Source organism: Oreochromis aureus, linkage group 5 (genome assembly GCF_013358895.1).
Source record: "Oreochromis aureus strain Israel breed Guangdong linkage group 5, ZZ_aureus, whole genome shotgun sequence".
Lineage (NCBI taxonomy): Eukaryota > Metazoa > Chordata > Actinopteri > Cichliformes > Cichlidae > Oreochromis > Oreochromis aureus.
Window position 1 is genome coordinate 20,905,676 of NC_052946.1, and position 118,701 is coordinate 21,024,376.

Sequence of the window (118,701 nt, forward strand, 5' to 3'; positions counted from 1 at the left end):
AGTCTTTCCATATTTCTAACCTTTTTGTAATACTGCATGATCCAATATACAAACAGGGGTTCAAAGTGAAACTCAGTTAATGAGTAATGAAGTCTGATTGGCAGTTTAATACAAAATCCTGTCGAGTGATTTCAGCTTTTATGAGCTGCTGTCCGGTGGTTCTTTCAGCTGATGCCACAGAGACCGTTAAATGACCACATGATCCCGCCTGTGTGCGTCATTTTCCCCTCTCACCCCTGTGATGCGTTCACGATTCAGACGTGACGTTAGCTAGCGCTGCAGAGATGGGGGAGCGTAATCTGAGTAACTTTAGAAATTACTGTATTGGCAGTTACACTGTTTCTCTTTCGAAGTTACTCAGATGCCCTGCGAGCCATCATTTCAAAATCTGAGCTGTTTTTACCAGATCAGCATATGACAAACTGTTTCTGTGTAGTATGGCCCGCACTTCCTGTGCTAGCTTAGGGTACAGTGATTGCATTTCCAAGGAAATTTTAAGGTAAAGGCTGCTCAGTAAGTGTCATTTGATCAAAACAGAAACAGAAAAACAGAACCCTATTTTGCATATGTTTATTATATCTGTATGTGTAATGTGTTGCTGAAGTTTTCTGCTTGATACATATTCTAAAACATTTTTTGAAAGCAAATTTAACGATAATGATAAATGATAATACTGGGATCGAGAGACAACATTTATGAGAGAACTTTAGGTAGAAAAATGGTGAAAGTGTAGCCACCAGGAGAGATGCTTTTGAATCTTATTTCTGTGGAAAGCGAGCAAACATTTAGACCGTCTGTATCAGGGTTGGCTGAATATTCTGTACATTTTATGTCCGTTTGACGTTTGAAATGAAAGTTAATTTAGAAAACGCTTCAAATTAATTATAATTAATTATAAGTGCTGACATATGTTTTGATATGGCTGCTAAGTAAAATGATTTTCTTCTAGAAGGAGTCATCCTATTGAATTTAAGCTTATCGTGTTCTTTAGTAATATCTAATAATAATAGTTAGCCTATACTAAGTTCCATTCTTAATAGCAAATGTAACATGGGCTTATATGTTGTAAAATGTAGTTGGTCCCCTGCCCCCCTACACCTGAATTTCAGGTTCCCCCACCAAAATGTCGCAGACAAAAGAGTGCAGCGAGTATTGATTTGTCTCCAAGACGCTATCGGTTCATACATCCGATACAACACGTACCCGTGTAGAAACAGACCAGTGTGATATCAAAGATGTTCCTCTAGATGGCAGGCCAGCTCTCCCCATAATTACAGTTCTGTCAGACGCTGTTGGACACCAATATATGACCAAAGATTTTAAAATATTTTCTGTCTTAGGAAATGGTTTTAATGTGAAATGCCATTGCTGAAAATTTTAATGTTAAATTTGGATCCTTTTTACAATTTTCATTCCAATTTTCAGTTAGATTTTCCCATTTCATTTAATATATTGCAATTCACATGAAATGAAAAATTTCACCAACCTGTCACTTTATTAGGTACACTTGTGAAACGTGTTAAACTGCTCAGGATAAATATCTAATCAGCCAATCAGAACAACTCAATGCGTTTAGGCACATAGACGTGGGCAAATTGATCTGCTGAAGTTCAAACCAAGCGTCAGAATGGGGAAAAGCTAATGATGACTGGAAAAGTACAGTTGTGGGAAACTTACAAGTAAGTGTTACATCCTGTGGACAGGAGAACAAGGGCTTGGTGGTGGAATGAGGAAGTACAGGAAAGTGTTCAAAGAAACAGCCATAAGACCTGTTGAACAAGTCTAAGAAAGAGGACAGTGAACTTTTTGACCAGGTTTAACACAGTTTGGGGGAGTGAGAGGATTCCTGAGGAATGGAGAACAAGTATAGTGATTTTCAAGAACAAGGGTGATGGGCAGAATTGTAGTAACTACAGGAGGATAGAGCTGATTCGGCATACCATAAAGTTGTGGGAAAGAGCTGTTGAAGCTAAGTTAAGAAGAGAGGTGACAATCAGCGAGCAGCAGTGTGGCTTTAAGAGCATTACATATGTGATGTTTGCTTAGAGTGTTGATGGAGAAGTACAGAGAAGGTCTTTGTGGATCTAGAGAAAGCATTTGATAGAAGACCAAGAGAGGAGCTGTGGTACTACCATCCTATCCCTAGCCTCCTCTTCTGTCACACCAACTCTATAACCCTTCTTCATCACATCCATGAATCTTCTCTTTGGTCTTCCTCTTTTCCCAAAGCTAGCTTTTTGAACAACACAATAAGAGAGGTTGTTATAATAATACAAATGATTCATGGTTGGTTTAATGCTTCAAGAGTTTTGATCTTGTTTTTTATCACCACATGCAGCCTTTCCACAGTGCACAAAGTATCAAAACCTCCAGCAAATCCTCCAGCAGGATCTTCCTCTTCGAGAAGAAAAAGGGCTTTTTAGTATTCACATTGGGTCACCACACCATGTAGCTCCACAAGAGTTTTTACACTGGATTCCCTTCTCACAACTCCAAATGAATTTGTGCGTCCTCCCAGGGACAAACTGTAAGAGAAATGTGTAAACCACTACACTGTGGAGCTACAGGGATCTTCCTCTTCTACCATAGTAAAAAAAATGATGAAGGTAGCTGAGAGTTTGGCAGAGGTGGAGAGGAATAACGGTAAGGTTAAATCACTGCTTTTCGGTGGATAGAGTTTGAGAATGAAGCTGGAGGGCTGGAGGGAGGTGTCAGAATTTGCAGATGAAAATTTGGCTGGCTCCCCGCAGATCCTCCAGAGGTCTATCAGAGTCTTCCTGCAGATGATACAGTTAATCCCCATCATTCTTTTCAGCATGTCTGGATGGCTAGCTGGAAAGTGAACAGGTGTGAGCTTCTGTCTTGATGTGGCCACCTTCAAAGATTTTTACTTATTAATACTTTAGCAGGTGCTGAAGATGTATGGTAGCAGATTCTGTAGGAAAAAAATGTTTTGTCACCATTACTGTCTCATTTCAGTTGTGACAGCTTTAGAAGAGTGAAGTGATATTTTCACCAACTTCATCCACCTTCCCCACTCAAGCATCCACCAGCATGATTAACATGGTCTTGAACACTTTCCAGTCTGATTAAACACTCCAGAGCAAAGTACTCTGAGGCAGTCTCCTCGACAGACTCACATCTTTGGCTTGGATGGCAGCCATCGGCCTGGGGAAGAGTTTTTGAATATAAAATAGGAAACATTTTTAGCACTATCAATGTAATGTATACTTAATTAATCCGCGTAGGGAAATTACTTCTCTGGATTGAACCCATTCACTCAGTGAAGCAGTGGGCAGCCACCAATCCAGTGCCCGGGGAGCAGTGTGTAGGAACTGTACCTTGCTCAGGGGTACCTCAGGGTAGCCGTTCAGTGGATTCTTCTGATCATGGGGCGACCACTCTACCTACTGAGCTATCCCTGCCATCTTTTTTCCAAAAAGCTCTAAGTTGCTAGGGAAGGTGCACAATCTTGGATGTTAACAGACACAGGTACATCCTCCTTTTCTTTATCCACAAATCGCTTAACCACTCCAAATGAGGTAAGTTTTAACACTCCCCAATCACTGGGAGTAAATGTTGCTACAAAAGACCTCTTCCCAGAGACAGAAAGGACATGTTTCCCCATCTTCCACTCATTTGACAAGACTCTGAGCACCATTCATCTAGAAGAGACTCAGTTGGTAGCAACTACATATGGCAGAGAAATATCACAGCCTTCCTGAGGTAAAGTTTCTCAGTACATCATCAGTCGTGTCACAAGCCAAGGACGAGGAAGGCATCATTTTGATTTTTAGGCGCTCCTCTTCCTTGTTAATGTATTTATTCGCACTCTAAGACAAGAGTGTTTTGTTTTGTTTTTCTTAAACTCACACTCATAGACTGCATGCACTCACCCATAACTAAATAGGCAGGACGTGGTTAAACATGTGATTTGTAGGAGGGATAGAATTGAACTGATGATGTTACACAGACACATTTTTTTTTAAATTACCCTTTGTGACCTTTCTCCACCTTTTGTGACCTTAGCTGTCAAAACATAGTCTGGTAAAAGGTATATAGTTTAGGTGTGTGCCGTTATATTTTAGCAGTAACGCCCAGTGCACGTCACCAGGTTCCTCCTCCTTTGTGTCTCTCAGCGTGTGTGTGTGTGTGTATGTGTGTGTGTCCCTGTGCATCCATGTGTGTACATGCCTGGTAGGTTAAATCCAGTTTCTCCTCGTTTCTATCTCTCTTTCTGCCTGCCTCTATAACTCACACACTGACACTAGCTTTGCTCTTTGGCAACACACACAAACACACACACACACGCACACACACATATTAAAACCACACAAATTCAACAGAGGATTGTAGTTGGTCCATTTTTCTGGTGCTTTAAAACTCAATATATCGCCTTCATGGAGGATTACCACAAACCTGACCAGCAGACAGTGCAAGCACTGAGGAACATCGCCAACCGCCTCCGAATCAACTCGATCAAGGCAACAACTGGAGCGGGCAGCGGGTAAGTTGCATTCACTGATTCTTGCACACGAGCTTTTCTGTAAGATTGTAAATGCACTGCACATATAAACATAAGAAATGTGTGCATAACATAATGCAAAACCTAGTTTTCCTTTGCATCGTGCACTGATCAACAGAAATAGTCACACCCAATGAACTATGCATGAACAGATCAGGATGTAAGGAACAATGTGTCCTGCTTTTGTTCTTCTCCTTTGACAAATTTGGCAAATTTAGATTTTGCTGAAATGATTTTAGCATTTTATTTCAGGAAATGTAAATATCTACATTGTGTTATTTCCGTGCAATTATACTTTATTTATAGCATATTAGATATACACAATAATGTGAGAAAATGTTCAAAATCTTTTAAATTGATGTGCAAGCAGAAATGAATGTAAAACATGAACAGATCAGGGTGACATGAACAGAATTTAGGTTATTTGATTTTTTTTACATTTACTTTGGTTACAAGATAATAATTGTCCATAATCGTCTATTTTACTAGACATACCCCTATGAACAATTCGACACAGCAGACTACCCTGTATAGTATAATGGTGGGTGAACTGTACGTAGCAATAGACTCGAGTACTGTGTGGCCGCTGCAATCATGCGATCCTCTTCAATGGAAATTTCAATGAAAAGCTGCCTGTAATCTTTAATATAATTTCTCCTTAGAGCACTTATTGATTATGAATGTCTACTTTTGAATAGCAAGCAATTTATTTTATCGAAGCCTAACTCCACATTGCACAATTCTGCAGTGTTAAGCCTACAGTGATATGAAAAGAAAAACACTGAGCACCGAGAAATATTACTTGACTTAAAATATTCCAAGACTTATTAGTATTAATGACTTATTGATCTTGAACACTTGGAAACATGGAAAGGATAGCAACGAGCTGAACGCGCCAAAATACTTGCCTTCACACTCCATGGAGCTGGAATTTGTGATTTCTTTGCGACAGAAGTTGGCTGTTTAATAAAATGCATTAATGCCAGTTATTTATAGATGCAACATATTTTAATGCTACAATTAATTAGGGGCAACATATACTCAAAGTTTATGGGTCTCTGTGTGATTGTCTTTGCAAAAGCAATTTGAAGTTGTGTTTTTTTACTTTTTTGCCAGCATATGTTGCACTGTTTTGATAAATGAATTGAATATTCATTTGGCACATCAAGCTGAAATTTTAGCTCATTAAGTCTGCTTTGTGATAGCTTTACCTACAGTGATACTGTAGCATTTTGGGACAGTACCATAAATGTATAGCTATTGTGGATTTTATCCAAAAACAGTAGGCTACTAATAATAAACATACTAAAGTTTAACCTGTATTTTTCTGTGTTTTTGAGTTTACTGTTTATTTGGATTCATTTTAACAGCACCCTCTCATACACTGTACAGATATCCTACGTCATGCTGCAGTGTGGCAGAAATCATGTCTGTGCTTTTCTTCCACACTATGAAGTACCGCCCTGAAGACCCAAGAAACTTCAACAACGACCGTTTTATCCTGTCTAAGGTGAGAGTCAGAAAGCTCCGCTGGTCTAGATTTGAGAGCTTCTGTTCCTTTTGTAATTGTAATGCCTTGCTTCTTTTCACGTCTCTCTCAGGGTCATGCTGCTCCTGCGTTGTACTCCATATGGGTTGAAACAGGTTTTCTCAAGGAGAGCGAATTGCTCAGTTTATGCCAGGTTGACTCTACCCTGGAGGGGCACCCAACCCCTGTAAGCCACCACATACTGTACCTATAACACACCTCAGGACTCAAAGAGCACAAACTCTATTCAGAGTTTATTTATTTATTTGATTTGTGTGCATTTCAGAAACAACAATTTGTGGATGTCGCCACTGGATCGCTGGGGCAGGGTCTTGGTGTGGCCTGTGGAATGGCTTACACTGGGAAATATTTTGACAAATCCAGGTAATTCCCTGTCCACATGCAATACACAAAACACCTATGGGAAAAAAAGTTGTTTTTGCAGCTTTACATGAAAATATCAACTCAGTTGTTTAAATTATGGACACGCGTTGCATCGTATTTTTTTTGTAGTGCTTTGAATTAGGATTTTCCACATTCTGTGGGTGTGTACTGCAGCTACATGATCTGCTCTAACAATTCTTCTGCTCTAATAATCACAGGCGCAGCAGTCACGCCTGAGATATTTTTACCACCCAAGCAGATTTCATTTTGGAATAAAATCCAGATATTATGTCTTAGACTGTTTATTTGTTTTAAGTTACCACAAAGTGGAACACTGTCATATTTTAATGTCATATTTTAATATTCCTTTGTATAAGCAGCTACTTTGATGACATTTGATTCATCTGCTAATATTTCAGACCGTGTGTGATTAATAGGTGAATAACAGTACAAAAATGGTCTTAGTTAAACACTATTTGGCTCTTATGGCAAAGTAAGTTACAAAGGTAGGTGTGAAATTAAGCAGTCACATCTCATCCCTCAGGAAGCTTTAACATGTCACAGCTGATTACCCATCCAATTGTCAGATAATGGTGATAAAACAAGCCTGACTGGAAAGGCGTTTTCCTCAGATATGAGTTTTTTTCTCACATCCACAACACATCACCCTCATCTACACAAACATTAAACACAAATACAGTATGCACAGCATATTCATGTAATCTTGGCTTGTTCTCCACCGCAGTTACCGTGTCTTCTGTCTGCTCGGGGATGGTGAGATGTCAGAGGGTGCTGTCTGGGAGGCCATGTCATTTGCCTCCTACTACCAGCTTGACAACCTGGTGGCCATTATGGACATCAACCGTCTTGGCCAGAGTGACCCTGCACCCTTGCAGCATCACGTAGAAAAATATCAGAAGCGTTGTGAAGCCTTTGGGTAAAATTGCATATGAGAAATCCATACTGATTTAGAGGCTGGTTAGCATCAGTTTATGGTATAACCTCTGAAGGAAGACTGTATTTTCCTGTATTTTCTGTATTTCACATATTTACATATTTCTTATTTCCTATCTTTCACATAAATATGTGTGAAACATACCGAAAGCCCTTTAATGTGTGTGTGTCCATAGCTGGCATGCTATCATTGTTGACGGACACAGCGTAGAGGAGCTTTGCAAGGCTCTGAGCCAGCCATGCCACCAACCCACTGCCATCATAGCCAAAACCATTAAGGGCAAAGGCATTCCAGGTAAATATTGTCTTTCATCTGCGCACCCTTTGCCCTCATTTTAAAATAAATGATATTCAAAAGTACAACTGCAGTTCTGCAGTCTGAATGGCACCTACTGAGTAATGTATGTATGCATAGGAATTAAATGGACAAAAGAGCATTTTTATGTTTTTTCAGCTGCAGAGGATAAGCTGGGTTGGCACGCCAAAACTCTGCCCAAAGACATGGCTGAGATGGTCATGAAGGACCTGCAGAGCCGTATCATGAGTAGCAGCAAGCACCTGTACCCACCTGCTCCTATTGAGGACTCCCCACCCGTCAGCCTAAGAAACATCAGGATGCCAAGCGCACCCAGCTACAAGGCTGGAGAAAAGGTCTGTAAAGTTTACATGAATACAAATACTTTATTCTCCAGGTAACAAAATGAATCCCGAACAACCGTGTCTACAAAAAAGTTGGAATGCTGTATGAAATGGATATAAGATTAGATCAGGCATTTGTAAAACATTCAAACTCTGTGTTTAACTGAAAATATTACCAAGAAAACAAATCATGCACAAAAACTGTGAAGTTTGAGCCAAGTATGGGGTGGCTGTAGCTCAGGAAGTAGAGCAGGCCATCTACTAATCAGAAGATTGGTGGTTTGATCCCTGCCTGCTCCAGTCTGCATGCCAAATATCCTTGGGCAAGATACTAACCGATGCATCCATCAGAGTAGGAATGTTAGACAGAAAGCACTTAAGCATTGAAAAAGGTGCTTTTATGATAGGTGTGACTAAAGCATGTTTTATAAAGTGCTTTGAGGGCTCTGGGAGAGTAGTAAAGCACTATATAAGAATCAGTCCATTTAACATTTAATTATGGAAACTAATTCAGTGCAGGCACAACAAAAGGGGAGGTTAGACATGATCACCACTATGTGGGAATCTACATAAGCAAAAGAATATGTTAAAGCATAAATTCAAGTATAAATAAAAGAATAAATATGTGTAAGATGTGTATGTGTGATCAAGACAAGAATTCAAAAGCAATCATACTTGAACTTGTGCATCTATGAAGTAACAATTAAAACCGATTGGTATATAAATATATCATGTTTGATTGTAGCAAATGTTTTGAATTTGCATTTACTGTAAGCAAACACAATAGATTTTTCACAAAAGTGAAAGCCTGATTCATTAAAAATGAAAACATAGACAATGTCAACCAAACCAATTTTCGTTCGTGTAAGAACAGTAAAATGTGGTTTATGTTGATCATTGAGAGTCCTGGTTTTAAACCGTGTTGCCTAAAGTCCAAATTATTCACACCCCCCTTCAAAAGCTTCTGGTTTCAACTGCTGCCCAATACACAAAGCACTGGTTTCCTGCAACCCCTTCTGCAGGTGGTTGGCCCACAAGAGGGTGGACCCATGTGGCTGATCCAGGCCCCATGGGCTAAGGCCTGGGAACCAGGTGCTCAGCAAGCCTGGGTTTTGGGGAAGGGGGCTCATCTGTGTCTAGATTTTTCTGCACAGAGGTGCTTTTGATCTGGTCCATCACCCAGAACTAAACTGCCCCGGAAGACCCAACCAGGGCAAAATGCCTCGAAAACATAGCTCCTGGGATCACTTCGGCATGCAAACCACTCCATAGAAGTAAAGTGCCAGTTTGTGGAAGGATATATATTAAAATAAAGAAAAAAAACCCCGAACAAAACAGATTGTCACAAATAAACTTTCACAATTTGCACAGTTAATACGTTAACATGAATTCAGTTATTAAAAATTGTTGATCGTAATATTTTTAATTGAATTCAGTACATGGACAACAAAAGGGGAGGTTAGGCCTGATCACCACAGGCGTTTAAAGGATTTGTAAATCATTGTGTTCTGTTTTTCCTTTTGCAGCATCCAACCTTTTCAGGTTGTAAAACGATTGATGATTGATGAATTTGGCCTCTGTTTCTCTGCAGATTGCTACGCGGAAGGCATACGGAATGGCACTGGCCAAGCTGGGACGCTACAATGAACGTGTTGTGGCCCTTGACGGAGATACCAATAACCTCACCTACTCAGAGATCTTTAAGAATGAGCATCCCAACCGTTTTGTTGAGTGCTACATTGCTCAGCAAAACATGGTAAAATTTAGGCCTTTTTCTTGAGAAAACTATTTCTTCAAAAACAGATGTGAATCCTATTATTCTGTCATTTTTAGTTTAATGCTATCATTTCATTTTAAATGTAACAGAGTTGCTATTTAATAGCGATTCTTCTCAGTAAACTGCTCTTCATTTGCTGTATGCACAACCTAGCATGCCACAGCTGCGAAATTGAGCTTATGTTATTAAATTACACATGGCTTGTCTGTACCTGCCCTGTAATGTGAGGATAGTCACATAAAAAACTCAAGTTCTTCCTTTTACATCAGTGTGGCAGCTGCTGATACCAGTGGTTAGAAAACCCCTTTCTTTTGCTTCGGTCATCATTTTATCAGAACCTAATTTGAAGAGAGACAATCGAATGCTAATTTCTTGTCTTTTCATATCCCCAGCAGCACCCTGCTTCAATGTAGGTCAGGCATTTCCATGATGATAAGCAGTCATGACAAGTGTATTCAGAAGTAAAATATTAATCACTACAGAGGGTGGGACCATCTGGCTGAATGCATGAGAAAAGTCAAAAGTTCAAGGGTGCAATAAACTGTCGCTTATTGAGATGAAATTAAAAAATTGTGCAAGACTCACCTACACTGAAAAAAAGGAAATTGGTTGGTTATTGCATTTACAAAAGTCTAACCTGTAATTTGAGCAAAATAATTTTTTCATGTTTCTATGGTGAACGTAATTAAAACATGTAGGATCTGTTTGAAATTCAACAACTTAATTTGTTCTTGTTGAGATGACATGTCAAGGACAAACATGTCCAGAAAATTCTGTTTCAAGACTTGTAATCATAGCTTTCCTACTTTTGTTAAGTCTGGAAGGACAGCTTTGTGGTGTGGTGGTTAGCACTGTTGCCTCACAGCAAGAAGGTCCTGGGTTCAACTCCACAATCTGGCTAGTTTGCAGTTGGTTTTCTCTTGGTACTCTGGTTTCCTTCCACAGTTAAAAGTCATGCAGGTATTATAGTTAGGTTAACTGGTGATTCTAAATTACCTGTGAATGTGAGTGCAAATGATTGTTCATCTCTATGTGAAAGACTGGCGACCTGTCCAGGGTGTACCCCTGCAACCTGAAGAAAGATAGAGTGGAAGTTGTTGTAAATCCATTAAATTCTTATCTTTACCAGACTCTAGACTTTGTTGAACATTATGTAATATGAAGACAACATGTAGTATTTAAGTGACCAAGTAGTATTGGGGTAAAAGTTATTGAATAGTTTTGGAATAAATTGACAAAATTGTGAAGGATTAAAATACTGAATAAGTTGTGTTGATTTAACTCAGTTGTTTAATTTTCTGCCAAAGCAAAACAATTGTGTTCAACCAATGTCCACATTTGAATTAAGTAAATCCAACATGTTCTTTTTTTCAGTGTATAACACTAAAAAAACTTAATTAGTTATAAACAAAAATAAATGGAGTTTTGTTGAATTCATTTATGTAACGTCAGATGTTACTTTTGACAAAGAAGAGAAGATGTGGGACTGTGGAGAGGTTTGGAGACAGGACAAAGGAAATTATTTGTAAGAGGAGGTATGACACTGATCCTATCCATATGGTAAAATAAGCTTCAGAGATTTGTGCAAAACTTTCTGCTTACTGTGGTCTTTAGTTCAAAGAGGCCTTCAAATATGGTTTGCACTACAGATATTTTACCCTCTGGGTGATCTTTGTGTGATGACGTTCTTGCAACCTGTGTCTCTTTAGTTTGGCACATGAAGGTTTCCTCGCTTGCAAAGGTACTAAGAAATAATGATTTCATTTCCCAGGTCAGCGTTGCGATGGGATGTGCAGCCCGAGAGAGGAACATGGTATTTGCCAGCACTCTTGCATCCTTTTTCACTCGCGCCTATGACCAGCTTCGTATGGCAGCGATCTCAGAAAGCAACATCAATCTGTGCGGCTCTCACTGCGGTCTGTCCACCGGTCAGTAGACTGCTGCCAATGAACAATTCACATGAAAACCCTTCTCATACATGTCACCAAACTCACACCTTCACAAATTCACCCTCATTCCCTCTTACACCGAATCCAACCACTTCAGAGCACCCAGTTCCTCAGAATATATCCACAGCCTCCTTAATAAATGCATAAGTGTATACAAGAAGTCTGTGTCAGTTTGTGAGTTGTTTCAATCCTTTCTATTTTTTCCCTCTAATGCTGTGTTTTCCTTGCCATTTACCCTCCTTGACCTTACAGCTATTACTCAAACTTCCCCCTTTTCTCCTTTCGTGTCTGCCCTGGAAGCTGTCAACAGGGAACCAAGTGTCCCTCAGTTAGTGCAGGTACACTGCATGCAGCCGAACTTTATGCTTGTGCACCTGCATGCTTCAGCTCACCTAACAAGTGGATAACTTTTGAAGATTTCCTCAGTGTTGAATGCATAAAATCAACTATAAATGTGTATGTTGCAGGAGAGGAGGGCCCTGCCCTGATGGGTCTGGAGGACGTAGCTATGTTCAGGGCCCTTCCCACAGCAACCATTTTCTATCCCTGTGATGGCGTGTCTACAGAGAAGGCTGTGGAACTGGCTGCAACCACGAAGGTACTTAAACAAAAATGGCAGTGTTACAGCTCCCCTACATGATCATCTATTGCGGTAATGATCTTTTCATTTTCCTTTTCATTTAGGGTGTTTGTTACATCCGAACCAGCCGCCAAGACTGTGCTATCGTCTACAACAGCAATGAGGACTTCCATGTTGGACAGGCAAAGGTGAGACGCTATTTGTGCTTCTCTTAAGACAGTGAGAGATAAACACATGAGGCAGAAATGGCAGATTATTGTTTCAAAATAATCACTCGAAATACTACAGCTTACAGAGGGTACATTTCCTTCTCTTTGACAGGTGGTGTACCAAAGCAAGGACGACCAGGTCACTGTGGTGGCAGCTGGAGTGACTTTGCATGAGGCCCTTGCTGCAGCTGAACATCTAAAGAAAGGTCCGCAAGATATGTGCTGACACATCCAGAACAATTACAAGAAAAGACATTGTAATCCGCTGCTAGCTGGTCAGATTTGACCATTTATATCTCTCTTTTTTTTTTAGAATGTGTCTGTTAGACCATCACTGTTCCTTAGAATAGGTTTTGAATGGTTCTGTGTTCAGTTTGTCATGTAAATGTTAGCCTGATCTTAGTTTTTGTGTTTCTTGCACAAACTATGCTTTCTTTATCAGGTTGGTAGAACTGCTATATTCTCCTATATTCAATCGCTGAGGTTCAGTTAACCGTATGATGTATCTTTATGCATTGTATTTTTCTACTAAAATTCATCTTTCAGAGAGGATCTCTGTCCGAGTGATTGACCCCTTCACAATCAAACCTTTGGATGTCAAAACGATCATCGACCACACACGTGCTACCAGGGGAAGGATCCTCACTGTCGAGGACCACTACTACGAAGGTATGTTTATATAAAAGTTGCTCAGATTTTGCATATTGCATGCCTCTCGCCAACCAAGCAGCAACAAGCTCAGTAGCATAATGCGGCTGCGCCTCGTCATTGGTGCACATCCTTGGGAGTGTTGTGGTGGCATGTTTCCATTGGTTCACTGATGTAGATGGGTTGTGCTGGCAATTGCTTATTGGCTGAGGGCTGAGACCGCCTGTCGTGTGCCTTCATTGCAGGCAAGGTATTGGTACTGTGGTGCATTTTGTAAGTGCGACAGCCATGGAGGCAGAGTGCTGTCAGATTTCCTTAACTAAGCGGGTGCCCATGGGGCTGACTGTGACCTAGATAGCACAGACAGCTATGGCCTGTGCCTGCTAAGAGAAAGGGGATGGGTGATGGCATGGACGAGGCTGGACAAAGGAAATTTAACAACTGTAATTTGTCTGATGTTGTGCATCTCATTCATTGTACATCTGGAACAGCTGTTGTGCAGCGTTCAAGGGGATCATTTTTACACTGAGCTGTAATGATTTTTTTGTTATCCCTTTATGTAAAGTGTGCACAGAGACTCAGTGTTTTTGGATACTGTAATGGGAACCAAATATGCCTGAACTTCCCGCTCCATCTTTTTATTCTCGGACACAATTGGGCAGTACTTCAAAATTACAAATATAGTACTTGCTACATTATTACATCTACAAGAAATAATGTAAAACAATATCATTCAAGGGCATAATTTTTCTATATAGCTACCTTTATTTCATTTCATTTATTTACTTCTGAATTCAGGACTTCACACACACAGCCCGAGATGACCATGTTAGAAATGTCCCATCTTTATGACATCACATTGACCAGACAGTTAGAAATGCCTTTAAGTGAATTTGTCTTTCACATTTGTCTTTTATATATTCCTTTGTTGTTTTTTCACAGGTGGTCTTGGCGAAGCAGTGTCTTCAGCAATGGTCAATGAGTCTGGCTTCAGTCTGCACCGTCTCGCTGTGTCCCACATTCCTCGCAGTGGAAAACCCCACGAGCTGCTGAAGATCTACGGTATCGACCGTGATGCCATTTCCCAGGCCATTCGTAAGATGGTCAGCAGCTCTACCAATGCCAAGTAACCACCTACCTATCCAATTACACCCCTGAAGATAAGGCTAAGTAGTCAAATATGTTTTCGATTCACATGGCACCCAACTCTTTGATTTCGTTCACAGTGAATACCCCTAAGTGTGTAGGCTACTAAAGTAATGTGATTTTGTGCTGTACACATTAGAGTTCCATGTTTGCCTTCCTTTTTGTGTATTTATCACCAAAACTGAGACACACAAATTCATGCAACATGCATATCCTCACTGATAATACCAGCGTTGTTATAGACCCATTTCAATGATAGAAATGTGGACATAACTGACATTTTCATTGGTGGATGCTCACTATTAAAAAAAAAAAAGTCCGGTATTACATGTCTGCTGTGTGATCCTCTAATGTGTTCCTAATGCTCTTGGATTCATTCAACTGGCAGTGGTTTTATATTGTTTTGCTATAGCTTGTAATACTGAGTGGGGCATAGTTTTCAAGTCGGTGTTTATCATAGAGTGTGTGTGTCAGACAGAAACTAAATGAGTTGTTGTTGTGAAAGACTTTAGGAAACAAAGTGAAAGAAATGTGTACACGTCATAAAGAGCAGTCATGCAGAGCCAGAATTTAAACATTCAGATGATTTCACTTTCATTTTTGTAGTTTTTAAATTTGTTTCTATTCAGCAATGTCTTTTGTTATTGAAATTTCAGTTACCGTAAACCAACACACCTCAGTGTTCATTTGTGCTCTAGCACTGCTTTTGGACCTCAACAGCAGTGTAATCTTTACACAACGTGGAGCAAAGAAGAGCCACCAGTGCTGATAGAGGATACAGTGGGCTGTGATGTTGAATAGCTAGTTACGTCCAGCGTGTCAGCCTAAGAACAAACACTTTCTTTGTTACTTGAAATTTTGTATGTACCATACTTTCATGTAATAAAGCCCTCTGCATTTGACTTTTACCATTTACAATAGTTTCTGTTCGCCTTTGTGTTGACGTGTGTTATTTAAGCACTGCTCATAAACAGCAATCTGCAACTATAATGGGAAAGTATCTATGAAATTTATGAACAGCCATCAGTGTTAGCATGCATTGGTATGAGACAGTCCCATCTTATGAAAGTCAGATGAACTTCAGTGTACTGGTATAATATACATTCACAAGTTTGCAGAGACATTTATAGTGGAAAAAAAGAGGAAACTACAGTGTTTGTTTCTACAGTGACATAAAACGTCACCATCTCATCATCTTAAATACCACTTAAATAGCTTCCTGTAAATCCCCCCACTGTAATTTTAAAATCACCACCACCAGGTTCTCGTTCTCTCTCTCTGCTCCCTGTTCAAAACAAACAAATGCATTTTTTTGGGTCATACAAATCCCAACTTTCAAAAACATTTAAAAACATTGAATGAATTCTGCAGAAGTGCTCCTAAAACTTGTACTAGCATGCCCCCTTCAGGAGCGAATAAAAAAAATAATGACATCCACCACCACACAATTCATATGAGTCATAATCGATTAAAAAAATGAGTTTAATATTTAGTTAAATGAAGATCAGAGCCATAATATAAGAAAACCCGTGTTTGTTTGTAGATCAAGCATTCTGACTGAACATCTTTCCTCTCCATATTTCCCACTGGCCTTCTACACTCTAAACTTTGATAAGCACTGCTCTTTAAACAGTCTGTATTCTACAGGAAGAATGTGCAAAAATAGTTTTTGAAGAGGACAAACCTCAGAGAGCTGTATTTCCGTTTTGCTCCTCTAAGAGCAAACGTTATGATTCCACATCCATACGATAGTGTGTAAACTGAAAAACACAATATTTAACCACAGTTAAAACAGTATATCCCCTGAGTATCTGAATATTCCATGTATTATATAAAGTCTTATATTTAAAGTATTGTGGTCTTACCATGATATGAGTGGAGGTGCAAGAAAGCAACAAATAGTGCAACAGCAAATCCCCAGTAGGTATCTAAGGAGAGTTTGATGGTAATGTTTAGCTTTTATACAAAACCAATCTAAATATGGACTCTGATGTAAGATTAGGATTCTGTCTTTGATATAGCAGCGGGAAGTACCTCTGTTGTCGTAGGGAGCACCTTTACATCTTTTAGTATGGGCAGGCAGGTCTGAGCAGGGTAGAAAAGTCAAGACAGACATTGTGACAAGCAGAACCTGCAGTGCATTATGTAAAATTACATTTTTCTTTTTGGAAAAACATTTCGCTTTAAATTTTGGTGTGAATTTTATAAAAAATTCTACTTACCAGTAAAAATGCCCAGAATCTCAAACGCTATGGTGCAAAATATACCAAGACATACTGGAACTGCGAGTGCTGAAAGTGAAAGCAAAAATAATAAATGGGTCGTTATTCAGTCTTGGCTCAGCCAGAGGTTAATTACTTTGAACAGCGGCTTAAAAAGTGTAACTTACTTCGAAATGGCCTATAGAAAGCCATTCCACATCCCAGTCCAAAGCAGATTGAATAGAAATGGTAATATTTATCTGAAATGTTCAGAATAATAGGTTTCAAATGAATATTCTACAGAAAGGAACATCTCTGCCAAATCTGTTGATAATAAATAAACATAATAAATATACATACAGTGTTGATAAAAGTCAAAAATTAACTTCCTTTTGTACTCCTGAAAAAGAAATGATCAATAGGTTGATGGATAAACATACAACATGCTGCTGATAATAGGAAATAAGAAAAAACAGCATGTGAGAGAAAGTGAAAGCAGCAATGTACACACTGTTTAGACACACTGTTATAAATATAACAATGTGCCTACACAGAGCAAGAGCTACAATCGTAGATAGAAAACCTCAGCGAAAGGCAGAAACACAGGTGTACACACCATTTCAGCTCAGCTGCTCCTGAAGTCCCCAGGCAGGTGTAGCAATACAAAACAATCAGCATTCAGTAGACAACTTCCTCAAACTACTGCCAAGGACTGTCACTACCATGGACGGAAGTCCCGCTGACACAGTTTTTCTTTCACATTCACGTGTGTCAAAGGTTAAAAACAATAAGACAGTGCTCTGTCACCTTGTGAACTACTAGATTTGAATCATGTCCTCAGTTGTTTGGCATTCAAATAAATTTTTTTTTAAAGCATTTTTTTTTTTTTTTACTGTAATTTACACATAAATACACAAAAAAGCTGACAGTCTTTGCACTCTTTGATCACATAACCACAACCTGGTGTCAGTCCACGTAGTTCATGAGCAGATTTAAGTCAGGGATAGAGACCTTCTGACCATTTAACAAGACTTCTAAAAGTACTTAATTGCCCGCTACTTTTATAATAAACTTTTTCCATTTTCTAATAAAGAAGGAAAATAAACAAAATATTAAATATTTTTTTGTGATTTTTTTAAAATATATATATATATATATATATTCATTAGCCCCCTTTTTTGTCAGCTGTACATCCATGACCCAAATCTCCCATTGTATCACATCCCAAGGGTGCTCTATTGGATTGATATCTGATGACTGTGGAGGTCATTTGAGTAGAGTGAACATGTACAAGAAACCAGTTTGAGATCATTTGAAGATGGTTATCCTGCTGGACACAGTCAATAGAAGATAGCCACAGTGTAAACAGATGGACATGGCAAACAGCAGAATTCAGATAGACTGTGGCATTTAAATGATGCTCAGTTAGTACTAAGTACCCCAAAGTGTTCCAAAGAAAAAATCTCACACACCATTGCGCCATCAGCATTAGCATGAGCAGCTGATATAAGGCAAGATGGATCCATGCTTTCATCTTATACCAAATTCTGTCCCTACTATCAGAATGTTTCAGCAGAAATTAAGACTTATCAGATCATGCAATGTTTTTTCCAGTCGTCTATTGTCCAGTTTCCTGTTCTTAGCTGCCACTTGTGTGGAACCCGGTGTGGTCTTTTGCTCATCTTCTTCAACGTTGCACGAGTTGTGCATTTAGAGATGCTGTTCTGCACACCTTAGTTGTGGTGAATTGCCATTTGAGTTACTGTTGCCTTCCTATGAGCTTGAAGCAGACATCAACCATGCTCACTGGATATTTTCTCTGTAAATCCTAAAGATGGTTGTGTGCGATAATCTCAGTGGAGCAGCAGTAAAGTACTCAAACCAGCCCGCCTGACACCATCAATCATAAAACTTAAATGAAATTCACCTAACTCACCTTTCTTCCACATTCTGATGCTCAGTTTGAACTTCAGCAGATAATATTGGCCATGTCTACATGCCTGGATGCATTAAGTTGCTGCCATGTGATTGGCTGATTTGATATTTGCGTTTATGAGCAGTTGAACAGGTGTACCTAATAAATAAAGTGACTGAAGATCATATTTCTATAATTAACTAATCTATTGTTCATTCGACAAGTGAGTATAACGAAAATACCCATAGACTCTAATAAAGATCCTAATTCCCAATGTAATTATAGTTGCAATTTCACTATTGATTCTCTAGATGGCGTTTCAGTAAACTGTGGGGTCCTGTCTCGACAGACGCAATGCATTCTGGTACTTGTAGTCAACGCGGCTTCAGAAGCAAGGAGTACTTGAGGTGGCGCGCTTCACTTAAAACTACATTTCCCTTCGTAGTCACGCTGATTTGAATGCCGTGTAGGGGGGAGCTTTTTTTTCTAATCGATGATCTCAACTGAAGTTTCCTCTGTCAGCTTCAAGAAGGGACAGAAAAATATCGAGAATGAGCAAACTGTTGTCCAGTTTAAGCTCCGTCGAGGTCCGCAGTGAGAGAAAGCCCGGGAAACTAAACACAGTTTAAGCCCAACAATGCGCCCCAAACAAAGAAGGCAGTGATTTGCGGTCTTGGTGGTTTGCTCCGCTGCTCCCGCTAGTCAGGGCTGGGTCCCGTTACAGTTGGGAGTCGGCGGCTCGCCAAGATGTCTATGGAGGAGCAGGAATATCCTGAGGCGGTACTGGTGACAGAAGCCGGGCCGCAGTGGCTCCAAGCCGAAGTGGAGCGTCTGACCCGGGAGCTTCGCGAAACGACCCAGGAGAAGATCCAGGCGGCTGAGTATGGGCTGGCGGTGCTGGAGGAGAAACAGCAGCTAAAGCAGCGATTTGATGAGTTGGAGACGGACTACGAGACGGTCCGACAGGAATTGGATCAGCTGAAGGAGGTAACCCGAGGTCACCGCCACGCAGCCAGATATAAGTCCTGGCATCAGTCAGTATGTGAAGGCGAGGAGAGCAACTTAGTGCATGTTATAATAGTAGGACGGTGGGAATTTAGAGTGACATCGGGGATCAAACTAGAAGCAGTCGGTAGTGGGGTTTGCTTCCTCTGAGCCCCAGCCCCATGTCTATTTATATCCCTCCTGCCTCCTCAAATATTATATGAAGTTTGAAATATGCATAACCACCTCCAAGCAGAAATATTGCAGTGTTACCTAATGTTGCCTCGCCTTAAAGGATGAAAACTGTCATTAGTTTGGATTACTTGCCTTTACTTGCTCCAAAGGCTGAGGCCTTGAAATCAGACTGTAGCTGCAGTGGCTTATGTCACATTTAAGCCTGTTTGGCCAATTTGCTGTTAACCTGTTTAAAAATAACATAGAAGTTTTTCCAATGGTGAAATCACTAAAAAAAGAAGTTAATAACCCTGAATATCTGTGTTTCTTTTCATCTCCTAATAGCTTGTCTGTTGAGACATTTTTAACCCACAATGTCAGCCAACCCCTAGGCCCTTCAGTTTCACTGTAGAGGAATAACCTCTACAGCTAAATATGACAGGTGGGCGAATCTATGAATCTAGTAAACATTAAGCTAAAGAAAGATAACTTGGCAACACTTTTTCTCAGCAACTCATAAGACGCACCACCAGCCACTAAGATCCTAACATGTGGGAAAATCTGTCTGTATTTCATTAGAGAATAAAGAAGTGTGTGTGTTGGGGGTGGATGGGAACTTCCCTTCAGTTCAGTCTTAAGACTGTTGTCACATCCAGTCTGTCAGTCAGTAGAGGAAATGCATCCTAAAGCACTTCCACATTGCTGTCTGTCAGCTGTATGTCTAAATGTCCAATTTCTATTATTAGTGTCCTTCAGTGTTTGTGTTCACGTGAAATGGTGATAGGTCATTGTGTGTAGGCTGGGCTTAAATGGGTCGCAGTCTTATTAATACCTTTATACAGGAAATCTAGTCTAATATCATGAAATGTAAATTAAAAAGGAGGATGTGAGATTTTTGCCACTACCGGGAATTTTCTGGTTTATAGATTATAGTTGCATCACGAAGTGACTAATTGTTGTGGTCATTTACTTAGTATCTCATGACTGTGACAGTTTCCCCTTACTACAGTACATCGCTGAGTAGTGAGGTAGGTAAAGGAATCGTCCATCCTCATCCTCTATCAGCCTCCTATCGATTCACATCATCATGACTGACCATGACTATGATCCTAGTTACACAGATCTGTTTGTCTGACTGAGAATTGGCCGGAAAAAGACATCTAACTCTACAGTGGGTTCCATTTGCTGTTACGTAACTGTTGACTTAATGTGTGTTTGGCTGTTTAGTAGGTAATTGTGCAGATATGGCATCAAATTATTCATCAGTTTACTGCTATTCTGAAAATTAGTTCACATTGCACCTGCTTAGTAAAACTATTCAAGTGACATTTTGCAAAAGATTCCAAAGACTGTTCCTAGTAGCTAGTTAAACATTGAAAGTAAAACACATGCTGCAGCTTTGGGAATATTGCTTGCCATTTATCCAATCTGTTTTAAAGTAGATAAATATTTATTTTATAATATCAAAGCAATATCTGTACAGATTTGTCTTTGATGATTATTTGAACAGTGTTTTTTAATTGCAGAAAAACACAGACCTGTCAAAATGTCAATAAAATTAAAATTTCTGCCAGATTTTGAAATTTACATTTGAGTACTTTGTAATCCTCAAATGACTGAACTGTTTTACCAAGTGGTGGTCATGTATGAAGCTAGAGTATTTGATTTTATACTGGATACTTTTTTTAAAAAGATTCTATATTTTAACATAATATTCTATCATTTATTTATGGCAGATATGCTGCAGTGCTCTATTTTTATTAGTTATGGTTTTATGTATTACTAGGCTTCAAGCATTTACAAATACACTTGAAAGCAGTTAGTTTTGTTGTTTATGGCCTATGTAATTTAATTATCAAAAACAATGAAAGTCGTCACATCCACTTTTTTTAGTCTATCTTTGTGATTATGCAGATTGTACTGTTCTGTATCCTCTAGTAGAGCATGACTGCTGTAAGAGTGTCACTTCACTATTGTAGTTTCTCACAAACCATCTCGTATTCTGTTACAGTATAATTGTTGTCTCTGCTAGTTTCAGTATTTATCGGTATTTCATGTTTGATGTTTTTTGTGCTAATGAATGTCTACATTTCATTTGGGATCCATAAAGGCTCTGTCATCATCATCGTTAAATAGAGAAACAAATTCATGTTAGGAAACATTTTATCATTAGAAAAATCAGTTTGGCCAAAATTGTTGTTTGAATAAGTTTCAGATGTAATCTGTGTTTGCAGCAAAACTCTTCTGTAACAAAAAAACCCAAAGAAATAAACACAGTGAATGTAACATGTAACCATGCATCCCCAATTTAACTACAATTTTATTTAGAGTGATGAGTAAGAACCGATACTTATCGTGTATATTTCCTTATCTGTGGTTTCATTTCCTCTCTTGAGATGGAGAATTTTACTTAGGTCATTGTTACTAGAAAGAACTGTCCAGTACCCCATACACACACATTTGTGATATTTTCTGAAATAGTTATCAAATTGTGAAGATCTTTATTTACTGAAGTCTCTAACTAGTTATTTTGGCCATGCTCGTGGTTGTGTGCATGTGTCTTAAAGCAGGTTTGTAATGAATCGTTAATCAAACATGTTTGTTCTATTGCTTTTTGTGTCTGTCTTTAGGCCTTTGGACATGCTTACTCAACCCACAGAAAGGTGGCAGCAGATGGGGAGAGCAGGGAAGAGTCATTGATACTGGAGTCTGCCAGTAAGGAGGCTCTCTACCAGCAGAAGGTCCTGGAGTTACAGAATGAGCTCCGGCAGGCCAAAGCTTCCCTCGCCAGTGCACAAGCTGAAAATGACCGCCTGTCATCCATTGCCCTGGAAATGAGAGAGGTAGGTATTGAGAGTGCTGCAATATGAATTTCTTATCACGATTTATACTCAAATGCTCACTTTAACTCCTGTTGAGCATTTTCTTATCATAGTATATAGTAAGCCAAGGGTTGAATCTGCGTCTTTTATGTGTCATAATCGGAGATCTGCTATTTGCAGCACATTTGGGAAATCAATGAAAGCTTGTAATGCTAACTGAAGTTGACTTGTAGACTACGAAAAGTTGCCAGTGTTGGTTGTGAGAGAGCTGCTTCTTATCATGGGGGAGGGCCAGTTTGCACGGTTGCACTGAGCCCAGCAGGAAAGATGATGTAATGGTCCACAGTGAGTGACACAAAGGATGTCCTCCACCGGGGCTCTCTGTAGAATGAATTGGTAAGTGGACCATGTCCTCCTTCCGTCATTGCACATGGCTGCCAAAGACTTGTGGCATGTGAAGCACTCTTGCCTTTATTTTAACTCATTTGCTGAACTATTGCAAGCGTGTAGTTTGTGATTTACACTGCATTTGCTCATGGTGAACATAGGTTTAAATTAAAGTTCATTCAGTTGTCCCCGTTCTTGTGTGCAGAATTCAGAGCTGGCAGAGCTGCAGCGCAGTCAGCTGCGGGATGACATCAGAGAGTACAAGGTTCGGGAGGCTCGACTGCTGCAGGACTACAGCGAGTTGGAGGAGGAGAACATCTCACTTCAGAAACAAGTGTCTGTGTTGAAACAGAACCAGGTGAGACTGGCCATAAAACTCAAGTTTTGTAGTGGGTGGAAATCATTCAGAAATAGCTGTGTTGTTCATGTTTTTATGAGTCAGACTAGCCATATTATTATTTTGGTTCTAATATCGCTACACAGTCATTATGTCATTTCCTTACAATTTAAAAATATGAGCACACACCAAATTTTACATTCAAAAAATGGGTCTGCGTGTAATATTTTGGCCAACCATGATGCACTTATGCCTGTTTCACAAATTATAACAGATGCTGCTTACTTGTGTAAAAGTATTAGCTGCGTTATTTATATTTTTGCTGTCTCTACAGGTGGAATTTGAAGGTCTAAAGCATGAGATCCGCCGCCTGGAGGAAGACACCCAGTGTCTGCACAGCCAGCTGGAGGAAGCAATGCGTCTGAGGGAAATTGCCGAGCGGCAGCTGACGGAAGCTTTAGAGACCATCAAGACAGAGCGTGAGCAGAAGGCCTCGCTGCGCAAAGAGCTCTCCCACTATATGACCATTGGCGGCTCCGTGTACAGTAGCTCTTTCAGTATTTCCATTGATAATGCCAAACTCCACGAGGACCCTTCAGCCATCAATGAACCGGACAATGATGATCTAATAAGAGGGTTTGAGAACGGCTTGGTTAAATTGAGCGAAAGTGATGAAGACAATAGAACTGCAGTGAACAAGAGAGGAGAGGGCTTCAAACCAGTCCCTAGCTTGGTGGACGACCTGCTGAGTGAGCTCAACATATCAGAGATACAGAAACTGAAACAACAGCTGGTGCAGGTATGAGATCCATCAGATGCACTTGGCTTAAGAGCTATCGTTTTCTGACTGCAGCATACCTGATGCCATGATTTCTCATTCAGTAAAAAGCTTAAGTTCTACTGTAGATGTCGTAGAAAGGCTGCCATGCTATTTTCACTAGATGATTATCGTGGCCAAAAGAATTTAAGATGTTATCACAAGAGTTTTGAGAAAACAGGAAATGCTATCAGTCTAATGCATCCCTAACTTTATTTGTCGCTGTGTATTCTGTGGATCTAGAGCGTATAAAGGGCAACTGGGCTAAACCAGCATAGACAGATGTCACCCATGTGTGCAGTAACTCAGTTTGTATACAAAATATCATTCATACAAAATAAAACAGCACGCCAAACTACAGTTACTAGATAAGAACACCACAAACTGTGTGGGGTTTATACAAATCTACTAGAAAAGTAAATGACAAACTAAGGAGCTGAACTAAATCTGTAATGTAGTGATACTAAATGACTAGTAATCATCAGGATTGGCAGGTCACACTGAGATAGCTATCATTGGGTACACCATTAACTGAGTCACTCAAAAGTTCCTGAAAGGTTGTTAAGAAACTTTAATTGCACTCTGTCACCTGGCCAAAAAGGCCGTTCCTGTTTTATTCTTTCTCTTTTTTATATATATAACGTGGCCTAGCTGACTAATGAACTCTTTATATCTGTGTTTCTGTAGGTTGAGAGGGAAAAAGTTGCCCTGATCAACTCTCTGCAGGAGAGCCAGAAGCAGCTGGAACAGGCCTATGGGACTGTGTCCGAGCAAAAGCAAACGGTCAACAGGTTGACTGAAAATCTAAGTGCAATGAGGAAACTTCAGGCCAGTAAGGAGCGGCAGTCTGCCCTTGACAGTGAGAAAGACAGGGACAGCCATGACGATGGAGACTACTATGAACTGGACATTAACGGGCCTGAGATTCTGCAGTGTAAATACACCGTGGCAGTGTCTGAAGCTGGAGAACTGAGACAAGAGCTGAAAACACTAAGGGCGCAATACGAGGAGTGTCGAACCCAATATGAAGATGAGCGAGCGCGGCTGGAAAGCGATGTCCAGGACTTGAGGGCAAAGCTGTCGTCCTTGGAGAAAATTAGCCAAGCAGATAAAGCAGCGTTGTCACGTCTGGAGAGGGAGCTCCGTCTGGCCAACGAAGCTGCAGGAGAATCACTTGGCAGCCTTAATGTGGCGCAGGATGAGCTCGTAGCCTTCAGTGAAGAGCTGGCCAACCTCTACAACCACGTGTGCATGTGCAACAATGAAACCCCTAACCGCGTCATGCTCGACTATTACAAGGAAGGCAAGGCCATTGTAAGAAAGGGGCAAGAAGCAAAGGATCACCAGTCAGTACTTCTCACTAACGGGTTAATCAGTGAGACTGAATCTGGAAAGTCCGACTCCAGCAGCGCAGCAGTTACTGCAGCACACGAGCACCGGCCGGAACCCATGAACATCTATAACCTTGTTGCTATTATCAGGGACCAGATCCGCCACCTGCAGCAAGCGGTGGACCGCACCACAGAGCTGTCACGTCAGAGACTTGCCAACCTGGAGCTGAGCACAGTGGCTGACAAAGACAAAGAAGCGTGCATGGAGGAGATTCTCAAACTGAAATCCCTGCTTAGTACCAAAAGGGAGCAGATTGCCACTCTCAGAGCTGTTCTCAAGGCTAACAAACAGGTGAGAGGATGGTTTGTGTATGTGTCAGGGGAACGATGTTTATTAATGCGCACACAGAATAGAATAGCGATGCAAAAACCACAGAATTAAAAAATTGCAGAACTTTGCAACATTAATCATTTTATGTTGTTCCCTTCAGACAGCTGAGGTTGCTCTGGCCAACCTCAAGAGTAAGTATGACAGTGAGAAGACTATGGTGACTGAGACTATGATGAAGCTCCGTAATGAGCTCAAGGCTCTGAAAGAGGACGCAGCTACGTTCTCCTCTCTCCGGGCCATGTTTGCTACAAGGTACGACACATACTTTAAATGTAAATCAGCCATTATGTACATAAATTGGGCAAGTATAATTAAAAAAAATAAATCCGTTGGCTCAGACCAAACACATCCTTCTCTGTTACAGGAGAAATTAAAAAGAACATTGATATAGATTTGTCATATTTCTGCTTCTTAACTCGAGAGAAAATATTTTGCGTTTCTGTGTATTTCTCTGAGAAAGATGCAAAGCATTGTGGGAGCAGTCTCATGTAATACTTGTGCAGTTAGTTAGCGTGGTAATCATCCTCCCATCTGGAAAATGCAGTCTGGGGAATCCTGACAGCCGCAGTAGTTTGAGGCAAATTGCTCCACCTGCTGGCAGTCAAGTTTACCCCCCTCTTCTCTTTTCTCTTCTTTTCTCTTCTCTTCTCTTCTCTTGCGTCTTTTTTCCTCTCAGGTGTGATGAGTATGTTACACAGCTGGATGACATGCAGAGGCAGCTGGCTGCTGCCGAGGATGAAAAGAAGACGCTGAACTCTTTGTTACGTATGGCCATTCAGCAAAAGCTCGCATTAACTCAGCGCCTAGAGGATTTGGAGTTTGACCATGAACAAGCGCGCCGCAACAGCGCCACAACAGTGGGTGGCAAGGCCAAAACGAAGGGCAAGGGAGGCTCTTCCAGCCGCAGTGTAAGTCACGAGCTGTAATGCAGAACGACCTCTAAGGCACAAAATTTCAGCTAAGGCCAGTTCTTCTAGATGCTTTCAAAAAGTTTTAAAAAAATGCAGCATTGAGTTATTTGTTTGGGGTTTTTTTTAACCTTTTTTGGTGTTATGAGCACATGACGTGCTAAGTATAAGCAGGTGTAATTTAATGTGGAAAGAGGAAGAACTTGTCCCCTGTAGTAGCCTAATAGGCTATTGATGGTTCATGACTGAACCCTGCATGCAAAGCACACCCAACACCTGTGTTGTGTATCTCACTTAATGCAGGAGAAATTGAAATTAATTTCATTTTTTTCCTGTTTTGTCTTTGCAGTAAACTCATGAAGCCAAGTGTCCTTAACGAGGTCCGTCAGGTTATGTATGTCAGTGGCCAGTTGTCTGCTCTCCTGGTTTCTCCACTCTCAATCACAGTCCATATCACCATGTCACTACTAAGACGAGAATATGTCAAACAGTATTAGCCAAGAGCCTTGTTTTAGAGTGCCAAAACAGCTATTTAAAATAGCATCAAATTCTATGAAAACTGCAGAAAATAACACACCAGCTACCCGGTGCAGTCCATCAGTCTTCCAAAATATGAACCACTATGATTACTCAACCGGTTGAAGAGTCACAATGGGTGTTTTGTGGGTTACTTAATGCCTGTGTTACCCTGACTGAGCACTTTTTTTGTTTTACGTATTTGCTCCGAGCTTATTCCACTTTCTAAAATGATGCTAACTGTTTCAAGTATTGTATAATGTCTGTATTCTGTGTGCATGCTTGTCTTCCAACATACCTTTAACCTTATTTATTTCATAGCAACAAAGTCACAGATTGCTTTTAAAGCCACAAGTAAGTCTCTGATTTTGATGTCCGTTGGCCTTAGATTTAGTATTTGACATATACTGACAGCCAGAATTCTTGATAACCGTGTCTTCTGTCGTGCTGTATTGTCATAACTCTATGATCCTGCAAATATGAAGCTTCAAATACGGGATCTTAACTACATTGTGTATCACTATGTTCCTAATAGATAAAGCAGAGCTGTTACAAATTAAAAGTATGCTCATTATGTCTGGAAAAAGAATAAAAATGCAAAGCTTATTTAAGGATTTATAAGTTAAGGTCAGATGTATAGTATTCATAAACTCTAAAAATTCTTTATCATGAATAAAGTTACTGTTTTAATACAATTTTTTGTAAAGCTTTTCAAATAAGTCTGCAGTGCCATTGTGTGTTTTTTCTTTATACAAGTGCCACTTTCAAACATTACAACAAAAAGAACCCTAAGTGTTTGTACTATATAATAATATTTTACATCTTGTTGCTCACATTATTGGTCCTAATTGATTGCAGTTTTTTTTACTATAACTGTAATTGTATTTATTTGACTCAGTTCCTTCAGACTACAGGATTTGAAATCCTTTTTATTTCATAAGGGAGTGTGCATTTAGCTGGCAGGTTGAGACTTAAAAAAATACTGAAATGGGAAAAAAAAGAACACAAGCAAAAATCCTAATTGTAAGATCCTGTCACTGCTTCCTGTTACAGTATGTCTGGTGAAGAAATAAATCTAACTTTTACAATTCTGATGTTTGTTTGTCTTTTTTTTTTTTTTGGACTCACCCCTCATTTCTTTATAGTTTTCTAGGAAAGATGTAAATGTAAGTATATAAGGCAAAATGAGCTCTCGTGCAATTGAGGCTTCAATGAACAGTAGAAGAATAAATTGAAGGGCCAGATGCATCTCTCAGGTCCTGTGTCAGGTCTTTGCTGGATTTTTCCTATTTCCTAAGGACACGACTTCAAGAATACTGTTCATCTGTAAATAGTTTTTCCTCACTTTGTCTAGCTTCCTTAGATTTATTTAAGGACACACTGCACACCATGCTCAGATATGCCAAGTTTTCAGCTAATAGCTCTTTGGGAATCACATGTTGGTGTGAAAATGGTATTTTGTGGTTGTCACACTTATCTTCTGCATTTTTCTTATATTTACCAGAAGAAATGGAAACAAATAATGTGTTTGTGTTTTTTTTTTTTCCAGCTAGTAGATAAGTGCCTAAAAATACTATTTAAAATTGGTTATTTTGCATGTTATGTGTAAACACAATGCTGCTTCATCCCTTGAGTTCGGATACGCATTTTATGCTTGAATGACTCATTGGTCAGTGATTGACTATATCGCATCTAACATTAGCAACATTATGTACGCTATTACATTAAGTGAAACTAGACAACTCAAAAGTGGTTTTAAATAAAGCTCTCATTTTGCACTTGTGTATAGACATAAAAAATATACATCGGTTATGATACAAATAGATCCAAATAAAATTGTTACAGTTCTAATTAGTTACAGCTATAGCTACATTGTATAAAGTTGGTTGTTAGGGGGTCTTTGCACTGAAAAGGGTTCTTTTTCCTTAGTGGGAGACGTTGACGTAAGCCCATCCCTGCCGGCGGGATGACGTCAGCGGGCGTGTCCAAAAACAGGGCACAGGGGACTCTGCAATGGGAGGTTTGTGTATTTCTTTACCTAAAATAACAAATAACGCTTATTCTACAATATCTAGCCCTCAGTTTTGCTATAATATGACCCCATTAGCTCGGAGTGACCAATATTACGACAGCAGTGGCAAGCTGAAGTTTGCGCTTTGCCAAAGATAATGTAACGTCTCATTCCAAGTCATGTTCGGGACTTTGAAAAGTTTCTTAACTTACACGTTTGACAAAAACGTGTGTACGGCCACATTCCATTTTCGCACGCCTCATACTCCACACTTGCTAAAGTTTCGAGAGAAAAAAAATAACTGGCTTTAAAGTTTCTTTTCTATGAGTAAACCACTGCATACTTACGTACCCTTCCAAAGAAAGTGCTAGCCTGTTGTCAAACAACTGCACATATACCGAATTGGTTTTAACGCCTCCGTTTACACCGACAGACAGTTTTTGTGAGCAGCTCACAGAGGACAGCACCTTCCTCAAACATGACCCGAAACTGGACACAGAAGTCGTGGATAAACTCATCCTGCAGCTCAACAGAATCTACCCGCAGATCCTCACTGACAAGGAGGCAACCAAAGTGAGTCATCCTCAGCAGCCATTTACTGTGTCTGAGGCATACTGACAGTGGCGCAACAGAATAGCATTCAAGTAAAACAATGTTAAAAAAAAATCTAAGTTGTACTACTTCAGAAATAAACTGCAGTGTTTATTAGTGTAGTTGCAAGTGCATAATAAAACCAGTCAAACAGCAACAGAATGGCCATGAGCTCACATATAAACTATGCTGTTATTACAAGTTTGATCACTTGCGTGCAGCATTTGGTTTCGCTATAGCTGTTTATGGTAGCTGCTATGGTTTATACAGTGGTTGCTAGGGGTGTAACAATATTGAAACACAGACCAAAACCACTATTGAAACATCTGCATACCCGTATCACAGTTTCATCTTTCCTTACTGTGATATATACATGGAGGTGTTCATGTCTGGTTAAAACTGTTGTGTTCAAAGATCATTAAAGTGTTCACTGATTGAAAATATGTCACGTTTTTTGTTCATGCTCAGTTATAAGAAAGTTGTCAGGCCTGTGGTTTAAAAAGAAGAAGAAAGTGGTTTTGGAGAGTTGCTATAATTGTAGTGATTGCAGATTTTCAGAACCTCAATCTGAAAGTGTAACCATAGTCAATGGGATAACAGGAGTAAAAGAAAGAAAAGAGTGAATCTGCATACAATTAAAATGCTCAAGCACTGTCAAGTGCCTTTAAAATTGTATTTCAGCAGGCACACTTACATAGACCAGTTTAAATTCCAGTAATAAATGTATTTATTTATGTACCATCGCTTCAAGGGAAAGTATTTCTACACAGACACCTGGAAAGATTCATGGTTCAGATAATCCTGAGGTTAAAACACTATAGTGAATGATTTCTGTGTAAGATTAACAAATAATATCTGTTGTTAACTGTTGTCCAGTTCCGAAACTTGGATGTACCTACAAGTGTTCGACTGGGTGAGCTCTTGACACACCTACAAGGGAAAGGAGAGGAAGCATGCAGGGAATTTTACAGGGCTCTTCACTTGCATGTCGAGGAGGTCTACTACAGTTTGCCTACAAGGCTTCACCTCAGAGGTTTGTCTTTGAAATTGCCTTTACTCATATCATACCATTTTCATACATATCAGCTTTTTTGGAGGTTATGGGAGTAATTGTGGTCATATATTTAGGCATATTTTACATTTTATTCCACCCTGCTTCCAGATTCCTTGGATCCGCTCAAACTTCCACAGGTCATCAAACAGAGACATGCTTTGAATGACAGAGGTAAGATTTGGAGGGAGGGTAAAGAATTAGTGCCTGCATGTGTGCCATGTAATATACAGTGTAATTTATTTATGTATATAATTAAGAAACAAAACTATAAAACATAAACAGTGATGCTGCTTTTAAGCTGTGAGGGCTTTCCAAATGTTTAAAAAATAACGTTCAAAACTGTGACAAAACTATCCAAGCCAAAACGTCTAACTATTTAGCACTGACATGATACCTAATTTTTTTTATGTGCTTCCTGTTTTCCAGGTCCCTTCTTCTTTATGGGCTGTTTCACTTTTGTAGTGGGAATGGCTTTCTTCTATTACTACAGTGGTAATTTTTTTTTCTCCCAGATTTTTCACATGACTTCATCTTACTGTTGCAGTATATTGTCAGGATTATCAAAATGCTCATTTTAATTCTGTGAAACCAATTTTCACCTTTTCCAGAGGTCATTTTTATTTCTTTCTTATTGTGTAGAAGCTAAAGTGACAGGAGGAAGCCGGGCACTCGGGATGGCTGCTCTTGGACTGAAAAGAAAAGCTCAAGAAGTTCTTATATGGTACACTGAGGAAAGCCTCACAAAGTAATGTGAATCTTCTTCAGTGGTTCTCCTGCTGCTTATACCAAATCACAACACACTATATATTTTCAAGGGTTTAAAGGTAATTTTGTACACAGTGTAATTTATATATACTTTTATTTTGCTTGTTTGCATTTGGTACTTTGCAATTGAAAGTATCCATTTTAAATGGTTTTGAGGGATTAATGCAGTTGAGGTTAAAACTAGTTTAGGAAAATGAAATGGAGGATTTGTGCTGCTGAATTCTTCCACAAAACCAGTTTGAAACATTTTTTTCCCTAACAACCCAACTTACTTTGATTATTACTTTTATCAAACGGAGAAATTTAAAAACTAAATAATGGGGTGGTTCTTGATTTTAATCTATGATTTGTTAAGAACATTTTGGTGATGAGAACTTTTTAAGTTAATGGTTTGAGTTATTTTTTTTAAGAACTAGTTTTAAGCCCTACAGTTAAGTCAAGAACAGCCCCTGGCTGCCATCTTGTGGTTAAAAGAAGAGCTACATCAGTAAACTTACGTCTGTTTCATAAGAACTGCCCCAAATTCCGCTGCTCACAATATAAATAAAAGATATTAAGTGTGTGAACAACCCAATACCACATGGGACAAGTCACATCCATAAAAGTAATGTTTTCAACGAGTTTATAGCGAATGTTACAATCACGTGACCGCATCTACCAATGCGAGGATGGCCTCCTGCCGCAGTGTACTATGGGTAGAGTTGTCTGTGAAGGTTCTCAGTCATCCAGGTCATCGTAGTCGAAGGAGTTTGCAAAGAAAAGCGTCTGGACTTCTCGGATGAGAGGTGAAACGTCTTCAAGCAACTTAAAGAAGTCCAGACGCTTTTCTTTGCAAACTCCTTCGACTGTGGGTAGAGTTGCAATCTATTCAAAACACATACATATCGAATGAAACTGAAAACAGAGAAAACATAAATGGTGAACTACTGGTTTGAAGGTTACCAGGGAAATTCGAAGTTTATGATTACAAGAAAATCCGGACTTCACACCGTGAGTGAAACCAAGCTGTGTCCTCGCGGGTATATATGACGACGACCTGCCTATCAGAAGGCGTGTTGTATGAAAGGAGAGAAGGTTAGCACTCCCCTTGACAAGGATGGAATTGGCCCTAGTGGCCTGCAACACACATACGGTTAAGGCATTGCCACCTACTTCGTGGCATCTCTAACCATATTTTTTTCTTATTTTTAACTGCTGTCATTAAACTTCCCGTTACTATTTAGCTGACTCTGTGTCACTTACCACGCCCTCTTTTTCACCGTGCAGCCGAAGAACGGAAATCTGGCATACTCTTTGTTTCCGCTGTTTCATTGTCCTCGTTTGGCTTATCACTGAATGCACTGAAAACCTGGCGTCAAGCTTCTCACTGAAGTAGTTACATTTAGTTTACTACAGTCATAAATAAATATTGTATCAATATAGTATGGATATTTTTGTCTTGTTGTTCATACTGTGCGTCTCCTGCCTATTTTAAATACAGTCTAGCAATAAATTAACTTGCACCAAATGTTGAAACAAATACAACTTCATAGTATTTTTTGTAAAAACGCACACAAGATATACTGGTAATGGTGCTTAAACCTTCTTCATGGTTTGAAGGTCAATTCTCAGGATGTCAGATGCTAATATTATGGCAAATTGTAGTTTAAATGATTTTTGTGTTTGTGCCTTGTAATCAACCTCTAAACATAAACATTTGACTTGTGGTGAAGATTAATTAACATAAAGCCAGAAAGTTTGACATGATTTGTGTGCACGGTGCCTTACACGTGGGAATGCCATCATTTTGTAAAACTGACTTTTGTCTTCGCACAATAAACCAGTAACAAAAAAAACCCCACTCAACTTGATGGTTTTGTAATTTTATTTTGTATAACAAATTGTTTTAAAATAGGCAGTGTATAATACGAGATTATTAAAAGATAAGAAAAATGATCCTTTAAAAAATGAATTTAAAAAAGTCTTAAAGTAACCATATAATTCATAAGTAACAAACAGAGAAACAAACATAGGCAAGGAACTAAGTTTAACCTGTTAATATCCACCAGGTCACCGGTAACCCATCATGAGTTAGGGTTTGGTTTTATTTTAACCACTGATGATGAGGTGTAATACATCTTTTCTTTTTTTTTCTTTTTGGTTAATTTGGGTTCTGTCATTCAGGTGAAAGTTCTATAAGAAATGTGGTGGACACAACCAAACCAAAAACTCTTAACCGTAGGTGGGTCAACAATGAGATGGTGTATGCTAGGAGGTTGCATTTTTTCTTTCAAAAGATTTTGCATAGCTCTTTAAAAAATAAAGCAGTTTAGGTTCACTGTAAAAATTATTAGAATAGTAAAGCTGTTATATATATATATATATATATATATATATATATATATATATATATATATATATATATATATATATATATATACCTCATGCAGCAGCAACACAGGATGAATCATGATACACTCACCATGGTTAATTTTCTTTGGATTCTGTTGTAGTGCTTGTGTTTTTTGTTTGTTTTGTTCTTTTCAAAAAACATAAAGGCATACTAAGCTGTTTAAGAACTTCAAAATAAAAGCAGGTGTTCTTCTATTATGTTGTTTGGGAAACCTTCACAGTGATTGTGACTGACTATTGCTCCTGATGTTTGTTTTATGCAGACAGACAATTATTTATTTGCATCAGTAACCTGAGCATGAGAAGATGTAACAGACTATTTAACAGCCACATGAAATAAGAACTGATCAACACAAGTTGTGCATGACTGGCCATCGTCTGAGAAGCAAGGAACTCCTTTTCACACACACACACACACACACACACACACACACACACACACACACACACACACACACACACACACAGCAGACAATATACTGTAACTTGATTCTCTGAGTTCGCTGGTTCTCCTGAGACCTGATAGGTTGAATTACAGAAAAGCAAATACACCTGCATGCCAGCCAGTTTGGTGAATAAATGTCTTGTCTCTCCCTGTCTGGGTGTCCTGCCTTTACTGAATTGATCAGCAGAGATTGAAAGCCTTTTAAAACACAATCAACCGCTCGAGCTGGGCTGCTGGACACCGAAGGCTGTAATGAAGACGTTGATAACCACTATGATAAAGACGAAAGCTGTGGTCACATTCTCCAAAATGTCCAATCTGTAGTGATTTCTTTGATCGTTTAGATTCCACTTAACTAAAAAGAAGAAGCAAAACATTAACATGAGGATGGATGCATGGAAACATTAGTCATCATTACTATTTGTGCACAGTCACTAGGAACTACCTCATTTCCCCACATGGGGGCAATGCACAGTTTTCTGTCACATTATTACTGAAAGATATGATATAAACTAGGTGACAGAAGGTCTATCACAACAGTATTGTCTGTTAGCTTAAGATAAGAGTTTGGCATTCAGGTCAGTGGGTGGGTCACTGTAAAGAAACTTTATCCTGTAAGCCTTTAATGAGGTTCCAGTTAAAAATATTATCATATAAGGTTTAAGAAAAGATGTAGGGAAAAAAAGGTCACACATTTTTGATTTCCTGAGAATTCTTGTTGAAAAGTTTAACAATCTAAAATGACATTTGTTCACAATTTATTCATGACCTTTACCTTATAGTGCATGCTTTTAAACTTTAGACTTCATGTAGCTGACAATAAATATATATTAGTGAGATCAGACAGAGACTAAGAAAAACTAACTTTTAAATTGCATTTATGAACACAGCGAATAATACCTATTTATCACTTTATACAAAGTATAAGTATTTAAAGTAGTAAAGATAATAAAATTATGGTTTACACTGAGTTAAAAAATTCTATAGGCTCATATTTTGATTTTGAAAATGGTTTAAAGTCAAAAACACCCAAAAAACTGTAAAAACAAAACTGTAAAAAACAAACAAAGTTAACCAAATGGAAATCTGGCAACAACCTCCAGACTTACCTATGAAAATTAGCAAAACTCCGACTAGGATTTGCAGAGTGAGAGAGATGCTAATGAGAATAATGAGGGGCACATAAAAGGTGAAGCTTGGTCCTTGCTGCATCACTGCCTTCAGCTGGGAGGCATTAGCCATGAGCAGAGCTACATCCAGCATGCTTTCTGCTGCACTCTTCTTATTGGCATAGTGGTTCATATTCAGGGATCTGTGTAGCCGCCTCTCATGGCCCCGCCGCGGGACCTGAACACAAACACAAACCCCAACATCAGTATAACAAAGACAGCGAATATTACACACAATCACATTTAACAGCTCTACTCCCGATAAAGCTCAAAACATTAATACATGCAGGTAAGTTACTGGTTTAGTAATTATTAAATTAAATCACAATAAACACACTTTAATGTAGTACTTGTTTTGCACAATTTCACTAAAAAGCACAGTGATCTTGTCCTGTTGCATAAACTGGGGTATTTACAAGGTTACTTTAATATACAGAAGAGGGAGAAGTCCTCTGCTGCTGCCATCACAATGGAATTTAATTCAAAATGTAACTGGCTGACTTTACAGTTTTGGTTTCCCTAGAACATGTCATGATTAAGAATGAATTTCTTTTGTATTCTGCTTTTGTCAGCTCTGAACTATAAATGACAAAAATAATCCAGCAGAAACGGGATTTTTTTGTCAAAGTTCCACATAAGACAAGCCCTCCACACTGTGCTGAGTCACCTAGAGCAGCGGCAGAGCTACGTCCAAATGCTCTTCGTGGACTACAGCTCAGCCTTTAATACAATCATCCCGGACATCCTCATCACCAAACTGGTCACTCTTGGCCTCCCTCCTCTCACATGTGCCTGGATAAAAGACTTTCTCACAAACCGGCCCCAGACTGTAAGACTCGGCCCTCATCTCTCCTCCACTCGCACACTGAGCACCGGCTCCCCACAGGGCTGTGTGCTGAGCCCCCTCCTGTATTCTCTCTACACCCACGACTGCAGTTCGACCCACAACAACACTCTCATCATCAAGTTTGCTGATGACACCACGGTAATCGGACTCATCTCAAAGGGAGACGAGGCAGACTACAGAGAGGAAGTCCTGAAGCTGGCAGCCTGGTGTTCAGAAAACAACCTGGCACTGAACACTAAGAAAACCAAAGAGCTCATTGTTGACTTCAGGAGACACAGCACTGACTTAGCCCCCTTTTACATCAACGGGGAATGTGTGGAGAGGGTCCACACCTTCCGGTTCCTTGGTGTCCTCATCTCTGCTGACATCTCCTGGACAGACAACATCTCAGCAGTCGTCAAGAAGGCCCAACAGCGGCTGCACTTCCTGAGAGTCCTCAGGAAGTACAAGCTGAACTCCAACCTGCTGCTGACCTTCTACCGCTCGTCCATTGAGAGCCTGCTAACCTACTGCATCACGGTATGGTACGGCAGCTGCACCAAGGCAGATAGAGTGAGGCTTCAGAGTGTGGTCAAGACAGCACAAAAGATCATCGGCTGCCCTTTCCCCTCCCTGATGGACATTTATTCCTCCCGCTGCCTCAGCAGAGCAGCAAACATTATCAAGGACAGCTCCCACCCTGGTTTCAACATGTTCAGCCTGCTTCCCTCAGGGAAGCGCTACAGGTGCATCAGCACAAAAACCCACAGACTCAAAAACAGTTTCTTCCCCAAAGCGATAACCACCCTGAACTCACACATGCACCAATAACACAGCCCCCAATTTTTTTTTTTTCCTCTATGGACCACCACTGTGCAATACCAATTCTATGTGCAATAACCCAACTGTATATACACAACACTATTTATTACATATTACTTTTTTTAAAACCGGCTTGTATATTTGTACATTTTATATATATATATCTTTTTCCCTATGTTAATACTGTCCATATGTATATAGCGCTGCAGAACTGTAACCCCCCCCCCAGCATGTTTGCACTGAGTAGGAGATGCTCTGTATCTCATTGTACAACTGTATAGTGACAATAAAGGCATTCTATTCTATTCTATTCTATTCTATTCTAAACAACGCAGAGTTTATTTATCGCCTGCTTCAGTCAACACATGACTTCTCAAATCTCGCTGAATGTCTTTAGCAATATGGTGCATTGTCCATGGCTGGGTGTTGTTTCAAAAAGGCAACATGTCACATGCTGAACCTGAGAAATGATGTGGAAGATATTAATGGAAGTGAAAGTATTTAAGCTGAACAGGAACACTCATCATGTAGAAGGTCAAGGAGTTGGATTTGGGCCAAAGGTCAAAAATAACACACATCCTCTTATTTCTTCTTTTTTTTTTTTTTCCAAAGTGACCAGGTCACAAAAACACCACAATGACCTCTATCCAAACACAGGAGGGAAAGTGAGTGAAGACGCTTATTAATATCTCATGAATAAGTATTTGTTAGAACATACATTTGAAATCATAAAGGGTGAAATCATCACACTTATCCCACTATCAGGATTACATGTTTGATTACTGTGAGACACTCAAGATTATTTATTCAACACTAAACAGAAAGAAATAAAAAAGACAGAAAAAAAGTAGTAGTTATCTTCCGTTTCTCTTCCAACTTAACTGCAAGTGTGCTTACTTAAAAAAAATACAAACTTTTCATCACAGGAAACTATGGTCACTGCTGAAACCCCAGTTTCTCCTTATGAGATTCTCATACAAATTGCTCAAAGTTTCAGCTGGGTGGAGGTTTAACTGCCCAACAACACCAACCTTGTGCCCTGGTTGGCAACATTATACGCTTAAGGTTCACTCTGACTGCAGCCATGAAAACCTGCCCGGCCACAGAAGGAGAAAAACATACTTATGAGGTAGAATTGAGAGTCACCAGCTTTCACCCACTATATACTTAAACTCCTAACTGGTGCTCTCTCTCTCTCTGAGTTACTCTTTCTTTGTTTAGTCTTTGCTATTTTTCACTGAGGTTTTCCAGATAAAGTTGATAGTGCTACGTTTCATACTGAAAACCTACAACTCAACTTATTTTTAAACATGTGACCTAGTTATTTTTCATTTACAGTGGAAGATGAAACATTACAGTGTTCACCACATGTGATAATCATCTTCCTTCTAGGGAAAAAGTAGGAGGGCAACTAATTACAGTCCTATTTCCAAAATGGTTACAACACCTATCATGTAAAACTGCAACGAATTTTCGGGGATTTCATCCATTAAATATCATTAATATCATCAAAACATCTGCATATTTTAGTCTGTGTGTGACACTTGCAGTGCCATCTGACAAACCAGTTGAATGGCCCTGATCTTCAGATGAAACTGCACTAGCTGCATTATTTATATGATCACGTCATCTATCAGCTGTATTATTTTATTTCACATATCAAAAGAAAGCCTATAACTAGTAAAGATTAGAAATCATAACACTAACATTAATGGGGCAATCTGGATGATCAGCTTGTAATATTGTGTTTAGTCTTTGACTGTTGTGTGATGTGGTTTTTTATTGTGTAGCTAACCAAAGGCCACCATAACCCAAACTACTATGGGAATGAAGGACCTTTGGCTACCCTTCCTGTTTTATATAATGTCTGTGGTTAATATTAAATCAAGCTCTATGTACTATGCAGTCTAAGGAGCACAGGAGCTGTTACGTGAGACCTCTGTCTGTGTATATCTTTTACTCAGACTTGATCATTATTACTTCGAATTATTACTGACAACTTGGGAATGCAATTAATGTGACTCAAATTATGACTAATCAAATTTATAGCTAATAGCAATTTAATAGTGGTGGTAACAAACTGATTATAGGATTCAGTTAATCAAGTAACCTAATAATTTTGGTACAACTCAAAAGAGCCTGTCAATCATTAATGATTGGTTTTCTCTGCCTTTGGTTTGGATTACCCATTGCGTCCTTGTTCAGAGTCTTTCCTGTGGACTGCTATGGCAGAATAAGCAGTGTACCCCACAACACTTATTGTATTGTATTGTAGCTTTCCATTGCACTCATCGGCTGAGGTCATCCTGCAGTTTATTCCCATGCAAGTGACACCTTGTAAGTTTTGATAAAACACAAAATGTCAGTTACTTTAATGTCATAGATAACTCTAAACATCTCATTTAAATAAAGCTCCTACTGATCTCAGACCACAGACACAAAGACATGTTAAAGTGGCATGTTCAGTGGCAGCTGAACTTCATTCGACCATGGCCTGCAATGACTTTGCCAAATTCTTCACAGAAAAAATCCAAAAGATTAGACAAGCAATTAGTACATCAACAGCAGATCCAGGATATGTACTGTGTCCACCGAAAAACTGTTTAAATACCATGAACCAGTTTCACCCTATTAACAGCAAAGACCTGGAGGACATCTTAGGTCAACTGAACTCCTCCTCTTGCTGTTTGGATGTCCTGCCAACAAGTTTTTTCAAAAAGGTCTCAAAGACTTTGGAGTCAGACCTGTTACAGATAGTAAACTTTTCTTTAATATCAGGTGTGTTTCCAGAGCCACTAAAAACTGCTGTAATTAAACCTATACTGAAAAAGGACAATCTTGACAAGACACAAATGAATAACTACAGGCCGATCTCAAATCTCCCATTTTTAAGTAAGATCATTGAAAAAGCAGTTTCTCAACAGCTCAATTACTTCTTAACACAGAATAACTGCTATGATGCCTTCCAGTCAGGTTTTAGACAGAACCACAGCACTGAAACCGCTCTGACCAAAGTGTTTAATGACATATGTCTGAATACAGACAGTGGAAAAATGTCAGTCTTAGTTTTACTGGATCTCAGTGCAGCATTTGACACAGTTGACCACAACATATTACTCAAACGACTGGAGAACTGGGCAGGTCTTTCAGGAACTGTACTAAACTGGTTCTAAACATACTTAGAAAACAGGAAATACTTTGTATCAATAGGTAACTTCACATCTGAGCAGACAAGTATCACATGCGGAGTTCCCCAAGGTTCCATCCTGGGACCCCTTCTGTTTAACATTTACATGCTCCCACTGGCACAGATTATAAAGAACAACAAAATAAACTATCACAGCTATGCAGATGACACACAGATATATATCACAATGTCACCAGGAGACCGAGGCCCTGTACAGGCTCTTGGTAAATGCATTGAGGAAATTAATGACTGGCTGTGCCACAATTTTCTCCAGCTAAACAAAAACAAAACAGAAGTAATAGTCTTTGGTGCCAAAGAAAAAGCGATTACAGGTCACCAGAGAACTTCAATCTATACACCTAAAACCACAAACCAGGCGAGAAATTTGGGTGTAGTGATGGATGCAGACCTAAACTTAGAAAAACACATTAAGACAATAACAAAATCAGCTTACTATCACCTCAAGAATATTTCAAGGATAAAAGATCTGATGTCTCAACAGGACCGGGAAAAACTAGTCCATGCATTCATTTTCAGTAGGCTTGATTACTGTAACAGCATCTTTACAGGTCTACCTAAAAATCAGTCAGACAACTACAGCTCATTCAGAACTCTGCTGCTCGAGTCCTCACTAAGACCAAAAAGTGGACCACATCAGTCCAGCTCTGAGGTCTTTGCACTGGCTGCCTGTCCGTCAGAGGATAGACTTTAAAGTTCTGATGCTGGTCTATAAAGCTCTGAATGGTTTAGGACCAAAATACATCAGTGACCTCCTGACCCAGTATGAACCTTCCAGATCTCTCAGGTCATCTGGATCCAGTCTTTTATCAGTTCCCAGAGTCAGAACCAGACACGGAGAAGCTGCATTCAGCTTTTATGCTCCATATATCTGGAACAAACTCCCAGAAAGCCTCAGATCAGCTGAAACACTCAGTTTATTTAAATCCAGGTTGAAGACTCACCTGTTCTCTGCTGCTTTTGAATAAAGCACCAAATCCACACTTTTAAGCTTAAATTCCAAAACTTACATTCTAACTACTGATTTTATCTACTGTTTTGTTTGTTTGTTTGTTTGTTTGTTTGCTTGTCTTAATCAATTTTAAATCATGCTTTTTATCTATTTTGTTTTTAATGTCTCTGTAAAGCACTTTGAATCACCTTGTTGTTGAATTGTGCTATATAAATAAATTTGCCTTGCCTTGCCTTGCCTAAAGATGTATTATTTGAGCAAATGCACTTAGTTACATGTTATTACTGATTTTGGGTGAGCTGATCCACCTGATCCTCCACAGAACAAAGCTTAAACCCCGTCCTCATATATCATCTAGAGTAAACTGAGCCTTTGCACAACAGCAGATGGACTCTCTCTCACACCACAAAACCAAGTGGAAAATGTTAGAAAATGTTCAAATTAGTCTTGGAATTAGAGGCAAACTAAAGCAAACCCCAGCTAACTGGCTACAGTTAGCTCCACTACATTTCTAATACTCTGAATGACACAAGTTCAGTCGCTCTGGTCTACATCAAGCGACAATATGAGGAGGAGTGGAGTGAACAGATGAGAGAAATGGATGGAAAAACCCCGTGTAAGCCGGGAATATCCCACACTGTCACAAACTGGGAGTTATTTCTGTGGGAATGTGCGCTTGGCTGAGCCTGAGCAGGATATTAGTGGGGGCTTAATATTGCTAAACAAGAATTTGTTGGCAGTCCTTACCTCTGCCTCGCCGTTTTTGTCCGCATCGCCGGTCAGTTCGAAGTTTTCAGTAGCCATTATTTGTTAATGTCTGTCGAACAGGATGTTCATGTAGCTCCCCTGTGGGACTGTGAAAAGCCGCAGCTGTACTCGGTAGTTACAGGCTTGGACAATGAATAAATATGTGAGGAGGAAGGAGGACGAATAGCTTCAGACTACCGCCCCTAAAATAAGAGGGCGGCTGTCCTGAGAAAAGCGGGGGACTGATAGCAGAACTGTGAGGAGGGCTGGGTATCACTATACGATATATGGTTAGTACAACACACTTAAAGTAACACATGTAATGTAATGTATAAATGGGAATTTTATTTGGATTATTGCCACACTCATTCGTTGACAGACGGTTGAAGCATGACTTTACTGCCATCTAGTGTGATAACACTGTATTACCCTTAAAACAAAGAACAGAATTGGACTTGGATGAACTGACTCTTCTTTTTCACTCATATTATATTTATATCCAAGGCTGTCCATTGAGAGCAGCTCACTCTCTTTTGAACCAAAACAAAAATAAAAAAAGTGTAAATGGTGTGCAAACTGCCAATAAAATGTAAGGATAAATAACGTAAACGGGTACGTTAGAATAGTTTGAGGTGTTGGAGATCGATTGTATACTTTGGCTCTGTGGGGCACAGAACCTGTGAGCGAGCAGGCGTAAATGTGGAGCGTAACAAGTTGGATTCATATGATTATCTAAGGAAACGAGACAAAGAATTTATTAAAAATTAGCGTTTGACATGTGAACTATTTTCATTTTTGGTTTTTGAAGTGCTACACTGTCTTAGATATAACTTTATGTAAAACTCCAGGAATAAACAGTTCCTAAAGCACCCACTACATGATGTCATAGCATCATATATTTGTCACCAGTGGATGATGATTAAATGTTGCAAGATTGCTTTTTACTGCGAATTAAGTATCAAATTAAGTAAGAAAAAGCAAGTCCGGTCTTTCAGCTGAAATGTCTAGCATACTTTGGGTGATGGGTGAGTGCTACATAAGGCACAGTGAGGATGGCAGGACTATTTAATATTTGTATCTATGGGCCTTTACAGCCCCTGTTACCACCCACCAACTGATTCCCATTGTTCCCAGCGTCACCCTGGTGATCTTTGTCTCACAAAGTCGACTCTATATAAAAAAGAAAAAGTTAAACTCAACTTTCCTGTTGACAGGTGTGGAGAACTTTAAAATGCCTTCACAGTATAGTCTTTAAAATAGAAAAGAAAGAAACCCTGATACTATACTGTGTGCTAGATTTTTGGGAGTTGGGCTAACAGAGCACATGGACTATCTAAATGACGGGAATTGTAGCTTCCACATTTTATGGCCAAAAGGAAGTGATAATTAATTGCAAATATTTTGATTCTGTTGCTTAAAATCAAATTGTTTTCTTTATTCGAGAGTCCTAGCTTTAGCATTTAAGAGATTTATATCGATTTTTACCTCTTCTAAAACAAAACTTTTATTCAGTGTCCTTTGTAGGGACCTCACATTTTGTGTTCAAATTTCAGGAAGCAGAGGGCAGACTGAGGCAGAAAGGGTTTTCCTCACAATGGTGGAGGAGGAGTCAGACCTAGAGCTGTCAGGAGATGACAGAGATGAGTTGTATTCACATACAAACAGAAGCACATGCATCAGGTTAGGGTTTGGTTTCTTCTTTTACTCTGTTATGTAGTTAATAATATTTATTATGAAAGTGCATTAAACCGTACCTTTCCTGTCTTTATCAATTCAACTTAGATGACACAGAAATTTTAGAATAGAAAAATGTCACAAGCCAAAGGGAGGTGGTTCATATCTGAAGATGGCCTTAAAACTGCAAACATTCTTCAGCGTATGTGTTCACAGCATGACTCAGATAACATAAGATCCAAATTTAGTGGTTCCTAGTTATAGCCAAATCAATAAATCAAGACAGATTCTTCAAGATTAGTCCATCACAGAAACAAATGAGGGGGAAAAGATAGCAGTTGAGAAACCAAACCTCAGAGCTCCACGTCTTCAGAGCCCTGCCTTACACAATACTTGGTTACCATAACTGATATTGGGGGTCATCATTTTGCCCCAGATCAGGTGTCTCAAAAACTGGTTATGTCCTCCTCTGAGCTTCCACCTTATTGCTCTACTTTGGTCAATTATTTATTTGTTATAGTGTTGGAAAGCCTATTTATTTCCCTTTAAATGGTGCCACATTTGTAAGGAAAAGGCATTTGTGGGTTGAGCAGCAGTTAAGTGTGTGGGCTGGGCCCTTGATAAACTTGTCAAGTCTTCCTGCCAATGCCAAACGGCTAATCCAATACTGACTCTTGTTTTGAGCTTCTGGTACCCCAGGTGCTGACAATATATATATATATATATATATATATATATATATATATATATATATATATATATATATATATATATATATATATTTTTTATTAATTTTGATGATACCAAATGCCCTAATTAAAATTCTAAATATATTATTATATTATTTTTTTTCAAATAAAGATAATAACAGATTTTGTACATCCTTCAGATATCACCATAAAATGTGTTTAAATACTTTAAAGGCATGTGATGTAGACTGTCATCAGGTCTTAGTAGTTTATTAATGTCATGAAAATAATAAGAGTTATGTCACAGAGATGATATGAAAATGTGTTAAATATGTATTAATATATGCTACCTTTCTGGCTTAAGTTCAACCTAATTTTTATAATTGTTTTTATTTTTGTTTCACAACATGGATACAAAGACCCCGTTTAACCCTAAATCAGGTGGTTGATAAATCCTGTAAGCACAAATAAAACGTCTAAGGGGACTGAAACCTATGATAGCTCTTCGAGAAATACACCAGATGTTCTCATGTGTCGGTCTCTCTGCACGTCACCCATCCGGATGAGTCTGCTGTTAAAACAGGGTCCGGTGCGTGTTATCCGGTAACCCACAGCGTGCCTCTTGGTTGGTAGGCTTTCAGTCATCTTCCCATTGGAGGCTTAGCGCGTCACGATGAGGGCGGACAGCAGTGTGGACCACACAGCCTGTGTCCGGGGAGGGTGAAGGTGCCGCCTAAAAGCGTGCCAAGTTATTGGATACGTGTTGTTGCTAGGGGCGTGGGTTGTGCCGTGAAATGTTCTAGTTTCCCCAAACCTGAAAGAGATGAAATTGAAGAAGAAAACAGTATTATCAGCTGGAACGACAGATGCGCTGAGAGCTGTGTGCTCCGACGACGTGGGGCAAGCTGTGCCGCAGTGAGCATAATCTGATAAGCGCTCGTGTCCATCCTGCACTCGGCTTCAGGACGACGCAGGAGAGGAAAAAGTATGTGCGGAGTGTGAGGATAGATGAAATTATGCTGAGGTCACACTTCTCGGAGCTGATTCACATTTTCACCCGGAACACCTGCTGTATATTTGCATCCACCGGAGTCCCTCTCGATGACTGCCGCGCACTTGCTTGTCCCGTGATGTGTCTTTGGAGGAGCCGGTGCGTGCCACGGTCTAAACATCCCGGCCTGTCCACTGTAGGCCTATAGAGCAGCTATTTGTCTGCGGAACAAATCACAGTTTTATAGTAGGCGCTGGGTCTTATGCAATGTGGTCGAAACGGATTTCGTGAGCTAATAGGTTAAACTGACAGCGACATCAGGCTTAGGTCGCCTTGCTCTGTGCTGTACTGCAGCAAGGTGGACCACAGGGCGTGAGGTGGCAAGGAGCAATGCACGCATCCTCCCGGCTGGACATTTTTTGGGGGATGTTTTGTGTCCCGAACAAACAAAAAACCCAAGGCCATACACCCTGAACTGGCGAACTGCGTCACCGTGTTGGAGTGTTGCAGGTAAGCAGCGAACTCTTCCACCGTTACGAGAGAGCGGCTCATCATCCTCCAGAAACAATGTCGCCGGTGAGTGTTTGACAGCGTAACCGGGATGGATTCGGTGGATTCAAGCAAAGATCCGCCACTGGGATCCACGTTTTCCTCAGCACCTAATCTGGACTCGGACATTAATGCAAATGCTTGCAGGCCTGTGTATGAGAATGGTACAGACCACAATGTCAACATACAAAACACAGCCCTGCGTGGAGCAAGTGACCCCAGCTCATACCCCTCCACAGACTACCAGGTGCCGGTCCGCCACAGGTTTATTCGGCGGAGTCAGTGGATGTCAGACTCCGAAGAGCCGCCGGTGGACACACCGGAGTTCGTCAACAGCAGCCCGGCACTCAACATCGACCTGCGAACCATCGTTGACCGGAGTCGGGCGCGGGTTCTGCACGCGACCCGCCTACAGGAGACCTCGAGCACGGAGTGCCAGGTGGGCCTGAAAGACAGGGCCACAGAGAGCGTGAACGCGGACGACGAGAAGGGAGGCAGGACCGAAAGCGAACCCAAGGCAGAGGTCGTGCCCTCCGATGTCACAGGTAAAGCAGGAAGTGACGAAAACGAAGAGGAGCCCGGAATGAAGGCCGTAGCCACCTCGCCTGGAGGGCGCTTCCTCAAGTTTGACATCGAGCTGGGGAGGGGGTCTTTCAAAACTGTCTATAAAGGTCTCGACACCGACACCTGGGTCGAAGTGGCCTGGTGTGAGCTTCAGGTGGGTTCGCTAATCACTGAGGTCCAACATCAATCAGCCAACACACATAGCTGACTATAAGAGTTCTACTGCATCATTTATTGTTTTTCATTCACTCATTTGAGGGTTAAAAATAAAAAGCAAGACAATTATAAAGATCTTTATATTACACATAAATACCCATATACATGCCAGTCATGTACCAAACTCTCAGGCAGGGTCAGTGGATGCTGTGTTACATTGTTGCCTTTGGTTCTTTCCCTCATTAGCTCAGCCAGGTCACAGCCATGGTTCTGTATATAGCTGGGATTGATTAACCAAGCTGAAGTTACAAGCATTTACAATACATATGACAGGATTTATGTGTGAACACACACACACACACATATATATGTATTAAAAAAAAACTTCACGTTTTTCACTTTTTTACAATGCGGCAATCAGTGTACAAGCTTTTATTTTTATAATTCTTAGCCTAGATGTTGCTATTTCCAAACCGAGTTGAAGTGACAGCACATTTCCGATTCAGATTACAAAGATGTCATTTGAAGGAAATCTGTATCCTCCTTGTCCCCTGTGCACATTATTGACTCTTAAGTGAATTGAATTTCATCTGTACCTACTCAGCCATGTCAGCAGATGAACTGAAATGGCACTTTAATTAGTCAGATTTGCTTAAAGGATATATTTTAGCAAGGGGTAAAGGCAGTGTTTCATATGAGTGACAGCTTGCTGTATCACTAATCTGTGTATGTGGTAATCTAATGATTAGTTTAGATGCTGCCCATGTGATATACAGATTAGTCTGCAGACAGACCTGTAGACAGTGGCTGCCCTTTAAGGGCTCAAATTGTGCTAAGCTTTTTCAGTCTGCATATTTATGGGCAGGCATAAGGTTACATTTTTAAAAATTAAGTATTATGAAATTGTGTCTTTGTTTTTCCCAGCAGATCTTTTTCATTAAACTTAAATAGCTACTACTTCTTGGTGTATGCTTAGTCACTGAATCGGCTTTCACGTTACATGCGGACTTAGACATTTCGTTGGGGTCAGTGCACAAAATGATGAGTCACCATCTCATCATAATCTTAGAAACCTTTTGTGTACTTTAAATGATCGTAATTACAATTATTTCATATAAGACGAAAAACATTTCACCTCATACTCTTGCAGAAAGTGTAGGAAGACATCTCAGCAAGTCTGGCCCAACAATTCACTGAATTTCTCCCTAATGAAAAAATTACAGCCTAGCTCTGTAAGGTTTATAGAATTAAGTGGTAGTTACATTGTACTTCTATTTGCATTCAGTAGATGAAAATGAAGTTCTGATGTAGCCCACCATTTTATTCAGCGTGTCTTCATCTCATTTGAAGAGTGAGAATGGCGATTGTCCCAGGCCGTACCCCAATGCGTCACTACTGTTCAAGATGAACTTTATTCCTCATACTGGAGGAAACGCATTTGGTTTTCTGATCCTCATCAGTACACCTATCCATATCTTCAGTGTTCATTGTTTGTTAAAAGAGAATCCAACCACTGGGCATTTTTGTAAGCACTTAAACACATAATTAACTGGATTTCACAGCAGAGTGTGCTTTTTGAATGTGTGTCACGTATGATGAGCTCTACAGTAAGTGTATTTGTGCATTATGCGTGTGTGTTTGCATCTGCGTGGTGTCTGAGCAGGTTCTTAGGGGAGATCTAGTGATGATTCAACCATTCTGTCCCTCGAGATGAGGCCTTGCCCTTCGGAGTGTCTCTGTCTGTGTAGCTCACTCACAAAAAAAGCTGCTGTAACTCAAATGCCCTGTGTGGTTTGTACACTGTGTGCGTACGGAGGTAGAACTAAGAATGAGACAGCAGAAAACATCGATGCTCATAGAAATCAGAAATGAATTAGAAATGAATCGTATTTGAAGTGGAGCTTTTTTCCTGGTGTTGAGAAAACCAGGCTGCCAGTTTCGCTACTTACTTGTCTGCAAAATTACGATCAAACATTTGCTGACCGAGTTGTTTACCCGAAATTAGCAAATTGCCTAACACAATTTAGTAAAATGCCAAAGCACTTTACCACACTGAAGCGTGTGTCTCACAGTTGTACATTTTGTCTGATGGCTTAGTAATGAATATCAAACAGCGATTTATACCCTTCTGCTGTTACCACACAGATGTGTCTGGAGAGTGAGTCTTGCTGATGCAGCCCTCTGCACCATGAGAGTAGAAACGGGAAAGGCTGGGTTCATCTAAGGACAGCTGATAGTATACAAAGTATTTGATACACAGTAAACCAAGACTTCTGTATGTTTATATTATTTCCAGACTTGTGTCCACAACATTATATTTTATTTTTAATATCATTTATTATTTAGTTTTTCATTGTGCACAATTATGTCTCAGTTAAGACAATCCTGGTGCCACACCCTGCTGAGATCTTATCTCTCAAAGTGTCTTGTAATAATTTGTAAAAAAAATTGCTTTTTAAAAAGGACAATGAAGATATGGAAATGAGGCAAACTGTAATATATTTGTACTCGATAAGAATCAGAGTTATGAAAGAAAGCCGGATCTGTATCCTTCACAGTGCTGCATGTAATATAAGACACCTCAGACCGAGCACGGTATAGATCACTATGAGCTTTGCAGGAAATCTGATTCTCAGGTATTTGTCAATAATCAATAGCATGAGATGTACATCAGGTTATTGTGCACCCCCTGGCCTTTGAAACATCAAATGCACCCGAATGGTTTCTGCTGAAACGTGTCTATGGAGACGGCTCTAAAGAAACCCTGGAGGTCATGCAGTTTTTGGCGTTGTCATAGCCTTTGATTTGCATGTGCTGTGCTGACAAGAGAGAAACTGAAATGTGGAGGGTGTTTGCTGTCAGCTGTTTTACTATTTATACAACAGTTCAGGGAAGACAGGGGCCAAAATATTGATCCATTATACACAAACCCACTCAGGCTTGTATAAGTAAAGACGTAAAATTCAAAATTTGTACAATTTAATTCCTAAATCAAAGATTTTCATTATGCTTTGGGGCTTTGTGATTGAAAGGAAAAAAAAAAAAGAAATCTTAGCTCACTGTTATAAAGTCTTAATGGGTTTTTTTGTGTTGCATTATTTACCAGAGGCATGTTTGACATTTATGATTAAAAATGTGATTAAAGCTCAAGTTTATCTGCCATGACAGATGTGTCTGTCTCTGTATCACAGCAACAGATTAAACAAGACTTCTACTCATCTGTCTTTTGAAAATGTGATTTCACTAATGCTGTAGTGCTGTGTGTTTTCTACACAGTGGTGATAAAGGGAGTAATTGGTTCAGACCCCCACGTATACCCACTCAAAATGCCAAAGCTGCTTTCACTATAAACACGAGCCACAGGCAACAGAGTCTCATCATAAAGCAATGGGAATATTCAAAGGAATCATATTTGTTCCATTACCATCTCTAACTGAGAAGAATGCATATCTGTTCTAAATGAGAAACAGGTGCAGCGACTTATTGAAACATTTGCAAACAGAAGTGGAAATACATTATGGAAGGCAAAAACAGAGGCTGTACATTTCTAATGAGCTTGAAAGTCAGTGTTTGGTATGATCACCTTTATTCTGCAGCACCGTCCGAACTCTCTTAGGCAGGCGTTCTTGTATTTTCTTTAAGCAGTCTTCAGGTATAGTTCTCCAGGCTTCTTGAAGGACATTCAGAGCTCTTCTTTGGATGTTTCTGCCTTTTGTTCTGTTCTCTGTCAACATGATCCCGCACTGCTTCAATAATGTTGAGGTCCAGGCTCTGGGGCAGTGTTGGGTAAGTTACTTTAAAAAAGTAATTAATTACTAATTACTTAGTCAATATTGTATTTAAAATACTTATCTAATTACTGTGTCAGAAAAGTAACTTAATTGCCAAATAAGTAATTTAACTAAATACTTCTTAAAATCCTTATAAACCTTGAGTGACAAACAATAGAAACTAAACTCTTTAAATAATAAATAATTTTTTTAAAAGACGGAGACTCTACACTGTGCAGCGGTAGCATGTCTTCCACAATGTAGCCTGCAATCATTTTTTTAAGGTCACCTTCAGACGCTTTCTGTGCTGCTGAAGTAAAATCAAGTTTTGCCTGCTTAGCAGGAGTTGCCGCGGTGTTATCCATGGATGATGAACAAGAATCACTCAGGAGTGTTCGTCTATGCTCTCGTGTCAGGCGCGTCAGTAGATTACTCGTGTTATTAACAGCAGCCGATAGCTTTTTCTCCCCAGCACATAACTTACAGATTACTGTAATATTCTTGTCTGCTTGTTTCAGAAAAGTGAAGAGTATGTCCATTTCATAAAACATTAGCCACTCGCTTCAGCCGAGTCCGACATCTTCCACTTTAGAATACGACCATGCAGCAAACTGGCGCGAAATGACGTGCAGCTGCACTACAGCGATGTTAAAGCGGCAGAGTTTACTTCTACGTTTAGAAGATAAATTATTGAAATTAAATAATGATATTCAGCGAGTTTAATTATTTTACAATGTAACGCAAGTACATTGTAAGTAACTGTAATTAAAATACCTAAAAATGAACAGTAATTAGTTACTCTACTTTTTCAGTGGGAAAGTAATTTAATTACAGTAACGCGTTACTTAGTAACGCATTACACCCAACACTGCCCTGGGGAGGCCAATCCATGACTTATAGATAGTGTTCCATCGTGTGTTTATCTATATATGCGTTTGCTTTCAAAGAAATAGTTGTCATGTTGAAAATAAAGCTGTTTCTAATGAGATGCATTCCAGGTGATATTGCATGGTGGAGAAAATCTGATGGTACGGAAATTCCATCAACCCCACTGGCTGCAGCCCCAAACCATGACAGAGCCTCCACTGTGTTTCACAGATGGCTGTACTCACTGCTGTACCTCTCCTTTCTCATCATCATTCATCAGTTCTTGTGTAATTTGGCATACTTCAGCCTTTTCTCCCTGTTTCCCTTCCATTTCCTGGCCTTCCACTGAGGCCATTTTTTCTCAGGAATCTGTGAACAGTACATGGATCAAATGAAGATGCATCTCTCAGGTCCCCTGTCAGGTCTTTGCTGCCATTTTTCCCATTTCTTAAAGACAGGACTTTCAGACACTATTCATCTGTTGTAGATAGGTTTTGAGACCTGTAACTTCTTCTTTTATCCTCCACTTGTCAGTGAAGTGAAGTAAAGGACACACTGCACAACATGCTGAGATACGCAAAGTTTTCACCTAATAGAAAAGATACCATTTTATGTCTGTCAAACTGTGTTATCTTTGGCAGTCTTTTTAGTTATTTATTTTGTAGATTTGATGAAAGAAATGGGCACAAAATAGGTATTTTTGTCCCAGGCTGCTAAAGTGCCTAAAGACACGAGTCAAAATTGGTTCTTTTCTAAGTCGTCTTTTATGTGTAGACCCATTACTAGTTAGTCCCCTGAGTTGCCTTTTTTATGATTAAATGATTCATAGGTCAGTGTTACATGGCTTAACAAACAAACAAGCAAACAATCCTCTTAAAAAAGGACTGGGCTGAAAATCCCTTAGGAAACCTGGAGAACTATTATTTGAGACCACTTTAAAAAGTTAGAAGAAAGTCTGGCTCATTGGAAGCAAAATATAAAGAAATGAGGTGGGGAGAGAAAGACAGAGAGAGAGAAAGAAAGAAAGAGAGACAGAGAGACTACTACTGTTTCTTTATACTGTGTAGAAATAGATGTATAAATAATAGTTAAAAAAAAAACCCCAAACATTTTCTTTCCTCATTTTTCAGGAACGGAAACTGTCCAAAGCAGAGAGACAGAGATTCAAAGAGGAAGCAGAAATGCTAAAGGCTCTCCAGCATCCCAACATTGTGCGATTTTATGACTTCTGGGAATCACCCGTCAAAGGGAAAAAGTGTATTGTTCTGGTGACAGAGCTGATGACCTCAGGGACACTAAAAACGTGAGCGGCAAAAGAAAAATATTTCCTGTCATAACCTTTGTTTGTCTTTTTTGCTATATTTTAATTTGCTCTCCAAAGCTGTTGAATGGCATAATTTTAGTCATTCTAATCAACGGCTGAAATCCAACCAAAAGCTGAAAGATATATTTATGTGAATAAGGGGGTGGATTTTCTTCGTAAAGTGTAATTAACAAAATAAATGAATACCAAATAGAGGGTAGGACACAATAGAAAATGATTTTGAGGCAGTCACAATTAGGAAATTGGTTTGAGAAAAGAACAGTCATTAGAGAAGGCAATAACAATTAGCAAGAGAGAAACAGCTAACTGGGTATATTTTAAAAATGCAGAGGTTACTTGGGGATAGATCTCTAAATGTGATTTCAGCAACTATCATTCAGCATGTTTGAAAAGCCAGTTTTTACTTGTTGTCAACTGGAAATTCTCTATCACCACAATAATATATACATTTGTTTATCTTCCAACAGGTATCTGAAGCGCTTTAAGGTCATGAAGCCTAAAGTTCTTAGAAGCTGGTGCAGACAAATTCTCAAAGGCCTCCACTTCCTCCACACTAGAACTCCTCCGATCATCCACAGAGACCTTAAGTGTGACAACATCTTCATCACTGGTCCTACGGGCTCTGTCAAAATCGGAGACCTGGGCCTGGCGACTCTAAAGAGAGCCTCTTTTGCTAAAAGTGTTATTGGTTAGTTACCATGCAGTTGGAAAAAATGCAGTTTTAATGATTTGGGAATTTTCACAGTGCAGAAAGAAACTGTAAACGCAGTGCAGGCACTGTTAGGGGTCGAGATTATTTTACCTGATGCATCAAAGTCAAACATTCGCTCTAGTTTTGCTTTGAATTCTTGGCTCTGTTTTTATCTTTGGCAAAATATTTCACTGCACTCACCAATCCCACACTAAAATGTGTCAGCGGGTTATTTGTTGCTGCAGGTAGTGCTCAGTACCAAAAATGACACTGACGATCACGGCGGGAGTAAACGAAAACAGTAAATCTGTGTACTGCATAACCAAAATAAGGGAACTTGTTCCTTCTAAGTATGGGATTTTGTACCTGTTCTGTTTTTTATTTCACAAAGCAAACATTCCTATGAAGTATAGAATCACATTAAAATCTCAAGATCTATGTGTCACTGGATCCAACCAGCTGTGACACAATGAGTGTTTTGGACCATTGGCCAAAAAACATTAACCCTACTTGGTGGCGAGTTACAGAGATTGTGGCCTTCTGTTTGGGGTTATTATTGGCTTTTTGACCACCTTAAAGTTGCTATATTTTACTGTCATGTTTAGAAAATTCTTCACTATTTACCAGGCCTGATCAGTTTCTGCTGTTGATGCCACTGGAGTTCAATTAAACCATCAGAAAGTTTGTAGTTTATCATCTTCTCTTGCATTAATTTTCCAGGCACTCCAGAGTTCATGGCTCCAGAGATGTATGAGGAGCACTATGACGAGGCTGTGGATGTCTACGCCTTTGGGATGTGTATGCTGGAGATGGCAACATCTGAATATCCCTACTCTGAATGTCAAAATGCTGCTCAGATCTACCGCAAAGTGACCAGCGTGAGTTCACGTTCCACTGCTATAATAACTTTCAGTCTATGATTACAACAATGGCCAAGCTATATGTCAATTTTTTTGTTCTTATTTAGAATGAAGGGTTCATTATAAGCCTGCCACAATATCAGATTTGTACTGCACACTTGCAGTGATCAAAAGACAGTCAAATTTACATCTAGGTTTGCTTATTTTGTTGGAGTTTTTTTGCCTGCATGGATGCACTGTTGTATTTTTTGTGGTGTTCCAGGTCAAACTTGGAAGAAAAAAATAAAGATTCTAGCTGGTTCTGCAGCACAAGGAGCACAGGACCCTGGGGGGTTGGGAAACCTCAGACTAATTTAGTTAAATTACTGTAATAATAGACAAAAGTATCTACCTAATGTATCTAATGCTGAGACTTTTAATTTGGCAGATGAAAATTTTCCTATTTCTTTTGAAAACCTTTATTCCCAGGGCTCATATGTCCAGAAGATAATGTATTTTACAGACTCTGTATTTAATGGTTTTATAAGATGCAGACAGAAGTTTCTTCTGTTATTTGATTGTTCTCCAAGTCCTCCTGTGTAAAAAAAAAAAATGTCATTTGGTAAGCTAAGACATGGATTATATTTTTCAGGGGGTGAAACCTGCCAGCTACAGCAAAGTCCGCGACCCAGAAGTTAAGGAAATAATCGGGGAGTGCATCTGTCACAGATGGGAAGAAAGGTAATTGGACCAGAACCTCTATCTCTGGCTTATGACGCATTGTCCATGTGGGTAGAGATTGACCCAATTGACACTGCGTTGTTTTGTTTCTCCTCCTGCAAAGTGACGTCAGTACCACTATTTGACTCTGACATAGTTTGTGCTCCTCTGTGTTTTACTGTGCCAGTGACATGTAGTGCAGGTCTGTAGTGTGCGTGTATTTCTTGCAGGTACTCCATCAAGGACCTCCTGAATCACGCCTTCTTTGCAGAGGACACGGGTGTGAGGGTGGAGCTCAATGAAGAAGATGATGGGAAAAAAACATCCATTGCTCTAAAGCTGTGGGTCGAAGAGCCTAAAAAACTGAAGGGGAAATACAAAGACACTGGTGCCATTGAGTTTACCTTTGACTTGGTGCATGAGGTCCCAGAAGTTGTTGCCCAAGAAATGGTATGTTTTCAAACAGCACTGCTTCATAGCGAGAGCCAGTCCGTGTTTCTTATTGGTGTCTGTTAAAATGTTGCCTCGCAACAAAGAAAGACCTGGGTTTGAATCCATCATCTGGCCGGAGCCTTTCTGTCTAGAATTTGTATGTTCTCCCTGTGTCTGGGTACTCTGGCTTCTTCCTACAGCCCAGCCAGTGGGATTAGGTTAATGGATTGATAGAGAGGAAATGAATTTAAACTCTAACCATAACAAAAGTAGTTTTGTGTTTGACTGGGGGGGGGGGGGTTGCTGTTTCTATTCAGTTGTTGGGCTATTAGCATAATGATATACAAAGTGTCTAATAATGTTATGGAAGTCATTACATTGGAACACATCTTCTGATGTAGGTCGATGTAAGGAATTTGTTACTGGTTTGCAGTACTGCAAAGTGCTTCAGATACCACAGGACTATGTCTACATAAAACTAGAGCAGGGGTGCCAAACATAAGGCATGGGGGAAAGAATCAGCTCAGCAAAGACTCCAGTTGGGCCCACTCGAGAGCTTTGGAAAAAGGAGGGCGTAAATTTCAGATTTTCAATTGTATTTTAATCAATTTTAGAGTTTTTCCTGTTGGTAAAGAGCTCCATGTGCCCATTCATATTACATAACAGTAATTATTAATTGATTAGTTAAACGTCTTTACATGCCCTCGATGTAAAAAGTGAGTTTGACCTAAACTAGGGCAACTGATCAGTTGATCTTTTGCTCTTCATGCAAACTTCTGTTAATGCAGGATGGGTAGTTCTGAGCTGCAGTGAGTATCTTGCCTGTGCCCCCGTAGGTGGATTCAGGTTTCTTCCTAGATTGTGATGTGAAGATCGTTGGGAAGTCCATCAGAGATCGTGTAGCTCTAATCAAATGGAGGAGGGAGCGGACTGTCTCACCAAATGGAAACAGCGAGACACCTGTGAAGAAAACTCAGCAGAACCTCCTGCAGGTTCCCAGTACAGGGATGCCACAGGGAGCTACATTAGCCACTACAGATTATGAAGACCAAGAGTCAGAGCAGCAGACTCTGATCTGCACCCTTCCTGCTGCCACATCTACCACATGTAAGAAACTGAAATTAGAATATTATGTGAATGTGCCCATTAACACAAAACCTAAAGTTAAAACCAGTGTTGATTTTAAGAGCCAGTTTTAGTTGATTCAGTATTGCAAGATTATCGCTAATTAAATGATAAGTTATTCAGTTCACTAAAATATAAATTGTAAAAGTTTGTCGTGTTTTTACCAGTGAGAGTTGCTCCACATGGTTTACAAAGCATTTTATTTTCCATGACATCAAATAAGAAATGTGTCCATATGCCTGCTTTTCTCTTCCTCCTAAGTGATATTTTGTTGTGTTATACTGAAAAAGCACGGGAGCTAGCTGAGCCTCCCTGCGTGTTTTTCAGATCAAATGTGCGTATATAACCTTACAGCACAAGGAGATTACTTCTGATTGGATCCTGCCTTTCTACACAACTTAATTAGCGCTGATCGGATCTCGTCTCTCCAGAACATCTTCATCTCGCTCATATGAAATGTGCTGACAAAAGTAGCGGCGCATGTCATGATAGTTTTTCTTCTCGTGCATTTGTTATCATCTTGTTTCTGTCATTGACTAAAACTACAATAAAAATTATTGGTCAACAAAATCAAACACTGGTTAAAACACACGACAGACTGTTGCTAAAAATAGGCTCAGCGAACCTAAGTGAGAATCAGACATATGGCTGCTGCAGTGTCTGAGTGATGCCAAATTACGTGACATCATCTAGCATTTGAATTTTATTAAGATTCTACTCCACTGTCTCCCACACCCCATCTCTCTTTTTGAGTGTCTGTCCTTCCTGCTTAAAGCATCGTGGTGAATCATAATCTTTTACATGCTCTCTTATTACAGCTGACAGTGGAGTGAGCTCCACCATGCAATTAGATGAGCTAAACAATCAGCAGAATGGCCCCTACCAATCGCTTCAAGAGCCTGTTACCACAACTCAGATTATCTACAGTCCTCCTGCACAGACTGACCCTCAGCTGCACCAGGGGCCCTACCAGCAGTCCACTGCACAGGCCGCACATGACAGCTACGCACATGGATCTGCACAGTTACACCAAGGAGCTTACCAGCAAACCGCAGGCCAACTGCACCCTGGGACCTTTCAACAATCTGCAGCACAACTGCACCAGGGGCCTTATCAGTGTCAAACAGTGAGTAAATGAAGTAATAAAGTAATTTCTCCTTCTGATATCCTTAATTATATTTTTCAAGCCATTTTCTGAAATAACTAAAATGTTATTTTCTTTTTCGGAATGATACCTCATCAGCGTCACTACAGTGATCCCTTTGTATGCCATGAGAACCTGCTCATCACTGAAAGTACTATGTGTCTTAGGCGTGGCAGCGCCTCCATGGTTGAGATGGTACAGTGTAGGACGCAATCGCTAACTAAGACAACAAATCCACTCCCCTGCTTGTGTCCGTTACAGGAAGTGTCTTCGGCAAATAGCACAGAGAGTCGAGTGCACGATACAAACTGCCTATATGCTAACTTTGCCCAGAAGCCGTCATTATTATCTCCTTTCTTGCTCCCCCATCAACACTCTCATCATGACTCAGCAAGTCATTTCGATTCACCTCACCTTCCCCTTAATTTACAACCTCCTGCAGAGCTGCCTCCAAGTGTCCCACGCAGCCCAGGGCCTCACCATCACTGCAAAGCTTGCATGTCTCTCCTCCGCAAGGACAGGACAAAAGGAGGTGGATCACTGGGACACACACACAAACGCACTGTCACCACATCCACCCCGTTTGCTCCAGCCTCCAAGCCAAGTTCGCCCACATCTCTTCATCAGTCAAGGTCTCCTCCTTCTCTGCCCACTACCCCATCATCAAATGGTCAGCCCATTGTGGCGGCTTCTCCTTCACATCTTTCTCCACCTTCACAAACTGTGTTCCCACGGAGTTTGTATGAAGGTGGAGATCTCACGCTCCTCAACTACTGTCTCCATCACATTGTCAGTCGCAGGACCAGCTCCCCCACCCTCTCTGATAGAGGTGTTAACCATCCACTGCACAACCATGGGGAGGCTGGGGTTTGTTGTTCTTCAGTAAGTGAGCATAAAGACAAGAGCCAGAGCCTGGATGCTCCGTTCTACTGTTCTCCGAATGTGGTTAGGAACCTGCAGTTATCACCACATCACAGCAAAGACAGAGCCGATTCTCTGGTGGGTTAGAGAAGAAGACTTTGCGTAGCCTGAAATGCCATAGCAGCCTGCTGTATCTTTCCTGATCCTGCAAGTTGCCTCTCTCCCCTGGCCAGTATGTTAGCAGCCAGTTTTTGCTCCTGCTTAATCAACATTAAGTGCTAAATTATTTGTTCAAAGCGCTTCTCTTAACATGATGGATGGGCAATGATAGATAAATGCTGCCGCTTCCCGTTTCCATTTTAACTGCCCTTGATGAACAATTCCACCTGCTAAAAAACACCCCTCTCCATTTTCTTGCTAGTGACCACAAACGCTTTGACAAACTAAACTGCGAGCCACATTTTTTGTATTAAATATAAACACATATTATACAGTTCTAATATCCCTAAAGGAGATCTCCCATTATGTGTTTCTGACAGACAGTTTCTGCTCCAGCTACGCCAGCCGCTGCCGCTAACCAGAGCAGACAGTGCTTTCCAGCTGCAGGCCCAACTCTACAGACACAGATCACTGCCCAGCCCAACCAGGAGCAGGTACTGCATACATCCGACTCTAAAAGACCCTGGCAACATCTGTAGTGAGACCCAAAAATCTGAATTATGAAGCGACAGTTTGAAAGTCGCTCACTGGAGCCCACCCAGCTGCCTGTCCTAGCATGCTTCACTCTCAGGGCCTCGTCATGTGACATGTAATATAAAAAATAATGGAAGTTAATCTGCCATTTGATTTGGTGGTGCTGGCCATTTTAAGTCAAGTAGGTCTAGTGCTGTGTGTGAGGTGGGTAAAAAGTGTATCTGATTTTCCCTATAAGAGCCAATGTGCACTGTACTGCATATCTGTGTATATGTGTGTGATGTGAATAGCTGTTCATGTGGTTTGTGTCTCCTTCACATTTATCTCTCCTCACTGTAGTGCCATCTCCAACCAGCTGCTATCCTGCCCAAGGTAGAGCAGCATGCAGAATAACTGAATCACAGTCTGCCTGCCCTGCAGCTCACTTGTAACAAAGTGAAGCTGTTAAACCGTTTAATTATTAGTTTGAATTCCCAGTTTTAGATTCATACTGTTAAAAAAAAGTAAGTAAGTAAAAACAACAAAACCCCAAACGTGTCATTTCCTTCCTTAGCTGTTATCTGCAGAGCAGCCTGCTTCCCACCTGAGTCCTCCTGACACCTCTACCAGTTTCCCACACTTAGTCTCCAGTGCTCCTTCCCCACTTCTACCCCTGCAGATCAGCATGCAGGTGTGTTGTGTTAGCATAGAGAAGACAACAACAAATCTTCCTATAAAATGTTATAATAGGTGGCAGGGTTGAGTAGTAAATAAGGGGCCTGTGTGAATGTTATTTCTATTGGTTGTCTTTGTTCATTTTATATCATTTTCCCTTTTTCTTTCCCAGTTTTCCTCACCATATGCAGTTATTCAAACAGGGGGCCACAAGCCTCCCCCCGTCTCCCCAGCTACTCTGCCATCTGTCTACAGCAGCAGTGAATCCACTATGTCTAGCACGTATTACTCACATTCACCCCACCGTCCCTCTCTGCCTCTGATTCCTCTTTCTGCCATGCCATCTCTGTCTACTCTTGGTAGTCCTCAGACTCCTCTGTCCACACCTCAGCATGTACCCAGTGTGGCGTTCCCCCTCCCGTTTTTTGCCATGTCCGTGTCCTCAGCAGTGCCACAGCAGCAGGGCAGCCCCTCCACATCTCAACCAAACCTAAGTTTCCATTCCACCCATCCCTTACCTCTCTCTCAGGTACAACCCACCCCATACCCTGCCCCCAATCCTGAGCACGGTCTGGCTGAGCAGCCTGTCCAGGTGAATATTTCACTCAGTTCTCACTGTAATGGTTGGTTGGATCATAGGAAATCTGTAATACTAAGGTGGAATGGGTGTGATGCTTGCTGGGCATGGGTTTGGAGACTCAAAGACACACGGTACTTGAACTAACTGATGAACAATTCTTTAAATGTGCTTGTTTTTTTTCAGATACAGTCACTCACTCCACATGGCATTCTGGGAGACTTTCAGCATTTGGGTGCGGTTCACTCAGTTTTGCCTACTGTTCAGACTTCTCTCTGGGGAAGGGTAACAGATTCAGAAACTAGTGGAGCTGGCCTTGATTTAGCAGTAGCTTCTACAATTTCAGCCCCAGTCCCAGCCCCAGCATCAATCCCAATCCCAGCTAAAGTTGATACTCAACCTCCAGCACAAAGTCCGGCTGTGGTGGGACCACAAAACCAACTTCAAGTCCCAGTATCAGCTCAGGCCGCAGCTATGCCTCAAACCACAACCCTTCTTAAATCCCCCACTTCAATCCCAATGCAAGTTCCAACAGCAGTTCAAGCTGCAGTCTCAACCCCAGCTCAAGCACTAGTATCAGCATCAGGTCCCATTTTGGAGCAAACAGAAATCTCCTCTTTGAGCTCAGACATACTTTCAGCCAAACCCCAAATTTCAGTCCCAGGCTTGGTTTCGGGCCCAAACACCGTCACCCTGCCAGCATCAGTTCAGTCTGCAGCTCCTGTTCCTGCTCCAGCTTCTGTCACAACTTCAGTCCCAGCTCCAGTTCTGCAGCCTCCTGGCACCCAGACAACAGTCTCAGTACCCGAGTGTTCCAGCCTGCCTGCAACTCAGCAAACTGCAGACATGGCATCTGCATCCAGCACCCCTCAACAAGATCCCTGTGCAGAGGTAGTGATGAAGCCAAAGTCTGTAAATATTTGAGAGTAATACCAGTTTATACACTTATGTAAATTCTATAAGATTTACCTGTGCTTGATTAATATCGTCTCTGCAAATAAAGTCATGTTCTTCACAGAACTCTTTGGAGATCTATGAAAAACTAAGTACACCAGCCAGGTGCTTCTAAAAAAGCTTAACTGATAATCGGGACATGTGATCACCTCTGTAAAGGCAGAGGTTTAGGCAGTTAGGTGTGGGGGTAACTCAACGCCACAGTCTTCCCAGTTTTTAACGTCTCTGAAAATTCAGCCCAAGATCAGACCGTGCAATGCTCCAAGAAACTGTGAAAAAAAGCCACTTCTCAGACTCCAGAGGCCTTATTAACCATGTTAGGTGTTAAAGTTCATGAAAGTACATGGTCTGAAAGAACATGACTCCACAGCTTAGGTTTGCTTAGATTATAATACACAGCAATCCAAACACAGCATATCAGTGCAATTCATAGCAGCTGTCAAGCATGGTGGAGGAGGGTGATGATTTGTGCTTGTTTTGCAGCTACAAAACCAGAGCATTCATTGAGTTGACCATGAACTCCACTGTATACAAGAGTAATCTAGAGTCACATTTGAGGCCATATGCCTGACAGCTCAAGCTTAGCTGAAATTGATCTCAAGTGCAGCAGCAATTCTACAACAGAATGGCTGAAAGGGGAAAGAGACAAGGTGTGTCAGTGGTCCAAAGTGCAGACCTCAACCTGACTGAAATGCTGTGGCAGGACCTGAAAAGAGCTGTGCATAAATGAATGCCAGCAAATCTCAGCAAGTGATACAGAAACCAATTACTTCCCATTATTACTACTAAACGTTACACAAATGATGGCTCATTGAATTTACTATAGCTCTGTAAAAACTTTCTTTTTCCACATGACTGTATTAAAGTATCTGCTGTTCAGAAAGAACGTTCAAACTGCAGGATTAATTTCAAATTACATTCACATTAATTTATACATCTGTCCCATCATGACACCAGCTTCTGAATCATAGTTTAACATACTGAGAAGTAACAACACATATTAACCATATTACATTTTATATATCTATGTATATATACAATAACCACAGTAATGCTTAGTCCTCCAGTGATCCATTATAGGTAAAATAAAACCTTCATCGAGGTCCTCTAACATTCCCATTTTCCTATTTTCAGGAGGTGCTTCGGGAAAAACCAATATCTTTACCCAGTTATGAATTTGACAGGTGTGTGTCTAGTTTTTTTAATCTATTTTCCCATCTTTTCAGATTCTGTAATTTTTATAATTTTGTGTGAGGAAAATGTGCCACTTGGCCATGAATTGCTAAACTGTCTCGAAATATTCTTTTTCGTTTTAGTCTCAAGTCTGATATGCCATCTGGTAAGGAAACAAGTGATGGCTATGAAAGCTTTGCTAGTGTGGGAAAGGGAGATGGGAAACCGAGGAAGCATCACCGCAAGTCTGCCCGCACACGTTCCAGGCAGGAAAAGACCAGCAAACCGAAACTGAGCATGCTCAATGTGAGTCATGGTGACATTTGTGGCGTCAGCATGTACAGTTTCTTGAAATCTTTTATTTTTCTGATTGTAAAGTGTAAGCACTGCTCCCACAGGTTTGCAACACTGGTGATAAAATGGTCGAATGCCAGCTGGAGACTCACAACCACAAAATGGTGACATTTAAATTTGATCTGGATGGAGATGCTCCCGAGGAAATTGCTACTTACATGGTTAATCCAGACTTGTACTAGACTTTGTGCTTAATCATTTCTTACATTCTTGCATTATTGTTTAACATCTTAACAACTGCATATCTACAGGTAGAGAACGGCTTCATCTTGATGTTAGAGAAGGAGATCTTTATTGACCAGCTGAAGGATATTGTGGATAAAGCTGAAGACATGCTGAATGAAGACATGGAGGGTGAAAGGGACACAGCTTTGAGTTGCAGTCCTTTACAAGTCCAGCCATTTGAAGTGCTGGTAGGAGAGGTAAGAAAGGGTTATATACACAAATACACTGCATGCTTGAAAATACTGTAGGTTTAGATATTAGCAGTGACATACTCATAAACACGGATTCAGACAAATAGAATAGCAAAGCAATTAGCATACTGACTTAGCTTTCATTTGTACATTTCTTTGTAGAGTCAGCAGCCTGGAGGATCTCAACCAGTCTATCAGCAAAATGGTAAAACACTTTTCTTAGAAAAACATATACCCATATGCATGTCTGGTAAATCCTTTTTCCTCGTCACTATAACTTTAAAAAAAAAAAATCCATCCCAGTTCTTCATACAGGAAAGAGATGGTTCATAATCTGCCCTGTAGAGGAGATACCCACATCCAGTCAGGAGACCCCCTCTGACGGGACAACTACGCAGTCACCTGGGAGCTCAGCTGCTACCCACCCTGCTGACAGCACCACTGCAAAGCCCTCCAGAGGTGACTGCCAATTTTCCAATAATATCCAGCAGCTTGAAGGAGCAAGAACACCACCTTGTGGCCGTACAATGACAGGCGTCCTTTAGCTCAGATGGGCAAAAACTGATTTCAAAATAAATAGACTTAAAAAAAAAAAAAAATCATAATTCTGTGTAATTTGATTCTACCTTCTTTTTTTTTTTTTTAAACCTTTTGCAGAAGAGGGTTCATCTTCCACAATGTCTGGGGGAAGCGGAGGCTTTTCTTATGACGTGTACGGATTCTGCAGTCCTCCAATAATGTCCAACACAGACCCGCTCCTCTTGGCCACCCTGTCACCTCCTGTGTCTGCACCCCCGACTCTCCAGTCAGTGCCATCAGTGGAGCCAGCAGGCAGTTCAGTGCAACACAGCATGCAAGCCCAGACAGCCAGAGCGCAAACATCATCCCCGCATGCTGCTTTCCCTGTGGAAGATTCACAGGGATCCCCTCTCGGCTCCATCTCACCAATCCATGCATCTCAGAAGTTCCCTGATATGACATGCCCGGTTTCTATTGCTGACGACGTGCCCTGCTGCCCTCTGGTCATGCCCCTCTCTCTCGATGTGAGCACTTCACAGGTTGGATCTCCGCTTACTCTTCCGCTCCAGGAGCCAGGATCGGTCAAAGAGGCACCGTCTGTCTCCTACGCCCCCTCAGCACGGAGCGAGCGACCACAGCAGCCTGTGGTGCTGCATCAGCCTTTTGCCACTGTTGGAGGGACCAAAGTGTCTTCACTACCACAGAGTCCAGCACCTTCCCAGCATGGTGCAGGCCCCAGTGAGTCTGATGGTGAAGGAAGACTGGGTCGTAGCGGGTTTGTGGACAGCACCATTAAAACCCTGGATGAGAAATTACGGAATTTGCTCTACCAGGAATATGCTCCCATGTATCCATCAGGCAGCGCTGCAGAGACACCAGGGTCTGGCACAGAGTACATCCAGTCTCCTCCTGGTCCAGACAGCGCCACAGGAGGCTCAGGGAACAGCACCCCAGGGCCAATAGGGGAGGGACGCTACAGGGGAGGAGAACAGCTGGTAAGTATGTTTTGTACTGTGTTATACTGTATCCAAACAATATTAATTTAGCTGTTTAATTTATTTTAGTGTTTTAATGGAGTTTAAGAAAAGGAGCACAGCTAAACTGATCTAAGAGAGAATGACAAATATTATTTAGCTGTTCTTCATCAAGTATTTTAAAGGACAACAAGTAATAGTTTGTATGCTCTGCCCTCTATAAGCCTCAAATTCCAGAGAGAATGGACAGTTTGAGCGCACTGAGTGATTCAGCTGTGTGTGGTACGTAAAGCATCACAACATAATCAGCATCATTATCTCCTAAGTTAAATGAGATGTGAGTTAATTCCTGCAGTGCTACAGTTTTAGTATTGTGGATATTTTCCTTCCAGCGTCCCTGTCGAGAAGACACGTTCCTCACTCTGCTTCATGCTCTGGAGCAAGAGGTCGATTTAAGGTATGAATGAGAGCATGTTCACACATTTAAAGTGAAGGTAGAGCTGTTTTTTTTTCTTCTTTTAAAAAGTTCAGCACCATTTTCTTCTTTCACAACATTCATGATTTCATATGAATTCTTCTGTGCTTTTGGCAGATCACTCCTGTTCCCCCTGAAGTGGCCAACAGACGAGATGTGAAGCAAAGGAGCTGGAGCAGCGTTGCCTCACCGGCGCACCCTGTGGGATACATTAGGGACCATGGTCAGCTTGATGCCATGGCTACCTCCACCACAATTGGCCGTTTCTCTGTGGTGAGCACTGAAGATGACATCACACAGAGGACACGTTGTAGCCGTTACTCTGCCCCGCCAGATTTCTATCTGGACACGCCTCCTTCTAACGCCAAGCGGGGCTCTTTGCCTCGTGCAATGACATCCGTCCCTGTTGATGTCACGGTGCACGCTCGCTTCCTCTCCTCAGATTCAGGGGCGGAGAGCAGCCCTGCAAAGCTGACTCCTGCCACTCCGTCGCAACACTCCCGCTCCGAGCGCAGAGGAAGTGACCTCATGAAAAGGGCAGTGGCCTTTCTCCGTCGTTCTGGTCGCAGCAGCAGCGTGCAGAGCTCTGACTCACCGAGCAGGCATGGAGGGGTGCACGGCTCTGCCTATGGCAGCAGCGATAATGACTCCGAGATGGAGGACTCAGACATAAAGAGAGAACTACAGAGACTCAGGGAGAAGTAAGCATCGCTCGTGGTTTGCTTTCTGTCATGCAGCGTGTTTGTATATGAAGATATTTTGTCATTTAGCTTCTAAGTCATTATTATTTTTCCCTCCTGGGTTTCCTCAGACATCTGAAGGAAATCTCTGAGCTGCAGGCCCATCAGCGAGGGGAAGTGGAGCTCCTGTATCGAAGACTTGGTAAAGTTCCTCCTCCTGGCCTGGGAGTTGCTGCACCACATGGCAGCCGTAGAAAGAGGTCCAGCAAGCACAGGCTGAAGCCAGGCAAACTTCTCAGCCCTCTGGTTCAACAGTTTAGAAATGTCACAACCAAAACTGGTGACTCTAGCAGATCCAGTGAGTGGCTTTGCAGAAATCCCAGTACTAAAAGTTAAGAATATGTACTGAAAGACTATTTATTGATGCTATCCTCTTGCATTTGTGTGTCTTTAGGTGCTGCTGCAGGTACGGGTGACAACACAGTTAGTTTAAATGGGTCTCCAGCTAAAGGGTCTTTCCCCACTCACAGCAGGGCCCGGTCATGCACCAGCCACCTTCCCAGCTCAACTTCGGAGCCTGTGCAGACTCAGCAGCCCTGCTCCCTTAAAGGCTCTTTATCTTCTGATAATATTTACGCTGGACTACACGGAGATGGAACTGGTACACAAGTGCCACCGGGGCAAGGTACCACACACCCTGATTCAACAGTATTAATAAAAGAGTATTAATAAAAAAACCATTTGTGTTGTTGCTTTGTTTAATAATATTGGCAATAAAGTGCTTATTCTTCTTACCCTGTTGTCTTTTTCCCCTGATTATGCTCTTCTACAGGCTGGTCTAATTACCCTCAACCATCTGAGAGAGTGACCTATAAATCGAGTAGCAAGCCACGAGCTAGATTTCTCAGTGGGCCTGTGTCTTTATCTATCTGTTTGTATCTCTTCTCTTCCCGCATAGCTTCATATTTTTTGGTTTCCATATTTTCAGTAAAACTACTTTTAGTTCACAGGGTTTTTTATGTGCTATTTTTTTCTCTGCCTCGTTGTTATTAGTTGGTATTTTATTGTATTATTTTATTTCAGAGATGATTTTATTTTATTCAGCAGTTTACACAAATTTCCTGAAAGAGAAGCTGAGAATTTTACCCAATAGCTATCAGTCATGTTTAAAAACTGTTTTTATTTATTTATTATTCAACTTATTTTTATCAATATTGAGTTTTATCTCACGTTTCATGTGTCTCACTAATTTTTCTGCTCTTCGTCTGTGTGCAATAAACACTTATCAACTTTGCATTCCTAGGAAATAGACTCTTGCATGTCTCATGCATCCCAAACTACAATAGATTTTCTCGTCATGCTTCTTTCTAACCCTGTATTACCTGTTTGTTATCTGTGTCACTCTGATATCCTGCACTTTGTAATGCTTTAAACATGGGTCATCTGCATGATTTGCTAACTATACGGATTGTCTCATTTAAGGGAAATGATTGCCTTGTTTATCCATTTGTTAGTATGATTTTATTCCCTAGTTTTGCAGCGCTCGGTAGCTTTGTTTTGCACCGCTCCCCGTTATTGACCATTATAACCTGCTGATGAAAGCAGCGATTTGGATTAATCTTTTTTTGTTCTGTAGGGGCGACTCTGAAGCGACTTTGTCTTGGTAAAGAGCGTGGTAGCAGTATGTAAAATTACACTCTCATTAAGAATTTGTTTTTCTATAAGTCACGTTGTTTCATGTTGTAATCAGGGTATTAAACCAGGTTTTTGTATGTGTGCGTGTCTTTTTTAGGGTCTGGAGCTTCAGCAGGGGCTTCCAATCAGTCACAGCAGCTGCCTGGGGGTGTCACACCTCCTCCACATCAGCCGGTGATAGGATTGGCCCAAGCTCAAGCCAATAACAGTAACAACAAAACAGGCACATACAGTAGCACATCCACGAGTGCCCACGATAGCAACCTGCCTGAAGACTTACAACGACTAATGGATGACTGGGCCCAGGAGGTTCTGATTGTCACCCACCGGCCTCGCACTAACTCTCTGAGTATCACTCGACCCCAGCTTTGGGATCAGGATCCACTTCAAACAAGTGAACACCTTGCTAGGGCTTCAGATGTGAGTGCTATGGTTATTATCTATTCTATGAAAGAGATATTGCAAATATACAGTGTTTAGATCATGAGGCCTGAAGTGTATAAAACTACGCTAATGGCTATATCTTCAAAATGCCTTCATTTTGTAGGGACTCATTAATTAGAAGAGTTCATTACAGAATACAGTAATACGCTTTCATTTTATCATGACTTGCACTCTGACTTGATTATTGTATTTCATTTCCTAATGTATGCTGGGGCATTCGTTAAGATTACTAGAGGTTATTGCCATGCTACTGTATTCTGCATGTCTGTAAACAATGTTAGCATAGCTAATATTGTTTTAATATGCAAAAGTGCCATGTTTACTATTTACTTTTAACTATGTAACCCTTTAGTTATTGCCATGGACAGCTCCAGGACCAGAGGCCTGTAGTCTGCCACTGTCCTGGCCTGACGGCCCTGGGTCAACAATGATCGCCACGCCGCCGGCAGGGGCGCATCCCTCTTATCAGCATCACTCTCCTGCTCCATTCAGGGCCTTGCCCTCACCTCTCTCTATTAGCCAGTGGCCTGGGTTTTTCTTTCCCCTTCCTTCAGGAGTCTTTGCCTTTCCTGCTGTGGCCTCAGCTCAGGATACCCACAGCTCCATTCCAGCACCATCATATCAGCCAACTGACCCAAAAGCGAGGACTCTCTAATCTATGTAGCATTGTGTCTTCCAACTCCGTTACCAAAAATAGATCTCATTATAGTTCTAGTCAATCTTATGTGCATAATAGTGTAAATATATATAACCAGCACGTATGTAATCATATGTACATACTCATCCTTAGTCTTTTTGTTATTTGTTTCATTTTGCATCAACATACCTCATGTCCGTATTACAATGCATAATCCTTGAGTGCAGTCCACTTGTAATTAGCTGAATCGTGCATTAAAGTGCAGATTTTGTTTTCATTCTTTCTGTATGTACATTGCCACTCATTGAATGTACATACTCTATTTCTCATTCATATTGTGTTTTCAGTTAAACAGCAGTTTGTGTTGCTCATCTCACTCATATATATATATAAGCTGCCGAGTGTATATATGAATTATCGTCAGTCTGTAAATAGCTCCTGTGTTTGTACAGTTACCATTAGATAATCTGTAGGTCGGTGCTGCAGTTATGTGTCTTAATGCAACACCTTATTTGCCACCGTCATGCCATCACTGTGAAGACTTGACATCCTGGTCGCTAGGACCAGTCGCTTTACTCTGCTCTCTCAGTCCAAGGATAGGTTTCATTCTTCATCGATGAAATGCTTCCAGCACAAGCGCTTGAAATATCCTTAAGAGATTTGAATGAACTTGAACTTTATCTTCAGGTGGAAAAAAAAACACCTGTGAGAGTGCCTTGAAATGCAGTTTCCGTTTTTTGAAGAAAAGCATTTAGATTCAAAGCGTACTCTAGATATTCTATATATGCTTTCACCTTCACAGGTAAATTTTGTGATTTGAATAATGAATGTGGAGTAAAACATGTTTAATTTAGCAACAAAACACAGCTAAACACTACAATCCGGTGTTGCAGTACATTAAATATCAGAGATTGTAAAAAAATAAATGAATATCCAAAGCTGAATTAGGTTAGCATATACTTGTGTAAGTTTCCTTGTTCACTGAAGTCATGTTTTTGTGGGATTGCTTTAGCACCTGCACAGCAGCCTGCATGACCACACGGATGTTCTCTGAATCCCCACTGAGTGGTGTTCTGCGTTTAGAGTGGATATTGTTCAGAGAAAGCGATTTAAATCATACATTAGGAGGGCTGAAGGGCTCAACACACGAGTCAAAATCATAATCATCCCATACCTCTACTAATGCAATCTGTAGCTTTACATATTGTTGCCTTGTGGTTTTTAAGAGATTACTGCGTGGATGGTTGTCGTTTGATAAATGCTGTTGATGCGATAATGTTAGGGGGGCACATGACGAATGTGAATTACCGAAAAGCCACAACTGTTTGATGTTTGCGTAATAGGCATAGGTTTTCAAAATCGTATTTATTAGATGCTGGCCTCACAATGTCTTTTAGCTCATGCTTATACGTATTAAGGCTAACATGATTCAAGGATTTCCAAAAAATATAGTGCTTTCACTATTTTAGTCAAAAACAATACTTTAATACATCTCTTGCATAAACCATTTATTCCCTTACAAGAGTTTTGGGATTGCATCAGGTGTTTTGTGTATTTTTGAGTGCAAATAGCACAGTGATCTTAAGAAAACACTTGTTTCCCTGTGTAAAACTACACAGTCAGTATGGTAAGCCAAGCAGTTCTGTAAAGGCACGATAAACACTTTTGGGGAACCAAAACAGATATCTTCTATATTTGCAGAATTACAGGACGCTAAATTTCCCATAATGCAACACACTAGCATCTTTACTTCATCAGGGTTGTTATCTTTCAACCTTTAAAAAAAATTATTTTCAAATTCACAAAACACATTACGCAGACTGAGTATAACACATCATAAACTTAAATGTAAAATCATTGGCATGACCCTTTAAAATTGTTTCACTTTTGCACATTAAGAGAGTAATTTAAAATTGATTATTTGTCTATAAGGCAGATCTTTAATAATGACCTAGATATTTTTTTTAATCTCCTATGCAGTAGTTTTCTTTGTGCTTTCCACTGTAACTTCTGTCTTTAAATCTAATGCTTGCAATGACAGCTAGATGTATGATTGCTTTTGCCTGCTGTATCACCTGTTTTCCCAGCACTTTCCTGACCTTGTCAGATTGATACCTTCTCAAAAAAAGCTGTACATACTTGAAGACATAAATAAATTCATTTTTGCTTGACACCACACAATATTAGTCACATACTGCTTTCATCAGTAGTCACAAGCCAAATTGTCTCTGGGTCTCTTACTCTTCTCCACTCTAATTTGCCAAAACAGTATTGCTTATTACAAATGAAAAGACAGTTGTGCAAATGCAGTTCTGGGAAAGTTATCACTCTGTATTTCATCGTACAGAAGCTAAAATCTATGTTAAAATCCATATTTCACCACTGGAATTTATATTTCACTGATAATAGGAGATATCTGAGGTGTGTACTAGGAAGTTTTTGTGTATCAGCATCTTTCCGTCAGCCATAATACACTTGACACTGCAGTTTGAAGATCATCCTGACTCTGTGACTTTAGGGTTATTTCATGTCATGCACATGTATGTGTGATTGAATTAAACATGTTATGGATGCACAAATCTATCTGGACATTCACACCTGCAGCAATAGATTAATTTAGAAATATAAGAATCTGAAGATCAAGGTAAACTTCCATCTGCAAGAAACTGATGTAAGACATTGTAACATCCTTCAAAGTGTGTTGTTATACGTTTACTTTATTCTTGCTCAGGATTAGAGTCACAGGGAAATGTAAGCTCCTTTTAATGGTTAAGGTTTATTATCTATTTTGGTGTTGTTTAGTGCTAGGTTAACATAAAATTGACGCTGTCCCATTAAGTAAATTATTCTTGTAACTTCACTTGTAATACTGTAATGTTTCAGACTTTCAGCTTTAATTCAGTCAGCTGAACAAAAAGATGGAGGAACTAAAGCATTTTTTAAAAACACAATCCCTTCATTTTAGGGGCTCAAAAGTAATTGGACAAATTAAAGAACTCAAAATCAAATGTACATTTCTAATACTTGGTTAAAAACCCTTTACTGGCAATGACAGCCTGAAGTCCTCAACTCATGGACATCACCAGATGCTGAGGAAGCTCAGCATCTGGTGATGCTCTGCCACCTTTTTATGCTCTGCCAGGCCTTCTTTCAGTTGCTGTTTGTTTGAGGGTCTTTCTCTCTAATGTATAGTCTTCAAGAAGTGAAATGCATGCTCAGTTGGGCTAAGATCAGGTGACTGACTCGGCCATTCAAGAAAATTCCTCTCCTTTGCTTTAATAAACTCCTGGGTTGCTTCGGCTATATGTTTTGGGTCATTGTCCATCAGTATTGTGACACGCCGCCATATCAATTTGATTGCATTTAGCTGGATTTGAGCAGACAATATGTCTCTGAACACCTCAGAAGTCATTCACTGCTTCTGTCCTGTGTCACATCATTAATAAACACTAGTGTCTTAGTACCAGTAGCAGCCCTGCACGCCCAAATCATCACACTGCCGCCGCCATGTTTTACAGATGATGCGGTATGCTTTGGATCATGAGCTCTTCCATGTCTTTTCCCATACTTTTTTCTTGTCAGCGTTCTGGTAGAGGTAGATCTTGGTTTCATCTGTCCAAAGAATGTTTTTCCATAACTTTGCTGGCTTTTTTAGATTTTTTTTCTTTTAGCGAAGTCCAATCTAGCCTTTCTATTCTTGAGGTTTATGAGTGGATTGGTGGTTTGAACCTTCTAGGAAACCCTCTGTATTTACTTTCATGCAGTCTTTGCTTTATGATAGACTTGGATATCAATACGCCCACCTCCTGGAGAGTGTTGTTTACTTGGTCATCTGTTGTGAGGGGGTGTCACCATGGAAATGATTCCGCGATCATCTACCACTGTTGTCTTATGTAGATGTCCAGGTTTTTTTTGCTTTGCTGAGTTCACCAGCGGTTTCTCTCTTTCTCAGGATGCACCAAACTGTAGATTTTGCCACTCCTAACATTGTAGCAATTTCTCTGATGTTTTTTTTCTTATGTTTTCACAGCTTAAAGATTCTTTCACCTGCACAGAGAGGTCCTTTGACTGCATGTTGTCTACTCACAGCAAAATCTTCCAAATGCAAGCACCACACCTCACATCATATCCAGGCCTTTTATCCTCATAACTAATAATGAAATAATGAAGGAATTGCCCACACCCGCCCATGAAATAGCCTTTGAGTCAATTATTCAATTACAATTACCCTTCATCCAGTTTGAATGTGGATACCCTCAAATGAAAGCTGAGAATCTACACATTATGTTCATGCCCATTATATAACTATAATTGGAGTATTTTTCAGTGAAAAGGTAGAAAGAAAACAAAACAAAACTTGTGTCAGCATCCAAAAATAGTCTTACCCACCTGGGGTCCGTTCTTCGTACCTCGCTTACTACATCCAAGATCAAATGACACATCCAAGATCAAATCATCGCGCCAACTTTGAGCTCGCTAATCCGGTTCTCCGAACACACCTGTTGTTGACGATTAGATAGTAGAAACATTGATCGGCAACCCTTTGATTGGTCGGCGAAGATGTCGAAGGAGCGCGCTCAGTATTTTTCGGCAGCAGAGCAAGAACTCTTGATTGAGGGATTTCAGGAGTTTCAGAGTTTAATTAAAACGCAGGGGAACACTGCAAAGGCTGCAAAAGCAAGGAGAGAGGGCTGGCAGAAAGTTGCTGACAAATTAAACTCGTAAGTAATTTATTATATTATATTACATTATATCCTCTTTCACATTAGAGCCACAACAGGACCCACTAGAACATGGGAACAAGTAAAAGTGAAATATAAGAATATTCCACAGAATGGTAATATTTATCACTTATATTGCTTTTAGTCTCTTGAAAAGAGACCCTGAAATAATCTGTTTGTTTGTTTATAACAGCAACCAAGAAAAGGGCAGAGCAAATAAAGACAGGTGGTGGTCCTGCACCCCCTCGTCACACCCCGGCTTTTTGTACTGTGACATTTATTGGCATTGTGGGTTTTTTTTGTGTGTAGTTTTACATAACACTCCATCACTTTTACCTGTTCCCATGCAAGGGGTGACTGAAGCATGCACAGTAAGTTGGGAGATATATATATATATATACATATATATATATATAGGGAGAGAGAGAGAGAGAGAGAGAGGGAGAGAGAGAGTGTTAAGTAAATAATACCCTCACGGGAAAATCGATATCTCTATGAGCACACTGTCGCTGAGCTAAAGGATCCTGTCTATCCCGCAATATCCGCTGAATTCTGAAAACTCTCCTTATCAATCTTGCACCTTCCTTGCTCGCGCGTACAAACGGACAGGACATGGCTGCGACAGACTTCCCAAATCCACCTTCGCTTTTATAGCCGTGGTCTCTCATCTTGATTACACGAAGTGTTTTACTATTACTACTCTAAAATATGAATTACATCTGAAATAATCAAATACATGAAATAGAATGATTAATAGTACATTTCCCTTTTTTTAGGAAATGACCTGTATGTATCTGTATGAAATCAATAAAAGAATCAAATACTGCATTATCTTTAGTTACATTGATAATATTTATTTATGGAAAAACAGTGGAGAAATATCGCTGTTGCTTTCGTATAAATGAAGCGGACATACCTGAGTGGCCGCGATCATCCTGTTTACATAAAGTAAGCCTGCTCCCAAGCAGGTTTACGCTTATGGATCTGTTGCTATGACAGCAAGTCCCGGATGAGCTTCGGAGAACCGAATGATCCAAGATCACGCAAAATCATCAACAATCAAATCCAGCTAACTTACTTAGCGAGGTACGAAGAACGGACCCCTGTACTATGAAGTTTACATACATTCATCCCTAGGAATGAATATCACTCTTATATTGTGCTTCTAATAATTTCTTTTAAAAAAAGACTTTAAAATGCATATTGGGTGCACAAACGTGATTTGTTTTGTATTTTCTCTAATCCACAGTGTTAACCACGTGCATACTGACTCAAATATATAAATAAAATCACTTAAATCCTTTAACAAGTGGATCTGAAAGTTCTGCAATGTCAGGGCTGGACTGGGACAAAAATCCATCAAAACAAAATGCATTTGTAAAGTAGTTTTGGTCACAATGACAAGAGGTATGTTTAGAGAAGTAAAGGTGAGGCTAAGAAACCTGAAAACTCTGTACCGCCAGTCAAGCATGGTGGTGGTAGTGTCATGGTCTGGAGCTGTTAGTGGTACTGCAACACTGCACAAAGTGGATGAAATAATGAAGCAGGACGACTCCACATATGTTGACTTGGAGGTGATTTGGACACAGCTGGGTGTTCCGACAGAACACTAATCTGAAGCACACGCCAAATACAGTTTTGGATAAAGAAAGCAAACATCTGCAATGGCCAAAGCTTCAGCCTTAATCCTATGTGGACAACACTTAAAAGCTGGCTCTATGCAAAGAAATGAATTTAAATGAACTCAGTTATGCCAATTATGCCAAGAAGAGTGGTTAAATATCCAGCCAAATTATGGCAGAAGCTTGTTAATTGCTACCAAAGCATTTGGCTTGGGTTCAATTTGCAAAACGACTTTAAACCAAATATCAATGATGGTGTATGTATAGATTTGACACTTTATGGATTAGACAAAAATTAAAATAAATGGTAAAATGGCCTGTATTTGTATAGCACTTTACTAGTCCCTAAGGACCCCAAAGCGCTTTACACAACCAGTCATCTACCCATTCACACACACATTCACACACTGGTGATGGCAAGCTACAAAATAGCTTCGAAAAATAAATTCAAAAAAGAATCCAATTCATGCTTTTTAAAGTCGTTAAAGATGAATGCTGTATTCAACCTTGGAAAAAGAACTCATAAATCATTAAAAGCCCCAAATAACCATGATATTCATGCCAGTGAAGAGCAGTGTTGGGTAAGTTACTTTAAATTAGTAACTTAGTTACATTACTAGTTACTTCTATCAAAAGTAACTCAGTTACTTCAAGTTACTCGTTACTTTCAGAGTAACTAGTTACTAGGGAAAGTAACTTTGGTTTTACTCAGAATTCTCTTGTTAATGTGTTGCTTCTGTAACTGGATACCCAGCAAGATTGCCAGTCTTCTAGCTTGCTTACTTGCCACAAGTGCACTGTGCCACCTACCAACAGAAAGGAAAAAATAATGTGCACATTATGGTAAGAAAGAAATCCCACGCCTTGACCGTCGTAGACCGCTACCATGATTCTAGCCTACGTCACAGCGTCAGGTGCGCTTTTTACATCCAACACAAAAACTGCAGTCGTGGTGCTTTCGATTGTACTCAGAACTTGGAAATTCTGCCTTCTGAATAGGAAGATGTAGGTAACACCAGACTGCAGATGAGCTGCATACAGAGCTGGACTGGGACAAAAAATCGTCCCGGGCATTTTGACTAGAGACCGGCCCACCATTATAGGAAAAATCATAAAGCCTTTGAATGAAAATAAACACTGTTGTGACAGTGATGTACACTGTTCTGATGGTATATATGTATCAATCTATCAATTGTTTGTTGTAAGACTCAGATAATTATTTCTTTAAAAGCGAGACATTTTAAATGAGAATAAGAAAGAAAAGTATTTCCTTGTGCCCCCCTTTCCCTGTTAATGCCCTACCTGCCCCCCTGGCAACACTTTGCTAGACCCACCCCTGCACAGTTACCAGCTGTCAGCTACTTAGAAAAGGATCCTGGTGTTATTTGTCTCTCAGAAACAGTTCATAACTTCCCTTCAACTCATTCATGTCACCTAAAGGTAAACCTGTTTCTCCATCACCTGTTCAGCTCTGATGATTCAGTAAGGACATCTCCTGGTTTCATCTGCATGTTTCCCTCTCACCAGATATCCAAACCGATATCATGACCAGCAGCTTTACAGCTGTGGCTCCAGCAAACATCAGCTGATACTAGAAATTAATATTAAATAAATTCTAACAACAGCTGATCAAGCTTAAACGTGCTGCCGTTGTTTAGCGCGACATCCGCTGGTTTCCTCTTTCTGGCGCAAAGTGGGCGATAAATAAACAAGAGAGACGATCAGCTGATCATTGATCAGTTTCATGATTGAAGTAGAAACAGGAGAGAGAGAGGGAGACTGAATGAGAGAAGAAGAGGCAGCTGTGCAGCAAAGACACAGAATAAATCCAGCTTTGTGTCTTTTTCATTGTAGCTGAAGTCCGGGACAAACTGTGTTCCTTTTCACCTCAGTACGAAACGCGTAATATTTTCTCTGAATACGAGACGATTCTGTTTTTTAGGGGACGGTTGGCAACTCTAATAATTAACCGTATGAATAAAATAAAGTTCAATATCAGTAACATAGCACCCACACAGCTGTATAGAAACTCCGTCATGCTAGCTAGCACGCAGTACGAAAAAGTCAGCATAAGGAAAATAAACTCCACCTAAACTTGGTTTATATCTGACCCAGATAGACTGCAGGTCATAACTTCTTACCTGAAGTTCAGTTCACCTGACACACGGACCGGCGGCCGCTTCGGGTCTCTCCTCTTGCCTCCCTTTTCCTTCATCCACCTGCTGGCCTCCACCTATGGGCTCAAAATGTGGTCATAAATATTTTGTACTTGTAAATCAGGATTTGTATGTGTAAAAAGAATTTGTGTGTGTGTAAAAAAGATTTGTATGTGTAAAAAGAATTTGTGCGTGTGTAAAAAAGATTTGTATGTGTAAAAAGAATTTGTGCGTGCGTAAAAAAGATTTGTATGTGTAAAAAGAATTTGTGCGTGCGTAAAAAAGATTTGTATGTGTAAAAAAGATTTGTGTGTGGACTCACCAAACTCGGACGACCACAGACTGTTTTCCTTCCTGGTGATGAAGGAAAACGCTGGGTTGGCAAGTAAAAGGGCATTTATTCCCTTCAAGGACCTGCAGTTCAAAAAAGTGCCCCTCCGACAGCCAAACCCATCTGTTCTCTGATTGGATTGTTACATTTGTGATTGACATGACATTGACCAATCAGATGACAGGAAGAAAAATAGGGTCAAAATTCGTACTTGTAACTTGCAGGGTTTTTTTTGGCTAAGTCCACACACAAATCTTTTTTACACATACAAATCGTTTTTACACACGCACAAATTCTTTTTACACATACAAATCCTGATTTACAAGTACAAAATATTTATGACCACATTTTGAGCCCATACTCCACCACTTGCTAATGTTACTGAATCTGTGGAAGCTCAGCGATATCCACCACACGAAGTAACGAGTAACGAGCCTATCTAAATCCCAGTAACGAGTAACGCGTTCCTGGTTTTGGCATAATAACTAGTTACCGTGCTCGTTACCATAATAATAACGTAGTTACTGTAACGTGTTACTTAATAACGCGTTAGTCCCAACACTGGTGATGAGTGTCTTATAATGTCTAATGCTTGCAATGAAACCTAAGGCTGTTTTTCCCAGCACCTTTCAGATGGTTTCAGAATGGCACAGTCTCAACTACATACTTTAAGTCATAAATATTTTTTTTGCCCTAAACAAAACATTATTAGTTACAGTCACTAGTAGAGAAAAGACAAATTATTGCCAAGACAGGAAACAGAATTTCCTGTCACTAATGAAAAGACAGCTGTGGGACCAAAGTCCTGGTAAAGTGCACAGGTTTGACCCTCAATGTAAACATGAACTCCCACAGAAACTGCTGGACTTCTGGTAAATTACTGATTTAGTTATGTGAGTGGGTGTTTTTGTCACAGTTGTTGAAACTTGAGATAGGGAAAACAGAGTTTGAACTTTAAAAAAATAGGTACACAATAACGCTGTCCTTGTTTGAGTTCAAAAGAGTGTTCTGGCTGTTTTGCTGGCATTTTGGTTGGAGGCATCATGGGGAGAACTGTGGTGCAAATCACCCTCATTGGACTCCTGCTGGCTTTGGCTTCCACACTGCCAAACAAGGTAAGTTCAGTACACATAAAGGGCAGCAACAGCATTTCAATATAAGAAAATCCTTAAAAAGTACTATTTATATTTCACAGATAATAAGAGATATATAAGGTCCATTGGTTTTTATCTCGCTTGGCGTCTTTCTGTCAGGTGAAATACACTGAACTCTGCAGGGTGAAGGTCCTTTTGACTTCTTCCTTCCGGGTTATTTCATGTCGATCCTATTACATGATAACAGTTTAACATAAGGACTGGAATAAGCTTAAGCTTTTAAGTAACAGATAGAAGATAATGTAATGACACCTGAAGTGAAGAAATCCTGAATGTGTGCATGTTTACTTTATCCTTTGTCAAGGGTCAGAGTATAAAGTAGTCTATTAGGTCATTTTAACGTTTAAAGCTAGGCATTTAATTACAGTGATGGTTAGTGTTAGGTTAAGCGATTTATGTCCCATTAATTGATTTATTCTTATGTATGTGTTTTCATGATTTGGAAAGACCTTGAGAATCAACTTTATGCATAAAAAGTATTCAGGGAATAAACGTAGAGTGAATTAGCTTTTGGTATATCCCATGAACACTAAATGAAAAAAATTAAAATTTCTGTATTTAGACCAATGAGATTCCACATCATCCACAAAAACAAAACAAAACAAAGCAAAAATCAACACACAGCAAAGTGTAAAACTCTGTTTCCATGTATTTACTGCATCCTGGTGAATTGTTGGTATTTATCAGGTTGCAATAAATATTTGATAATTTATTGTATCCAACAGCTGCAGTGCGTCAGCTGGTGATTTTATTAATGATTTTATTATTTCATTTATTAATTTATTTATTTCCATGTGTTGATGTTTTCCAGCACATAACCAGTCACATTTCTTGGTGTGGATGTGTATCTATTTCCCTTATGGTGATGATATCATCCAAAAACAAATTATTTTTCAGCTAAATTTGACCTTTGGTCAGCTGCTAAGCTCAGTTAAGCATTATTGTTTGGTGAAACGTGCCTCCTGTGTTTGCTCAGGATGACTGGGACATCTACAGCTTTCACATCAACTCCACAGTGACCAGTCGTTATGCCACCACTGTCATCACAAGCCGTGTGGCCAATCGTATGAACGAATCAAAGGAAATTGAATTCCATGTTCGGATTCCCAAGAATGCCTTCATCAGTAAATTTCGAATGTGTGTGAAGTTAAAATGATCTGTAACCATCCAGAGACATTTGCAAATAAATAATTTTTAACTGAAGAGCAAATTACAGGATATTCAGTAGTGTGTATTTACACAAGGGCTTTTCTTGGTCCTCTTCAGGTTTATCGATGGCCAAGTTTATGATGGTGTTGTGAAAGCTAAGGAGCAAGCTCAGCAGCAGTACACTGAAGCTGTGTCCCGTGGTGAAAGTGCTGGACTTGTCAGGTATTAACTAAATGATAAATTATACGTATTGTTCTTGGTCTGTTCTTGTGTTTTCTCTTCTTTCTTCATTTTCTAAATGAGTGTTAATTGTGATTAGGAAAATATAATTTGAGTTAACCTTATTCCCTGCTCAAGTTTAAACTACAGCCATAATTACAATTTAGTGAGAAAATTATTATTTCTGCTTTAGTTCTGTAGGAAGGACTCTGGAGGAATTTAAGACCTCTGTAACTGTGGCTGCTCACAAAAAGGTCACTTTTGAACTCACATATGAGGAACTGATGAAACGCACACATGGCAAGTATGAGCTGCAAATTCATGCTCGACCCATGCAGCCTGTCAGAGACTTCAAGGTGATTGTCTTGTTGGTATCTATTAGTGAAAAAATAACAGCACACATGATGAGATATTTTGTTTTATTATATTGTATTTATTACCAGGTGGATGTGCACATTCACGAGGAAGCTGGCATCAGTTTCATCGATGTAAAAGGAGGCCTGAGCACCAAAGCCCTCGCTAATGCCATCACCAAAACACATGCAGATAAACAGGTACTGAAATCTTTTTGTTGTAAAACAGTAAAAAAACATGAGCTTTCTAACAAGAGACAGTTTGAGGTACTAACAGGTTGTTATTCATTTGCAGTAAGAGGGAGTTTGATCTCAGTGTAAAATGTATGACTATAAAATGAGTAAAATGCACAAATAATCATCACGGTAACTATGATATTTCTTCCAACATTATGGCTCATTTCTCATCCTTGTACACAATAAATGCTAGCAAAGTTCTAATGTCTGGCATAATGTAGATAGCAGCACATTGTGCTTCAAAATCGTAAAAATCCTACAGCAGTTTATTAACTAGAGATCACTTGGAAGAACTGAACATGATTTACAGAATTTACATGAGATACAGAATTGGATTAATAATTATTTGGCGATTAGATTCTGATGAACCATCATAGTAGAATGAGATCCCAGCAATGATAGGCATAAGGACCCCCATGGATTCTAGATGCCGGTGGTGGTGAAGGTGAAGATGGAGACATGGATGCGCTTCTGAATGATCAGTCGGAGGTGGACATGGTGATGAGACAGGCTGGATGAATGAACGGCAGAAGATAACTGAGATTTAAAACACACCAAACAAAGTCTGATTGGCTCTTAAAAGGTGGGGAAGAAAATGATTGGACTAGAAAAATGCTGTCAGCACCAGTGTTTGGGTCATTATTCAAGAAAAATCAACACAATACTTAACAAAAAAAGTAATGTAGAACATTACTTTCTTACTCGCAGGAGAAGGTAATTTGTTACATCCATCCATCCATTGGCTTCCGCTTATCCTTTCCAGGGTCGCGGGGGGCGCTGGAGCCTATCCCAGCTGTCATAGGGCGAGAGGCGGGGTACACCCTGGACAGGTCGCCGGTCTGTCGCAGGGCCAACACACAGGGACAGACAACCATTCACGCTCACATTCACTCACACATTCACACCTAGTGACAATTTGGATTATCCATTTAACCTATCCCCACAAGCTGCATGTCTTTGGACGGTGGGAGGAAGCCGGAGTACCCGGAGGGAACCCACGCAAACATGGGGAGAACATGCAAACTCCACACAGAAAGACCCCGGCCTGATGGTGGAATTGAACTCAGGACCTTCTTGCTGTGCAGCAACAGTGCTAACCACCGTGCCACCGTGCTGCCCGTAATTTGTTACATTACTTGTTAAATTACGTTATCATCACTCCATAAAATGACCTGAAACAGTTACATAATTACCAGAAAACAACAGAAACCTGAGGCTAAACTCCCACACACTAACACAGATCCCACAGTCTTGCTTTTAGTGTTTATAGATCAACACAAAGCAGAGAAAAAACAGCCCAAACAGACTAGAAAAGAGGCTGGTTTCCAAATCTTCTTAATATATGTTTTTTTCCGTACATGGCTAAGTTTTAACCCGCATTTGTCTTTGCAGCAGTGAAGTGTTTTTGGTTTTCTGAAGTGTTCATGATGCAGTGGTTCTCATACATATAAAGTTTTCTTTATATAAAAACAGAATTTCAGTGGTTTACTAACCCTTTAATTCTGTTTGCATTTACATTTTCAGCAGACCATGTACACAGAAAATAAAATCACTGACATCGCTCTCTTCCAAGTTTCTAAACACTGTGATTCACTCTGTTTCCAGGCGTGGGTGTATTTCTATCCAACAGTCGACCAACAGAAAATGTGTGACAGCTGTGGAGATCAGGGTATGAATGGAGATCTGGTTATTGTTTATGATGTTAACAGGGACAATGGACTGGGACACATCAAGGTAAATCCTGGTCTTTTAGCGACACAAACTGTATGATTTGGACTAAAAAGCCTCTTGAATAATCCTATAACCAGTTTTTTTTTAAAATAACTCCACCTTAGAAATCTGACGGGTACTTTGTTCATCATTTTGCTCCATCTGATCTTCCTCGGATACCAAAAAATGTCGTCTTTGTTATTGATCAAAGTGGCTCAATGCATGGCAGAAAAATTGAGCAGGTAAAGTATTTGAAGCGTCTGTTTCTGATATTATTTTATTTATACTTTTAAGTAACAAATGTCTGTAAATTATGTTTTCTTATCCAGACGAGGATCGCATTAGTCCACATTTTGAATGATCTGGCAGAAGATGACTACTTTGGTCTGATCACTTTTGATGGCAACATTTTTCATTGGAAGCAAGAACTCGTTCAGGCCAACAGCAAAAACCTGGAAAGTGCCAAAAACTTTGCACGCAATATTCAAGACAGAGGATGTGAGATTTTGTATTAAATACATATTTTGAAATATAAACAATTGGCCAATGAACAGTGTACTAAGACTTTGTTGTTGTTGCATTGCAGCCACAGACATAAATGAAGCAGTGTTACAAGGAGCACGTATGCTGAATGAACATAACAGAGAAGGTTCAGCATCTATCCTTATACTCCTCACAGATGGAGACCCAACCTCAGGTTATAATAAAGCACATCTGTAAACAAATGTACACAAAGATTTCATGAAATTGGGGCGTTTGTGAGCTTATTGTGATTAACTGTCCTTATTTATTATGAATTATAAGATTACATTATTTCTGAGCTGAGCTGACTGTGTCTTGTGTCTTTTCAGGGGTGACAAATCTGGAGAAAATCCAGTCAAATGTAAGACAGGCTATTGCAGGCAAATTCCCACTGTACTGTCTTGGTTTTGGTTTTGATGTTGATTTTAATTTCCTTGAGAAAATGTCACTGCAAAATAACGGTGTGGCACGGCGGATTTATGAAGACTCTGATGCTGATTTACAGCTGAAGGTATTTAAATTATAGATACTCTTTTATGTGATTTGAAACCCTGAGAATTGAAAGAAAAGAAAGAGCATGATTTGTATCACTTCCACGCTGTATGTCAACAGGGTTTCTATGAAGAGGTGGCCACACCTCTACTGACAGATGTGACAATGATCTATGTGGGTGGGACCAATCTAACCCAGACTAACTTCAGTCACTATTATAATGGTTCTGAGATTGTGGTGGCCGGTGAGATCACAGATAACAACATTGAAACCTTCACCCCTCAAGTTGTGGCCATTTCAGTAAGAATCAATCCAAAGGACTTATCAGCAGAACTCTTCCTAAACCTTTGTATGATAGACTGACGATACACTTAATTTCTTACAGAGTAATAGAAGAATAATATTCTCTAACCCAAATGAAACTGTGGAATCCACTGGAACAGTGTCTGATGACCATATCCAGAGGGTTTGGGCGTACCTCACAGTTAAACAGCTACTGGACAAAGAGTGAGTATGATATATGCCATCTTTCCACTTTTTTTTCTTTTAAAGTAATGAGCTTATTTTAAAGTGTAGCAACACAAATCTAAACTAAGTAGTTGTAGATTGGCACAGCAAACCTGAGATTTTGGGTAAGGCTCATCATAATTTACCTGAGAACGAAGCCTTTAAATGGTTTGTTCAGTCCACGGCCCAAAAGATTCTGTTTTGAACACCTTTAAATATTTGTTAGGAAAATACTGCACAGTTTCCAGTTTTAATGGTGATATGAGATGGTAACAATATACCACCACTTTTAATCCTATTTAATTTTTTTGTGTACTTTTTAACCGGTTGACTCTGGACTAAAGGCTGACCTCCAAAGTAAATTTATTTCTTGAACTCAGGGGCGTCACAGCTGTTGTGATACAACTGCAAACCCGTCTTGCAGGAAGTAGTATATTACTTTATCCATTTTCATAATTCAAACGGTGCTTCAGGTTTGTAACCCTTTATCAATATTTTCAACATACTGGATTATCTGTGGACATGGAAACATTTTTTTTTAATTACTTAATTACATTTGACTTCCATGTCAAATCCCATATTCATTTAATCCTTTGTGACACAGGCTTCAGTTATCTGGACCTGAAAAAGACGAGGTGAAGAAGGAGGCTTTGGAGCTGTCACTGAAGTATAGTTTTGTGACCCCTCTCACATCCATGGTGGTTACAAAGCCTCCAGGAGAGAACACAGATGTGCTTCATAAACCCAAGGAAGGCGAAACATCACAGAGAAGGCAGTTCACTGGAGTTCGAGCAAAACCTGTTTCTGGTAATGGCTTTAGTGATTGTTTTGTTGGTGATCAACACAACCAGACAATGTAAAATCAGTAGTGTTCAGCATCACCTTTCCTATAACAGGTAAAGATCAAGTAGGAAGATTAGTAAATTTGGATCAATTCAGTTAATTATTTGTTGTTTCTCTGTCACATAAACGAGAACCATTTAGTATTTAGCATTTAACTAGTAGAAAATGTAGAAAAATAGAAAACTAAACAGTTATATAAAACGATTACAAGCTAATAATAAAAATTATTACAGGTAAAGTTTCTATTTAGTGTTCTGTTTGTGGTTAAATATGAAAACAGTGATGTATTGTCTGAAGTCATAAAGTATTCACCAGACGTTTGTAATATTCTTGTATGTAACTAATGTTGTCTGAATTTTTTTATAGGTCGTGGTATGCTCAAGTTCCATCATGCTCCTGTTAAACCCCCCAGGTTTCGTGGTGCTGTACAGAAAAATGCTCGTGGTATAGTATTGCGTGGATGACATACTGAAAATACAAAAAAGTGTCTTTCATATGAATAGGTTTTATATGACTTTTTTGCCTCTTTATGTTTTAGATACCAAACTTATACCAAACTATATGTCTGGCACCTTCAATTAAAATTCACCCCTCACTTGTTTCATCTCTCTTTTTTGTGTGTGCATAATTTTCAGCTATATAGAGCAGTTACAAGATGTTATCAAATAACAGAAATTATTAGAATTACAATAAGTGTGTTTTTTGTTTGAGGTTAAAGTACGAGAACAGTGATGTCTGAAGTTATACAAAATTCACCAGAGCTTTGCAAAATTCTTGTACATAACTAATGTTGTCTGAATTTTTTTGTAGTTCCTAAACTCCGTGTCAAGAGTCTAGACCCTTCTAGTCATTTTCCACAGGCAACTCATGGTATAGTATTGCATGGATGGCATACTTTTTTTTCTTTTGATAGAATTAATGATTTTACAGGGGATTTTATAAATGGCATCTGCAGGTTAAACTAAGATACTTCCCCAACTGATGACTTAAACAAAGGAAATTATTTTTGTTGGTGTAAATATTTGCCATAGAATAAAGTGTGTATTTATAGCTTGATGTTTAATATAAGAACATACATTTTTTGTCCAAAGTCATTCAATATCCCATGTTCTATGGGATATTGTATTTGTTTTAAATGTTATATACCTATGTGGTATGTGACTTTTGTTGCCATGATGCCAGGTCTCTCTTGGAAATGAGATTTTAAATCTCAATGAGATTTTTACCTGAATAAATAAAGGACTAATAATAATAATATCCATCAGAGCTTTGCAATATTACTGTGCGTAACTATTGTCTAAATGTATTTGTAGCTCCTGCTCCCCCTGTCCCTGTGTCCACGGTCCTCCCTACAACTATCAATGTCCCATGGCCAACTGATGGTATTGTATCTTATTGATAGCATAAAGATAGATGAAGATCCTCAGAGAGGATTTTGTAAATGGCATTTAAAGGTTAAAATATAAACAAAAACATATCATCACGATACTTCCTCACCTGATTACTTAAACAAAGAAAATGATTTGTATTATGTCTATTTTCTAAAATTGTGTATTTGTGGTATGAGGTGTTGTTCTTTTACATATATATGTATAAAATTAATTTCCATGTTTAAAAAACCTTGAATGTGTTTTTTCGATGTTTACTTCCCAAATGACAAAACATTTTTAAAGTGACTAATATGTGAAAACAGTAAAGTTGGTGTTGAATGTTAAGCTTCTTATTTTCAGGAACAGAGTTTCTATATATTGACTCTGTGTGTCTATGTGTATCTAGTTCCTCTTCTCCACAGGTTTTTAATAAATACTAAGAATCAGACTGTTCCATTGTGCTTTGATGTCAGTGGCTCACTACAACTTAAACTACTTCACCATCCCAGTGAGGGTCAGTAGTGTTAACTTTTCCTAATTTAATGAACCCTGATAGATTTTTTTCCTTTCATGCATAATAAAATCTTACCATTCTTATTTCTCATTAGCATTTTAATATAATCCCCAGTTTGTGAAGTGTGTTAAGAGCTGCATTTCTCTTTTGTTTTAGAGCTGTTTGTGAATGGTGAGCTTGATTCAGTTGTGAATGGAGGCTTCAACAGTATTTTTATACACTTCCAAACTGACCATCATGTTGAGATTGACTCCAGGGGCGTGACTGTACGAGAAGGACAGACAGTGGCACATCACACTGGACAGGACACCATCACAGCTGGGAGGTAATCTTGCAATATAATGGTACAAACTCATGTTCTCAGTATTGTATACAGATATGTAACTTCACTTTTTCCAAGAAGTATAGGAGATGACGAATCCTAAATTAGCTTACATGTGTCAGACTGAACAAGAGAATTAACAAGCAACAAATTGAGTTATCACTGATTTTTATTTGTACTGATTAAACATATGAAATGTTTTTTAGTGAGATCTAGTTTGTTAAACAGACCCTTCAACAAAGTTAGTAGTTTACTTTGATCGCTACTTTTTATGTTGAGCTAAGTTCAGTCTATGGATTTATATTCACTGTGCAGATAGAATAGTATTCATCTCCCAACACTTAACAAAAAAGTGAAAACGAGTGCTTTCCAAAATGACACAGATAACATAAATCCTCTTAGTTTTCTTTCAGCAACAGGTGTTCAAATGCAGAGCAAATTGGCTGCACAACATTATTCTTAAGATAAGATAAGATAAGATGGCCTTTATTAGTCCCACAGGTGGGAAATTTGTTTTGTTACAGCAAAAGTGCAAAGTTATGTAGCAGAAATTAGAAAACACTGGAATGCAATAAAATACAATAAAATAAAATAAAATAATATATACAATAGAATAAAATAGAAATACAAATACTATATACAACTGAGTAGGAAAATACAAAAACACAACTTCGTCAGAAGAAGAATTGCACATATAGCAGTCAACAGTCAACTTAAAATGCTTTCTAAAACTGATGCTTACATTAAAGGTTCTGTACACCCACAAAAGTGGAACTTTTTTTTTTTGTCAGGGACACAAACTCTTCTCATCTTCAGAATTACAAGATTTGTCTTTGTTGGTGTTTGTGTTTGTACATCTTGGACACTTTCTCCTTAGCTTTGTTTTGGGAAACAATTTTCATCTTTTATTTCATTATAGTCCATAAAATTGTGGCTCTTCGTAATGCCTATAATAGTTTTGGAAGTATAATCTGAGCGTCACAGTGCTGCCTGCTAAATGCAGAAAAAAAGATGAAAAAAGGTGGCAAATTATTTTTAAATATTATTCCCATTGCTACTTATCTAAGAAATTTGTGATTGAGGAAGTTATGATAAATATGAAATGATTGAGAGTAAGTTTTTTTTTCTTTGGCGATTTAGCATCAAATTATGTCACCTGTTGATTTCTGAAATTTTGTTTTAAAGCCTGGCATGTAGTTGGAAAGACGAGATGTGATAAGGAGGGGGAGGCCTGACTGGGAAACCACACACTTACTGGCAAATGACTTGTGACTGATAACTCATTAGCCAATGATAAAGACCAGTTTTTACACAGCACTACTCTACTGCAGCACACAAAACACTTTATACAACTTGCCTCATTCAACAATATTCCTAGCTTTTTAATGCAAGTGCTTTTCTTTCTAACATCAACGCTAAATGGAGAGCAACTTCGCATTACCCGCAAGCGAGCATTTGATGTTGGATGCTGTGCATCTTTGAACGTGTTGCCTGTGGAAAAATAGGCCTATAGTATGACTTGACTGCTGTAACTAAAGGGATCTTGTGAGACTAGCAAACCTTTCAAGTTTCAAAATGAATTTGCTCTTAGGCACGATAGTCAGCCTGTGGGTCCTCTCATATTACAGAGGTTTAATTATTATTGTACATGTGCAGGGCAACAATCAGACAAAATATGTGAAATGCTCAGAACCTTTACAGAGCTTTAAAAAAGTTCATATGAACTCCATATCTTTGCAGTGTGACAGTGGTTGTGCACAACAACAAAATACATGTTACAGCTGGAAAGATGCGCCTGGTGATCTTAGTTCATGAGAAGAATGGCAACAAATTCCTTTGGCCAGTTTTAAGAAAGCATCGCTCGGCCGACGACTCTGAAGGACTTTTAGGTGAGTGGAAGGTTTTTGTGTATGTGTGAATATTCGCTGCATGAGCTGGAGAATTGTGTATATAGTTAGGAAAAAACAGTTTACACTCAGCAGTGGTGGTTTCTGCAAAAATATCTTGATGGTGGGTCTGTTTTAGTATCTGGTTCTAAATGTCAGTTCCTGTCTTATTGTTTGACTCCCTTTTTCCAGCTGTAAAGCCAGCAGTGTATGAGGTGGTGCAGCAAGTTCCTGTCACAAAACTAAAGATTAAAAACCAAGAGACAGATGTTACAAGGTACATTTTTGTAATGTTTTCAGTTTCTTCATTCAAAACAGAAAGCCATTTAAGATTCCACCCATAATCTTTTTTCTTTTTCTTTTGTAGTGACAGCGCTACTGACTACAGTAGCGACCCTCCTGTCACAAAGAACTGCTGGCTTATGTCTGCTGACTCTGCCCTGCAGAGACCACTGGCAGATTTTTCCGTGGCACAACTTTAAGTGTGAATTATGTTGAATTATGAATATTAACAAATAAAAAGTATCAGTTTAAAAAAGAACAATTTAAAACTTATTCAGTGTTGGTCTCAGAATGTATGTCTATGTAATGGGGGAAGGCTTTAGGACCCAGGGGACCAAAGGAAGGTAATCAAAGAGGAAGTAGCAGCAAGTGTCTTCTCTCCTTTGTTTAGATGTGCCATCCTGGAAAATTGTGGTTTTGGTATATTACAACATTTTTAAGAGTTTGCTGAGTAGATCGATAATACTGCCCTTCAGTACGATTCAAGTAATGATTAAAAGGACAAAATGATTAATCAAGTTGCACTGCAAACATAGTCAGTTGGAGGACAGGCTCCACATGTGATTATGCCACTGTTTTTCTTCTCTCTAGTTTGTTTCATAGTAAGGACCAAATTTTAAATGGATTCTTTTTTCCTTGGCTTTGTCTTTATGTCAACTGGGACTGGTGCAATATTAATTGGGAAATGTGCAAACATCTCACAGCAATTTGGTACCAATTATTTCCTTAGGAAAACACTTGGGATCATATTTATTTGGTATTTATTTGGAGTAGATTTGGTTAAAGAAAAGCACCTATAATTTTCCTGCTAGCTAGACTGAGTTATCAGGTGATGTTACATTGCTGTCAGCTTGCACCATTAAAGGTACTCTGTTAGTCGTTAGTGGCCTTTCACTGTGATAGTCACATTTTATTGCAAACCCTTTTTAGTCATAAAAGTGTATAAAGATTTGCTGATACTGACCTCTTGTCCTGTTTATTCTGGACTCATCCCTGCATGATATTCTCACTGGACGTTTGTATGACAAGGTTCAGAGATGCTCATTAATCCTCCACAGTCTACTTCCCATATCTTGTCTACACTGTTCCCTGTTTTCTTTTAGCATTTTTGAACCTTTGTTAAGGCCAGATCACATCCAGGAATGTTCCAGATTTTTTTCAACCACAAATGTTTACTTAAAATCGGTTGGGTAAGTCCAATGAGTACATGTGACCAAATAAATGGTAAGAGCATGTCCAATGCTAACAAGGACTCCAGCACTTTCCAGGTCATCTATGGTTTCTTCATGTTCATGTTTCATGGCCAGCATAACCAGGATTAAATTCATTAAAGGCTTGCCTAATTTTTTTGAAGATGAAAGTTTGTTTCCCTCTCACCAGAATCATTTTAGTTTTTTGGACAATGTCATTTGTCAAACCTTAATAGGTGGTCTGTATTTTTACACATTACAGACACCATAAAAACATTAGTGTCACGATGCTGACTCATAATGTGTTTTTGCAAGGTAAACACAGCAGAACCATCAGAATGAACAGTACTTACGTGCTGTTATTCAAAACATCCATGATAAATTACAGATTAATACATTAGCTTGTTAAACATTTCCTGGACTCCAACATTTCTTCTTGGAGAGTTTTGAAGAAACCACCAAAGAACCGCATGGCTATTTATTGATAGACCTCACACCAACCTGCCCAGAGTGGGGATACTGCCTGAACAGCAGCTTTGTCTTTTTATTTTAAGAGGAAAAATAACCAAAGAAACCAAAAAGTAACCCTTACTTTTCCCAAAGACACTGATAGAAGACGTTTGGACTCTGGATTAGAGCCTGGTACTGACAGTTTTTGATGATGTCTTTTTTTATCTGTCTGCTGATCTCTGGTCTGGGCCTCTCATTATAGATGCATCTCTCCCAGGCTCATATTAATCTTGGGGGTGACAGTCAAAGTCAATACTGCCCAGTCAGAGGCTGTCAAAGTGACTCTGATTGTTAGCAGTTTAAAAAGTTCATGACTTTAAACTGGTAGAGGTTCAGTTCTGGGACAGAATTTAAGCCCATTGTTCTTCCAGAGTTTCTTCAGCTGGTTTATAGACACTGCAAACATATATCCAAAGCTTCTCTGGTGTAGATGCCCTGTTGTTTGTGTTGGGCTGAGCAGCGAAAGGCTGCAGGGCCTCATGCCCACAGTGGTGAAAAGTTCTCATTCTTCGTAGCTGATTTCTCAGTTAAATTTTAGTGTTAAAGTAATTTGTTATTTATTTGCACTCTCCCCCCTGAAACTAGGTTGTGATGTTGACAATTTTTTTTATTGATCTGGTAAAAGCCTGCCTTGCTGCTCTTCTCATTAGCAGAGATTAAGGCCACCCTCTCTTTGAATTACTTTATTGGTGCTTCAGGGAGGAGCTCCAGCTCGCTGGTTTGACACATAAGGCTATTTCCAATACTTAAATGTCAAGCAAGCAAGAACCTGGTTTCTCTCTCTGACCCATGGCTTCAGGTGACAGGGTGTCATAACCCCCCAACAGCTGTTACTCAATGATCATCTACAGAATAAGTTATCAGTTTTCTCACTGGTTGAGTTTGAGGTGAAGGCCATCCTTACTTACTATTGATGCTTTAAGGAGGAGCTCCAGGTCGCGGCTTGAACCCTCAGGGCTTCTCATTAGCTGCTGAGTGACCATTGTGTGAATATCCAGATGTCTCTCTGGACTCTCTCACTGGGACGTCTGACTCACACAGAGTGTGGGAGGGTCTAAGTTTCACTTCGATTGTGATCTAATTTTGCATAAAAAAAAAACAAATAAAATAAATTATGCACTTCCAATGGGGTACAAATTATCCAGCTTTCACCATCACTACTCCTCTATGTTGTTATAAAGACTTACCTATGTAATATCGTTCACACACACACACACACACACACACACACACACACACACACACACACACACACACACACACACATCCATCATCCAACCGTGAATAAAAGCAGTTATGAAAATAATGTGTGCCCAAAACACAAGTATAAATTATTGTTCCATACATTTCATTTCTCACTAATACATAAGTTAAACATGAATTATTATTATTATTAATACTTTATGACGTGATAAAATTTATGATTGTCATAGATTTTATTACTTCCCATCACAAAGACCATTTCGACAAAATTGACATCACATCTCTCGTTTTTTTTCCTGTTTTTTTTTCCAGACCTCTCCAGTCCTTGTTACATTCATACTGTTTCAAAAAAAGCTGTTCATACTTAAATAAATATGTCATACGTAAATAAACTATTTTTGGCCTGAGACAATAATATTAGTCACATTCACCAACAGTGAAAAGCTAGATTGCTGATCTTTCACTTTGATTTGTCAGAATGCTATTGCTTATCACAAATGAAAAAGACAGCTGTGGGACCAAAGTTTGGCCACGTTTGGTTGAAGTGCACACGTTTTGACCCTCAATGTAAATATTAAAGGTCTAATAAAGTGCTGGGTAAGCAGTAAATTACAGTTTCCTGGGAATGTTTGTGTGAGACGGTGTTTGTGTAAGCGAGTGAGTTTGCCCTTTAAAAAACACTGTGTGCATAATAACGGTGTCCTTGTTTAAGTTCAAAAGAGCGTTTCAGCTGCTTTGCTGGTAGTTTGGTTAGAGGCATCATGGGGAGAGCTGTGGTGCAAATCACGCTCATAGGACTCCTTTTTGCTTTGGCCTCCACACTGCCAAACAAGGTAAGTTCAGTAGACATAAAGGACCAACAGAGCACTTCAAGGGAACAGAATAGAAGATAATGTAACGTCTTTTGAAGTGAAGAAATACTGACCGTGTGTACATGTTTACCTTATTATTTGTCTGAGATCAGGGTAAAAAGTGGACTATGAGCTTATTTTAAAGTTTAGAGCTTGGCATTTAATAAAGGTGCTGGTCAGTGTTAGGTTAAGGATAAATTCGCCTTTCCAATTAAGTGATTTATTCGTATATGTATGTTTTTATAACTTGTAATACTGTCATGTTATTTGGACATTAAAAAGACCTGGAGAGAGGCTTTTTTTGTTTGTTTGTTTTTGGTGAAACGTGCCTCCTGTGTTTGCTCAGGATGACTGGGACATCTACAGCTTTCACATCAACTCCACAGTGACCAGTCGTTATGCCACCACTGTCATCACAAGCCGTGTGGCCAAGTTAAAATAATCTGTAACCATCCAGAGATATTTGCAAATAAAGAATTCTACACTGAAGAACAAATTACAGGATACTCAGCAGTGTGTGCATTTACATAAGGGCTTTTCTTGGTCCTCTTCAGGTTTATCGATGGCCAAGTTTATGATGGTGTTGTGAAAGCTAAGGAGCAAGCTCAGCAGCAGTACACTGAAGCTGTGTCCCGTGGTGAAAGTGCTGGACTTGTCAGGTATTAACTAAATGATTAATATTATAGGTATTGTACAAATACACTGAGTGTTCCTTTGGATAAAGAAGAAGAAAAAGAAAATATTTCTGTCATTGAAAATTAGTTGGGTCTGTTCTTGTGTTTCCTCTTTTTTCTTCATTTCTTTAAAATAATGTTAATGCGAATGCAAATAGGAAAATATAATTAGAGTTAACCTTACTCCCTACTCAAACTACAGACATAATTACAAGTAAGTGAAATGATCATTGTTTCTGCTTTAGTTCTGTAGGAAGGACTCTGGAGGAATTTAAGACCTCTGTAACTGTGGCTGCTCACAAAAAGGTCACTTTTGAACTCACATATGAGGAACTGATGAAACGCACACATGGCAAGTACGAGCTGCAAATCCATGCTCGACCCATGCAGCCTGTCAGAGACTTCAAGGTGATTGTCTTGTTGGTATCTATTAGTGGAAAAATGCTGAAATAACAGCACACATGATGAGATATTTTGTTTTATTATATTGTATTTAATATCAGGTGGATGTGCACATTCACGAGGAAGCTGGCATCAGTTTCATTGATGTGAAAGGAGGCCTGAGCACCAAAGCCCTCGCTAATGCCATCACCAAAACACATGCAGATAAACAGGTACTGAAATCTTTTTGTTGTAATACAGTAAAAAAACATTATGAGCTTTCTAACAAGAGACAGTTTGAGGTACTAACAGGTTGTTATTCATTTGAAGTAAGAGGGAGCTTGATCTCAGTGTATAATGTATGAAAATAAATTGAGTAAAATGCACAAATAATCATTACGGTAACTATGACATTTCTTCCAACATTATGGCTCATTTCTCATCCTTGTACAGAAGATGAGATTTAAAGCAGGGGTATTCAACTAACATTTCTTCAAGCAAAGATCCAGATGATCACAATGTGAAATTATTTGGTGTGCAATATAGACTGTCAAATCAAATGAAATCAGTACAATTGCAAAAACTTTTGAGAAATAATTTGAAAAATAATTCCAAAACTATTATTGGTCACAGAGCATAGAACTGAACATTGGTTAAAAATCTCACACACCTGTGGAGGTGCACACTGATGATTAGTTTTGATTATGTTCACTTTGGACAAAACTGCCTTGCTTTTGTGTGTGGAGCCAAATATGGTCAAGATACATAAGGCTGCTTTCCTTGAACCTGAAAAAGTTGTCTCAGGAACCATTTGTATCCAGAAAGTGAAAAGGTCAGTTCTTACAAACTGCTTCAGGCAGTTTATAATTGCTTGAAACAGCAGGTAAAACTGCATATGTTGATATATATCTTTCTTCTTTTCTTTTTATACTGTCTTTTCAAATTACTGCCTCTCAACTATTGGCACTATAGAGTCCAGTGTTTATCACCTGGAATCCACAGAGTTGATTGGCTGAGTGGCATTACATGAAATGGTTTAACTCACATTCAATTTGGCAAGTTTTCAAAACCTGGACCATGGTCCACCTGTTAGTGACCTCTGGGTTAAAGTTTTGGTTCTTGAACTCATATTTGTAGATTCTTATCTCATTTTTTTTCTAAAGGTTAGGCTTCTCTGACACTCTTTGTATGTAAAGTCATGTTGCATTAATTTGAGACAAATGAGTAATTCTGAGAATATTTAATTTACGATTTTTAACAATATAAATATCAGCCCAAATCGGAAAACAGAGAATAAAATCACTGACATCGCTCTCTTCCAAGTTTCTAAACACTGTGATTCACTCTGTTTCCAGGCGTGGGTGTATTTCTATCCAACAGTCGACCAACAGAAAATGTGTGACAGCTGTGGAGATCAGGGTATGAATGGAGATCTGGTTATTGTTTATGATGTTAACAGGGACAATGGACTGGGACACATCAAGGTAAATCCTGGTCTTTTAGCAACACAAACTGTATGATTTGGGCTAAAAAGCCTCTTGAATAATCCTATAAACAATCAAGTTTATTTTTTTTAATAACTCCACCTTAGAAATCTGACGGGTACTTTGTTCATCATTTTGCTCCATCTGATCTTCCTCGGATACCAAAAAATGTCGTCTTTGTTATTGATCAAAGTGGCTCAATGCATGGCAGAAAAATTGAGCAGGTAAAGTATTTGAAGCGTCTGTTTCTGATATTGTTTTATTTATACTTTTTTCTTTTTTAAAAATTTTAACTAACAAAAATGTCTGTAAATTATGTTTTCTTATCCAGACGAGGATCGCATTAGTCCACATTTTGAATGATCTGGCAGAAGATGATCACTTTGGTCTGATCACTTTTGATGACAGAATTTCTTACTGGAAGCGAGAACTCGTTCAGGCCAACAGCAAAAACCTGGAAAGCGCCAAAAACTTTGCACGCAATATTCAAGACAGAGGATGTGAGATTTTGAAGTAAATACATATTTTGAAATATAAACATTTGGCCAATGAACAGTGGACTGAGACTTTGTTGTTCTTGCATTTCAGCCACAGACATAAATGAAGCAGTGTTGCAAGGAGCACGTATGCTGAATGCACATAACAGAGAAGGTTCAGCATCTATCCTTATACTCCTCACAGATGGTGACCCAACCTCAGGTTATAATAAAGCACATCTGTAAACAAATGTACACAAATATTTCATGAAATTGAGGCGTTTGTGAGCTTATTGTGATTAACTGTCCTGATTTATTATGAATTATGAGACTACGTTGTTTCTGAGCTGAACTGACTGTGTCTTGTGTCTTTTCAGGGGTGACAAATCTGGAGAATATCCAGTCAAATGTAAGACAGGCTATTGCAGGCAAATTCCCACTGTACTGTCTTGGTTTTGGTTTTGATGTTAATTTTAATTTCCTTGAGAAAATGTCGCTGCAAAATAATGGTGTGGCACGGCGGATATATGAAGACTCTGATGCTGATTTACAGCTGAAGGTAATCAAATTATAGATACTCTTTTATGTGATTTAAAACCCTGAGAATTGAAAGAAAAGAAAGAGCATGATTTGTATCACTTCCACGCTGTATGTCAACAGGGTTTCTATGAAGAGGTGGCCACACCTCTACTGACAGATGTGACAATGATCTATGTGGGTGGGACCAATCTAACCCAGACTAACTTCAGTCACTATTATAATGGTTCTGAGATTGTGGTGGCCGGTGAGATCACAGATAATAACATTGAAACCTTCACCCCTCAAGTTGTGGCCATTTCAGTAAGAATCAATCCACAGGACTTATCAGCAGAACTCTTCTTAAACCTTTTTTATGATAGACTGACGATACACTTAATTTAATACACACTCTCAGAAATAGAGGTACGAGAGAAGAACATTTTTGTACCTATAGGTACATTTTTTGTAAATGTTCCCTTAAAAGTACAATACTGGTCTTTAAAAGTCCAGAAATGCCCCTTGAAAGGTTCAATTTGAAATAAAGTACAAATCTGTACCATTTTGACCTGTACTGCAGTGACAGTGGCAGAATATGGTAATGGGTCAGCATGGGAAAATCTGGATGGGCCTGGTTAATTGTAAAATTCATATGAGATGTGAGTGTGCTCATAAAAGCTACATGTTATAATCAAATCTGTTGGTCCTCTCCTCTGTACGTAAATTATCCTATGATGCAAAGAATATCTGTAACCTACTTTTGTGTAAGTTATGTTAAATTATATTAAAAAAAACACACACACACAATGACATGCAGGCACAACCAAATGATGTTAAAAAAAAACTGGTCCATTTCCATTTTATTAAGTTCCAGTTATAATTTTTAATGTTTTAAATCTTGGTTGTAGCCTTCAAAAACGTGAAATCATTTTACTGTTATGTTTGGCCATTTACTTTTTCGCTTTTACTACATCCTAGAATTGTTCATTAATTGTGAGGTTTTTATGGAATTTGCAACATCAAGTTAAACCGAGGTTCTTTGGAAGTTAAAATGTCAAGCAGATTTTTATGTTACGGTGACTACATTTTGTAAGTTACAAATATAGTTCGCCAAGACAGCATAACGGTTTCTAAACAACTGCGCATTAATACCACAATGTTGTATTTTCATGTGTCAAGTTCGCAACGCGCATTAATCCCAAAGGCTGAAAAGCCAGCAGCCATGAGTGCTCCGCCTCCGCGCTGACTAGCGTTGACGCAGAAAATGACTCTCAGGGGGTTATCGATGGAGGAGCTCCTTAAAAAGTTGATGGAAGAAGGCATTGATGTGTCAGACGACGAGGCGCAAAGGTTTAGAGGTAAGTCGGGTGTGATTTTGTGTTTTTATAAAAATTACAACGTGTAATTTTACAGTAGAGTTAGTAAAAGTCCGAAGAGCTAGATTTAACATGGGTGAAAGCTAGCAGTTAGCTAAGTTTTAAACAAAGAAAGGTACAAATGTGGACTATTTAGACTGTTGGTGGAATGTTCAACTTCTGTCTGCCCGCCGTATTCGAGTGTTTTATCAATAAATAGTGACTAACCGTGTACAACAATGTAGAAAAATCAATAATTTCTCAAAACGTGCTAGTATGTAAATATAGCTATTAACAAAATCGTTTTCTAAGCAAAATTTATCGCATCTAACTTGTTTCCCGCTCAAAGGGATTTTAAACAATGGAAGGTACACATTTGTACCATTCCACCTACTTAGTGGGATTTGGGAGAGGTGTGGCTGTTTGTCCGCGCCCATTTTTAAAAAATTAAAATCAACTTTAGCTACATTGATTTGACATTGGTCTATAACATACTATTTACGGTAATAACAATATGATTAGAAGAATTGAAGAACACAAAAGCCCCCAGGAAAGGATAAGAGTAATCAGTGTACTGTGGGTTGTTTTTCTTATGTTTGAAACAGGTACCCAACCCACTCAGACTACATCCAGGTCATCAAAGCCCTGATTGTGAAGTATCCTTTCTTAAGAGATGTACACGGAAATGGTTATGTGAGTACCTCTCCTTTTTTGTTTCTTTTATAGATTATATTAATATAAAGTAAGCATAATTAACTACTTATATACATTTGAAACAACTAGGACACCTGGCACAGCCAACTCAAGAGAAAGTTCAAAGCAGAACGGGCTCCCCTAATCAGCAACGAAGAAGTGAACTGGGTTAAAGAAAAGTTTGGACGCACGCAGAAACATCGGACCACAGAGGAATCCAGCAGCTCCTGTCTGAAGAGACTGAAGCCCTCTCGTAAATCCTCACACCCTCAGCCTCTAAGAGCTAAGGTAACATATGTAGTCTTATTATGTTCACTGTAAAGCTAAAAGTAAACATTAATTGAAAGAAACATGTTAACAGATAACATTAACATAGAAAAAGGAACTTCACAGTTGATTTAACAAAAGTCAGCTAAACTTGCAATTCCTATTCAACATTTTTGCATTTTTTCAAAGCATTTGGTGTACAAATTACTGCATTTCGAGTAACATTAACTTATCAGATTTTACTTATGATAATACTGATATCTGCTTTGACAAAGGATTCGTGCTTTGTGGGGGAAGATGCAGCCTCCGTTGATGCTCATATCAAGGTGCTAAATGATCAGCACAGGACGCTACATCCTGACACAGCACTGGTGAAAGACCGCATGACAAAAACCTTTGCATGGAGACGTCGAGAGGTAGCTGAAGGAATGTGTACTGTGGACCTATTAAAGAGATATCCATTCCTGGGGACATCTGCAGGGGTAAGAATTGTTAAGATGATTGGGGAAACAGCTAATGATTTTTTTTGTCTCTAAATCTGATTATTATTTTCTGTACTAACTGATTAATCAATCTGTTTATTATCTTTAGAATTTTTGTTCAAGGGTTAAAGCACTTTACATTTATCTCCAGTCTGTGTCTTTAAACATGTCAAAAGTTTAAATCCTCAATGTAAAATGTCATTCTTTTGTCTATTCTGCTCTTTTCATTTCCAGTTGTGTGATGAGGTTGATTTAATGCATCCCTGCCAAGACAACATCTGTTGCCGCTTTAGCGAGAACTTCACTGCTGTTCTTCAAAATGTTCTTCAAATGACCAAGGATTTGCCACTGAAGAAGGTCTACATGGAGGCAAGAGAGAATGCACTGGCTGAAGACATTACAGGTACTAATTTGACCTCATACAAATAGTAAATTTTGTGACAATTCATTTGTGCTCTCTTCCAAAGATAATTGATGTACCATAGTGCCATGTCAAGAGCATGTTAATGGGAATTTGCATGCTATCAAAATCTAATGAAGTGCATTTGCATCTGTATGACCTAGGAATTGACTTCAAGGGGGCACTTCTCCTCTTGCCATCCATCTTCAAGGAGAAGATAGAAGATTTCATCATCCTTGGAGAGGTAAATGCATGATGCAATGGATAGCCTTTGGCCACAAGTTTCATTCTCGGTGTTTTGTTGGCATGGAGCTGAATTCAGCTGCGGTTCAGCATCACAGCTAAGCTAATGTAGGGGAAACACTGCTGTTAATCCACAGACTTACAGAATGCTCTGGAAATGAACAAAAGTTTTACAGATGTGCATTTTCAGGATAAAGTGCTTCAGCGTGTGTCTGCTATATCTGTCAGCAGTGTCAAATATGAACTTGAGGATGTTTTTGTAGTTGGCCATGTACACACTGAAGCCATACCTATATTCTTTAAAATCAAGTATATTTTGAATCTTGATACTTGTTGGGTATTGTGTGGGAAACTGTTACTTCCTTGCACTTATGAATGTCATTTCCATGCTTACCAAGTGGCAGTTCACAATGACTGGATCCTGTTCAATCCAGGAAATGAATTAGACTTTCAAGCTCTAGACACCTATTTAGTTGATGATAGGCTGTTTGTGTCCTTGAGGTATTCTGTGTGACGTGATTGCAAGCACATTTTCCACTTTGTCTATATATATGACATATATATATTCTGGCTTGTTGAAGTAGAGCAAAACATTTGTGTGGACAGTTTTTTAAATACATGCCATCTCTGTGATCCGTCAAAAACATTTGTGTTCAGGTGTTTAATGTCTTTATGTGATTGTTTACTTTTTTTAAATGAATGTATTTTTCTTGACATGTCCTATGGCAATATACGAATGTAATCAAGGATGTATTCCTGTGGTTGTTTAAATGCTTTGATGTGATTCTATTATCGAAAATAAATGGTTAAATAACCAAATATTTTGGACTATTGGGGGTACATTTTTGTCTCTTTAGGTACGAAATAGGTTGTCGCTGGGGGGGTACCCTCATAGGTACCCTATTGTACCCTTTTCAAGGGAACATTTCTGTACTATAGTTTGAAGGTACATTTATGTCTTAGGAAAGTACATGATTGTACTTCAGATGGTACAACTTCATAAGGTACAAAAATGTACCACGCCTAAAGGGTACAGAAATGTCCTTCAAAAAGGAACACCCCCAGCGACAAGCATTTGTACCCTTTTTGGTACACTTTGGTACCCCTATTTCTGAGAGTGCAGAGTAATAGAAGAATAATATTCTCTAACCCAAATGAAACCGTGGAATCCACTGGAACAGTGTCTGATGATCGTATCCAGAGGGTTTGGGCATACCTCACAGTTAAACAGCTTCTGGACAAAGAGTGAGTATAATATATGCCATCTTTCCTTGTATGACTCTTAAATGTGTAATCAGCTTTTATGTCTTTAAAGTTTCTACCGCTACATCAGTGTCTTCAAAACACTAATTTTTTTTTTTTATATAAATCAAAACTGTTTATTTATTTTATACTTTGCTTTCTTTACTTTTCAGATATTTTAAGCATTTATAATCATGGGATGCTGTTTAGGATCACATTATATATACATTATAAGAAAAGTCTGGATATATTGAATGGATGTCTGAATATATAGAATTAAACTCAAACATATAGACTGAAACTTGAATGTATAGAATGAAATTTGAATGTACAAGGTGTCAGAAAGACAGGTGAACTGCAGTAACAGTAAATGTTTTAAGTTTGTTAGATCAGGGCAACAGGTTGAAATTTAGTCCCAAAATTCCAAGTAGAAGTCTGTTAAAGGGACATCAGATAATATGGCTGCAGTAATAAACTGTGTTCTCTTCATTGTTGGGTAGTTTAACATCAACATCTCCATTTCTTACCTTTCTATTAAACATCTCCCATATAAAATTATATTAGTACAATTATGTTTGTTCATCTCCCTAAATTTCAAAAACAACTTTTTTTCACATCTTTTTAAAGGCAGAGTTTTTACACTTAATCATAAAAGTATGTGTCTCAGGAGCTAAGGATTTGGACAACATAGGCAGCCAGGCTGTCTATGGTCTGGTAATGGATCTCCATGATTTGGTTAGACTTTATTTTCCCTGTAACAAACAATAGATTGTGTGTTTTTGGTGAATTGACTTTCTGTGAAGAAAGTCTCTAAGATGCATATTTTAGGACATGGATTTAGCTTAACACCTGTAATGTGTGAAGTTACATACAACACCATTTTATACTTTGTCCCACAGGCTTCAATTATCTGGACCTGAGAAAGAGAAAGTGAAGAAGGAAGCTATGGCGCTGTCACTGAAGTACAGCTTTGTGACTCCTCTCACATCTATGGTGGTCACAAAGCCTCCAGGAGAGAACACAGATGTGCTTCATAAACCAAAGGAAGGTGAAACATCACAGAGATGGCCATCGCCAGGAGGTCAACCCAATTTAGCACACCTTACTCCTGCTAGTGGTTATAGTGGGCAGTGGGTTCTTTCTGGTGAGCAAATCAAACCAATACAACAACATTCTCCAGTTCAGCTGAGGAGACGATCGCTTACAGTTCAGAGATGTTCTGTGAATGAAAGAAAGGGAGTATGTAACAGACTGAGTCAAATAGATGTGAGTCAGACAGAAGCAGGATGTAAGATGCAAGCTGAGACAACTTAAACTGGGAGGTACAACCTAGTGACCAGGTTGGTGTACAGGAACACCTGCTGTATATGGATTACAAATCCCCATGGGAGACACCACTAAAGGTGTGTGTGTGTGTGTGTGTGTGTGTGTGTGTGTGTGAGCTGTTTAAAGATTTAGTTTAGAACTTTAGTGTCAGAGCATGGATGTTAATAAAAGCATCAATTAAACTCAATTATAAATGAATTAATTATCCTTATTTATTATGATATACTCTGCAGCTTTGCAATATTAACTTTATGTAATTAGATGTGTGTAAATGTTTTTACAGCTGATTACGGCATGGCCTATGATCTCGAAACTGCAGGTACAGTATCGCATTGATGGAATACTTTTTTTGTTCTAAGACAGTCAAAGATTTCTTTTATTGTGTTGTCCAAAGTCATGCAATATCAACCAGAGATCTGAAATTTTCCGGTATGTAACTAGTGCTGTTTAAATTATTTGCAGATTATTTAGAGCCTACTGATGCCCCGATTGACGTAACTGATGGTACTGTATTGCATAGATGGAATGCTTTTTTTGTTCTAAGAAAATCAAAGATTTTAAAGAGGGGACTTTGGAAAACAATTCCTACAAAAAAAAGGGGAAAAATAATTTTTGGATAAAATGGTCTTTAGTGCTATGCATTTTCTAAAGTATCTTACACTTTTATTGGAAAACTTGTATTCATAGGTGAAAATTTAAAAAAAAAATCAATATCACCATGACACTTTCTTAACTTAAGGCAAGTTTTCTAACATTCTATGACTGCATGGGAAAATTATTATTATTTTTTTTATATATATAAAAATGGATTCATTTTCAGAATTGTGAAATAGACAAAGTATGTGTTTTATGTCTACTTTTCCAAAACGCTGAAAAAAATTTCAAAAATGCCCAATGCATGAAAAGAGTTGAGTAAGTGTTGATTTCACAGCTCTTTATTTTCAGATTATTTTCAGATTCCAGAGTCTAACTTTGTGTCTCCATACCTCTAGCTCCTCTTCTCCACAGGTTTTTGTTCAACTCAACTGGGAATCAGACTGTTCCACTCTGCTTTGACTTCAGTGGAGCTATAATCCTTAAACTATTTCACCACCCCAGCAGAGGTCAGTAGTAGTCTTTCTCATGAGCATTTTTATATTTCTCCCCCAGTTTTTATAGTGGTTAAAGAGCAGCATTTCTCTTTTGTTCTAGACCTGTCTGTTAATGGTGAGCTAGATTCAATTGCAAACGGAGGTTTCAGTAAAATTTTTATTCACCTCAAAACTCACCAGCATGTTGAGGTTGACGCTGAATCACAGAGGGTCACTGTACGAGATGGACAGACAGTGACATATCAAACTGCTGGACAGGATCCCTCGACAGTTGGCAGGTGATTTTGCAGTATAATGGTCAACACGTATGTTCTCACAGTATTGTTTACAGACGTGCGCCCTTATTCAGTTCTTTTCCCAGGATTTACATGAGGTGATCAGTGTATACACCTCTGATGTCAACATATCCTGGGAAATGCAACCTAAAAAGGGCAATTTGGGCCGTCCATAATTTTAATTGTACACTTTTTTGTATGGAGTATTTTGTGAGATTTGGCCAAATCTCACTAATTTAAACATGTCTGTCATAAAATAAAAATAAAAGGTTAATTTCTATCACAACTACAAACACATCAATAGCAGTGTATAAGCTTCGTAGCACAATATTTACTTGAGTATTTTTAAAATGCTCAAATTATGTAATTTGCTTTAACTACCCTACACACCAGCTCTCAAGCTGAGATACCCAGAGAAACTGAGAACATGGTGGTGAGAGGTCTCACTCTTTAGCAACAGGAAAGAAAAAGAATCCAACAAAATTAGTTCTGGATGCAACAGCAACCCTTCAATATTGGAATATTGTAAGACAAATATACCAGGACAAAAGAGGTTTTGAATGGGAAAAGCTAGGAACAACTTGCAGAAAGCCCAAAAATTTGATTCCGTTCATCCAATTCAATTCAGTTTTATTTATACAGCGCCAAATAGTAAGGTAGACCCTACAATAATAGAACTAGAAACGTTTTGTCACTCATCCAAGTGACTTTTTCAGTCTTAGTTGACTGCAGGTTTCCCCAACCTTATAAACAGTACATTTGCACAATGACTGAAACTAGCACTACTGAATGAACAATGGGCTGTGAGGTGTGTTTCTTGATCACTGATATGCAAATTGTCCTGACCATTGATCAACAGCCACTGATTGAAGCATCATCTTAAAATGGCCTGCGGAGACAAATAGGATAAACTTCTTTAGCCATACAACACATGATATCCTTCCATCACCTGTCCCAGCCTGTCCCCACGGTTCAGTTCCAGTCAGTCTCAAGCACATACTAGCTGTGTCCCAATTCAGGGACCGCATCCTTGAAGGACTCAGCCTTCGCTGTCTCACGTGGGCGGGTCCTTCAAGACCGAGAAGGCCGGAAGTCTGAAGCTGTTAAATGGGATTGTCTCGCCTTAGTCACACTGCTCAGGTTGCCCAGCAACCATGCTTCTAGCCGCTAGAAACATTTTATAGAGGAATGTTTGACAGAAATGAAGGCGAAAAATGATCTTTTTTTGTTTGTTTGTTTTTCATGAGGTTTTTTATTTGTTAAGTATCTGCGGCTGAGAACACAGGACTGTAAAACATGATTGTTGGGCTTCATTTCTATACTGAACAATAATTTTAAGATTAGGTAATAAATAACAATTAGTAACAATTAGTAATAACAACTAATGTTGTTCATAAGACTAGTTTCATCTCAATTTGGTAATGTAAATATAATATGGTCAATATTAGATTTATTGTATTTAATTAAAACTTACAGCACTGAACTAGAACTCAGTTTCAAATACTGAGCTTCAATAAAGATTCAAGTTGCATTTATTTATATTTCCTATCACTTTATATCTTCATCTCAAACACAATACATCTTTTATAGTGTAAATATAGATGTATATAAGAGAGACAAATATTGTTTTTAAATATGTTGGCATTATTACATTTGTCTGAATGCTTACATATAGGGTAAAAAGAAAATTTACGAGCTGGGATAACTGTATGTTTGTGATAAAATGAAAAGTGAAAATGTAGACTGATATATTAAAAATTACCTAATATAAAATGTTTAACTGCCTTTCATAGTTTTTAACTTAAAGGCCCAGAGTAATCTTTCTGACACTGAAAACACTGGAGTGATAAAATCATTTTAACATTGCCTAATAAGACTGATAATTAGGACAGATAATTGGTTATTTAAACCAAGGGACTGCTTCTTCAGACACTGCTTAGTTTGTCCTGGTGTATCATCAGGGTGCAAAACCTCACAGATGATCTGCAGCAGTGGGGTCCATCTGTCCTGACTCTGACCACTTGCAGTTCTCAAACATGGAAATCAAATATGCAATAAGCTGTAGGATTCAAACACAAGTGTAACTTATGTTCATACTTTTATTTAACAATCAGAGAGAAAGAAAAAGAGAGAGAAGGGAAAAGTGCAGGACAGACACAAAGGTGAAAGTCTCAGGTGGTAAACACTACTAAAAAACAGCAACAGAGAATAAGTATTTTCTGTTTGTTATATAAGGAGTACTAAACAAGATGAGTTCCCAGTACATTGGTCCATTGGTCACATGTTAGACTCCTATGATTAAACCACCTTTTTTTTAGCTTAATGAGTGAACCGTCGGCACTAACATCACTAATGTCATGTGACGTGTTTGATGTTCTTCGTTATTTAAACATTTGCATCGCCTCATAAATAAGTGATATAAAACTCAGTACTTACTTACTTACTTTTAAAAGTTTACTCTTCGGCCACCCCACTTGAGCCGTGTGGCATTTTTTCGAAAAAACTATCCACAGCTGTGCTATGAATCCTGGGATATGTTGGGCCACGAAGGATCCACCTGGCCCATCCTTCAAATCTGGTGAAAAGGAGGACGCATTTGTGGGCCGCATTTGGAGCAGCCTTCGAATTGGGACAGCCTTCATCACCAGGGCTGTGATCTAATCGGCCTTCAAATGCGGCCTCCGAGGGATGCAGCCCCTGTATTTGGACACGGCTACTGATTGCTTGTAATACACGTCTAACACATAGCAGATACAACTTGATACACCACCAGGTATTGAGATGTCTTGCAGCTGTAGAGCACTAGAGCACATGCACATGCAGATTTCCCAGAGGTTTAGAGAACAGGCCTGTAGGACAGTCATCAGTCAGGGATGCATGCATGTATGCAGAGCTATACAGAAGCACCCAAGTAAAGATACACTGAAGTGAAGATTATCAGTCTTCCACTGAGTAGCAGGAAATCCAAAGGTGTGTGCTGATATTTTGGGATTGTAATATGCATAAAGTTGTCATTAATTTCATGAAATTCTTTTTACAACTAGTGGTTGAATAAAAGGCCCTGCCCATGGTAAGCTTTCTCAAGCTTAGAAAAGTTTCTATTACGGGTATTATATATTACATTCTATATTAAATTCTCATTTTCTTTTTAGCTTTGTTGAACCTTCCAGGTAGAAGCAGGTTTGTTGGATTACATGGAGTTGTGACACTGTGAAATGTCTATTACAGCCCTCAGTAGGGCAGTAGTCAGCCAAGACAAGTGAAATGATCTGTGAAGGTCTTTCAAATCTTCAAAGAGCTTTAAAATATTCATATAAAGTCCATATTTTTCCAGTGTTACAGTGACTGTGTACAACACTGAAATTCACATTGCAGCTGAAAACATTCTCCTGGTCATCTCACAACATGAGAAAAATGGCCAAAGACTCCTTTGGCCAGTTTTAAGACAGCAACCCTCAACCAACAACACCGAAGGACTTTTAGGTGAGTGAAACGACATGCATGCACATACTTTGTTCATTGCTTAAGAAATTAATGAATTTGTCAGTGTCATGTTAAGAATAAAAACAAAGTTTGCACCGAGCATAGGTGGTTTCTGTAAAAGTATCTTGTTGCTGTGTCTGTTTTAGTATCTGGTTTTCAGTGTCAGCTTTTGTTTCATTGTTTTACTCCCTTTTTCCAGCTGTAAAGCCAGCAGTGTATGAGGTGGTGCAGCAAGTTCCTGTCACAAAACTAAAGATTAAAAACCAAGAGACAGATGTTACAAGGTACATTTTTGTAATGTTTTCAGTTTCTTCATTCAAAACATAAAACTGTTTAAGATTCCACCAAGACATGAGCTTGTTTTTCTTTTGTAGTGACAGCGCTATTGACTACAGCACCGACCCTCCTGTCTCAAAGAACTGCTGGCTTATGTCTGCTGACTCTGCCCTGCAGAGACCACTGGCAGATTTTTTCATGGCACAACTTTAAGTGTGAACTATGCTGAATTACTAGAAAATATGTGGTTTAAAAGTAGAGAAAACATTATTAATTATTATTATTATTATTATTATTATTATTATTATTATTATTAATAAACTTATTGTGGAAAATGTCCTTCCACCTGTTAAAATGAACAAATAAAGTATCCCAGATTGCAGAATGACTCATGTCTACATCATTTTATTAAAGAAAGAAAAAAAAAATAGGATTTGGGGGTTGTGGTGTCAAAATAATACATCCAACCATGTGAATTCTACTGAAACAATTGCACAGAAAAACACCACTGTGTTACTTCAGTGTAACTTCTAATCTGACCCAAATCTAATAAATGACAATAGATAGAGTTGACATTAATAGGCATTTATTCTACACTTTGTTGTTAAACAGAAAGTTAAAACTAATTAGATTCTTTTACTTAAATGAAATATGCTTTCCTGGGTGATTTATCTGAAAGATAGTTATACTATAGAACAGTGTTGTGCCATCTCAGGAGATACATTGACTTTTAAAATTTCACAGACGTGTTGGGCCAGCACCAGATGCATACGTATCAAGCATAAACATAAATACGGCATTTCAGTCTTAACACTTGCGTTCACTTTTAGTGGGAACAGTGTTGTTGATCAACATTTTTTTTTCCAATGAATCAAAGTCTGGTGTCAGTTTTGTTGTGGCAATTCTCAGAACAGATCTGAGTGTTCATCACTCAACTGGGACCTGTGGGGTTCTTTTGTTGGTGTTCTTCACACTAAAAGACTGTTCACACACACACGTAGATCCAAACAACATCAGCATCCTCTGTGTCAGCTTCTGAATGTTTGGACATTTTTCTGGTCTTAAAAATTTTTTAAACTCATCCAGTTTAAGAAAGTTGGACAACACATTGGAGATCAATCAGTTTCAATTGCTACCTTTCATAGTATTTAACTATGAAAGCAACTCCGCCTAATGCGCCAACTGGTGGAATGTCAGGAATTATGGGACGAGGACAAATTAATGTAGTCATAATTATGATATTAATTGATTTGGGCAAGTCTGTAGAAATCTTTGGCAGGCTGGATTAAAATGACCAATGGGCCGGATGTTGCCTGCAGGCCGTAGTTTGCCCAAAAGGTTTTCTTTAACTCTTAGGACCTGGCGTCCACATATGTGGACATCACATTTTGGGTTGTTTTGGTCGAGACAAGGGCCCGATATCCACTTACGAGGATATTATACTGCCACTGTTCTATCAAAATTTAGGAAATGAAATACTGTTTAACCATGTGAAACAAATAAATAAATGAAATAAAATAAATGAAATTGTGCATTGCACCTTATTCACTGTTTTACATATCACCTGGTGTTTGTAAATAAATTTCTTGTTCTTTCTTCAAGCAACAGAGTCCCACGCTTGAGTCCCCTAGTTTACTGTAACAACACTATAAAGTCACAATTGAGTAATGATGTGCAAAACTCAAAATGAGAAACAACAATTGTGCCCCTTAGAGCAATATGACTCATTGGAAAGCCATTTGAAAGAGCAAAATTTAGTATTGTGGTCTGGACAACCCAAAATGTGATGTCCCCATATGTGGACGCCAGGTCCTAAGAGGTTAAACTGCATTAATATTTTTAACATATATAAATAAAAGCTTTTTTAACAAGCCAATGAAAATGTACATGGGCCATTAAACTCTGAAACACTGAATTATTATTAATATTCATTATTAACATCTAAACCGTCATAACGTCTGTTTCCAGCAGCACAAGAACTTGACTCCTATTAATGTCAGAAAGCCTTCAAGAAGCCAGAGTAAAGGTACATTTTATGCCTTGGGTTAGATCGCATGCATACATACATATATATATATATCTATAGATAAATCTATATCTATATCTATATATATGATTTGACATTTGACTGTACTTGAAATTATTTACATATACAGGGTGGGCCATTTATGTGGATACACCGTAATAAAATGGGAATGCTTGGTGATATTAAAGTCCTGTTTGTGGCACATTAGTATATGTGTGGGGGCAACTCCTCAAGATGGTGGTGACCATGGTGGCCATTTAGAAGTCGGCCATCTTGGATACAACTTTTGTTTTTTCAATAGGAAGAGGGCCATGTGACACATCAAACTTATTGGTAATGTCAAAAGAAAAACAATGGTGTGCTTGGTTTCAACGTAACTTTATTCTTTCATGAGTTATTTACAAGTTTCTGACCACTTATAAAATGTGTTCAATGTGCTGCCCATTGTGTTGGATTGTCAATGCAACCCTCTTCTCCCACTCTTCACACACTGATATATATACACATACATACAGATATGTATTTGTATATATGTATTGTACATATATGTATATATATATTATAACAAAAGTCTGGATATATTGATTGGGTGTCTGAATATATAGAATTAAACTCAAACATATAGACTAAAACTTGAATGTATAGAATACAATTTGAATGTACAAGGTATCAAAAGGACAGGTGAACTGCAGTAACAGTAAATGTTTTAAGTTTGTTAGATCAGGGCAACAGGTTGAAATTTAGTCCCAAAATTCCAAGTAGAAGTCTGTTAAAGGGACATCAGATAATATGGCTGCAGTAATAAACTGTGTTCTCTTCATTGTTGGGTAGTTTAACATCAACATCTCCATTTCTTACCTTTCTATTAAACATCTCCCATATAAAATTATATTAGTACAATTATGTTTGTTCATCTCCCTAAATTTCAAAAACAACTTTTTTTCACATCTTTTTAAAGGCAGAGTTTTTACACTTAATCATAAAAGTACATGTCCCAGGAGCTAAGGATTTGGACAACATAGGCAGCCAGGCTGTCTATGGTCTGGTAATGGATCTCCATGATTTGGTTAGACTTTATTTTCCCTGTAACAAACAATAGATTGTGTGTTTTTGGTGAATTGACTTTCTGTGAAGAAAGTCTCTAAGATGCATATTTTAGGACATGGATTTAGCTTAACACCTGTAATGTGTGAAGTTACATACAACACCATTTTATACTTTGTCACACAGGCTTCAATTATCTGGACCTGAGAAAAAGAAAGTGAAGAAGGAAGCTATGGAGCTGTCACTGAAGTACAGCTTTGTGACTCCTCTCACATCTATGGTGGTCACAAAGCCTCCAGGAGAGAACACAGATGTGCTTCATAAACCCAAGGAAGGTGAAACATCACAGAGATGTGATGTGATGTCAGAATACCTTACTCCTAATACTGGTCAGCTGAGTTTTGCGCTTTCTGGTGAGCAAATCAAACCAATACAACAACATTCTCCAGTTCAGCTGAGGATGAACGCTTGCAGTTCAGAGATGTTCTGTGAATGAAAGAAAGGGAGTATGAAACAGATTGAGTCAAATAGATGTGAGTCAGACAGAAGCAGGATGTAAGATGCAAGCTGAGACAACTTAAACTGGGAGGTACAACCTAGTGGCCAGGTTGGTGTACAGGAACACCTGCTGTATATGGATTACAAATCCCCATGGGAGACACCACTAAAGTTGTGTGTGTGTGTGTGTGTGTGTGTGTGTGTGTGTGTGTGTGTGTGTGTGTGTGTGTGTGTGTGTGTGTGAGCTGTTTAAAGATTTAGTTTAGAACTTTAGTGTCAGAGCATGGATGTTAATATGAGCATCAGTTAAACTCAATTATAAATGAATTAATTATCCTTATTTATTATGATATACTCTGCAGCTTTGCAATATTAACTTTATGTAATTAGATTTGTGTAAATGTTTTTACAGCTGCTGATTTCGATCCTAAGATTAGGTCCCATCATTACATCGTGTCCTGTTACTATGCAGGTACTGTATTGCATTGATGGAATACTTTGTTTGTTTCAAGAAAATCAAAGATTTTAAGGAGGGGACTTTGGAAAGAAATTCCTCCAAAAAAAGAAAAGGGGAAAAAATAATTTTTGGATAAAATGGTCTTTAGTGCTATGCATTTTCTAAAGTATCTTACACTTTTATTGGAAAACTTTCATTTATAGGCGAAAATTTAAAAAAAAAAAATCAATATCACCATGACACTTTCTTAACTTAAGGCAAGTTTTCTAACATTCTATGACTGCATGGGAAAATAATTTTTTTCTTTAAATATAAAAAATAGATTCATTTTCAGAATTGTGAAATAGACAAAGTATGTAAAATTAAAGTGTTTCATTTTTACTTTTCCAAAACTCTGAAAAAAATTTCAAAAATGCCCAATGCATGAAAAGAGTTGTTGATTGCACAGCTCTTTATTTTCAGATTATTTTCAGATTCCAGAGTCTAACTTTGTGTCTCTATACCTCTAGCTCCTCTTCTCCACAGGTTTTTGCTCAACTCAACTGGGAATCAGACTGTTCCACTCTGCTTTGACTTCAGTGGAGCTATAATCCTTAAACTATTTCACCACCCCAGCAGAGGTCAGTAGTAGTCTTTCTCATGAGCATTTTTATATTTCTCCCCCAGTTTTTATAGTGGTTAAAGAGCAGCATTTCTCTTTTGTTCTAGACCTGTCTGTTAATGGTGAGCTAGATTCAATTGCAAACGGAGGTTTCAGTAAAATTTTTATTCACCTCAAAACTCACCAGCATGTTGAGGTTGACGCTGAATCACAGAGGGTCACTGTACGAGATGGACAGACAGTGACATATCAAACTGCTGGACAGGATCCCTCGACAGTTGGCAGATGATTTTGCAGTATAATGGTCAAAACGTATGTTCTCACAGTATTGTTTACAGACGTGCGCCCTTATTCAGTTCTTTTCCCAGGATTTACATGAGGCGATCATTATGTACATCTCTGATGTCAGTTATATATATTGCAAAACATATGAAACCTTAAAAGGGCCGTTTGGGGGCCGTCCATAATTTTAATTGTACACTTTTTTGTATGGAGTATTTTGTGAGACTTGGCTAAATCCATCCATCCATCCATCCATCTTCATCCGCTTTATCCGAGGCCGGGTCGCGGGGGCAGCAGCCTAAGCAGAGAAGCCCAGACTTCCCTCTCCCCAGCCACCTCCTCCAGCTTATCCGGGGGAATACCAAGGCGTTCCCAGGCCAGCCGAGAGATATAATCTCTCCAGCGTGTCCTGGGTCTGCCCCGGGGCCTCCTCCCGGTGGGACATGCCCAGAACACCTCACCCAGGAGGCGCCCAGGAGGCATCCTTGTCAGATGCCCGAACCACCTCAACTGGCTCCTTTCGATGTGGAGGAGCAGCGGCTCTACTCTGAGCCCCTCCCGGATGGCCGAACCTCTCACCCTATCTCTAAGGGAGAGGCCAGCCACCCTTCGGAGGAAGCCCATTTCTGCCGCTTGTATCCGCGATCTCGTTCTTTCGGTCACTACCCACAGCTCGTGGCCATAGGTGAGGGTAGGGACGTGGATCGACTCGGTAAATTGAGAGCTTCGCTTTTACACTCAGCTCCCTCTTCACCACGACGGACCGGTGCAGCGTCCACATCACTGCAGCCGCAGCACCAATCCGTCTGTCGATCTCCGGCTCCCTTCTCCCATCACTCGCGAACAAGACCCCGAGATACTTGAACTCCTCCACTTGGGGCAGGAACTCATCCCGACCCGGAGTGGGCACTCCACCCTTTTCCGGCTGAGGGCTTGGGGTTCGGGGGTGCTTCGCCTCCATGCTGGGGCTCTGGCTGGGCCTTGGGGGCTTCGGTCCTCGTCGGTGTGTCGCCGAGGTTGTGGGCGGGTGGGTGCACGGGGGCTCAGCCCTGGCGCAGGGGGCCTCTGGTGCATCGGCCCAACCGGGGGACTCTTCAACTGGCAGGGAGGTTGTTCCATCCTTGCAGGAGTCCACTCTGCAGGTGGGGAGAGACATAGGAGGTGGAGAATAAACTTAACCTGGGTGTCTATTGTCTTGTGTAGTCTCGGAGATGATTGAATGTTAGGGTGGGTACAGTTTCCTCTGCGGTGGGGTCGGGTGGGCTGCCCGGGTCCTGTGGGGCTTGGCGGTGCTGCTGCCGTAGGCCCGGTCTGGATGGGCCTGGGCTCCCTTGCCTTGGTGGGTACCAGAGGACGGGGTGCCTACTGGGGTCAGCGGGGAGCTGGCCCTAGGGAGGAGGCATCTTGCCCCTCCTTCTTCTTTCCTCCCATCCCCGGCTGCCTCCTCTTCCCGCTCCACCACACCCACCCACACAGGTAGGGCCTTGGGGTGCAGGTGTGTCACCAGGGTGCAGGGAGGCATCCCCCCCGTCCCCTTCTGGCCACCTGTGCCTCAATTTTATTCCACAACTTAGACATTGTTAAAATCTCCCAATTTTTTAATCTTTGGGCTGAAGGAAGGACAATACTCGGTGTATAAATGCTCAATCAACAATATTTTATTTCCATACAATTCAACCTTTAAGAGCATAAGAACCATCATGATGGGGAGACCTGCCTGCAGAGGGTCACAGCAAGTCTCAAAATGGTGACGCGTTACTCAGCCTTTATAGCCCCTAGTGGCCCCCACCTAGTCGTAAAAGCCTAAACATTCACATGTTTTCTCTCTTCACGCGCCTAAGTTATGACCTCGGCTCCTTGTTTTTCTGCTCTCCGTAAAGGTGGGGGTATGGAATGTGGTCTTTCTCTTCTATTCTAGACACAAGGTCTCCTGCACACAACATTCTCTTCATGATTCAGCAGTATGAAATGTCAAGAAACAGTGTAACACATTCAACAGTGTCGAATAATACAGGTCAATCAAATAGATCTAATGATTTTCACACTCTTTTAAGTCAGAAGTATAATGCAAACTAAAACTACATACTGATCACACACTCTATACTAAGGGGTATAATATGATCTACAGCAGTATCATAATTCAACTGCTTTGATTACAGATATAAGGTAACATATGATAACAGAATAATCACACAATTCCCCCTTTTGATCTCTTTGTTTAAGAGATCACTTATAACATACACTCCAGCGTTACAAGGTCCAGTTCTTCCTTGTCCTGAGGCCCTCTGTCCCCCTTTAACGGGTGGACCATATGTGGGATGACCTCTTGTGTTTACGCAGTTCAGATGCAAGAAAAATTAGATTTACAACAATAACAGCAGTTACAGATGACACTCCCATCACTCCCAGTTCTCCCACAGCTTTATTTTGGTGCTCCAGTTTTCCACCCCCATTTTGATGCCACCTTATACCTTTCAAATATACTCAGACTAGAACCTCTGTCTCAGGAGCTTTTAACCTTTATTTTATTGCTGCAGCTACCACTATCTTCCAGTTGGGTGATTCTCAGCTTCTTTCTTCGACCTCCGGGGTTAGACCAGCCTTTAGTCGTTGCACAGATCAGGGGATTATTCTGCCCCGATTCCAAACAAAGATCTGTGTATTTTGGGGTCACCGCCGTGTCCCCCTTTTTGCCAAGAGCCTCTCGAACCTCGTTGGTCTGGTGTTCCTAGATTTTGGCCAACCCCTTCATGGTTATTGCTGTGTTTATGGGATCCATCTTCTCGAGGAGCCCAAACGCCATGACACTTGACCCCAGTTGCTGTCTCGGCAGTCCCTACATCTGTCTCTGCTGTGAAGGGTCCTCGTATCTCCGTGACCTCGTCTGGTGTCTGTTCCTCTCTCTGTAAGGCAGAAAATCAAAACACCTCTCTCCCTAGCCTTGATAATCTAATGTTGTTATCCGTTGTTCTTCTAGTGATTCAAAAACAAATTAACCATTTTTATTCTAACACTATAAGCTTAAGTTTTACCATACCTAAATTATTAAACACACAAATAAAGTCATAAAAATTTTTATATAACCATTGCTTGATGTTCAAACTCAACTTCCACTCCCCCCTTTTTGACACACTCCCATGTGTCAATTCACCGGAGCTAGAAAATTAAAAAGGTTAGTGACATCATATCTCAGACCTCAAAATTAGCATTAGCAACCAAAGGGTTAAGTCTGCAGTTCCACACTCTCATGTGAAGCTACCGTCTCCTCCTCCAGTCTCTCTTATCCTCCTGCTCCTGCAAAAACAAAACAAAACAAAGCGAAGCATCCACCCTTCTCTTGCCGGCTAGGTGAATTGTTCGTTGGCATTTACTAATCCTAAAGTTGGTGCAGTCATTGTCTCAGTATCAAGTCAGTCAAAACTTTTAGTCCGTCCATCACCGTCCAGTCACATGCATCCATTCACACCCATTCATACCAGATGTTGCTGATAATGGAGTCTCACGCGCGACCTATTCGAGCATCCATCACCAGCAAGATGATGTCATCATTTTAAAGGAAACTATTCCTTGTTTTTTGGACTGGATTGACTCGCTGCAATCCTGTTAGACTCAGGACTTACCACGCAATCAGTGTCCCATATAAGTGAATTTCTCCCAAGCCAATTACAATCATGGAGAAGCACACTTTGCAACTGTTTACAGTAATAATATTTTATAGCGCTTTAAATCTCAATCTTTCAGGCCTGGTTTAAAGAGCTGATTGTTAAATCATGAACTCACAAAATATCACCACCGGTGGATCACACCTCTCAGATGTTTTTTTCTTCAGTGCACTGTAACAAAAACGAAAACAGACGTAACCAACAAAATACTAATAAAAATAACACAAACTAGGGCCCGTTGCAGACATGTCCAAGCATAAAACTATCCCTCTCTCGCTTACGAGAAAGAACACAAGCCAAAGCTCACTGATAAAATCAAGCTAGCGCTAAGCAAAACCAAAAAATCAACCAGAAATTCACAGGAACGTTTTGCTTCCTGCCGGGACAATATTGTGTGGGAATGAGAACCTCAGGTGCCGTGACACCTTTTGTTCCTCCTTGAATTAAATTTCAATCACAGAAAATGCACTACTCCGACCTAAAACTTACACTATTAATTCATCATTTTCACTCTGTGCCACTGTTCCTCATCAGGGCTGTGTGAAGCACAGCAAAGAATTCAGTCAAGGCCTTGAGCCATAAACAGATATCACGCACAGACATTGTTTTCATAACCCAACTGTTTCAGACCTTACCCCTAAAATCTACATAAATGTCCTCTGGGTGACATAAAACACATTTTAAGTAATCAATGGTAATCAATGGCTCCTCATAAAAATGATGTATTGGGATATTTGTCTGCAGCATTTTGCATATCAGCATAAGCATTTGTTAGCAAAGCATTCTTCACTGCATCAGCGTGTGTGTGTGTGTGTGTGCACATCACTCTTCGTTGCACAAGCGTGTGCATGTGTATGTGTATGTGTATGTGTGTGGATCACTTCTCAGTGAATCAGCATTTCAATGTGTGTGTATGTGATTTTTCACTGAAGCAATCAGTGTATGTGTTTGTATGTGTATTTCTCTTCATTCTGAGTCAGTGTATGTAGACGTGTGTGTTTGTGTTCATCACTTTCCTGTTCTGGTGTCTTGGGTAAACCACAGCCTGAAGCATGCCCTGGGGTCCTGCCCTCCTCCTTTTCAGTCTGTTTGCCACCATTGCTGCTGCTGCTGCTCAAAGTTCTGTCCATCCTGGTTCTGACCCCAATTGGGGCAGTCCTTTCTCCAGTCCATACTCACTGCAGGTGAAACCTGCATCTTCCTCTGTGTTTTTGTCCATTCTGAGGTGCCTTTTGACCTCAGCTGGTCCTTCGGTCTCGGTCACGCCCTTTTCTCTGCTGCCCGATCATGCATGTTGGTCCGTCACTGTCCTGCACAGTGTTAATGCAGAGTTGTTAAGGTCAGCATTCCTTTGCTCGGCCTCACTTTTCATTCGGGCTTGGCGGGCGTCTCGTCACAGCTCTGTCAGCTTGAAGCTGTCTGAGAATTTTCCCCCGTGTAGTGAAGCGGGCCTTAGGTTTAGTGCTCTCCGTCTCTGCTGCATGAGATCGCATTCCTGCAGCACTGTTGACATTTTCAGGTTGTTGTTGTGGGTCCAGCTGTTGCAGCATTTGGTCAGGGTCACGTAGAGGGGAGAGCAGGAGTCCAGGTCAGCCTCGGCTTTCAGGGCCGGCAAAGCAGCCTGTAATTAAACATAAAGAGAAAAAACAAAAAACAAAAACAAAACAAACCAAAAACAAACAGAAGTGTACGAACAGGAAAATGATGTTGTATTGGCTGTGTTACAAAGAGGGGGGAGAAACACCGGGCCAGGCCCTGTGTCAGCCTTCTCTCCCTTTTTTTTTTTTTTTTTTTCTCACGATATAATCAACTCATAACCCACCAAGTTGACAGGACAACATGCACATGTTCAAATTCTTAAGATCATGTTTAAACTCACAAAAGAGAATTTTCTTTCCGTCAGTAATCACTTGTGTTGTTCAATCATCAGAAAACATCTCACAGTTTGACTGTTAACCACTAAATTTGTTGTTTCATCACTAGTTGGTCATACCAGTCTCTTTATTTTCTTTTTCTTTGAAGCTAAATTGTTGTCCTGCAACCCAGAGGGTTTATTTGTTAGTAATGAATAAACTTCATCATTTAACAACAGAAGTATGTTAATTTTTGCTGCTTTAACCTTGCTGGAAAATCTTCACATGTTCATGAGTGTAAGCTGTTTTTTCATTGCATGTGTGTACATTTATAGGCAGGTTAATTTTAACTTTTTCTCAAACTAGGCGTTACCTTACAAGGAGCCTTTCTCTCACATTTCTCTGCTCGTGTGTGTTTTTGTTTCACCTTTTGTTGTGATGCTCCGGACGCCTTCCCAACCTCCACAAGTTTGTTGGCCCCAATTTTGTGTTAAAACTTCTCTTAATTTCTCCTCTAATTCTCTCCTCGCTGCTGTCTGTTTCACAGCTGCTGATTCGTGCTGGGTGTGGTTCCCATTACTATAATTTTGCTTCGGCTGCTGTGCTTGTGGGGGCAGTTGGTCCAGGTCCGTAGCCACCTGTATTAACACACTAAGAGATTTATTTAATATCATTGTCATCATTGTTAAACAGATAAGCAGGCAACACGCCCACCTTGACAGCGCAAAC

The 118,701-nt window shown here is 39.5% G+C and overlaps 7 protein-coding genes, 1 long non-coding RNA gene and 1 other non-coding gene across 11 annotated transcripts; 8 read left to right on the forward strand and 1 right to left on the reverse strand.

The window, feature by feature from the left end:
- The first annotated feature begins 4,166 nt into the window (after positions 1–4,166).
- On the forward strand, positions 4,167–15,241 carry LOC116328938 (transketolase-like). Its single transcript, XM_031750833.2, has 14 exons — positions 4,167–4,507; positions 5,918–6,035; positions 6,127–6,240; positions 6,340–6,437; positions 7,183–7,374; positions 7,568–7,686; positions 7,846–8,042; positions 9,622–9,786; positions 11,579–11,735; positions 12,224–12,354; positions 12,441–12,524; positions 12,658–12,751; positions 13,092–13,214; positions 14,136–15,241. The coding sequence occupies exons 1-14, from the start codon at positions 4,401–4,403 to the stop codon at positions 14,321–14,323; spliced, it is 1,887 nt and encodes a 628-aa protein (XP_031606693.1). The 5' UTR covers positions 4,167–4,400; the 3' UTR covers positions 14,324–15,241.
- A 3,590-nt stretch (positions 15,242–18,831) lies between these two features.
- LOC116328948 (protein bicaudal D homolog 2-like) lies at positions 18,832–28,214 on the forward strand. Its single transcript, XM_031750843.2, has 8 exons — positions 18,832–19,442; positions 22,244–22,456; positions 23,028–23,180; positions 23,494–23,958; positions 24,664–25,659; positions 25,799–25,950; positions 26,375–26,606; positions 26,956–28,214. The coding sequence occupies exons 1-8, from the start codon at positions 19,203–19,205 to the stop codon at positions 26,956–26,958; spliced, it is 2,454 nt and encodes an 817-aa protein (XP_031606703.1). The 5' UTR covers positions 18,832–19,202; the 3' UTR covers positions 26,959–28,214.
- Positions 28,215–29,072: 858 nt separating this feature from the next.
- card19 (caspase recruitment domain family, member 19) lies at positions 29,073–33,378 on the forward strand. Its single transcript, XM_031750845.2, has 6 exons — positions 29,073–29,142; positions 29,567–29,706; positions 30,601–30,757; positions 30,887–30,949; positions 31,205–31,270; positions 31,418–33,378. Exons 1-6 carry the CDS (start codon positions 29,136–29,138, stop codon positions 31,525–31,527), a joined length of 543 nt encoding a protein of 180 aa, XP_031606705.1. The 5' UTR covers positions 29,073–29,135; the 3' UTR covers positions 31,528–33,378.
- Positions 32,596–32,723, forward strand: LOC116328957. Its single transcript, XR_004200128.1, has one exon. It is a non-coding gene; the product is annotated as a U6atac minor spliceosomal RNA (small nuclear RNA).
- An 11-nt stretch (positions 33,379–33,389) lies between the features above and the next one.
- ninj1 (ninjurin 1) lies at positions 33,390–42,283 on the reverse strand. The gene is made up of 3 exons (XM_031750848.2): positions 42,101–42,283; positions 35,489–35,726; positions 33,390–34,734 (listed from the first exon to the last, which is right to left on the reverse strand). The coding sequence occupies exons 1-3, from the start codon at positions 42,155–42,157 to the stop codon at positions 34,592–34,594; spliced, it is 438 nt and encodes a 145-aa protein (XP_031606708.1). The 5' UTR covers positions 42,158–42,283; the 3' UTR covers positions 33,390–34,591.
- Positions 42,284–45,272: 2,989 nt separating this feature from the next.
- On the forward strand, positions 45,273–69,023 carry wnk2 (WNK lysine deficient protein kinase 2). Of its 3 annotated transcripts, XM_039612844.1 has the most exons (27): positions 45,273–46,721; positions 52,491–52,663; positions 53,152–53,372; positions 54,096–54,253; positions 54,867–54,955; positions 55,165–55,384; positions 56,203–56,473; positions 57,310–57,617; positions 59,036–59,149; positions 60,016–60,435; positions 60,607–61,311; positions 62,509–62,558; positions 62,691–62,853; positions 62,946–63,062; positions 63,153–63,323; positions 63,480–63,522; positions 63,621–63,776; positions 63,975–64,831; positions 65,035–65,092; positions 65,203–65,267; positions 65,403–65,986; positions 66,097–66,323; positions 66,420–66,650; positions 66,798–66,896; positions 67,602–67,646; positions 67,758–68,080; positions 68,457–69,023. In XM_039612844.1, the coding sequence occupies exons 1-27, from the start codon at positions 46,056–46,058 to the stop codon at positions 68,757–68,759; spliced, it is 6,837 nt and encodes a 2,278-aa protein (XP_039468778.1). In that variant the 5' UTR covers positions 45,273–46,055; the 3' UTR covers positions 68,760–69,023. The 3 variants fall into 3 exon arrangements, with proteins under 3 accessions (XP_039468778.1, XP_039468779.1, XP_039468780.1); XM_039612845.1 differs by lacking the exon at positions 66,798–66,896; XM_039612846.1 differs by lacking the exon at positions 60,016–60,435.
- Positions 69,024–78,535: 9,512 nt separating this feature from the next.
- LOC116311347 (inter-alpha-trypsin inhibitor heavy chain H3-like) lies at positions 78,536–89,390 on the forward strand. Its single transcript, XM_039611950.1, has 21 exons — positions 78,536–78,686; positions 79,702–79,862; positions 79,992–80,096; positions 80,287–80,449; positions 80,537–80,647; positions 82,289–82,417; positions 82,519–82,635; positions 82,723–82,891; positions 82,980–83,090; positions 83,245–83,426; positions 83,528–83,707; positions 83,793–83,914; positions 84,519–84,721; positions 85,124–85,201; positions 85,568–85,627; positions 86,071–86,139; positions 86,534–86,641; positions 86,798–86,966; positions 88,704–88,852; positions 89,042–89,126; positions 89,217–89,390. The coding sequence occupies exons 1-21, from the start codon at positions 78,615–78,617 to the stop codon at positions 89,329–89,331; spliced, it is 2,658 nt and encodes an 885-aa protein (XP_039467884.1). The 5' UTR covers positions 78,536–78,614; the 3' UTR covers positions 89,332–89,390.
- Positions 89,391–92,795: 3,405 nt separating this feature from the next.
- Positions 92,796–107,937, forward strand: LOC120440237 (inter-alpha-trypsin inhibitor heavy chain H3-like). The gene is made up of 20 exons (XM_039612242.1): positions 92,796–92,867; positions 93,232–93,307; positions 93,418–93,544; positions 93,805–93,967; positions 94,063–94,173; positions 95,296–95,424; positions 95,532–95,648; positions 95,756–95,924; positions 96,013–96,123; positions 96,278–96,459; positions 96,561–96,740; positions 100,980–101,101; positions 101,998–102,242; positions 102,708–102,743; positions 102,887–102,928; positions 103,417–103,527; positions 103,616–103,793; positions 107,125–107,273; positions 107,473–107,557; positions 107,648–107,937. Exons 1-20 carry the CDS (start codon positions 92,796–92,798, stop codon positions 107,760–107,762), a joined length of 2,520 nt encoding a protein of 839 aa, XP_039468176.1. The 3' UTR covers positions 107,763–107,937.
- Positions 96,747–98,711, forward strand: LOC120440153. The gene is made up of 3 exons (XR_005613020.1): positions 96,747–97,774; positions 98,377–98,464; positions 98,555–98,711. It is a non-coding gene; the product is annotated as an uncharacterized LOC120440153 (long non-coding RNA).
- Positions 107,938–118,701: the final 10,764 nt, after the last annotated feature.

Coding starts and splice junctions, on each gene's coding strand:
- LOC116328938 (XM_031750833.2), top strand. CDS start 4,401: ATGGAGGATTACCACAAACCTGACCAGCAGACAGTGCAAGCACTGAGG. Junction 7,375..7,567: donor AAGCGTTGTGAAGCCTTTGG/GTAAAATTGCAT, acceptor GTGTGTCCATAG/CTGGCATGCTATCATTGTTG. Junction 8,043..9,621: donor GCTACAAGGCTGGAGAAAAG/GTCTGTAAAGTT, acceptor GTTTCTCTGCAG/ATTGCTACGCGGAAGGCATA.
- LOC116328948 (XM_031750843.2), top strand. CDS start 19,203: ATGTCTATGGAGGAGCAGGAATATCCTGAGGCGGTACTGGTGACAGAA. Junction 19,443..22,243: donor AATTGGATCAGCTGAAGGAG/GTAACCCGAGGT, acceptor GTCTGTCTTTAG/GCCTTTGGACATGCTTACTC. Junction 23,181..23,493: donor CTGTGTTGAAACAGAACCAG/GTGAGACTGGCC, acceptor CTGTCTCTACAG/GTGGAATTTGAAGGTCTAAA.
- card19 (XM_031750845.2), top strand. Junction 30,758..30,886: donor TACAAGGCTTCACCTCAGAG/GTTTGTCTTTGA, acceptor CCCTGCTTCCAG/ATTCCTTGGATCCGCTCAAA. Junction 30,950..31,204: donor ACATGCTTTGAATGACAGAG/GTAAGATTTGGA, acceptor CCTGTTTTCCAG/GTCCCTTCTTCTTTATGGGC.
- ninj1 (XM_031750848.2), bottom strand. CDS start 42,157: ATGGCTACTGAAAACTTCGAACTGACCGGCGATGCGGACAAAAACGGC. Junction 35,727..42,100: donor ACAAAAACGGCGAGGCAGAG/GTAAGGACTGCC, acceptor GTTTGTGTTCAG/GTCCCGCGGCGGGGCCATGA. Junction 34,735..35,488: donor AGTTTTGCTAATTTTCATAG/GTAAGTCTGGAG, acceptor TCTTCTTTTTAG/TTAAGTGGAATCTAAACGAT.
- wnk2 (XM_039612844.1), top strand. CDS start 46,056: ATGGATTCGGTGGATTCAAGCAAAGATCCGCCACTGGGATCCACGTTT. Junction 54,254..54,866: donor TCTACCGCAAAGTGACCAGC/GTGAGTTCACGT, acceptor TATATTTTTCAG/GGGGTGAAACCTGCCAGCTA. Junction 55,385..56,202: donor AAGTTGTTGCCCAAGAAATG/GTATGTTTTCAA, acceptor GTGCCCCCGTAG/GTGGATTCAGGTTTCTTCCT.
- LOC116311347 (XM_039611950.1), top strand. CDS start 78,615: ATGGGGAGAACTGTGGTGCAAATCACCCTCATTGGACTCCTGCTGGCT. Junction 80,097..80,286: donor GAAAGTGCTGGACTTGTCAG/GTATTAACTAAA, acceptor TTTCTGCTTTAG/TTCTGTAGGAAGGACTCTGG. Junction 88,853..89,041: donor CGACTCTGAAGGACTTTTAG/GTGAGTGGAAGG, acceptor CCCTTTTTCCAG/CTGTAAAGCCAGCAGTGTAT.
- LOC120440237 (XM_039612242.1), top strand. CDS start 92,796: ATGGGGAGAGCTGTGGTGCAAATCACGCTCATAGGACTCCTTTTTGCT. Junction 96,124..96,277: donor AGATGGTGACCCAACCTCAG/GTTATAATAAAG, acceptor GTGTCTTTTCAG/GGGTGACAAATCTGGAGAAT. Junction 96,741..100,979: donor CTCAAGTTGTGGCCATTTCA/GTAAGAATCAAT, acceptor CTGAGAGTGCAG/AGTAATAGAAGAATAATATT.